The sequence below is a fragment of the Erythrolamprus reginae genome, chromosome 9, assembly GCF_031021105.1.
Source record: "Erythrolamprus reginae isolate rEryReg1 chromosome 9, rEryReg1.hap1, whole genome shotgun sequence".
Classification (NCBI taxonomy): Eukaryota; Metazoa; Chordata; class Lepidosauria; order Squamata; family Dipsadidae; genus Erythrolamprus; species Erythrolamprus reginae.
The window spans coordinates 29,175,470-29,319,648 of record NC_091958.1 but is presented as its reverse complement, the minus strand read 5'-3'; the positions used below and the strand labels follow the sequence as shown (position 1 = coordinate 29,319,648).

Here is a 144,179-nt window from a genome sequence, read left to right as displayed (position 1 = left end):
TATGTACTTAAAACCCTTTCCTGCATCTTTAACTTTATCTTTGATTTCCCCTCGCCCTCTCTCCTATCACTTATCTTAGTTTGGATTAATTTTATCTTATTTTTAAAATCTTTAATAAAAATTATATGGTTTTAAAAAAAATAAAATGGCAAGTGGGAGAAGAAACCAGGAGAATTCCAAGGGAGGTGCAGGGGTCCCCCACCATGGCAGCTTGGGGGCCCAGCTTGGGGAGGGAAGAGAGCAGCCCTGGTCTGAGTGGTCAGCCATCACGCGTGCATGTAAGTTCCTGTCGACTTGCTGCTCAGCCAGTTTGAGTGCATGCACATGCACCCACTCTGCCCAACCACTCATGCGGCCCAATTCTGAATAAGTTGGGTGTCAAGCCAGTGCAAGTTGGTGATAAATTATCAGCTTACTACACTATCCATATAAGGCCATGGAACTTGGGAGGGGTGATTTCCATGAGGGAAATCCCCCAATCTGCCAAACCATTCCATTTCTTGGAATTACTGAAAAATCCTATTAGCTTCAGCCGAGACAGGATTCTTTTAAAAGGCCCAGCACACTTAGAGAAGAGGAGAAGTCTGTATCTCAGTCATTACTGGGCTGCTGAAGGGTTTCTTAATAATAATAACAGCAACAGAGTTGGAAGGGACCTTGAAGGTCTTCTAGTCCAACCCCCTGCTTCACTGCTTCAAACTTGGTAACTTTAAAACTTGTGAACTTCAACTCCCATAATTCTCCAGCCAGCTACACTTGATTTCTAATAAAACTACCTTTCTATCCCATATTTTTCTAGCTTTCCAAGAATTAGGTTGTAGGGTTTTTTGTCAAATGCCTTTATGAAATCTAAATATACAATGCCACTTCATTTTGCTATTCTACTAATTCAGTTACTTTGCCGAAGAATAAAATAAGACTGGTTTTGGCCTGATCTGCTATGCTAGCTGAAGAATTGGAGTTGAAGTCCACAAGTCTTAAAGTTGCCAAGTTTGAGGACCCCTGTATGTTGAAAGGGGAGATGAACAATCTTAGCTACCCAGTCAACTTTAGAAAACAAGTGGAACTCGATCCCCAAAGAGTGAAAGCTAACCATGTTAGCAATAGGGAATGGATATCCTGGAACAAAGTTTCTAAATTAACTCAACGCTGCTCCCCCCACACCTCTAAATGCATGGTAGAAATTGTTTAAATCCTTCCTCTAGCTCAGCGGTCCCCAAACTACGGCCCGCGGGACACATCAGGCCCGCTGAGGCCATTTGTCTGGCCCGCGGCAGCACACGAGATTTTACACATATACAATAAGCTCCAAAATCTACCATCCACTCACCACGAAAAACAACCCCCCACGCAGCCCTTTCCAAGGCTGCATGGAGTCGGGCATTGGAGTTGGGGGCAGGGGGCGCGGAAAGTACAAGAACCGGCAAAGGATTTTTTTATTTTGAATGTTGTGCGTGGATATGCGCGCGCTCCATATTCCCCTGCTGCGGGGGGGGGGGGCGCGGGGAGACCACAACCAAGAGGCTCGGCACCGGACCCTCTGCTGCAGGGGGGCCACGGCTCCCTTATTGCCACTACCTGTGCCTCCACTCAGTGAGCCACCGTGGTCACCGTGCCTTTTCCTTTCGCTCAGCTCGACGGCCGACAGCTTGGCAGGAGGCGCATAGACATAGGCAGTGGAAAAACGAAAGGGAGGTATGGCCGCCCCCACCCGCCCACCGCGGATGTGCCAGTGCCAAGCTTCACCACCACCCCTTCCACTACCCCCCAGTGCCCCCCCTCTTCTCTCCCCCCCAGCCTTGTTTCCTCCACTGCACTCGGGCTCCGTGACCTTCTGGGCAGCTGGGATTAATTGCAGTGTTTGATACTGAGATGTCGGGAAAATGTCAGCGTGGAAGTTTTAATTACAGATTGGCTGCCAGCAATTAAGCGCGGATTCGCACGCAAGATGGGGTCGGGAGGAGACGCCGGCACTGTGGCAGGCGCCAGACCCCCAGGCTCTTCTTTTTTCGGTGAGTCGCTTGGGGAGGCGAGGGTCTTCTAAGTGGAGAGTGGGGTGCAGCTAGACAGAGTCTTGCCCCAATTTTTCAAAAACGAAACCATTGGAAAGAACAATGTTGATTCCGTGATTCGGTTTTGATTTTTATTCCGTTTCTGTCGCTGAGTGAGACCCGAAATGCCTTTGGCCTCCAGTTTTGTGACCTTCCGCACGCAGCATTCAAAATAAAAAAAAACTTCACCGGCCTCTGCAGAGAAGAAAGGAAGAGAGAGAAAGAGAGAACAAGAGAGAAAGAGAGCAACAGACAGAGAGTGAAATAGAAAGAAAGAGAGGGAGAGAAAAAGTGAGAAAAATAGAGAAAGAGAGAACAAGAGAGAAAGAAAGCAAGAGAGAGAAAGAGAGAGAAAGAGGGATAGAGAGAAAGAAAGAAAGAGATAGCAAGAGAGAGAGAACAAGAGAGAGAGAAAGAAAGAAAACGAGAGAGGGACAGAGAAAGAAAGCAGAGAAAGAAAGAGGGAGAGAAAGAAAGAGAGAAAGAGGGAGAGATAGAGAGGGAAAGAGAAAGGAAGAGGGAGAGATAGAAAGAGTGAGTGTGAGAGAAAGAAAGAAAGAGGAGAAAGAGAGAGAGAAAAGGAGAGGAAGGAAGAGAGAGAGAAAACTCGGCAAGGAGTTGGGGACTTGCTCAACTTCACCTCCTCCTCTTCCTCCAGGGCGGTGTTAAGAAAACCGCAGGGTTTTTTTATAGTCCAGCCCTCCAGTGAACTGGCATCCTGTGTAAAAAGTTTGGGGACCCCTGGTCTAGCTGTTCTAAGACTTCAGCTTCTCTTCATTTAGGGTGGGGGGCACCTGGTTGAGGAAGGGCAGTGCTGTAATTAAGGCCTTTTCCCCTGAATTGTGAGGAATTCTGCCCATTTCTGCTTGGGAGCCAAGCCTGGGCTTCCCTCAAGCAGTGGGAGAGGAATCAGGGGAAGCTAAAATGGGGGGAATGGGGACCATGCTAAGCTCTTCCTGCTGGGCCTCTTGGTTTTTCTGGGGCTTCATCCCACGCAGGGAGGGTCAGAAGTACGTTTCAGCTGGAAGCAGAAGAGGCAATGCTGGTCGGAGGTTTGGGATTCTGTGGAGGAACTGCTGGACTGACTCCTAGAAGATAAAAGGGAGAAGGGTACCAAGATATCATTGGATACTCAGGTAATCTCAGTGCCTGCCCTGCATTTACAACCCTTTCTCCATCCACAACAGAAATCTGGTATGCTGCAACCTTTAAAAAGAGAGTTTAGAACTATTAGAAGAAAAAGAAGAGTTGGAAAGGACCTTGTAGGCCTTCTAGTCCAACCGCAGGATCAGGCAGGAAACCCTATATGAGTGATGGTGAACCTTTTTTTGTGTGTGTGCCAAAAGGGAGGGTGTGTGGGTGTGCTAACATGTGCCCCTCCCCCCATGCATGTGCCCCCCCCCACTGTCCCCTGCACATGCACTCGGGCCTATCTGAAGCCTGGCAGGCAGTGGTGGGTTCCTACCAGTCTGGTCCAGTCCAGAGTGTTGATTTGGCAGGAACCCACTGATGCAATTTTCACCAATCTTTTTTTTTTTTTTTTTTTTTGCATCTCCATGTCAGACGTCCTCCGGCCTGCCGTCGTCTTAATGTCTTCCTCCGAAGCACAGCTGAGAAGCTCCTTCCCAGGAGACACCAGGGATCACCAAATCACCAAAATTTGCATCAATGGGTTCCTACTGATGCGGCTCTCTGGACCACACCAGTATGATCCCACCACTGTGGGTAGGGTAGGTGAAAAAAATGCCCAAGTGGGCAAACCAAAAGTGTGTTTTCCCAAATGTTAGATTTGTCCATTGGGGGATTTTTTTTGCCTCCGGGGCTTCAGGGAAACTTCCCTAAAATGGCCAGAGGACAAAACTGCTTTTCCAAAGGCCAGAAATCAGCTGGCCAGCGTGTGCATGCATGCTGGAACTGGTACAGGGCAAAGTCTCCCGTGCCCTCCCATATGGCTTCACGTGCCATAGGTTTGCCATCACGGCCCTATACTCTCTACATGGGGCTACCTTTGAAAACTGTTCGGAAACTTCAGATCATGCAGAACGCACCTCACATTTCGTCAACACTTCACGGACGGCATTGGCTGCTGATCAGTTTCCGGTCACAATTCAAAGTGTTGGTAATGACCTATAAAGCCCTACATGGCATCGGACCAGAATACCTATGGGACCGTCTTCTGCCGCACAAATCCCAGCGGCCGATAAGATCCCACAGAGTTGGCCTTCTCCGGGTCCCGTCACCTAAACAATGCCGTCTGGCGGGACCCAGGGAAAGAACCTTCTCTGGGTCAGCCTTGGCCCTCTGGAATCAACTCCCCCCTGGAGATTCGAATTGCCCCCACCCTACCCATCTTCCGCAAGATGTTAAAGACCCACTTATGTCACCAGGCATGGGGGGACTGGTTTCCCACCCCCCTTTGCTGATTATAGCACTTGAGAATGGTATTTATTTATTTATTTTATTTTATTTTATTTTATTTATTTATTGGATTTGTATGCCACCCCTCTCCGTAGACTCGGAGTGGCTAACAACAATGATAAGAACAGCATGTGACAATCCAATAATAAAACAACTAAAAACCCTTATTATAAAACCAAACATACACACAAACATACCATGCATAACTTGTAATGGCCTAGGGGGAAGGAATATCTCAACTCCCCCATGCCTGGTGGTATAAATGAGTCTTGAGTAGTTTACGAAAGACAGGGAGGGTGGGGGCAATTTTAATCTCCAGGGGGAGTTGGTTCCAGAGAGCCAGGGCCGCCACAGAGAAGGCTCTTCCCCTGGGGCCCGCCAAATGACATTGTTTAGTCGACGGGACCTGGAGAAGGCCAACTCTGTGGGACCTTATCGGTCACTGGGATTCATGCAGTATGATTGTGTAGTATTGATTTTCTTTTTAATATTAAGGGATTTTAACTTCAGTTTTATTGATATTAGATTTGTACCACTGTTTATTGTATTTTATTATTGTTGTGAGCCGCTACTTGTGGTGGAGCTGCCGCAAGCGGCATACTGGGGCAGGTGGACCGTTCGTGGCAGAGCCGCCGGGAACGGTGTGGGGCGGGCAGGTGGGCAGGCAGGCCGCTCACGGCAAAGCTGCCAGAAGTGCTCCAGATTTTTAAGAAGAGCTTGGACCGCCATTTGTCCAGAATGGCATAAGGTCTCCTGCTTGGACAGAGGATTGGATTAGAACAATGTTTCCCAACCTTGGCAATTTGAAGATATCTGCAATTCCCAGAATTCCCCAGCCAGTGAATGCTGGCTGGGGAATTCTGGGAGTTGAAGTCCAGATATCTTCAAGTTGCCAAGGTTGGGAAACCCTGGATTATAAAACCTCCGAGGTCCCTTCCAGCTCTGGTATTTATACAGTTAAAAGCCAAATGCCACTCACTCATCACGAAATCTCCAGAACTGTAAAGCCTACAAACTTGAAACTTGGCACGTATGTTCCTCTTGGCTTCTAGGTACTCGCTAAGAAAGGGTTTTTCGAAATGACCGTCAGATCATTCATATTTCATATACAGTATTATATTAACACATTTAGATGTTCTATTCTCCCTCCCCTACTGAAAAGAATTATGTTCCAACTGCCAGTTGCCTTATATTAACACGCTCTGAGGCTAAGGAGTTATACATTCTACATAAATTTTCAAGCTTGAAGTGTCAATGTATCAAGCCCGATGGTAACTACTGATTAATTTTCAAGCTTTAATGGTAAATTTATCAAGCCCAATCACATAGTTTCATAGCAAAGCACGGGTATCCAGCTACTAGTTCTGTATAAGATGAAGTCAGATTAGCATTCTGGTAATTACCAAACCATAAGGCTACCAAAACCGATGAGATATCCACTGAAATATAGAATAAAAGGCACATTAGGTGTGCTAAAATACTGAGGGTGCTTGAAAAGCAACTAGGCCCCTGTTTAAAATAAAATATTTTTATTTTATTGGTTATCTCTAGCCACTTTTAAATATTTTGAGACTTGGTATTGTTCAGCTATTTTTCTTGTGGGGAATGTCACCATTGGCTTGTGATTGGAACTTCTGTAGAAACAGTATCTTTGCTAATCTGTCCACATTGGAATAAGATCTTCCAGGGGCAGCCCAATCCTATGCTTAAACTTGGATGTAAATCCCACGGCATCAAATGAAGCTTAACTCTTGAATAAGGGCGGCTCATATTCCTTGGCAGTTATGATATGCAGCAGTTAAGATGTACAGACTTCAACTCCCGGAATTTTTGGACTCTTTTATTGAGGCCCACACATCTTAAAGCTGCCAAGATCGAGAAGCATTGCATTAAGCTATTGTGATTGTTTTCAAATGGCTTAGCATGTTTGGGTTAATGATCGGTGATCACTTAGTCACACCTTGATTAAAGCATGCATAATGCAAGGGAGAAATCCACTGAATATCTTGTGGCTCTAGTAAAATTGTGATGACTCAGGGCGTGGCACGAAGGCAAAGCCAGAGAACCAGTATGATTCCCTTTATTGGCATCGATTTTGCCCCCAACGTCCCTTTTACTCTCTGGGCAGGAGAAAAGCTCTCTCATAAACCTGCAGATACTCCAGTCCAAATGCTGTAAACAGAAAGATAAGCACACAGTAGCATGGCAATACAGACGAGTGCCAGGAATGCAGGCCACACTCTCAATACCAGAGGAATTTAGTGTTTGTTCCTGACAAATGCCCTCCAAATTGCCTCTCCTTTAAACTCCATCCCCAAGTGGGCCTTGTGGAGGTAATCGGAGCCCTTTCCTTCCTCGTAAACCATGCAACCCATGTTGCTTTCTTCTGCATTCTTCCCTGTGCACCCTAGGATGGGTCTTGGTCTTCATCTGAACTCCCTCTTCCTTGTTCTACCTCTCCCCTGCTCTACCCAGCCTGACATTTCCCTTCCCCAGTTTCCTCCACAGCCAACGGAGCCACTCTCTCGCTCTCTGTCAACTATTTGATGGTGACATGACAAAGATTCTTGTGTTGCCACCCTTGTCTCAGAGCCCAAAGACCAATGTTAGCTGGGCTGGTTCCATCTGCTTGGATCTTGATGATTTCCCACCTAAACACCACCCTTTGTAACTCCTCTACTACGGAACAGAGACCAGGTGAAAGAATTGCAGTTCAGGGACTTCCTCTCCCACTGGTCCAAAGTGGAGTAAGAGCTTCTCCACCCACACGCACACACACCCCGTCTCCCAGGGGCATAAATCCCACTCTATTCACCTATTTTGCTCCCTTCTCCCCATAGGTTGGGTGGCAGAGTCAGGTCTACACAACAACTTGCCATGGGACAAGACTTACATTGATATTAAAGAAATAGTGGAATGGAATCATTTAAGAAAGGATGCCAAAGGAGGGGCATGTGAATGAAAAAAACCAATATATATATATTTAAACAAATTTAATTTGAATAATGAAATTGAATTGTTAAGTTGCCCCATGGTAAGTTGGCCATGATGATTTGTCCTGCAGCGAGTTGGTTATGGAGAATTGTCCGTGGTTATGGAGAATTGTCCGTGGTTATGGAGAATTGTCCATGACAAATTGGCTATGGTGAGTTGTCCAGGAGGGTGTTCCACTTACTGGCTGCTACCGGTTCCCCCTCCGTGATTGTCATGCGTGAGATTTGGCTTCTGTGCATGAGTCTTCGGAGTGGGATGGCATACAAATCTAATAAATCTATCTATCTATGCGCAACAAGCAAAATCTCATGCGTGGGCCCTTTCACATGCAAGATTTTGGCAATTTTCACTGGTTTATTCATTTCCGTGCATGCACAAAAGCAAAAAACCACTGAAAATCGGCAAATTATTATTATTATTTATTAGATTTGTATGCCGCCCTTCTCTGAAGACTCGGGGTGGCCTACAGCAGGGGTCCCCAACCACCGGGCCGCGGACCAGTACCGGGCCGCGGGGCATGTTGCACCGGTCCGTGGAGTCAGCAGCTGCCAGTCCTCCTGCCACCGCCCCCTCCCTCCAGTGCTTCATCTCCCGCTGGGAAAGAGGCCTCGAGAGGCAGGTTCTGCCGGCCACAGGGCGATAGACAAGACAGAGGGGCGGGAAGGACCGGGAGGCTCAAGCCTCTTTTGGCTTCTGCCGTGGCACGCCTTTGCGTTTTTGGCTGGGGGGGGAGGCAGGAGGGCCGGCCTGACCCCCTCCCTCCAGCGCTTCACCTGCCGCCGGGCAAGAGGGTTTGGGAGGCAGGTTCTGCCGGCCACAGGGCGATGGCGGGAAAGAGGGGCGGGAAGGACCAGCACCCCCATGCTTAATCCCGCCCCCAACCACACCCCTTTCCGCCCCCACCGGGCCATAGAAAAATTGCCTTGCTGAAACTGGTCCCTGGTGGAAAAAACGTTGGGGACCACTGGCCTACAGGGTACAATACAAAACAATGTGTATATAAATCTAATTAATTAAAACTACAAGCTAAGATCCCACTATATTAAAAACAGTCAACCAACTCAATCACAACCACACATCACATTTAATAGCTAGGGGAACTTGATCTAATTGCCCCATGCCTGGCGACATAAGCGAGTCTTAAGACTCTTGCAAAAGGCGAGGAGAGTGGGGGCAGTGTGAATCTCTGGAGGGAGCTGATTCCAGAGGGCCAGGGCCACCACAGAGAAGGCTCTTCCCCTAGGCCCTGCAAGACGACATTGTCTGGTCGGCGGCACCTGGAGAAGGCTGACTCTGTGGGACCTAATCAGCCGCTAGGATTTGTGTGGCAGAAGATGGTCCCGTAAGTATTTCCGCCACCAAACCCCAATTCCAGCCGTATCAGCTGCAACCCATTGCTGGAGTTGTTCCATTCTGGGCAGAGGCTGCCTAGGCTCCCCACAAGGATGTGTCAGTCAATTTTTTTCAGGGCCCTCACCTTTTATTTATTTATTTATTGGATTTCTATGCCGCCCCTCTCCGAGGACTCGGGTGGCTTACAACATTATGAAAGAAACAATGTAAACATCCTAATCCAATTAATTTAAACTAATTAATCTAAAAACCCCAGTAACATTTAAAAAACCAATCATTCCCATTCACACAACAAGCATACCTTTGTTGCCCAGGAAGTTGCTTCCTCTTGGCATCCCGCAGGTTCAGCTGCCTTAAGGCTCGAATCAGCTGGTTGATCTGCCGTAGTGTCATTTCTGGAGCCGGGCACGCCAGCCGCTGGCGCTGGCTGATTAGGCATGGAGGATTGGCAAAGAGGGAGAAGTAGCTGTTTCTGCCCAGAAGCTGCACAGCTTGCTTGTTCTTGTAGCAGGAGGCGTACTGGGCACCCCAGAAGAAAGTCAGAGGAGTTTAAGGTTAGGGCTGGAGGAAATCTGCCGGCTTCTTTTTGACTACAGTTCAGGGGTTGCCAACCTTGGCACTTAAGACTTGTGGACTTCAACTCCCAGAATCCTTTGCTGGCTGGGGAATTCTGGGAAGTCCACAAGTCTTAAAGTTGTGAGGTTGAAGACTCCTGCTCTAGTTCACATTTGTGTATTGCAAAATGTTGCTTTTCCATTCCTCATTTAAAATTTTCTTTTGAATTCGATGCATGCAACTCCAAACAAGGATTTTCGCACTTTTACACAAAATGTTTTTTTGCAAATAACTACATTTAAAATAGATGCAAATAACTACATCTAAAATCCTTCCCCCCCCCCTCCCAAGATTTGGAACAATGTGGATTTCAAAAAGAAAAATGTGAATTAGATAAATTTCTACAAGGCACAAAACACCAAATTGATAACCAAAATTTATAATTATATTTTCAGATACAAATCGGAAGAGAAGGTAGTTAAAGAAATATGATAATTTGGGCCAAAAATTTAAGTTACAATGTAGAATTAGATAAATGGGAGAAATTATGGAATAAAAATTATAAACTGACAATGTCTGTAGCCTGCAAGGAAGGCATATATAAAATGTTTTACAGGCTAAGATGTTCTCCAATACACTGTCAAATTGCTGGAAATGAAATCAAACTCAGGGAACGTACTACCACATGTGGTGGACATGTCCTAAAACAAAACAATACTGGGGTAAAATTAGAATACAATTAGAAGCAATAACTAAACAATACATAGAAATGAAGCCTGAAATATTTTTACTGGGAATATTACCCGAAACATGAAAAAATTAATACAATACAGTATTTAATTATACATATCATAACAGCCACAAGAATAATATATGCACAAAACAGGAAAAATAAAAATATACCGACAGAAGAAAATTTGATCAGAAAAGTTTTAGAGTTTGCAGAAATGGAGAAACGGACAAAGGAACTACAAGAAAAAGAGGAAACTGAATACTATAAAGTATGGGAAATGTGGTATGAGTAGTTTGAGAAGAGAGTCGAAGTAAAGCAAATGTTAGTAAATAAGTAAGCATAAGTAGATATTGGAGTTAAGAGGTGTTCTGCCTGACCGGGCTCAGGCGTTAATTAACGGTCCAGAAAAGAAGGTCAGATACACACTTGCATTGTTAATCAGCAAACCTGTATTAAACATAAAAGAAAAGGCTAAAGAAAACTGTCCTTATTTTCAGGAGTAAAATACAGTTCGAGGTGAAAATTCAGCTAAATACAAAGTGCATGAAAAAGCAAACAAATACAAAATTCACATAACAGAAACGTTCCAAGAGTTCTCTGAATTTTCGAAGCACGAGAGCAGCAGCTAGTCCCAGAGTTTTCAATTCCCACTTGCCTGACAATGCTGGGTTGAAATTCAAAGGCACAGAGCAGAGACTTCAAAGCAGGAACCACAAAGCCACACAAACCACACAGATGAACACCCAGTTTGCCTCTGCCTGCGTTCCCTTTTGTAACTGTAGCCCTCATTATGGGAACCACACCCAGCCCTCATTCTGTGAACCACACCCAAACACAGGTGACACCAGAATGACCCTTGATAATCCCTTAATTGAGCCCTACGTTGCATTGCTGTCCGGCTACGTATATTGATTATCTGTTCGGCATCCGAATCCATAGAAGAGAGGCTATCCGACGGGCTGCCTGCCAAGTTCCCTAGGGTATCTGCCAGTTCCTTTGAGCTGTCTGCCAACTCCTCTGAACCATCTGCCACATCTTGTGATCTGTCTGCCACATTTTCCTGGCTGTCAGCCATGCTTTCGCAATCACTCTGTGACGCATCTCTCACAGACGTGGGGGCAGCAGCCGGCCCAAGGCCAAACACAACAGCCTGCAATGCACTACCCGATTCTGTGGTTTCTTCTCAAACCCCAAAAACATTAACCTTAAGACTGTCTACAGTCAACCTCTCCCCCTTTCTAAGAGATCTGTAAGGGGCGTGCATAAGCGCACCATTGTGCCTACCGATCCTGTCCTACTGTTCTATTGTCCAAATTTACCTATACCTCCTTGCTTTTGTTTATGTTTTTACCATACCTATTATCTTGTACATGTTTTGATCAAACAAACAAACAAACAAACAAATAAATAAATGTAAATAGAAAATACAGTATATAGAAGGTAAGGTAGAAATAGAATACACTACTGATTTAAGGTATATACATTGCTTTATGAATTATATGTACGAGGGTCACCCAGAAAGCAATGCACCACATTTTTTTCTTCAACAATTATTTTAATTTAATTTTATTTATTCTTTGTCCAATATACAATACATATGGAATGAAATAGACATTAAGTAGTATATATAGGGATAGTAAGTAAAAAAGAAGAGGAGTGGATGAGAGGAAGAGAATATATAGGATATATGAGAAAACGAAAGGTAATTGGACAGGGGACGTTAGGCACATCAGTGCACTTATGTACGCCCCTTACTGGCCTCTTAGGAACCTGGAGAGGTCAATCGTGGAGAGTCTAAGGGAGAAATGTTGGGGGTTGGGAGTAGACACTATAGAGTCTGGTAATGAGTTCCACGCGTCGACGACTCGATTGTTAAAGTCATATTTTTTACAGTCAAGTTTGGAGCGGTTAATATTAAGTTTGAATCTGTTGCATGCTCTTGTGTTGTTGCGGTTGAAGGTGAAGTAGTCGTTGACCGAAAGGACATTGCAGCATATGATCTTGTGGGCAATACTTAAATCGTGTTTTAGGCGCCGCAATTCTAAGCTTTCAAGACCTAGGATAGTTAGTCTGTTTTCGTAAGGTATTCTGTTTCGAATGGAGGAGTGAAGGGCTCTTCTGGTGAAATATCTTTGGACGTTTTCTATAGTGTTGATGTCTGAAATGTGGTGTGGGTTCCAGACAGATGAGCTGTATTCAAGGATGGGTCTGGCATAAGTTTTGTAGGCTCTAGTCAGTAGTGTGAGATTGCCAGAGCAGAAGCTACGTAGGATCAGGTTAACAACTCTGGAAGCCTTTTTGGCGATATAGTTGCAGTGGGCTTTAGCACTTAGGTCATTTGATATTAGTATTCCAAGGTCTTTTACTGAATGTGGGTTGGCTGTGAGGGTTTGTTTATTCAGTTGATATATGAGGTTTGGATTCTTTTTGCCGATGTGGAGGGAAGAGCATTTGTTGGTTGATATTTGAAGTTGCCAGGTGTTAGACCAATCTGAAACAAAGTCAAGGTCTTTTTGGAGAGTGAATGTGTTGTCAGTGGTGTTGAAAAGTTTCACGTCATTGGCAAAAAGCACACAGTTGCTTGTGATATTATCGCAGAGGTCATTGATGTATAGGATGAAAAGGATAGGACCTAGTACGCTGCCTTGGGGAATGCCACTTTTGATAGGGACGGGGGTGGAAATGGCGCTTCCAATTTTGACGACTTGTTGCCTGTTTGACAGGAATGCAGTAATACAGTTGTGCAGGAGTCCTGAGATGCCATAGTATTTGAGTTTTAGGAGAAGTTTGTCGTGAACCACTGAGTCGAAGGCTTTGCAGAAGTCAATATAAATTGCATCGATGGATTTTCCTTGATCAAGGTGGGTGGTCCAGATATTTTTGCAGTGAAGTAGTTGTAGGTTGCAGGATAGTTTGTTACGGAATCCAAATTGTTTGTTTGAGAGTAGGTTATTAGATTCTAAGTGTCGAGTGATTGATCGGTTTATAATTGATTCCATGATTTTACAAGGGACGCAGCATAGTGATATTGGTCTGTAGTTGTCAACTAGTGATGGGTCTCCTTTTTTGAAAATGGGGATGACTACTGCTTTTGACCACAGTTTGGGAAGGGTGCTGGTCCTGAAGGATTTTTGGAAGATAATGCTTAGGGGTTCAGCTATGGCAGAAGAAAGTTTTCTTAGGAAGTAAGCACAAAGACCATCTGGACCGACAGACAGGGAAGGTTTGAGAACACGGATTGCTTTTTCAACGTAGTCTATAGTGAAGATGGTTTGGGTTAGGTTTTTTAATGAGTTTGGAGTGCGAGTTGCGAAGAAGGGGGATGAGCCATTACTGTTAACAAAAATAGAGCCAAAAAAGGAGTTGAAGAGGTTAGCTTTGGATGGGTCATCAAGGTATTCTTTGTTATTGGGTCCTACGAGAGGTGGAATAGGTCATTGAGTTTGTTGTTGACGAAGTTGTAGAAGGCACGGTTCGATTTGGTGAGTATGAGGTTTTCCTCTTGTTTACTGTGATAGTTGAGACATTCTGCTTTTATTTGTTGGCATATGCTTCTGTAGCGGCTTTTAAAGTTGATTACTAGGCCTTTTTTGTTTCTACGCCAGAGGGATCTTTTTTTGGTTTGTAGTTTCTTGATCGAGACAGGTACGTTATTTTTTCGTTTTCTTCTGGGAGAGGTGAGTGGTACATGTAGATCTATAAGTCTATTAATTTGGTATAAGAACACATTGTAGAGGTCGTCAATGGTGCTGCAGTTAGAGAACAAGGATTGCCAATTAATGAGTGAGAGATTGGCGTCTATGAGTTCGCAGTTGGCTTTCCTGAAATTGTACTTAGGTGGTGCGTTGTTCAGTTGAGTGATATGATGGTGTAGGTTTAGGTTGAAGTTGATCATACTATGGTCGCTGTTGGAAAAGGGTTCTCTGATATGCAGTCCATAAATAGCACTTTTGCTATTACAGAATATGAGATCGAGACAGTTGTTGAGTCTGGTATTGTTTGATACTAATTGTTCCAGTCCCAGGCTGGTGACAGCGTTATAAATAGTGGTATGTATAGGTTCGGTGGAGCATTCATTTAGTGTCCAGTTGATGTGTGGTAGGTTGACGTCACCTAGGAAGATAATAGGATAGGGGCAGGAGGTTGCCCATGTTAGTAGGGAGGTTAATTTTGTTGCATGGGTAGTGCCATAGTTTGGAGCTCTGTAGCACAGTAAAATGCGGAGAGTAGTGTTGAGGGAAAGATCGCAGATTAAGGTTTCAGGAAGGAGTAAATCGTGTGCAACTTGAATGTTCTTTAGATTGAGTGAGCTTTTATAGAATATGGCTATACCACCTCCTCTGCGGGATTCGCGGTCGGACCGGAAGACCAGGTAGATATTTTGAGTGATGATGGAGTCAGAATAGGAACTATTCAGCCATGTTTCGCAAACAAAGATTATGTCAAATAAGTTGGTGTCGAGTAGAAGGAGGAATTCAGATAACTTGTTGATTAAACTTCTTGCATTGATTAGTTTGCATTTGAGATTGTATTTGTGTTCAGGAAAGAGATTGGGTTGGGTTGAGTTGAAGTTGGATTGAGGCGAGGTAGTAAGGGGCGCGTTTTCCTATTCATTGCTGGAGGTGCTGGGGAGGTCCGGTTGTTGATGAGGAATGGTGGGTGGAGAAGTGTGGGACGGTTGAGGAGGGGCAGAGGGTTTGGAGATGAAGGGAGGGTTGTGGGTTTTGGTTCTGATGCAATCCGAGCGGTAGTTATTTATTGAACACAATGAAACTTACACACAAGAAAGAAAGATGTTTCTTCAACACTCCCTATTTTTCCACGTAATCTCTGTCCCATTCTATGGCCTTCCTCCAGCGAGACACAAGGGCGTGTATGCCCTGTCGGTACCACTCCTTATTCTAATGGCCTCACCCTCTGTTCTTCTATTCTGTTCTTCTAATGGCCTCCCCCTCTGTGCCCAGTGACTAACCGTACTTCTGTCGACTGCAGATTCTCTCTAAACTGTACACAAGCATTTGTGAATGTTCCCAACAGTTTCTTTCTCTGCAGTGAAAAATTCAATGACAACACACTTTGTAACGTATATCATCTCCAGACGCCATTTCGAAACATGGCTGCAGCTACGCTATCTGTCTGAAGAAACGCAAAATTTACACAGGTACTCCTGACAATTGAAATAATGTACTGTACATCTAAAGTTTCACATTCGTACCATTACTGTAGGCTGAGAAAAAAAAGTGGTGCATTACTTTCTGGGCGACCCTCGTATAAGAAGAAATTAGAAATGAAGATGAAAAAATTGTACAAGTAAAAATGTTTAGCAACGTGAAAATGTTGGGGAAAAAGGAAATTGTATAAATTTCTGTTTTTGTTTTTAATTTTAAAAACTGTTTAATAAAAATTATTTTAAAAGAAGAAAGAGAAGAATACATAGGCAGGTCCCCAAATCCTGGCAGGCTCTCATGGTGCATTTTAAATGAGGGCTGTAAACAGGTAACATTACCTAGCTTAGAGGACAAATGGCAGAAATATTTGGTCACATTTCACTGATGGAGAAAAATGGACAAGAAAGGCAACGCAGAAGGAGGTCAAGGGAAAAGTAGCTTCTTACCGGAACAAATGTGGCCATTTTTCCTTGAAGCAGGAGAGATCTGAAGGGTGGGTTGGTGGGATGGTTGATAGCTGAAGTCTTGGGGGACTCAGAGGTCCCAATTTATAGGCTCCCACCAGCCCTGTGGAGCAGATCCAGAGAGGACCTAATTGCTCTGTGCAGATGTTTTCCCTCCCTCCCTCCGTCTCTCACGTTCCAGCAGGATTTCTTCCTTCGTCAGGTTTCCTGCAAGACGGGTCTTTGGCCACCTAGGCTGGCTCAGATTACTCGGGGAGGGGGGATATGAATTAATGATGGGCTTCCATAATTAATCAATTCAGAGCAACCTGGCAAGCAAGGGGTCTTTTGGGCCAACATGAGAGGAGAGAGAACAAACCCGTAGAGAGGCAGATCCCAGGAACTGTTTTGTTTATTTATTTATTTTTATTTAATTAATTCAGTTTGTATGCTGCCCAATTCCCAATTTAGGCTGCTTATAACCAAAAGATAAAACATACAGTATAATATTAGGACATCTAAAAATAATTTCATAATAGTTTAAAATCAATAGTAACGAAGAACCATACATGCCATTTATGTAAAGTGACCAGATTATAACTCCGGTAAAGCAGGACACCATTGACGGGGGGACAACGGACAACTGACAAATCTCGACAGGCACTCTTGAAAGCATAAAAAGAGTAAGACAGGGGAAGAGAGCAAAATAGCATGCCTGTTCTTCCCCATGAAGACAGAGCTGGCCCCGTTCTTGAGAATTGGGTACGGCCTGCAGGGCACGTCCAAGCGGAAGGTGGCGGCGTCCGCGGGGAGTCTCAGGGCCCCTGTCTTGTTCGCATTGCTGGAGAGCTGGAGGGAGACCTTCAGCGGGAGTTGTGGGTCCCGCAGCATCAGGACGGGTTTGGGCCATCGGTTTGGTGCGCGGAGGGGGCTTGGGTCGGCTTGCCAGCTTGCTGGGAGGTTTGGGCTTAGGGGACACTGCAGGCTTCCTGCTGGCCTGTGTGGGCTTGGAGCCCAGGAATACCAGGACGATGGGCTGGGCCCCGAGATGGGAGACAATCTGCACCAGGAGTTTGTTACCATCCGAGCAGATGAAGCTGGGTGACTTGTCTCTGCAGATTCACCCGTGGCTCAGCTGTAGCAAGCCCAGCAGCAGGAAGGCCGGGCAGGTGAGGGGCATCATGGCAGCGGGGCACTGCAGAGCCGGAGTGAGCAAGTGTGCTTCTGCAAACTGACTGCCTGAAAAAATCAAGACTTTTTAAAAACAATGTGGGACAAATTCCTAAAAATAGGGACTGTGCTGCCAAAAGTGGGACATCTGGTCACCTTACATTTATGGCAGGATCTTGATGGTACACCATCGGATCAACAGTCCCAGGCCTGCCAGAAAAGCCAGGTCTTTACAGCTTTCCGGAAGGCCATTTGGGTGGGGGCAGTCTGGATCTCAGGAGGTAGCAGGTTCCAAAGAGTTGGAGCTACCACAGAGAAGGCTCTCCCCAGCGGCCCCACCAGCTGATGCTGTTTAGTTGACGGGACCTGGAGAAGACCAACCCTGTGGGCTCTTATGGGTTCTAAGTTCTGTTTCCAAATGTAATTAGTTATGTGTCATGCAAAGCATCATTCTAGTTAGTTGTTTCTTCAGTTGGTTTGGTTTGGGTTTGGGTTTGGGTTTGGGTTTGGGTTTGGGTTTCGCTTTCGGTTTGGTTTGGTTTCATTTCATTTCGTGCAGGAATTTCTGAATTGGAAGTTCTACCATTAAGAGAAGGAGGAAGATATGTCAATTTGGTTTCTCTTTCTTAGATTAACGGATTAGCAAATTAACAGAGTTGGAAGGGACTTTATAGGTCGGTGATGGCGAACCTGTTTTTCCTCGGGTGCCGAAAGAGCATGCGTGCGTGCTATCGTGTACACGCAAAATGCCCACACCCATCATTCAATGCCCAGGGAGGGAAAAAACAGGCCATTTCTGGCCCTCTGGAGGTCAGAAATGGCCTGTTTCCCCATTTTTGGTGGGCCCAGTAGGTTCATGTTTTGCCCTCCCCAGGCTCCAAAGGCTTCTCTGGAGCCAGGGGAGGGTAAAAATGCCCTCCCAGAGCCTCTGTGTGAGCCAAAAATCAGATGGTCGGCACGCACATGCATGTTGGAACTGAGCTAGGGCAATGGCTCGCGTGCCAGCAGATATGGCTCAGCATGCCAGCTGTGGCACCCATGTCATAGATTTACCATCACTTTTATAGGTCATCTAGTCCAGTGTTTCCCAAACTTGGCATTCGCTGGCTGGGGAATTCTGGGAGTTGAAGTCCATATATCTTCAAGTTGCCAAGGTTGGGAAACACTGATCTAGTCCAACCCTCTGCGTAAGCAAAGCCTATACCATTTCTGGCAGATGGCAGTCCAGTCTCTCCTTGAAACCCTTCAGTGATGAAGCTCCCATGCCACCACCCTTATGAGACCCCTGCAATCCCCTGTTCAACAAAACATGTTCTGTGTGATTGCAACATAACAAGAGCGATGATGGAGAGCTTGCCTGTGTGGCCGGTGACTTCGTCTAAATGTTTCCTGTCTGGCGAGTCTTTCTGTTTAGTAAATCCAAACAAGAGACGCTGACAACATTGCAGAGTGCAAGATTGAACGAGTTGCTGGATTATTATTCCCATAATCTCTAATTAATTAATTAAATGCCTAGCCTGCAGCAGATGAAAACTCACAGTGTAAACAGTAGTCATAACCTGGATTCCAGCTATTCCACATGACATCCTTGATCTGCTCTCTGCCACGTGCTGAAACCCACCAAGATCTACAAATAATAATTTTGTATAGAAATTAGCCAAATTTATGACAGAGAAAATGGAAATTTACATTCCCCACCTTGTAACACTGGATGTTTTTAACCAGATGTTGGATAACCATTTGTCAGAAGCAGTGTAGGGTTTCCTGCCTAAGCAGGGGGTTGGACTAGAAGACCTCCAAGGTCCCTTCCAACTCTGTTATTCTATTCTACTGTATCTGGACAAACAGGAGGAATCCTGCTGCTTGGACGGTGGCTTGTTCTTACTGATAAATATAGGAAGTCCTCCATTTACAAAAGTCCATTTAGCGACCGTTCAAAGTTGCAACAGCAGTGAAAAAAGTGACTTATGACCAATTTTACAACTTTTGCAGCATTCCCACCACGGTTGTAGTGATTAACAGTCAGATGCTTGGCAATGGTTTCAAACTGAGGACCTTTACTATGACCAGGGGGATCACGTGACCCCCTTTTGTGATCCTCTGACAAGCAGAGCCAATGGAGAAGCCAGTTTCACTTAACAACCGAGATACTCATTAGACAGCTGCAGGGATTCATTTAACAACTGTGGTCATAAAATGGGGCAAAATTCATTTAACAAGTGTTTCACTTAGCAAGTGTTGTCAGTGAGCCTTGTCAGTCTCAGGACATGCCTGAATCTGAGGACGATGAGCCAGGCCCCTCAGGTTATCCTGGGTGAGGGAGGCTGTTGGAGGGATTGGAAGCCGAGAGTGAGGCAGATAGTGATGTGGGAGTACCAGCAGGGGCTGATGTGACAATGAGAAGTTGGTCCCTATCAGATAGTGAGGGAAATGTACCAGGAGATGAATGGTTAGATCCTAAATATTGAAGGATGGTAAAAAGAAGAGAAGAGATCCAAGGTAAAAAGTATTAATCCATATGAATAGCTCTGTGGATTATAGGATGTCATTTTCAGGTGAGAGCAGGAAGTGAAGGTGGAGTCTGACAACGTTGATAAAAGAGAACTGTGGAGATTTTGTGGCGTTCCTGAAATCAAAGTGTGAAAAAACAATGCTGTTATTTCCGAAATGAGACCAAAACTGCAATGAAGCTGGTAAGATGAATGAACTAAACTGGTGATTTATAGTTCTCCACTGCATCTGGAAGGAGAGTCCAACATGGGTATTTAACCAATCCTATTGGTAGAGACTGAGTAAAAATTAGCATAATAAATAGGTACCGCCCCCTTGCAGTCCCCCATGAGCTTGTTTTAAAAACTCAGTCCCAGAGTAGAGACATGCTGAGTTTTGCTTAAGAATAAAGTGACTGTTTTTGTACCTGTTTAATGTTTATTTTGTTTCCTCACAGGTTATGATCAACGTTGGATGAAGGGGTCTCTGTCCTCCGCGGACAACACCCCCAACGATCTCCTTAGGGGTTGCTTCCCTCCGAGGGAACTACCCCCAAGACGAGCACCTCAGCCCGGAGTCACTGGCCTCCACGGTCAAACGAGGGCTGCGAGCAGAAGGTGGGGGGGTCCGCCCCCCCCCCCCACTGGGAGGCTCGAGGGCTAGAATGCCCCGGAGGGCTCCGAGAAGAGCTTCAGAGCCCCGATCAGCTGTTGGGCGGCGAGTGCCAAAAACACCACCGCCACCACCACCGCCGCCGCGGCTGCCCTGAAAGGGGGCCATACCGGGCCGGATGAGGAGGACAAGAGCGGACCGGCGTGGGTCCGAATTGGTGGAGGCTTGTGGGGAAGGCGCAAAAAGCCCGCGAAAACGCTGGGCGTCACCATTTTGGAAGGCTCCCCCACGGAACCCAGAAGGCGCCAACCGGAAGGGTTTCCGGCAGCTGTGAGACGCGAACTGAGCTTCAGGCTCTACTGCGCAGCCGCAAGGGGCGAGGTGACTAGACGCCATTTTCCGAGCAGTGACAAAGCGTTGGGGGAGAAAAGTTTGTACCGGGCAGCGCATCTAGACCACCAAGTTGTGAGTAAGATGGATGATAAACCTGGTGGCGAGAAATCCAGCTCCCCAGTGGTGCCTAAGGAGAAAGCTAAGGGGAAGGATAAGGAGAGATCCAAATCCTCCCAATCTCCTGCCTCAGCAGCCTTTCTAAAGGAGGAAGAGAAGCGCATTAAAGCGCTGGAAAAGAAATTGGAGGCAGCCCTGCACCCTTCCCCCTTGCTAGTGCCACTGACTCAGAGGCAGGTTTCTACACCTGACCCTATGACCCCTCAGTCGGCCTTTGGACACATGGGGACCCTCCAAGAGGGTGACTGGTCACCAGATGGACAATTTCTTACATTGCCACAGGCGGCCCCATCACCAGCCTTATCCTGGACCAGGCCTGAGCCAGCAGGCCTTGCAAGGCGGAGCTCCCAGGCACCTTCAGCCACCTTTACTCCCACAGCGGCGGGGCTGAGGTCTCAGATTGGCTCATGGCAACACATGCCACCTGACTTACAGGAAATCATCGCCAGCGCCTATTCTCAAGGAGTGACCGCCGGAGCAGGCCAATACACACATTGTGCATCACAGGCTCAGGCAAAGAACCTTTGGCCAGTACCGCCCCCCTCGGGATTGGGCGAGGACAGTGACAGAGAGTATGAGTTTTCGGAGGATGAAAACACACCGGAACAGCAGCCGGTTGCTGGCCTGTTCAAGCCTGCACTCTACTTTTCAAAGCAAAGCAGGTGATGGACCTCCAGGGAACAGCTAAAACACCAGAAGTAGATGCTGGTAAGACTTCAGCTGCCCTGCTAAGGGAACCCCAACCCGAGTCTGACCACATTCCAGCCTCACACATCTTTGTGGAAGGAGTAAGAAGCCTTGGCAGCACCCCGCAGTGGCCCAGGGACCATCAAATTTGGAACGAAAGTTTTATACGTTCGATGAGGAGGTGGAAAAACTTCTGGAATTTCCTCCCATTGACCAGCCAGTGGTCACGCTGGTATCCAGTGCCCTGGTGCCATCAGAGACGGGGGAAAGCTTAAAACCTGAGGACAGGAAAGCGGAAACCCTATTGCGCAAGACACACCAAATGTCTAGCTGGGGGTTCAGAGTGGCTGCTGCGGCCTCCTTCTTCAATAGGGCCTCCATAATGTGGCTGCAGGAGAGGAGGGCAGACTTCGCCAGGATCTAAGTAAATTACTGGCTGAGGCCGAGTTTTCCGCCGACGCTACCCTCCATGCGGCTAAGTTCGCCAGCAGAAGCATGGCTTCCACGCTTTCCTCACGCCGACTGCTGTGGCTAAGGAATTGGCCAGCGGATCTAAAATCTAAATGGCGAATAGCCTCAGCCCCCCTGCAGGGATCAATGCTCTTCGGAGAGATTCTGGACAAGGTCCTCATAGAGGACAAGGACAAGAGGAAAGTACTACCCAAAGCCAACAGGCGTCAGGACCGCAGGTTCACTCCTTACTCGAGGCGCCAGAATCCCCGTTGGGATTCATCCACTAGATAAGGACAAACGCAGAGAACCTTTAGTCAGAGCCAATATCCACAACAATCCTTCAGGAGTGATCGTGGATCCTTTCAGGATAGGCCAAGGGGCTATCAACAGTCAAGACGGCCCTTTCGGGGAAGCAACCAGAGAGGGTACCGTCGTTCCAAATGACTCGCCCAGTTCTCTGCCAATAGGAGGGAAGCTACAACACTTCAGTCCCTCCTGGCAACTCACTTCTTCAGACAAGTGGGTTTTAGCCACCGTATCAAGAGGACTTTGTCTAGAATTCATAGGGCGACCCCCACACCAGTTTGTGCAATGCCCGATAATCCGGGATCCACAAAAGAGACAACAAATCCGCAAGGAGATTGCACATTTACTAGAGATTCAAGCCATCGAGCAGGTACCTCCACAAGAGAAAGGCAAGGGATTTTATTCCAGAATTTTCCTCGTTTCCAAGACATCAGGAGGATACAGGATGATACTAAATCTAAAACAGCTCAACGTCTTTATAAAGTACAGGAGGTTCTACATGCACTCCTTACAAACTATCCTCCCCTCAATCCGATCCCGAGATCTGTTAACCTCAATAGATTTAAAGGAAGCCTACCTCCACGTGCCTGTACACGCAACACATCGGGAATTCCTCAGGTTCTGTTCAGAGGGCATCCATTACCAGTACAGGGCCATGCCCTTTGGCCTCTCCTCAGCCCACGCACCTTTACCAAGTTGCTGGACGCACTGACGGCCAATCTTCGGTCTCATTCCATCAGACTGATGGCCTACCTGGACGACATAATCATCTTGTCCAGGTCCCCCAGTCAGGCCAGAGAGGACTTATCCAGAACAGTGCAGACATTAGAAGCCCATGGCTTCACCATCAACGTGGAGAAGAGCCAGATGTCTCCCGTGACCAGACTACAACATCTGGGGTCAATCATAGACACCTTATCAGGCACGGTGACCCTTTCTCCCGAAAGACAGGAGAATATTCATCGCCTGGTTACCGACCTGGGCCGCCACAGAAGGGTTACACTAGCACTGTTGTCAAAAGTTTTGGGGACGTTGGTGTCAGCCATAGGTATTGTGCCCTGGGCCAGACACCATATCAGGGGCCTCCAGTGGTTTCTTCTACCAGCTCAAAGGGCCAAGGTCAGTCATTCGCACAGAACAATCAAACTACCAAGGGGAGTCAGAGAGTCTCTGAAGTGGTGGACTACCAGAGTGATTCAGGAAGGCTCCCCCTTTCGCACACAAGACCGTCTCATTCTCACCACGGACGCCAGTTTATATGGATGGGGTGCCCATCTTGGATGACATATGGCACAAGGACTGTGGACTATGGAAGATCTATCTCCGGTTAACATAAATTTTCTCGAGCTGAGGGCAGTGTTCTTAGCCCTACTGGCCTTTGCCCCCATGGTAAAAGGCAGACATGTGCTAGTACTAACCGACAATGTGGCGACCAGAGCCCATTTGAACCACCTAGGGGGCACGAGGTCGCAGCGTCTTATGGAGGAGACAGCAGGTCTTTTCAACTGGGCCGAGACCCATCTGGCCTCGCTGACCGCGGAACACTTTGCAGGAGTCAGCAATACCAAAGCGGATTGGCTCAGCAGGGCCACTCTGGATCCGTCAGAGTGGAGACTCGACCCAGACATTTTCCATCAGTTGACCCAAAGGTTTGGAGTTCCCCTAGTGGACCTGTTTGCCAACGGCCAGAACACTCAGCTCCCGAGGTTCTTCACACAGTTTCCGGACTCAAGGGCAGAGGGGACCAACGCTCTATGGTCGCCATGGCCCCCCGGTCTTCTTTATGCCTTTCCCCCCATGAACCTCATCCCGAGGGTGGTGGAAAAGATTCTTCATGAGAAGGCAGAATTAATATTGATAGCACCTCACTGGCCACGCCAACTGTGGTTCGCCGACTTAGTCGCACTTTCAGTGTCACCTCCGTGGAGAATCCCGGATCAGATCATCTCTCTCAGCCAGGGGAACCTACAACACCCGGACCCCCAATGGCTGCACTTAACAGGTTGGCACTTGAAAGACATAGACTAAAACAATTCGACTTACCAGAGAAGGTCATAGATACCATGCAGGCCGCCAGGCGCCCATCGACCTCTCGAATATATCAGGCAACTTGGGCAGCCTTTTGTAAATTTTGTGATAAGAACTTTCAGGATCCTAGGGAAGCTTCTGTAATTACTGTTTTGGAATTCTTACAAGCAGGGGTAGAGCGAGGTCTAGCCCCTAATACCTTGAAAAGACAGGTGGCAGCTCTTTCCACCATGATTCAAACATCAGAGTCTCGTTCATTAGCTCAACACTCTTGGATTAGAGACTTTATTAAGGGAGCCACGAACAAACATTCTCCACCAGTCAGGAGATTTCCATCCTGGGATCTTACGTTGGTGCTTAGAGCTCTAACTAAACCTCCCTTCGAACCATTGAGGACTATACCAATTAGGTTACTTTCCCTGAAAACAGCCTTCCTTGTGGCTATTACGTCAGCGCGCAGAGTGTCAGAGCTGTCAGCCTTATTGGTGAGACCAGATCTCTGCATATTTTACCCAGATAGAGTGGTGCTTCGGTTAGATGCTTCCTTTGTACCGAAGGTAAACACCACATTCCATAAGAAACAAGAACTAATCCTCCCTGATTTCTGTACGCATGGGAGCCATCCATCGGAATTGTTGTGGCATAAGGTGGATGTCAGGAGGGCTGTAAAGATTTACATTAGGAGGACGGAGGCGTTCAGGAAATCTGAAACTATGTTTATATCGTTTTCTAAATATAAGATGGGACTTGGACTATCTGCGAAATCCATTAGTCGTTGGATTAAAGACTGTATTTCTGAAGCCTATAAGGCCGGAGGACACACACCTCCAGAAGGGTTGACGGCCCACTCGACCAGGAGTGCGGCGGCGGCGGCGGCTTGGTCTACGCAAGCATCGATAGAGGACATCTGTAGAGCTGCAACCTGGGCAGCTCCCACGACGTTTATTAGGCATTACAAGTTGGACTCCTTTGCTTCTACGGAAGCGGCCTTTGGCAGGCGGGTCCTTCAAAAAGTTTGTGTTTCTCCTAAGTCCCTAACTAGACCTTCTCCCTCCCATGGGCTTTAAGATCTTTGGTATATCCCATGTTGGACTCTCCTTCCAGATGCAGTGGAGAAGACCCGAACGGTCTTCTCGATGCACTGGAAGGAGAGTCCAAACCCACCCGGTAGTTGAAGTTCAGGGACACCGGAGGTTGGGTTAGTTAATAAGTTATTGAATTGTTCAATAAAAGTTGGTTATCCTCTTTAAGTGCTTTTTCGTTTTTAAAACTGAGCTCATGGGGGACTGCAAGGGGGCGGTACCTATTTATTATGCTAATTTTTACTCAGTCTCTACCAATAGGATTGGTTAAATACCCATGTTGGACTCTCATTCCAGTGCATCGAGAAGACCGTTCAGGTAGGTACAACGGGTCTTCTCTTAGCCAGCCAAGAATGGAATTTAGGAACGCTTCCCAGAAAAGCTAGAGTATTTCAAGCCGATAGAATATGATTCAGTCTTTATACTTTGCATCTTAACTTGCTAAAGTTTCATGTATCTAATCTGGTGTGAACTTAAATAAAAGAGACTATTATTTCAAGGAGTGGATTTTTGAGAATCTTGAAAAAATACTGGAATCGTCCCTAGAACAGCAAGAGAAATCGTTAAGCCGAAGACTCCCTGTAAGCCTTCTCTGGCACCAATTGGTGAGCCTTCCGGCCAACATACAGGATGGATAGTCCTCGTTGCTAAGTGAGGTGGTTGTTGAGTGAGTTGTACCTGATTTTAGGACCTTTGTTGCCACCATTGTTAAGCGGATTGTTGCGGTCATTTATTATTATTATTATTATTATTATTGTTGTTGTTGTTATTATTATTATTATTATTATTATTATTATTATTATTATTATTATGTCAGTACAACACAGCAAACGAGATCACTATGCTGGATTTCGTATTTCATCACCAGTCGGGCGCTTCCCAAGCACCTAGAACTGCGTGATGTAGCGGCGAATTATGTTTGCCGATCCGAATAAAGCAGCCTTTTGCAATTGACAGATGGAGATTTTGTCAATTCCAATGGTTTTCAAATGTCCACTGAGCTCCTTTGGCACTGCGCCCAGCGTGCCAAGTACCACTGGGACCACTTTCACGGACTTATGCCAGAGTCGTTGCAGCTTGATTTTTAGATCTTCGTATTTCACTAATTTCTCTAGCTGCTTCTCCTCAATTCTGCTGTCTCTTGGGATTGCGATGTCGATGATCCATACTTTCTTTTTCTCCACGATCACAATGTCTGGTGTGTTATGCTTCAGAATTCGGTCAGTCTGAAGTCCCACAGTAGTTTTGCTTGCTCATTTTCGACCACTTTTTCGGGCTTATGATCCCACCAGTTCTTTGCCACTGGTAAATGGTAGTTCCGGCACAAGTTCCAGTGGATCATCTGTGCCACAGCATCATGTCTATGCTTGTAGTCAGTCTGTGCGATCTTTTTGCAGCAGCTGAGTATGTGATTGATTGTTTCATCTGTTTCTTTACAGAGTCTGTACTTTGGATCGTCTGTTGATTTTTCAATTCTGGCTTTGACAGCATTTGTTCTAATGGCCTGTTCTTGTGCCGCCAGTATTAGACCTTCTGTCTCCTTTTTGAGTGTTCCACTTGTAAGCCATGACCAGATCTTTTCTTTATCCACTTTGCCTTCAATCTTCTCCAAGAACTGGCCATGCAATGCTTTGTTCCGCCAACTGTCCATACGACATTGAGTTACAGTTTTTCTGTACTGGTCCTTAGTTTGCTTCACCTTGAGAAGCTTCCTATTGTTGACCTCCATTAATGCTGACTCTTTGCTCTCCTTCACATAGTCAGCTAATGCATGCTTCTCTTCTTCCACTGTCTGCTTCACTTGCAAAAGTTCTCTGCCGCCTATTTTCCTTGGTAAATACAGCCTGTCAACATCACTGTGGGGGTATAGTGCATGATGGATCGTCATTAATTTTCTGGTTTTCCTGTCCAGGTTGTCCAGCTCTGCTTGAGTCCAGTTCACTATGCCAGCTGTGTATCTAATGACAGGTATGGCCCACGTATTTATAGCCTTGATAATGTTGCCACCATTCAGTTTGCTCTTCAAAAATTTTCTGGTCCTCTGGATGTACTCTTTGCTGATCACAGTTTTCACATGCCCATGCTTGATATTATCCAGTTGTAAGATGCCCAAGTATCTGTAGACTTCTGGCTGGTGGCACTTGATGGTTTGACCATTTGGCATTTCAATGCCCTCACTTTCAGTGATTTTCCCCTTTTTCAGTGCCACTGTGGCACATTTATCCAGGCCAAATTCCATGCTGATGTCATTGCTGAAGATTCGCACAGTGTTGGTTAGTGACTGTATCTCAGTTTTCCATTCAACTTCAGGTCATCCATATACAGCAGGTGTGAAATTTTTGGTGAATTCCTAGCAGTTTGGTAGGCTAGGTTTGTTTTCTGTAGGATGAGTGAGAGCGGGATTATAGCAATGATGAATAGCAATGGGGACAAAGAGTCCCCCTGGAAGATGCCCCTTCTGATGTTGATCAGTCCATAGCTTTCATTCCCAACAAAAAGCTCAGTCTTTCAATATTTCATCGCCTTTTCTATGAATTTCCTGACTCCAATGACTTCCAGGAATAATAATAATAATAATAATAATAATAATTATTATTATTATTATTATTATTATTATTACTATTATTATTATTATTATTATTATTATTATTATTATTATTATTATTATTATTTAGATTTGTATGCCGCCCCTCTCCGGAGACTCGGAGCAGCTCACAACACAAAACATAGTACAAATCCAACAATAAAAAGCAATTTAAAACCGTTAGTATAAAAACAATCATACATCTCAGACAAACCTTGCATAAAACGGAAACGGCCCAGGGGAATCAATTTCCCCATGCCTGACGGTAGAGGTGGGTTTTAAGGTGTTTGCAAAAGGCAAGGAGGGTGGGGGCATTTCGAATCTCCGGAGGAAGCTGATTCCATAGGGTCGGGGCCGCCATAGAGAAGGCTCTTCCTCTGGGTCCCACCAGACGACATTGTTTTGTCGACGGGACCCGGAGAAGGCCAACTCTGTGGGACCTAACCGGTTGCTGGGATTCGTGCAGCAGAAGGCGGTTCCAGAGATATTCTGGTCCGATGCCATGAAGGACTTTATACGTCATAACCAAAATTGTGACCGGAAACTGATCGGCAACCAATGCAGACTGCAGAGTGTTGGTGTAACATGGACATACCTAGGGAAGCCCATGATAGCTCTCGCAGCTGCATTCTGCACGATGTGAAGTTTCTGAACACTTTTCAAAGATAGCCCCACGTAGAGAGCGTTACAGTAGTCGAACCTCGAGATGATGAGGGCATGAGTGACTGTGAGCAGTGACTCCCGGTCCAGATAGGGCTGGAACTGGTGCACCAGGTGAACCTGGGCAAACGCCCCCCTCACCACAGCTGAAAGATGGTTCTCTAATGTCAGCTGTGGATCGAGGAGGATGCCCAAGTTGCGGACCCTCTCTGAGGGGGTCAGTAATTTCCCCCCCCCAGGGTAATGGACGGACAGATGGAATTGTACTTGGGAGGCAAAACCCACAGCCACTCCGTCTTATCAGGGTTGAGTTTGAGTCTGTTGACACCCATCCAGACCCCAACAGCCTCCATGCACCGGCACATCACTTCCACTGCTTTGTTGACTGGACATGGGGTGGAGATGTACAGCTGGATATCACCAGCGTACTGATGATACCTCAACCCATGACCTTGGATGATCTCACCCAGTGGTTTCATGTAGATATTAAATAGCAGGGGGGAGAGGACCCACCCCTGAGGCACCCCACAAGGGAGAGACCTAGAGGTCAACCTCTGATCCCCCACTAACACCGACTCCAACCAACCAGAGAGGTAGGAGGAGAACCACTGAAGGACAGTGCCTCCCACTCCCAACCCCTCCAGCCGGCGCAGAAGGATACCATGGTCGATGGTATCAAAAGCCACTGAGAGGGTCAAGAAGCACCAGGACAGAGGATAAACCCCTGTCCTGGGCCCGCCAGAGATCCTCCATCAACGTGCCCAAAACATTTTCCATGCTGTAACCGGGCCTGAAACCCGACTGTTGTGGGCCTAGATAATCGGCTTCTTCCAATGACCGCTGGAGCACCACCACCTTCTCAACAACCTTCCCCATAAAGGGGAAGACTGGACGATAGTTATTGAGTATGGCTGGGTCCAGGGAAGGCTTCTTGAGGAGGGGGGCACACAAGTGCCTCCTCATAGGGAGCTGGGATGGACCCCCTCCCCAAAGAAGCGTTGACAATCTCCTGGACCCAGCTCCGTGTCACCTCCCTGCTGGCCGAAACCAAACAGGAGGGACACGGATCCAGTAAGCAGGTGGTGGAACTCACAGCTCCAATGGCCTTGTCACCAGATCAAACTCTTCCCAGACAGATGGACAAGGACGGGCCCCAGTTACCTCAACTGACTCGTTGTAAGTCGACTCTGTTATCCAATCAGAGGTGAGGTCCGCCCGGATCCGAGCGACTTTATCAGCGAAAAATGTATTAAAATCCTCGGCACTACTCTGCAAGGACTCCCCAGCTCCCCCCTGGTTAAGAAGGGAGCGGGTCATCCTAAACAGAGCGGCCAGGAGAGATTCTGCTAATGCAATCAAGGCAGCATGATACGCGCATCTTGCCGCCTTGAGCGCCACTTTGTAAGTCTTAATATGAGCTCTTACAAGTGTTTGGTCGGATTCAGACTTACTCTTCCTCCATCGCTTCTCTAGACGTCTCTTTTGGCGTTTCAACTCCCGGAGCTCCTTGGTGCCACAGAGAGGTCGCAACAGTGCAATCTGTTCAAGAGCCTCCGTCGCCGCTTTATTCCAGGCCACGGCAGGAGACTCTGCCGAACTGTGAACGAGTGCATCTGGTATAACCCCAAGCGTCCTTTGAAAGCCTCTGGGTCCATCAGGTGTTTGGGGCGGAACCACCTAGTTGGTTCCGCCTCCCTGCAGGGGAGGATTGGAGCCAGGAAGTCAAGCCATAGTAGAAAATGGTCTGACCATGACAAAGGCAACACAAAGGAATCACATAGTTGTTAAGTGAATCCAGCTTTCCCAATTGAGCGTATTCAGGGGCGGATTCCCATTTTTGCTGCTACCGGTGCGCTGAGTGTATGTGCGTGTATCTTCTCCTGCATGCGTGCACCTCCCAGCATGTCTTTGATTCAGTGCAAGCGCAGGAAGCAAAATCTCATAAAGGGATGCATGCACAAGGCAGATTTCAGTAAAAAAAAATTGCTTACGCACATGCAGCACAGAAGCAAAAAAAATAACTGAAATCTCACTGTATTTTTATATTTTCTTTTAACTGTTGCTTTTATTGTAAGCTGTCCAGAGTCCAATTGGAGTTGGGCAGCATATAAATTTCACAAATAAATAAATAATGTTTTAACATCCAATCTCCGAATCATCTGGGTTGCTCCCTTCTGCACTTCTGCATGTTGTTCTGTCTCAACATCTTTTGCCAAGGTCAGACACTGGGGAAGAAGAAGAATCAGATAGAGAGATGGATGCAGCCAGTCCATTAGTTAATGACCTCATTAGTGGGTCATCCGGCTTGGACTTGGAGGATCGGTGGATAGATGCAAGAATGTGCAGGCTCATGCCTAGAAGGGACCAACTGTGCAGGTATCGTCGGAGATAAGGGAGAACACCTGTGGCTGTGGCAATTAGGCTAATGGGGTTGCTGATAAATTACCAGTGTTGCAGAGAGCGCAGGTGGGAGTTTATCTGTTTGGAGAAGGATACGTTGTGCTTTCTTTGTTCCTGGACTTTCACAGACTTTTGGGGATTTCACAGCTAAGTAAATCTTGTGGATTTACTCAAAGAGGTTTGGCTGCTCACAGCTGCTCTTGTCTGTTCTGATTGTTTTTTGTCTCTCACAGCTTTCAAGGACTGTTATCTGTGTGTGAGTTAATTTGCTCAGTTTAAAGTGTGTGTGCACAGCTTTATTTTGAATAAACTGTGTTTCTATTTACTTTATAACAGTGTATGTGTTTGAATTTACATTTCTGACTTAATTGGGGCTCGTAACGTGAAGCCCAGCATAACACAGTCATTGCTGTTAATACTGGTTTCACCCGGCCTATATGTATCCTTTTGGTTTTTCTTGCCTAAGTGTAAGACTTTACTTTTCTCTACATTGAATTTCATTTTGTTCGATCGGGCCCAGTGTTCAAGTCTGTCGTTGATGCTCTGATGCTTCCCCTTCGGCCACCCTCGGCTTCAGCCTGTTTCTGGATCTGCTGTTCAAAAGGCAGAGATCCTGGAAAGCCGCTGCAGGAGGGGAACTCAGGTGCCTGGACAAGAATCTCTTCCCAGAACAAATCTAGCCACAGACAGATTGGTGTGTCAACAATCGGACTTGGGACTGAAAAAAGATCCTCTCGGCGCATGGCTTATTCATGCCTTGACAAAGGCTCCAGTGATAGAGACGGTCTGTTAACAAGACGTCAGGCTGAAGTGGGAATAATGGGCTATCAGGTTCTTCTTCGGCAGCCGTGCGAAACAGGAAAGCAGATTGTCCTTCGGATGAAAATAGCTACCAATCTTTAAAATGTTTTATTTTATTTATTTATATTTGTTTTGTTTGTCTGCTTGCTTGGTTGTTTATTTATTTTGTCAAGCATGTACATGATTACAGACAAAGTACTGTATAAACAAAGTATAAACAGGATTTTGAATATATAAGAAGTACAAGCACGGTTATTGTTGTGAGTGCTCGTCTACCTCAGGGCATGTCAGATTCTGAGGAGGATGAGCCAGGCCCCTCTGGATACCCTGGGCCAGGGGGCCTGCCAGAAGAAGAAGAGAGTGAGAGTGAGGCAGACAGTGACTGGGGAGAGTGTGACGGGGCTGATGTGACACTGGGGGAGTGGCCCCAATCTGAAAGTGAGGAAGACATGTTAGTGGAAAACAATTGGATAAATCTTCGCTATTGAAGAATGCTTTGAAGGCAAGAGGAGCTCCAGAATAAAAGGTATTAATTCACAGCCTTGGCTGTTTGTCAGGGGCGCACAGCTGCGCATGCATCCCGGGATTTCCTATTGAAACGCAACACCAGAGCACACCGGCTTTTGCTCACCACTGATTCCAGACATTGACCACTCTGTTGCTAAAGTCGATTTTTTTGCAAGCAAGTTTGAAGTGGTTTACATTAGGTTTGTATCTATTGTGAGATTGTGTATTGAAGCTGAAGTAGTTGTTGACAGATAGGAGGTTGTAGCATATAGTTTTGTGTGCTAAGCTTAGGTCAGATGGAAGGCAGCATAGTTCTAAATTTTCTAGGCCCAAAATTTCATGTCTGGTGGCATGAGGTATTCTGTTGCAAACGGAGGAGTTTAGTGCTCATCTCGTGAAATATCTCTGGACATTCTCAATTGTATTAATGAATTTCAGTCGGGGGCACATGAGAAGAAGAGGAAGCCCATTTGCAAACTAGCATTGTCACAAAGCCTAGGCCAGGGAGGGCAAACCTTGTAAACGCAGACATGCGCAGCAGAGTCCCAAAGATCAGCATTCTAACACCAGTAACATGGCAAGAGGTGAGGTCTTTTTCTTTCATAAGATTCTGTTTCGCTGTTTGCAGAGAAGCAGAAGCTCATGAAAGAAAAACCACAAAGATGTGACCTTGGGCGACGGTGCACATGCCAGCAGAGAGGGGTGTGTGTCACACATGCCATTGGTTCGCAATCATGGGCCTAGGCCAATTCATGATGCAATGGTTTGATGAACAGGCTCATTTTGCATAGCTGCATTCCCAGCCCACATATAACTGCAAATTACCTAATTTTATTTTAACTTAGTGGTGTATTCACATAATCAAGGTATTTTCATTTGTGTTTGATTATACAGTGGTACTTACGAAATTAATTCATTCCATGACCAGGTTTGTAAGTAAAAAAGTTTGTAAGAACAAGCAATTTTTCCCATAGGAATCAACGTAAAAGCAAATAATGCATGCAAACCCATTAGGAAACTCCAAAACTTTAGAAGCAAGGCGAAAGGAGGGCGGGGAGGGGCAAGGAAAGGCGGCGGCTACCGGAGCCCTTGGAAGGCAGCGAAAGAGGGAGTGTGGGAGAAGCAAGGCTCATGTAGTCCTGGGAAAGCAGCAAATAAGGGAGTGTGGGAGAAGCAAGGCTCATGGAGTCCTTGGAAGGCAATGAAAGAGGGAGTTTGGGAGAAGCAAGGGTCATGGAGTTCTTAGAAGGCAACGAAAGAGGGAGTGTGGGCAAAGCAAGGCTCATGGAGTCCTTGGAAGGCAACGAAAGAAGGAGTTTGGGAGAAGCAAGGCTCATGTAGTCCTGGGAAGGCAGCAAAAAGGGGAGTGTGGGAGAAGCAAGGGTCATAGAGTCCTGGGAAGGCAACGAAAGAGGGAGTGTGGGAGAAGCAAGGCTCATGGAGTCCTTAGAAGGCAACGAAAGAGGGGGTGTGGGAGAAGTAAAGCTAACGGAGTCCTTGGAAGGCAACGAAAGAGGGTGTGTGGGAGAAGTAGGGCTCATGGAGTCCTTGGAAGGCAACGAAAGAGGGGGTGTGGGAGAAGTAAAGCTAACGGAGTCCTTGGAAGGCAACGAAAGAGGGTGTGTGGGAGAAGTAAGGCTCATGGAGTCCTTAGAAGGCAACGAAAGAGGGGGTGTGGGAGAAGTAAAGCTAACGGAGTCCTTGGAAGGCAACCAAAGAGGGTGTGTGGGAGAAGTAAGGCTCATGGAGTCCTTGGAAGGCAACGAAAGAGGGTGTGTGGGAGAAGTAAAGCTAACGGAGTCCTTGGAAGGCAACGAAAGAGGGTGTGTGGGAGAAGTAAGGCTCATGGAGTCCTTGGAAGGCAACCAAAGAGGGTGTGTGGGAGAAGTAAGGCTCATGGAGTCCTTAGAAGGCAACGAAAGAGGGGGTGTGGGAGAAGTAAAGCTAACGGAGTCCTTGGAAGGCAACGAAAGAGGGTGTGTGGGAGAAGTAAGGCTCATGGAGTCCTTGGAAGGCAACCAAAGAGGGTGTGTGGGAGAAGTAAAGCTAACGGAGTCCTTGGAAGGCAACGAAAGAGGGTGTGTGGGAGAAGTAAGGCTCATGGAGTCCTTGGAAGGCAACCAAAGAGGGTGTGTGGGAGAAGTAAGGCTCATGGAGTCCTTAGAAGGCAACGAAAGAGGGGGTGTGGGAGAAGTAAAGCTAACGGAGTCCTTGGAAGGCAACGAAAGAGGGTGTGTGGGAGAAGTAAGGCTCATGGAGTCCTTGGAAGGCAACCAAAGAGGGTGTGTGGGAGAAGTAAGGCTCATGGAGTCCTTAGAAGGCAACGAAAGAGGGGGGGTGGGAGAAGTAAAGCTAACGGAGTCCTTGGAAGGCAACGAAAGAAGGAGTTTGGGAGAAGCCAGGGTTAAGAAGAAAGCGAAAGGCCTTGCTTCTCCCACACCCCTCTTTCCTTGCCTTCCAAGGACTTGGTAAGATGATATACCACTGATAAGAATTTGCAGACCTCTGTTCTACGTCCTTGTTTCCGTTTTCCTTTTTTCCTTATCAATCCATTGATACCTGTTTCCCCACATATCTTAATAATCAGTGAAGGGCCGCACTTACTTTTCCCTACCAGATCGGTCCTGGAGGTCGGCACAGGCTTGCGCGTGGGTGCAGTGGTGTGCACATGCGCAGAAGCAAAGAAATCTGTGAAAATTGCCCAAATCACATGCGAGGAAGCTCACATGTGCGAGATTTCAGCTATTTTTGCCAATTTCTTTGCTTCTGCACATGCATAGAAGCAAAAAAGAGTCAAAAATCGTCAAAATCTCACTCGGGCAAGAAGCATCCTCGTGTTAGATTTCGGCGATTTTCAGCGATTTCTTTGCTTCCGCACATGCGCGGTAGCAAAATCTTGCATGGGGCTGTGCAGGGGTGCATGTGCGCGCAATGGGGATGCACAGATGTACATGCATCGCTGTTTCCGCTACTGAATCAGCAATCCCAGGCATCCTGGGGGCAGCCCAATACTGATAATAATAATCCTTTTGTACTCTTAGTTAGCAATAGCATTAGCATTTAGATTTATATACTGCTTCACAGTGCTTTACAACCCTCTCTAAGAAGTTTACAGAGAGTAAGCATATATTTCCCCCAACCATCTGGGTTCTCATTTGACCCACTTCAGAAGGATGGAAGGCTGAGTCAACCTGGAGTCTGGTGAGATTCGATCTGCCAAACTGTTGGCAGCCAGCGATCAGCCAAAGTAGCTTGCAGTACTGCACTCTAATCACTGCATCACCAAGGCTCTCTATAGTTTATCCATTTCTGCACACTCATAATTTTTCTTAATTATTAAACTTTCAGTGGGTGAGTTAGGGTTTTTCCAACATAAGCAAATCTTGCTGTTGTTGTGATATGTAACATCAGGTATTTAATATTTTTACTGTATTGGGTTTTGAATATTCCAATTAGTAAGAGTTCCGGTGTAAATTGTATTGTTAATCCTGTTATTTCTTGTAACCAGTTATGTATTTTTGGCCAATCTTTTCTCACCTCAGGACATAACCACCACATATGAAAGAAGGTACCCTGTTCTTTTTTACAGTTCCAGCAATTCAAATTTAAATTAGGGTATATTTTCGCTAATCTTGTTAGGGCCAAATACCATCGGTAAAACATTTTATAATGATTTTCTTTATAGGATGCCAATTTTGTTAATTTATACTTTCTGTTCCAAATTTGTTCCCAGTCGGCCAAGTATATGTTATGTCCTATATTTTTAGCCCCTGCTCTTTCGAATTTCAAAAGGTCCTCTGGGCCTGGCAAAAGTTTGTCTAATTGTTTAGCTTCAGCCTCAATTCCAATTTCTTCAATATCTTTTTTGTATTGGGATTGGATTTGAAGGTAGGCCACCAATCAATATTTATACAATGTTCTCCCAATTCTTCTCTACTTTTTAGTTTCCCCATTCTGTCCAAGATATCTTTATATTTGATCATTATATCAAATATAAAACTTATATCAATCTTATTTGGGTATATCGTTGCTTCCATAGGGGATTGCCAATTTGGATTTTTCATATACTGTAATGTCTTTTCTTTATTTCCTGCCAAATTGTAATCAATTAATTTCTAATTATGTATGTATGAAAATAGTCTTGCATTTTGTTGTCCTTATTCCATAAGAATGAGTGCCATCCTGTAAGTAAATCATGGCCTTCTAATGTCAAAATGCGGCTATTGTTTAAGTTAACGCAGTCTCTTATCCAAACAAGTGATGTTGCAATGTAATATAGTTTCTGGTCAGGTAGTTCAAAACCACTTCTATTACTCCCCCCTCCCAATTGTTCACATTCAACATACAACTTCATATACCTTCAATCCATCTCAATATACATATATTCAAATACAACAGACTAGATCACATTCCAAGCTTGCTTTATATTATTTCATCTGTTTCCAACTTTTTTCTCTCCAGTTCCCTCTCTCTATCTCAGACGAATATTCTGCCTCTACTACCTATTTTCTTACTCCTTCTCCCTCCTTCTTTCTACTCTTTCTACTCCTTCTTTCTACTCTTTCTCCACTATCCTTTCCCATCCACTCTCTAAATCCTTCCCTAAATGGGTAGTTCTATTGTCATTACATAACAGATTATGTAATCGGGGGGGGGGGGGCACCTTTGAAAAGGACTGGTCTAGTTTAATGAAAAGAAGGACTAGTGATATGATAGCAGTCTTCCAATATTTGATGAGCTTCCATCAAGAAGAGGAGGTCAAATTATTCTCCAAAGTACTGTAATTTTTGGAGTATAAGATACACCTTTTTCATCTGTAAAAGAGGCTGATAATTTGTGTGCGTCTTATCCTCTGAATGTAGGTTTTTTTTCAGCCCTAACTAGCTGCTAACTATCTTCCCAGCTCTTACCTTGCAAGCTCTTTCATTGTTACTCTCCAAGCCCTGTCTCTGTAGGGTTTTTTTTTCATTGCTCTACTTGCTCTGAATATTTCTTTCCAGGTGCTAATGATGATCCCAGCTCTTACTGGCTTGCAAACTCTTTCATTGTTACTCTCTCCGAATAAAGTTTTTTTTAAAGCCCTAACCAGGGAATAAAATAATGTGCCGGCTAAGGACGCTAGTCAGATGAATACCTGGTAAGCAAATTATTTTCCCTATTTTCCTCACCCAAAACTAAGGTATGTCTTATACTCTGGTGCGTCTTATGCTCAGAAAAATATGATACATGAAGGCAGGACAACTAATCAAGGAGAGATCCAACCTAAAACTAAGGAGAATTCTTCCTAAGGAGAACAATTAATCAGCAGAATGACTTGCCCACAGAAGTTGTGGGTGCTCCACTTTGGGGGTTTTGAAGAAGAGATTGGATGTGTGCAAACATGCACGCATGTGCAGCAGAGACCCAAAGACCAGCTGGCCGGTGGGAGGAGAGGCATCCCAACACCGGCAATGAGGCAAGAGTTTGATCTTTTTCTTTTGTGAGCTTCTGTTTCGTTGTTTGCAGGGAAGCAGAAGCTCACGAAAGGAGTGCCACGGAGATCTGACTTGGAGCAACAGCCTCAGTGGTGGGCTGTATGGGGCCACGTGTTAGTGTAGTAGCAAAAATCGCAATGCGCACACAGCTGAGTGTTCCCGACACATGCACATGCACCACCATGCAAGATTCAGCTTCTGCACATGCGCTGCAAGTGAAATCTCACGCAAGGACCCTCGCGCACATCATTTCACCTATTTTTGGCACTTTTGTTCCTGCGCATGCGCAGAAGCAAAGAAACAGCTGCAAATGTGTGAAATCTCATTGCACGGGCATCCTTACCTGAGATTTCGCTTGCGGCACATGCGTAGGACCTGAATCTTGCACCAACACACGTGCATGCCTATACCAGATGCAGGCCCACCCGCGCTGGTTTAAGAGAGCACCCCGGTAGCGCCAAAGACCAGCAACCTTTCACTGGACAGCATGCGTGCCAGCCGAGAGAGCTCTGCATGTCACCTCTGGCACATGTACCATAGGCTTATCATCACGGACATAGACTATATGTTACTAACTTACCAACTGCAGTGATTCACTTAACAGCTGTGGCAAAAAAGGTGCTAAGATGGGGCAAAACTCACTTAACAAATGTCTCACTTAGCCATAGAAATTTTGGCAATTCGTAAGTTGAGGACTAGCTGTAGAGAGGTGTGAATTTTATACACTTGGTTTCAGGACTTTCATATAATGTATTACTCCAAAAAGAGAACAGCCCTGAACTTTACGATAATTTTCCCCACCTCCTCCAAAAAATGAAGACTTCGCAGGGAGGAAGAATGCAACACTGGTTACATATCCTGGAAAATGCCCAGCTACATATCCTGTCTCCTCTTGAGCATGGGGGCTGGACTGGAAGACCTCCAAGGTCCCTGGGTCCAACTCTGTTATTGTGTTGTTGACTGAATTCCAGATGAAGCCAATCTCAGAAACATCTCCTTTTCTTAACAAAGGTATGTAGTGCACCAATTGCGATCCTATGTGGATCGAGAGGCTCTTCTCATGGTCATTCACATGGCTAGATTATCGCAATGTGCTCTACATGGGGCTACCCTTGAAGAATGTTTGGAGACTACAGCTGGTCCAGAATGCTGCTGCTTGAGCTGTTGTTGATGTGCCCAGATACACTCACACTACATCAATTCTTTGCAAGCTGCACTGGTTTTCTATCAGTCTCTAGTCACAATTCAAGGTGTTGGTTATTACCTTTAAAGCCCTACATGGCTCAGGGCCAGAGTATCTTCTACCACATACCTCCCAGCGACCGGTTAGATCCCACAGGGTTGGTCTTCTTCAGGTCCCATCAGCTAAACTGTGTCGGCTAGCAGATCCGTAGGGGAGAGCCTTCTCTGTGGTTGCCCCTGACTCTCTGGAATCAGCTACCTCCAGAGATCCACCCCCACCCCCACCTTATTGACCTTCCAGAAAGCCATAAAGACCTGACATTTCCAACAGGCCTGGAACCATTGACCTCAGGGGGAGGAATGTATGGATGGCTTTAAATTATTTTAAATTGAAATGTTTTTATACTGATTCATGTTCATTTTTGTTGTGAGCTGCCCTCAATTCCTAGGGTTGTGTGGCATAGAAATATATTTAATCAATCAATCAATAAATAAACAAACAAATAAATAAATGTGAAAATTACACCTACATTTCCTAATTGTTGGGCAGTGAACCTCCATTGGCAAAAAAAAGTTAAACTTTGCATTATAAAACCATCATTTTACACAGAACTGGCCAAAATGAGGCAGCAGCCTACATTGTTCATCAAGGTTTCCTGCTGGACAGTGTTTGCAAACCAAGCCATGACTGCCCTCCAGAGCTAGTTTAGAAAAATGAACCAGCTATGTCAATATACTTTCTTAAAAGGTGTCAACTTTTGTGATTTTTTTTGTCACGTTAATATGGTTTTCATTCTAAAACAGGGGTCCCCAAACTTGGCAACATGACTTGTGGACTTCAACTCTCAGAATTCTCTGGTCTAAAATTTTTACAATTTGGCAAACAGGGTGAGCTACACATCACCTTTCTGCATTGGGATCACATCTACATCAAAAGCACAATTTGACCAAGATCTAGAATTGCTGTGGAAGCATTTCCTAAAGATTTGTTTGCTGGGTCTCGAAGTGGCTTCCATTGTTAGATGAGCATCACTACTCTTCACATTTTTTCCTTGGGGACGTGCCTGGGTAAGATCATAGCATGTGTGATGTGTTGACACCTGTTTATTCCTTCCTTCTGCCTGGTTTTCCACAGCCGCCATGCAGCAAACCTAAAGCAAGTCAGCACTGGGGTGGGGAGGATAGAGATTTTGAAGGACTTCAAGCAGCTGGCCACGGGTGCTGGGGGGAGGAGGAAGAGGAGGAGGGAGTCCCCCTGATGCCCACTGGTTACAGAATGCCTAGGTTTACACGACCCACTGGATCATCTGCAAACAAGCTGGGTTCCATCCTCTTTAATATGCTGTGCGGACCCCATACTTCATTAGCAAATAGAATGAACCAGGCCATCGCTTTAACCAGAGATAGATAGATAGATAATGTTCTGTCTGGGTTCCCCCAGACGTCAACACCAACTAAAAAGAGTATCCAGACACGCTGGTAAAAAGCAAAGTCATTTTATATCTTTGAAAACAAACACAGATAACAAAAACTGTTCTTACAAACTGGAATGCTATGAAGCTTCACAGAAGAGTCACAACGGCCAGACAATACAACAGGCTTCTTGCTGGCACACACACCACTGTAGATTAAAAAACCCACGCCTCCCCCAAGTTTTCAGCCTTCGTGGCCACAAGCCAGAATCAGAGACGCCAAGGATCGAAGCAAGGTCACAGGACTCCCAAAAGATAACTCTCCACAATACAGGAAGGGCGGGCCTGCCTTTTCAACCTTTCTGAGGAGAACCACACCCAAACCCAGCTGTTGCCTATTAGGGATGGAAATACCTGGCTAATTGTCCCCTTCATTGTGCTGCCCTTCTCTGCCTCATATCTATCATGGCTTGTGCATTCTCATCTAAGGACTCCAGAGCTCCCCCCCCCGCGGGGGTCTCAGGCTGTTCTCCCTCCTCCTCGTCCTGACATTCCTCTTCCCCGTCTGCCTGGTCCTCCTCCTCCTCCTGTTCCTCGTCCTCCCCCTCTGAGCATGGAGCCGGCAGAGTTCCAGCCGTTCGCTGAGGAGCCTCAGGCTGAATCACAACAGATAGATAGATAGATAGATAGATAGACAGACAGACAGACAGACAGACAGACAGACAGACAGACAGACAACAAATAGATGATAAATTCATCTAAGATAGATGATAGATCAATAGATGATAGATAGATGGAATGAACGGAATGAACTGTCTAAGCTACAGTTCGGGAGGGGGGAGGACTAGGGATATGTGTTGTACTGTCTTTGTATCAGACATAATGCAATAGAAGAGGTAAACACATGATGAAAACCTCATTGTCTTGTTTTAATATGTATATATTTAATAAAATTTTCTTTAAAAAAGATGATAGATAGATGACAGATAGATTCATCTAGGATAGATGATAGATCAATAGATAGATGATAGATTCATCTAAGATATATAGATAGATGATAGACACAGACAGATGACAGATAGATGATAAATTCATCTTAGATGATAAATCAATAGATAGATAGATAGATCGATAGATGACTGATAGATTAATCTAAGATAGATAGATTTATAGATAGATAGTTTCATTTTAATGTATGCCAATTAGTGTACATTCAAAGTGACAATAAACGGACTCTAAGGGTGAGAGCAGGGCAGTTTCTCCAGAAGACAGTCTTGTTGGACTGCTGTGACATCCCAAGATTCGTTATTTCCATCCACCAGAATTGAGCTGGAAGGCACCTTGGAGGTCTTCTAGCTAGCCCAACCGCCCTCTTCAAGCAGGGGACCGTATGCTGTGTCATTCCCTCCTCTGGCTTTTGGAGGACAACGTTTATTCCTCAGACGTGAAGGCAGCTTGCTTTTCATTCAAGGAAGCAAAGAGAGACAGAGAGCGTGCTGGCCCGTTCCCTTGTCCCCTCAAAACAACACCCCTGCCAGGTAGGCTCCCAGTCCCGAGACCTCCCGCTGGTTCTCCGGCTTAGCTGAGCCGGGCGCCGAAGCGGCGTCCTTCGCGGGATCCCTGCGCAGGAGAGCTTCCCAGGCCATAGATTGGAGTCAGGAGATTCTCGGGCCGGGAATATGGCGGGGCTGGAGCCAGGGGTCTTCTCTGACGTGGACTTCAACTCCCAGAATTCCTCAGCTAGCATCCTTGGCTCAGGAATTCTGGGAGTTGAAGTCCACATGTCATAGAAGAGCCCGCTTTGCCTACCCCTACCCCAGGCCGTCCAGCCGCCCCGTTCCAAGAGCTCCTGGCTTCCCTCCTGGCTTCCATCGGAGCCGTTGCAGCACCGCCGCCGACGTCGGTTCCCGGGCGCTTCGTGTACTCGGACTTCTTGAGTGGCCGCGTGATGCCGCCTCTCCCCGAAGGAATCGGCCGCAGGTGGCGCGAATAAGACGCTCAAAGGCCCTTGGAGGAAAACACGGGAAGAACGGCTGCAGGTTTGGGGTCTGGCTACTCTATAGAAAAGAAGAATTAGGGGAGACATGACAGCCGTCGCCCGGTACTTGAGGGGCTGCCACAAAGAAGAAGGCGGTCAAATTACTCTCCAGAAACTAAGTCAAGAAACAATGGAGGGAAACCGATCGGAGAGAGAAGTAACCTATAACTGAGGAGAAAGTTCCTGACAGGAAGGACAAAGAATAGAATTAGAATAGAATAGAATAAGGAATGGAGTAGAATAGAATAGAATAGAGAATAGAATAAGGAACAGAATGGAATACAATAGAATAAGAAATAGAATATAATGAAATAGAATAAGGAATAGAATAGAATAGAAATTTAGAATAGAATAGGAAATAGAATAGGAAATAGAATAGAATGGGAAATAGAATAGAATAGAATTCTTTATTGGTCAAGTGGGATTGGACACACAAGGAATTTGTCTGTGGTGCAGATTCTCTCAGTGTACATTTTAAAAAAAAGATACATTTGTCAAGAATCATGAGGTAAAAAAACACAATGGTTGTTATAGGGGTCAAATAAGCGATGAGGAAACAATAAGCAAGGGAACTGCTTGCCACTAGAGATCATGGGGGGGGGGGGCTCCATCACTGGAGGCTTTGAAGAAAAGACCGGGCAGCTGCGCCTAGGGCCTCCTGCTTGGTCAGAGGGCTGGACTACAAGACCTCCGAGTTCTCTTCTAGCTCGTTCTATTTCTAAGAACGAGGAGGCGCGCCTGAGGTGAAGGCCGGGCGAGCACGGCGCGGTCCGCTTCAGGAGGCTCGCCCAGTTCCGCTTGTTATCCCCTCGCCGCCTCCAAGACGCTCCCGCCGGCGGGAAGCAGCACTTTGCGCGCGCTCAGGGGCCCCCTTCCCCCACTGGCCGTCGGGGGCGGGCTGGCAGGCGGCGGCGGCCGCGGTGCCTCGCCTGAGGGGCGGCGCCGTCGGGGAGGAGGAGGCGGGGCTGGCGCAGCGGCATGAAGAGGCCAGCAGGTGCCCGGCCAGCGCACCCAAAGCCCGCCAGACGCTCCCCGATGGCCACCCCGCCAACCACCCGCTCCTTCAACCGCGCCGAGCTGCGAGCCGGCTGCGCCCAGGGCGCCTGTCTGGTGCTGACCGGCCGCCGCCTCTACGACCTCAGCGCCTTCGTGCACCTCCACCCGGGCGGGCAGCAGGTGCTGCTGAAGCGGGCCGGCACCGACGTGAGCGACGCCCTGGACGGCCCGCCGCACCGGCACTCGGCCAACGCGCGCCGCTGGCTCCAGCAGTACTACCAAGGCGAGCTGGAGCCCGAAGGGGACGCCGAGCAGGTAACGGGGGCCGGGAGGGGCCGGCCCGTCTAGGGCTCTCCTGCGGGAGGATGCTGCTGGGCGAAGGGCGCGGGTGCTGGCTGGCCGGCCGCGGGGCGAAGGAGGCAACGCCGTCCCTGAGGCTGCCCAGCCCGGCTCGTCTCTCGGCCGCGGGGGCTCGAAACCCGCCGCCAGCGGGCGAAAGAAAGGGCCGCTTTCGTCCCTCAGTTCGCGCCCGCCTCGCTCTCCTCGGTGCCTCGCTCTCCTCGGTGCCGCCCGAATCTGCCGTCCTCCTGAGTCCCCGCCGCTTCGGCCTTTGTAGGCGGGCGCTTTTTCGGGCGTTAAGGCTTCGTCTGGCGGCCTTCTCTGCAGGCAGGGGCCGAGATGCCCCGGCTGGGGGATGCTGGGAGTTGGAGTTTAGGGCTGGCGGGGGCACCCCGCTTCGGTGGCGTCCGATGCTTCAGGGCGCTTCTTGAAATCAGAGCCATAATGGACCCATTAACCCAAGCCCAGGATTGAAGGAACTGCTGACAGCCTGGAAACACAAGCAGTGGCATTTAGATATGTTGCTTTATGGGGGGAAAGAATAAGCGATCACACTTAGACTTATATACCATTTTACATGGGAAAGAATAGCAACAGCACTTAGACCTGTATGTTGCTTTATGTGGGAAAGGATAGCAATAACACTTAGACTAATATACCATTGTATGTGGGATATAATAGCAATGACACTTAGACATATGTCGCTTTATGTGGGAAAGAATAGCAATAGTACTTAGACTTATAAACCATAATGCTTTATAGCCCTCTTTAAGCAGTTTACAAAATCACCCCGTTGCCCCCAATAATCTAGGTCCTCATTTTATGGACCTTGGAAGGATGGAAGGCTGAGTCAACCTTGAGCTAGTGAGAGGCACTCTCTAAGAGAGAAAGGCTACAGATTCCATTCACCCCCCCCCCCACATGTCTGTGCATGATGGGTGCTGGGTGTGATACCTGTACAATTTGGAGAGTTTATCCGGAGTGCCAGGGTAGGTGTTTCTTTCAAGGTTGCCCAATTCAGTCTCGGCAGCAATTCAAAGTGGTCCAGGCAACCCCAGTTTTTCCATCCTATTTCTTCTAAATGGGCTCAGTTGATGCACTGAGCCTCCCAACCATCTAGGACAGTGGTGGTGAGCCTATGGCACGGGTGCCACAGGTGGCACACGGAGCCATATCTGCTGGCACACGAGCCGTTACCCTAGCTCAGCTCCAACATGCATGTGTGTGCCGGCCAGCTGATTTTTGGCCTGCAGAGGCTCTGGGAGGGCGCTTTTGGCTTCCAGAGAGCCTCCAGGGGTGGGTGGGTGGAGGGTGTTTTTACCGTCTCCTGGCTCCAGGGAAGCTTTTGGAGCCTGGGGAGGGTGAAACACAAGCCTACTGGGCCCATCAGAAGTTGGAAAACAGTCCGTTTCTGGTCTCCAGAGGCTATCCGGGGGGGGGGGAGCTGTTTTCATCCTTCCCAGGCATTGAATTATGAATGTGGGCACTTGCGCATGCACGATAGCACCCACCCACCATCTTTCAGCACCCAAGGAAAAAAAGGTTCGCCATCACTGATCTAGGATTTCTATTTTCTGGGGACCCTGAGCCAGTTTTGACCCTGAGCATTGCGCTGGAGAGTTCTCCTACTCAGAGGGCTGGAACAAACCCCCTCACCCTCCAGTTTGAAAGAATACATTTGCGGTGACTTATCTCTGCTGCCAAGGAGAGAAAGATAGTAAAGGAAGTTTGGATGAGAAGAAATTAGAAACTGATTGGGAAGGTTTATGACGACAGATAATTTGGAAAAAGAACAAAAAAGGGGGGATCCTTGTAAAATTAGCAATTCTTAACTATGTTGCATATCAGTGAAAGGATATGAGCGTTGTTCCCAAAGTTTTTTTTTAGGCATGGCAACACCTGAAAGCAAAGTTTTGGTGCTTGAATTTCTTAGGAACCATTTCTGCTCTTTTTCACTCACTCACTTTCAAACTACAATATCAAGGTGATTGATTGATTGGATTTCTGGGCGGCTCTTCTCCGTAGACTCAGGGCGGCTTACAAAACAGATGGATCCATCGCTAGATAGCTAGAGTGGCAGATGCTATCCAGGGCAATATTTTACTTATCTGTTTAGTCCGTGAAATATCAGATGTTGCAAAATTGCACAGTATCCTTACTAAAAAGCTAAATTATCTCCAAGTGAAGCTCAACTGCTAGTGCGTTGCCACTGTCTTGGCAGGGCATCATGGACGTGGCTTTCTGTGGCTTCTCCTGGGGCATTCTTTTGACTTTGCTGTCCAACCTGCTGCCCTTTCCTTGTTGCATATAGGTGCTGTGTATACACAGAGGCATGACCACATCATTCTATGTGCCTGCTTCAAGCAGAAGAACATATCCAAGTTTATCAGGCTATCTATTTAGTTCAGAGTTGATTTTTTAAAGGGTTCAGGTAAAAGGTGAGGCTGGGTGGGGTGGAGGCAAATCTGTGCCAGGGCAAACATGGAAAGGCTTGTGTGTGACACCTGCGTCAGCAACCGAAAACTCGGTTCAGTAATCATTAGCTTTTTCACTGCCTCGCTTGCCAGTTCTGAGCTCTGGTGCCTTAACTGTGGGTTTTCTGCCTCTTACACCTGCCTTCTTCCTCTACAATGGCTTGGGTTAGCATGTCACAATTTATCTGTTTATTTATTATTGATTTATTTCCATCTCACCTTTACTATTTATACAAATAACTCAAGGTGGTGGTGAGTACCTTCCTCCTCCTATTTGCCCCAAAACAACAACCTTGTAGGGTGGGTTGAGCTAAGAGAGAGGGGAGAACCTAAGGCGGAGCTAGAACTCACCGTCTCCTATGATTGGCCCAAGTCTCCCAGCTGGTATTCATGGCTAAGGTGGGACTAGGTCTCCCAGTTTCTACCTGGTGCCTTAACCACTGAACCAAATGGGCTCTTGGGTATTTTGAGATTTGTTTGTCTGCTAGGCTGATAACCTAGACATTTTTTTTCCTAGTCGCAGAAAAAGGCCCAATCCAACAGGAATAGAATTTGATTGACGTCACTAAGAGATGGGTTTTCTTTAAAGCAAACAGTTTGATGAGTTGAGGGCAGGTAAGGGCATCTTCAGGGAAATGCCCAAAGTCCAATGGAGATACACATGCCAAGAGGATCAGACAAATGTTATACCCTTCATGGATATAAACCAGGGATGTCTAACCAACCTTGGTAACTTTAAGACTTGAAGACTTCAACGACCAGAATTCCTCAATCAGCTTTGCTTTGCAAAGTTGCCAAGGTTGGTTGGAGACCCCTGGTATAAACTACACTGCTTAGATCTTGAGCAGTCCTTAGAATACTGCCCCCCCCGCCAACTTTTCCCTGTCTCATTGACACAGGAACAGAGATCCTTATAATAGCAATAGCACTTACACTTATACAACACTTCGCATGCTTTTACAGCCCTCTGTAAGCGGTTTATAGACTCAGCCTCTTGCCCCCAACAATCTGGGTCCTCATTTTACCCACCTCAGAAGGACGGAAGGCTGAGTTGACCTTGAGCTGGTGGTGAGATTTGAACCGCTGAACTACTGCTAGCAGTTAGCTGAAAGAGCCTGCAGGGCTGCACTCTCATCACTGCACCACCAAGGCCCATGACTTTCATTTAGGAAAGATGGTGACATCAGGGCCACTGGAGGCTTTCCCCAAAGGTAATTGGGGAGCCTTCAAGATGGTGGAACTTGAACCCTTGACTGCTGGACGGCTTCATCTTTCTCCTCCTCTGCAGTTAGGGTTAATTCTGCATGGAGGGAATGGAAAAGCAGCATGAGCTCCTGGGTTGAAAGAACCATAGGTTTGGCACAAGCCACAATCATATTATCCCGGTAGGATCTAGTGCTAAAATCAGTGATAGCTGTTAGGAATAGCACTTAGACTTCCCATATTTTTGGAGTATAAGATGCACCTTTTCTCCCCCTAAAAGAGGGCAAAAATTTGGGTGCAGACTCTGAATGTAGCTTTTTTGAAGCTTTTCCCCCCTAGCCGTAACAAGGTGCTAACAATATTCCCAGCTCTTCCCGGCTTGCAAGCTCTTTCATTGTTACTCTCTGTAAATAAAGTTTTTTTAAAGCCCTAACCAGGGGATAAAATAATGTGCTGAAGCTGACCAGACTAAGGATGCTAGCCAGATGAATACCTGGCAGGTAGATTTCTCCATACTGAAGGAGTGGGTCCAGCAGTCACGTGGGTTGCTCGCTGTCCAATCCGCAGAGGACCGAGCCTAGTCTTTAAAAAGCCTGCTGGATCCGCCCCTTCCCCAGAATTTGCTCGGTCCTGCGATCCAGCAGGACATGTGGTGGCTCGCTCCTCTCTAAAACACCTTCCCTTCGTCAGATAAGTAAAATTTCCAATTGCCTTTTTACTTCAAGCTTGTCTTGTTTTCGCGCCAGCTTTACTTGCCTTGGCGCCAAGGGAGAAGCTGCAGCGCGGCTATTGCTGCTGTTTCCAAAGAGCCCTGCTCACGCTGCTGCCTTATTGTATTTTTTTAACAAAATCTAATCGGCCAGGAGGTTTACCGGCAAGCTAAGGAACTGTTTAAAAAAAGAGCTTTTTCCTCCTGCGGTGTGGGACTGTTTAGCAAGTTTCCCTTGATTGTCCCCTGGACTTTAGTCTTCCCTCCGTTTGCAAAAAACGTTGGAGCGGTTTATTTAGGCACGAAGGCCCTCAGCACCCAGTAATTCCGGCACTTGCGGATCGCCTACGTGTATCTGGCGCCATTAAGTCCGCTGCTTGGCCCTGGAGTAAGCTGTGAGACCCTCAGGCTTTTTCTCCCTGGCTAGGCCTCCTAACCAGTGTGCCTTGGTTTACTTTGTTAAGGTTAGCGAGGCCTGCCCCTCTGTACTCACTGGCACGAACTCTGGTACCGACCAGATTGACTTTGAGTTGCAGACGCTCCTGGGCCTAGGAGCAGGGCCCCCTTCCTCTTGGGAACGTTGCCCTATAGAGCTTCTCCCACCTATTTTTTGGCTCAAGTCTTGTACCTGTAATTTGTTCAGGCCATGACTTCGTTTCCCAAGAGAGGCACTTCTAAAGGTCCCAGAGAGGTTAGGCCTACTGGCGATGAAATTGAAAATATCCCCCAGGCCTCTTCCTCCTCTTCCCCTATAATGGCTAGACCCACCAGGGCTGAGAAGAGAAGGGACCATGCTCTGCAAAGGATGCATGAGAAATCGGCTAAACTTTTAAAAGTGCAGGCCCAAGTGCACGTTAGCCCGGACTCTCCAGAGGCTTCTAAACTGCCTCCCTCTGGTGTCCCTGTTCTTTCTCTGGATGAGCCAAACCTAAACAGACCCCAACCTAACATATGGGGCTTAGGTCCAGAGGAGCCAGATATTATGATGGAAGATCCCTCCGAGCCAGACCCAACCCAGGCCTACAGGGTATCTCCCTCTTTACCGGTTACCATTATTAACCTTCCTCCAGAGCTTCAATCTATGTATTCTGCCTTATCTCAAGCCATTGATGCCAAGCTCTTGGCTGTCAATGTGCCTTCTCTCTCTCATCCCCCTCCACGCGCCCCTAGGCCCGTGAGCTCTTTCTCATCCTACAGAATTCCAGTTCATGAAGACTTGGATTCCCCTCAGGATGAGAATGATGATATGGACGTAGAGGACAAGGGTGACCCGTTCCAATGCCTGTCAGAGGATGAGGAATCACAAATCAAGATTCCAACTCCTGCAGCAATTTTTCCAGCCCAGCTCTTCAAATCACTTCTATTCAAGGCAAGAGTTGCCACAGACTTAGCTGGTCAAGGTAAACAATCTGTTCCTCCCACAGATCCACCTGAGGAAAATTTGCCATACTTCATGGAGGAACAGTAAGACAATGAGGTCATCCCCATGCCAAAATTGTTCAAAGATGCTCTGCTCAAGTTGTGGGACCACCTGGCTTTCGGCTTCAATCCCACAACTAAAGACAAGACGTTATATAAGCTTTCTCCATCTTATGAAGACCTTCTTGTCTGTCCCAAACCTCATGAACCGGTAAAAACTCTACACTCTGCGGCTGCTATGCCTGGTGAAACAGAGGAGGTGTTAAAACCCGAAGACAAGCGCCTAGAGCAAATGCTCAAGAGATGTTTCTTTGCGGATACCTGGGCTATCAAGAGTGCAGCAGCAGCATCTTTCTTCTCTAGAGCTATTCTCTTATGGCTTCAACAGCTCCAGCAGCATATTCCCCCTGATGATCTACGGGGCCAACAGGATTTCAATAAGGTTTTTGCAGCGGCCCAATATGTAGCGGATGCTACCTTGCAATCATCAAGATTTGCAGCAAGGTCAGTAGCGGCCTCAACAACAGCCAGAAGACTTCTATGGTTTCGCCCTTGGCAGGCGGGAGTGAGGCAAAAATGGCAACTAGCCATGGGTCCTTTGAAGCACAACCTTCTATTTGGCGACCTCTTGGACACCCTTCTCACTGAAACTGCTGACAAAAAGAAAGTTTTGGGGCCCACCAACAAGAAGGCCATCAAAACTCAACCTTTTCGATGACCCAGTCATCAACAAGATCAAGGATTCGCTTTCCAGAGAAACTCAGGTCAGTATTCTCCTCGTTTTCGCTCCCATGCTGGCAGAAACCCCAGGGGTAGAGGATCCTGTTTTCAAATTGGTTCCTCCTTGACCAGAGTTTTCAGAAAACCCAGATGGTGATCTCCATTCTACTTTCATTGGGGGGCGCCTGGCTCGGTTCTCCTCCAGCTGGCGCTGTTCCTGTAAGGACCCCCGGGTTATTTCCACTGTGGAATGGGGACTCCAGTTGGAGTTTATTCTCATGCCTCCTAAACGTTTCATTTCATGCCCATCCCTCAGATCTTCTCCATCTCGTCTCCGAATGGAGGAAGCTATTCAACATCTGTTGGCTATCAGAGCTATCCAACCAGTTCCCTCTTCCCAAAGAGGTCTTGGCTTCTACTCCATCCTCTTCATGGTCCCTAAGATGTCTGGAGGATGGAGAGCCATCTTAGACCTCAAAAGTTTAAACCAGTTCATTAAATATAGGAAATTTAAGATGCATTCCTTGTCATCCATCCTAGCCTCTATCCATCCAGGAGACTTTATGGACTCCTTGGATCTGACGGAAGCCTACCTCCACATCCCTATTGCTAAGGGCCACAGGCAATTCCTACGTTTCGCCTTCCAGGGCAAACATTATCAGTTCAGGGCCTTTGGACTGTCCTTGGCTCCTCAAGTCTTTACCAAGCTCCTAGACGCCCTGGCGGCTCATATCCGAGCCACGGCCATTCATATTTTATGCTATTTGGATGACATATTAATTTACGGCTCCTCTAAAGAAGGCACCTGTTCAGACCTCAATATTGCCATGTCTATCCTACAGGATCATGTTTTTTTCCATTAATTTCAGAAAAAGTCAGCTCCTTCCGTCTACTTCTATTCAACACCTGGGAGCTATTATTAATTCAGATCTCTCTCAGGTCTTTCTCTCTACTGAGAGAAAAATCAGTATCAAGGAGCTTATCTCCCAGATAAGGTCTCAGAAAAGGACTACCATCGTTACCCTGTCTTCCCTACTGGGAAAGATGGTGTCCTGCACTGGTATTATCCCATGGGCTCGTCTTCACACCAAGGATCTCCAATGGCTTCTGTTACCATTCCAGAGATCGGGGAACAGCAATTCAGCATGCCTCATCACTGTTCCGACCACAGTCCTAAGATCCCTTACGTGGTGGACCTCCCCCGCTCTGGACAAGGGTGTCCAGATCTATTTACCATCACCACAGATGCCAGCTTAACGGGCTGGGGAGCCCATACTCAGGGCTTGATAGCCCAGGGCACATGGTCAGCGGAGGAGGCTTCCAGACCTATCAACTGGCTGGAATTGAGAGCAGTGTCGTTAGCCCTCAAACAATTCAAACCTCACATCTTCAATCAACATGTACTCATTCTCACAGACAATATCGCTACAAAGAACCATATTTGCAGACAAGGGGGTACCAGGTCCAAGGCCCTGATGAGGGAAGCCCTGAAACTGGGTCTCTGGGCAGAGAGACATCTACAGTCCCAGTGAGCCAACCACATATCGAGATCTGCGAAGCTATGACCCGGACACTATAGAAATAATTCTGAAAGCTAAGAGAGTCTCCACCAATAGAATTTATGACCACACATGGTCCAAGTTTCACCAATGGTGCTCACAGGAAGACCTATCCCCCCTGTGCATTCCCATTCACAGAATCGTAGCCTTCCTCATGAAAGGTTTCCATCAAGGCTTCTCAACTAGCACCATTCGCCGTCATTTAGCCGCTCTATCTTCGGTCCTAGCAGGACCTCGCAGACAACCACTCCACTCTTTCCCGGAAATTCAAGAATTTTTAAGAGGTATTTCGAACCTCAGGCCTTCCAAGGTTCACAGATACCCGTCCTGGGACTTACCATGGGTTCTCCATTCCCTCACTCAGTCACCATATGAACCCCTAAGTGTCCTTCAGGTATCTATCTACAAGGTAGCATTCCTGGTGGCGATAACATCTGCCCGACGCATCTCAGAATTGGCAGCCCTATCCATTCGGCAGGATCTATGCCAGTTCCATACGGACAAAGTAGTCCTGCTCCTGGACCCCACCTTTCTACCCAAGGTCAGTTCCATGTTCCACAGATCCCAGGACATTGTGTTGCTTTCATTTTGTTTCAATCAGAACCATCATCTTGTGGTCAGATGGCACACCTTAGATCTCACCAGAGCGCTGAGAATCTATATCCAATAGACAAGACCCATCCGGAGGTCGGAAGCCCTATTCGTAGCCTACCATCCCAGATCTCTGGGTTACAAGGTATCCTCAACCGTAATAGGTCGTTGGATCTGAGGGACTATCTCAAAGGCTTATGAGTCAGCTTCCCTCAGCATACCCAGAGGTGGGCGTCTCCAAACTCTTTCATAAGGCATTACAAAAACGACTCTTACGCTTCAGCGGCTGCTGCCTTTGACAGAAGAGTCCTCCAATCCGTTATCTCTCACCATAGCGAACTAATCCCTCCCTAGGGACTCATTTATTGGGTATGTCCCACGTGACTGCTGGACCCACTCTTTCACTACAGAGAATAGGCGTTGATTGCTTACCTGAACGCCTCCTTGTACACTGAGTGGGTACAGCAGTCACTTCCCTCCCTTTTTCTATTCTAACTCTGGTTATATCCTTTAACCTGTATTTTTCCTATCATGAGAGTTGAGCACTATTTGAGCTACCACACTTGAGCCTAAGTCTACGGATTCGCAAATTCTGGGGAAGGGGCGGATCCAGCAGGCTTATATTCTGAAAAATATGGTACATGCCACTTCACAGTGCTTTAGAGCCTTCTCTGAGCAGTTACATAGAAACATAGAAGTCTGACGGCAGAAAAAGACCTCATGGTCCATCTAGTCTGCCCTTATACTATTTTCTGCATTTTATCTTAGGATGGATATATGTTTATCCCAGGTATGTTTTAAATCATTTACTGTGGATTTATCTACAACATCTGCTGGAAGTTTGTTCCAAGGATCTACTACTCTTTCAGTAAAATAATATTTTCTCATGTTGCTTTTGATCTTTCCCCCAAATAACCTCAGATTGTGTCCCCTTGTTCTTGTGTTCACTTTCCTATTAAAAACACTTCCCTCCTGGACCTTATTTAACCCTTTAATATATTTAAATGTTTCGATCATGTCCCCCCTTTTCCTTCTGTCCTCCAGACTATACAGATTGAGTTCATTAAGTCTTTCCTGATACGTTTTATGCTTAAGACCTTCCACCATTCTTGTAGCCCGTCTTTGGACCCGTTCAATTTTGTCAATATCTTTTTGTAGGTGAGGTCTCCAGAACTGAACACAGTACAGTATTCTAAATGTGGTCTCACCAGCATTCTATATAGCGGGATCATAATCTCCCTCTTCCTGCTTGTTATACCTCTAGCTATGCAGCCAAGCATCCTACTTGCTTTCCCTACCGCCTGACTGCACTGTTCACCCACTTTGAGACTGTCAGAAATCACTACCCCTAAATCCTTTTCTTTTGAAGTATTTGCTAACACAGAACTGCCAATACAATACTCAGATTGAGGATTCCTTTTCCCCAAGTGCATTATTTTACATTTGGAAACATTAAACTGCAGTTTCCATTGCTTTGACCATTTATCTAGTAAAGCTAAATCATTATCATATTACAGACACCTACAGGAATATCAACCCTATTGCACACTTTAGAGTCATCGGCAAATAGGCAAACCTTCCCTACCAAACCTTCCCCTTTGTCACTCACAAACATATTAAAAAGAATAGGACCCAGAACAGACCCTTGTGGCACACCGCTTGTAACCTGACTCTGCTCAGAATACTCACCATTAACAATAACTCTTTGATGTCTACGCTTCAGCCAGCTGCAAATCCATTGAACTATCCAGGGATTAAGTCCAATCTTCACTAATTTATCTATCAGCTCTTTATGTGGAACCGTATCAAAGGCTTTGCTGAAGTCCAGGTTACACCACTAATCAATGCTCCTATATGAAGCTGAGATGTGGGGCTCACACTCTGTTACAGTTTTAGAACAAACACAGTCTTAGCACCTGAGATGTAGCCTGGGTGTGGACCCTAAGATAACTGCTGCAGCAGTCAGAGCAGAATTGGGAATTTGTACAATTCATGAACCGTCTAAAATTAGAACTTATAAATACTGGCTGAAAATTCATGAAATTGAGACAGATAGACCAGGGTAGGTTCTACTTACCTCCCCCTCTGGGATAGACTCCCTAAGTTGTGCCTACTAGAGCAGATAAACTTGCAATAAAAAAACAGTCTAACCCCCCCTGTCCCCAAACCAAACCAACCTCATCAGTCTGGCTCATCATTCTTTGGAACCTTGGCTACCCCACATCTGGAGGGCTTTTGATTGTGGTGGTGGACTCTGAAGCTGCTTTTCTGGGTAAAGAGCAAGTTTGCTGCTAGAAGTGCGAGAGAAGTAGAGGTTTGTTGCAGACGAGCTGAGTTTTGGAAGAGGGAGGAGGACCAACATCTCGAATGGAATAACTAAAGATGGTTGCAGCTATGGGGGGCCATCCTGGGACCCAATTCAGTATGTCCAGTCTAACAAAGAGAACAGTTAGGGCAGTAATGCCTTTGCTCAGTTCCAACGTGTATGTGTGTGCCGGCCAGATGATTTTTGGCTCCCACAGAGGCTCTGGGAGGGCGTTTTAACCCAGGGAAGCCTTTCGAGCCTGATAAGGGAGAAACACAAGGCTACTGGGCCCACCAGTAGTTGGGAAACAGGTTGTTTCCAGGCTCCAGACGGCCTCTGGGTGGTGGTGGAAGATGTTTTCGCCCTCACCAGTCATTGAATTATGGGTGTGCGCACACACACTCTCCCGGAACCCGAGAAAAAAAAAGGTTCGCCATCACTGGGCCAAGGGGATGACATGATAGCAGTAGTGGGTTACTACCAGTACGGATAAGGACACTGCACCAGTGGCGAGAGTTGAGCTGCGTGCCCAGCTTCGCGTCTCCGGCATCCGTGCATCTGAGTGAGATTTTGCTTCTGCGCATGCACAGAAAGCAAAATCTCATGAGGGGATGCATGCGTGAGATTTCAGCAATTTTTTTAGTTCTGCGCATGCACAGAAGCAAAAAAATTGCCGAAATCTCTCTCTTGTGTGCATGTCCCCTCACAAGATTTTTCTTCCTTTGCATGCGCAAAAGGGAAATCTCATTCGGATGCACACGTGCACATGCCAGCGACGCAAAGCTGTGCAAGCAGCGCGCCGGTAACAGCAGGAGCAGCAGCCCCTGGCTAGATATAGGGCTGTGATGGCAAATCTATGGCATGCGTACCACAAGTGGCACACAGAGTCATATCTGCTGGCATGCGAGCCATTGCCCTAGCTCAACTCCAGCGCAGGTGTGCACACCAGCCAGCTGGTTTTTGTCTCTGGAGGGGCATTTTCGGCATTCCCAGGCTTCAAGAAATCCTCTGGAGTCTGGGGACAATGAAAAACTGGTGTGCCAGACCACTGGAACTTGGGAAATGGGCAGTTTCTGGCCTCCGGAGGGTCTCCAGGGGGGGTGAGAGAGGCCATTTTTCCCCTCCCTAGGCTGCAGGGAAGCCTCTGGAGCCTGGGAAGGGTGAAAGAAGGGCCTACCGGGCTCACCGGAATTCTGGCAACCAGGGTGGGTAATGCAAGCATGCATGGGGAGTTGTGCATGCATGCACAGTGGTGCATGGCACATGGGGGCATTAAATTATGGGTGTAAGGTCTGGTGAAGACCCTAGGGAGCCTACTTATCAGTGAGTGCCCCATTTCATGTCGGTAGCCCTACTCCCCGTGCCCAAGCAGCACCTTTCCTCACCTCCTCTTCTTTGTCCTCCTCCTCCTCCTCTCTGTGCCCTCTCTGGAATCCCCTGTCTCCCCTTGTCCCAGCTCTGGCAGAACAAGTCCAGCCAGTTCCCAGGAGCCGGCTGAGCTCAACAAACGGGTTCTTATTCTGCTTCCGTTGAAACGCCAGCTCGTTGACGAGGCATCTCAGGCACACAATTGCCGCCTGGCACCAAAGGGGCGGCTTGTCTGCCTCCAGCTCAAGCTGGTGCTCCTCGCTGTTGTGCTTGCAAAGTTTCCTTCTCGGAGACTGACCTTCTGCTACCCTTGGCCAAGGCTGACCACCACAGCAGGCTTTTTGAATTACTCGTCTTTTGTTTTTGGGGTCAGGAGAGCTGAGGATTGGGACAGAGCTCCTTACAGCTACACCCGCGTTTCTCCAGCCTGGCAACTTGAAAATGGGTGGATTTCAACTCCCAGAATTCTCAGCTGTGCTGGGAATTCTGGGAGTTGAAGTCCACCCATCTCTAAGTTGCCAAGCTTGAGAAGCACTGTGTTTTCTTGGGAGTCTTTTGGAAGTGGATTTTCATATATATTCTCTCCTTATCTCTTATATCATATATATTCTCTCCCTCCCATCTACTTCTCTTCTTTTTTACTTTCTATCTTTATATATATTACTTAATGTCTATTCTCTTCCATATGTATTGTATATTGGACAAAGAATAAATAAATAAATAAAATAAAATAAATAAAATAAAATAAATAAAATATAAAATAAAATAAATAAAATAAATAAAATAAATAAAATAAATAAAATAAATAAAATAAATAAAATAAAATAAAATATTAAATTAAATTAAATTAAATTAAATTAAAAAAGGAGTGGTCCAAAGTCATGTAGCTGACATCCGGGTATAAGAAAAGGGCAAAAGATCAGGTTCACATTTCTAACCTAGAACCTTAACCACTGGAGCTGTCAGTCTCTTAAGGACAAGTTACGTTCTTTCCAAATTATCTCCCCACACACACAAAAAACCCCTTTGAAAATTAAAACATTTCTTTGCAGAACAAGTCCCCAAATCTAAAACAGCAAGAATCATACAATCAAAGGGCTGGAATGGACCTTTTTTTTGTTTGCATTTTTTTTTTACAAACATACAAACAAAGCATTTTCTCTGAACAGAGTATTGAGTGGGTCAAAAAATGTGTACAGCTTATTGACATCCCCAAATGCAATTTATATACATGTATTTCCATTTCTGCCATAATATTCTTTCGCTCTATTTTTTAAATGTTATTTTCCTCCTTCTTTTCTGACATTTAAACAATATCCCCATTTGCCCTTACCCCAAACTCTTTTCAAGTTGAAACCCCTTAAAAGCAGTCCTAAGGGCTGGAATAGACTTTAAAGATCTTCTAGTCAAATCTCCTGGTCAAGCAGGAGACCCTCTAACCAGTGGTCTCCAACCTTGGCAACTTTAAGCCTGGCGGAATTCAAGTCCTAGAATTCCCCAGTTGCCAAGGTTGGAGACCTCTGACGTCTGCCATTTCAGACAAATGACTTTCCAGTTCCTCCTTCAAAGCCTCCAGTGATGGCGCATCCACCACTTCTGAAGGCAAGCCAGTGGTTAATTATTCCCCCTCTCTGGCACCAAATTTCCGCTCTCAGTTCTAAAGAACCGGTCAGAAGCGGCAACAACCCACCACTGTATTAATCCTTCATGTGATCTTGATTCTATCCCACTGTTAGAAACATAGAAGATTGACGGCAGAAAAAGACCTCATGGTCCATCTAGTTGTTAACCTGTTAATCTGTTAATGCATTGGCTTTTTTGGCAGCTGCAGCACACGGCTGGCACGTATTTAAGCGGCTGTCCATCAAGACTGCAAGATCGCTCCTGCGGTTACTGTTATTGAGCGAGGTGCAGACGTAATTAAAGAGGCCGAAGATCTTATTCTGTTTTTGTTTACAGCAGTAAAGTCCAAATATAGGCTCTCATTCACAGTATACTGAAACAGTTAGGAAAAGCTAATTTATACATGAAAATAGTTAAATATAACGGAAAGAGCCTGTGTTATGCAGTCTGGTAGGATTGTATCTTTCTGGAAAGGTTCAAACACACCAAACTACCCAACAAATTTCAGAAACGGGGGGGGGGGATATGAAACTGTATGGGATTGTATGGGATATATTATACATACTGTACATACATACATACATACATACATACATACATACATACATACATACATATATTGTTTATGAAATAAAAGCCTCAAAAATATGTGCAACTGACTGCTACTGCTGTTGTGAGCGTTTGCTATTTTTGAAAGGTAACAGAGGTGAATTATTATTCAGAAGTTTGGTCAACATAGCGTAACCTCTGGGTGATTAGTTACCCACAAGTGGTGATGTTTGTGATGTGGTCATTAGTCTTATGCAAGTCAACTCCTTTCAGGCACTTGTATGGTATGAACCAGGGAACAGGTTGATTCACTGGCTAGATTAAATGTGCTGTGCAGAAGTGCCATTGAATCTGGCTAGGTTAGTACATTTAATCTTCTCTCGCTGGAGAGGAGGACAGGTGTCGTATGTGGTCCTTGGAGAAGCTGGCCAGGGGTGCACATGCCAGGACTGACTACATACATTGCACTCAGCCAAAAAGTGGCTTGTCAAATTTTAGCCTAACGTGATGTATGAACCCAGTTGTTTGTGAGTTCCGAACAATGAAGCACACCCAGTTTCCAACTTGGGTTCAGGTTTGTTTAGCTTCTTGCAAAGCCTTGCTTTGATTCGGAATCTCTCATGAATCCATCCCACTTAACAGATATAGATACAGATTAACAGAGTTGGAAGGGACCTTGTAGGTAATCTAGTCTAACCCTCTGCCCAAGCAGGAGACCCCACACCATTTCTGACAGATGGCAGTCCAATCTCTTCTTGAAAGCCTCCAGTGATGAAGCTCCCACAACTTCCGAAGGCAACTTCTGTTCCATGGGTTGATTGCTCTCACTGTCAGAAAGTTTCTCCTTATTTCCAGGTTGAATCTTTCCTTGGTTGGTTTCCATCCTTGGAATACAGCCTGACCCCCTCCTCTCTGTTGTGGCCCCTCAAATATTGGAAGACCGTTCTCGTGTCTCCCCTGGTCCTTCTCTTCACTAGACTAGCCAGGCCCAGTTCATCATATGTTTTAGCCCCCAGTCTGCTCATCATCCTGGTTGCTCTATGCACTTTTTCTAGAGTCTCAACATCTTTTTTAGAGCGTGGTGACCAAAGCTGGATGCAATAGGCTAGGTATGGTCTTACTAAGGCTTTACAGAGTGGTATTAGTACTGATCTTAACACCTTTTTTATAGTGTACTTGGGAGCTTCTCTGAGGGGTGCCCAGATCATGGTTGGGATCTCAGTGGGATGCTTTATTTTATTTATTTATTTATTTATTTATTTATTTATTTATTTATTTTGTCCAATACACAATGAGGGTTTTAGTGAGTATATATCAATATACACATAGTAAAATACATGATGAAGGTTATAGAGGAGATACTCATAGTAAAATATATCTAAGAAAGAATAGAAAAGAAGATATAGGAATAGAATATATAGGAATAGAATATATAGAATATAGTAACAGAATATATATATATATATACATATACACATATATACACATATACATATACACATACACACACACACACATACACACACATATATATATATATATAGGAATAGAGTATATCATGAAAGAATAGAAGAAGAGATATAGGATATATAGGAGAGTAATAGGACAGGGGACGGAAGGCACTCTAGTGCACTTGTACTTGCTGGGAGGCAAGGCAGGACAATGATGAAATTAGACTGAGAATCAATCCATTGTTCTCCATATTTGACTCCTTTTAACTTTAGGTCCCATTAAGGCTTTGAATGATGGGGTGTTATTAAAGAGCCTTATAATGATATGATGCTGGCATAAACCCATCCCTGGGCTGGGGAAACCACAATCCCCAGGATTTGGAGCTGCATTTGGAATGCTGGAATTTCGCAGCCCTAGATAACAGCCATGTGATTTGCAAGCATCTATTTATTTATTTAATTCATATGCCGCCCAACTCCACATGGACTCCGGCGAACTTACAATGAAAACAACAATTAAAAGACACTTTAAGAATACGTTAATAGCCCTTAATAAAACCATGCATCTCTCTCCATCACTCATGACTGGATCAAGATAGTAACCTCATTTGATGAATGGTCCCAGGCCTACCGGGAAAGCCAGGCCAAATGCTTTCTGGAAGGTCGGTAGGGTGGTGGTTGTATGGATCTCCGGAGGCAGTTGGTTCCACAGCATCGGAGCTACCACAGAGAAGGCCCTTCCCTGCGGGCCTGCCAGCCAACATTGTTTGGTAGATGGGACCTGGAGAAGGCCAACTCTGTGGGCCCTTATAGGTAGCTGGGAGCTGTGCGGTAGAAGGCGGTCCCAAAGATAATCTGGTCCTAAGCCTTGTAGGGCTTTATAGGTGATAATCAACACCTTGAATTGTGTCTGGAGAGTGACTGGGAGCCAATGCAGCTCGCGGAGAGTTGGGGTGATGTGGGTGCAACTCGCGTGGCTGCATTCTGGACCGATTGAAACCTCTGAACACTTTTCAAGGGTAGCCCCATGTAGAGCGCATTGCAATAGTCCTGGTCTAGTTAGGGTCACAATTGATGCACTAAGTGAACCTGTGCAAAGTTGAGAGATGTTGATCTAGTCTCAGCTGGGGATCTAGGAGGATACCCAAGTTGCAAACCTGATCTGAGGGGGTTATATCTCCCACCCCTCCCAGAACCAAAGATGGAATGGGCTAGAAAGACACCTGGCCCAAGCTCGCCCAGCGGCCTCTCCAGCTTAAGGCACAACTAGAATCCACATTCCTGGATATCTAGTCAGAAGCAGAACTCTCCGACCTTGGCAACTTTGAGAGCCGGGGTGGTGTAGCAGGTAGAGTGCGGTACTGCAGGCCACTGAAGCTGACTCTAGATCTGTAGGTCAGCGGTTCAAATCTCATCACCATCTCCAGGTCGACTCAGCCTTCCATCCTTCCGAGGTGGGTCAAATGAGGACCCGGATTGTGGGGGCAATAGGCTGGCTCTATTAAAAAAGTGCTATTGCTAACCTCACTCTACTAAACAAATAATTCCCTCAACACTGTCAGACTTTCTACTAAATCTGCACTTCTATTCTACTAGTTTTTCTCATCATTCCTATCACCCATTTCCTCCCATGTTGACTGTATGACTGTAACTTGTTGCTTATATCCTAAGATTTTTATTAATATTGCTTCTTCATTGCTTATTTGACCCCTATGACAATCATTAAGTGTCGTTCCACATGATTCTTGACAAATGTATATTTTATTTTATGTACGCTGAGAGCATCTGCACCAAGACAAATTCCTTGTGTGTCCAATCACACTTGGCCAATAAAATTCTATTCTATTCTATGTTGTAAGCTGCCCTAAGTCTAAGGAGAAGGGCAGCATAAAAATCAAATGAATGAATGAATGGATGAATGAATGAATGAATGAATGAACAAACGAACTTTAACCCTTGGCAGACTTCAACTTCCAGAATTCTGGGAGTTCTGGCTGTGGAATTCTAGAATTAAAGTTGCCACAGTTGGAGACCTTTGGTCCAAGCCCTTAATCATGCCATCCAACTGGCTCTCTTGTTTGAGTCAGTCCTGATAACTACCTGGGCAGGTCCCTGCAATTTCCTCAGTGACATTTTTCAAGCGGTTTATCCTCGCCTCCTTGCCAGGGCTGAAAGGGAGAGATTGTGCCAAAAAAGCTCTGGGCTTAAGGTGAAATTACACCTTTGAGTCTCCCAGATTCCAATCCAACATCTTTAACCACTTGGTCAAACTGGCTCTCTTCCGGTTCTGTGCTGGAGAGTAGCCTGACCATTTGCCTTCCTGAATCGAGCCAGGTCCTCTCAGGGTGTTGGAGGAGGCCAAAGAGATCCTTTATGTCCAGTGGATGACCAGGTGGAGTGGCTGCTCCCACTGCTTCAGGCACATTGTGTGCGCATCTCTGGTGTGTGTGTGTGTGTGTGTGTGTCCGAGCGAGATTTTGCTTCTGAACATGCGCAGGAAGCAAAATCTTGCAATGGGAAGTGCGCATGAAAGAGATTTTGGTGATTTTTTTGCTTCCACACATGTGCAGAAGCAAAAAATCACTGAAATCTCATGTGCGCGCACGGCCCCTTGCAAGATTTTGCTTCCTGCACCTGCACAGAAGCAAAATCTCGCTGGGACACGCACGCACGCACGTACGCACGCACACCGAAGACACAGAGCTGCGTGGGCAGCTCAAGTTTTGCTACCGATACGATGGCATTGACTGAACCCGCTACTGGAAGGGATCCAGGAGAAGGGGAAAGAGGGAGGCAGAGAGCCAGCCTGCCTTAGTGAATTCCTGCAGTTGTTCAATTAGTCACATGGTTGTTAAGTGTTCAGGTTGTTAATTATGGGACTGCCTCTTGCCACGTACCTCCCAGAGACCAATAAGAGCTCACAGAATTGGCCTCCTCTGGGTCCCATCGATGAAGCAATGCAGGTTGGTGGGGCCGTGGGGGAGGGTCTTCTCTGTGGCCGCCCCAGCTCTATGGAATCAACTGCCCCCCCAATGTCCGCACTGCTCCCACCCTGCTGGCCTTCCATAAGACCACTAAGACCTGGATTTGCCGACAGACCTGGTGGCCATGAACTAACAAGCATGAACTGTTTTATAATCAATGGGTTTTTTAAAATACAGGGTTTTATACTTTTGATGATATTCGACTTGTTTTTATTGTTCTGTATCTATCTCTATTTTTATATTACTATTGTAAGCCACCCTGAGTTCTTCGGGATTGGGCAGCATAGAAGTAGAATAAATAAATAAATAAATAAATAAGTGAATTTGGCTTCCACAATTGACTTCGCCTTCCCTCCCACTGCAGCCGTCATATATGTGACGCAGTGGCCAAGTGTCCGAGTTTTGATCACGTGACCATGGGGACGTTGCAACGGTTGTCAGAGTGAAAGACTGTGTCAGTTCTGTTGTAACTTTGAATGGTCACTAAATGAACTCTCTGACCGGTAGTCCCCTTAAAGTCCTTTCTGGCAGGCGAAGCAGAAGAGCCGACGGATCCAAGTGGAAATTTGGTTCTGTGTGAGCAAGAAGCTGTTTGCGTGGGTGAAGGCGGACGGAAAAGAGGAGGAAACCTAAGCCCCCCCTTTTCTGGACAATAATCTGGGTTCCCACAATTCACTGAGGCCCAACTAAGAATAGGAAGCAGTGTGGGCTCTTCTTCCTCTGGGCATAAGCAGAGAGTGCCATCCTGGCAGCCCTGGGACGGGTCTCACTTAGTCAAGGCTGCCGGAATAAACCTCAGGCTGACTTCCCACAATGTCCTGAACTCCATCTCAGCCTCAGCCACCATCACACACCCATGCTGCAAATCTCTGGGGAGGCCTCTAGAACAGCAACCTTGGTAGACGTCCTCATTGAGGTCATCCTTGTAGCACCCTATCAAGGCTTTGGCTGAGTACCCACGCATAGCAGTAGCCATAAGACTTATATACCGCTTCATAGTGCTTTCACAGCCCTCTTTAAGAGTCAGAATCAGCATATTTGCCCCCAACATATTCTGCTGTCAGAATCCAGCATATTTGGAACCTCATTTGACCCACCTGGGAAGGATGGATGGCTGAGTCAACCTTGAGCCGGCTGGTAAGATTTGAACTGCTGAGCTACAGCCAGAAGCTACAGCAGAAGCAGCATGCGGCATTGCACTCTAACCACTGCGTCAACAAAGCTCATTCCACACTTGGGTCAGGAAAACCCCCAAAGCCTTGGGATCCCCACTGTATTTTACTCCCAGCGGAGGAACATTTGGAATTCGACGCCTCTGGGGGATCCCCCCTCCCTTGCAAGGGGGCCTTGGGCTGCTGCCCCTGCTGGGTCTGGCTGGGCTCCAGAGGGCACCTGTAGGGTGGCTGAGAACGTGCCTTCCTCCCCCCCCCCCCCATTCATCGGCTCCCCTCCCAGCCGGCAGCTCATCCCTTTCACACCTTCTTGGATTCTCTGAGGCTTCGTTCGGCAGATGCAAAGCTCGGGTCAGCAGAAGGCTGTGGGTTACTCCATAGGGAATTTCCTCCAGGGCACCCAGATGCCCAACGGCCATTTGGCTCTTGCTGGTTTCACTTCGACCTGTGGCTCCCACACCCACTCCGACTCCTCCCAGCTCCATCGGGAATATCCAGGTCCCTGGTCCTCCTGGCCACTGCCCTGGCTAGACCTCTTTTGCTTAGTCCCCTTGGTAGAAGTTTCCTCCGGGTTGACTAATAAGGCAGATCTTGCTTAAGTCCAGGAAAGAAAGACCCCGACTCCATGTTGGTAAAGAAGGGTACTTTTCCCTAGACAAGAAGTGATAGCAACAGAAGGGAAACAAGTTCTGAGGCTAAGGCTGCGTAAAATACATATACAAAGAATCCCCCAAGCCTCCCACACAGCCCCCCTGGGCAAATCGTCCAATCCCACTCTCCCAAGATTTCAGGTGCAGCGTTGGGTTGCTACCTGCTTTGAGCCACACTGCGCACCGGCAATGAAAATGGAGCTGGGGGTGCAGCTCTCTGTTTCCAGTGCACATGCGTGCGTCCCAGCAAGATTTTGCTTCGGGGCATGTGCGGAAGCAAAAAAATCACTGAAATCTTGCTGGATGCATATTGGCAACTCAAAGTTGTGTGTGCATTGCACCGTTAGTGGTGGTAAATAGCAACCTGTGCCTGATCAGGTGGATGCATTGGCCATTTGGGCTTCCACATCTGGTCTGTCGAAGCCCTTGACCTTGAGCAGGCTGTAAACAGGTCCATGCTGTGTGTGATGAGAACCTTCCTCCCTGAGCCCCTAATCCCACACCAGAAGAGACATCTCCAGCGCAGTTCCCCCTCCCCCACAACTCCCAAATACCTAACCACCCCTCCACCACCACCACCCCGTTTCTATGGCAGCCGGAGCAAGCAGGCAGAGTGGAGGCTGTCAGTAGGCTCTAGTCCTGCCACAAGCGGGAGAGGCCGCTGGGTGAGCTTGGGCCCAAGGCAGAAGAAGGCTAGCGCGAACCACTTCCGAAAAGAACGAAAGCTGCAGAGAATTGACACATCTTGGCTGGCTGGGGAATTCTGGGAGTTGAAGTCTGCCAGGCTTAAAGTTGCCAAGGCTGGAGACCCCGATGGTGAACAGATGGGACTGCTGAGTCCCGCCCGTTTCAGGACTGGCCTGCTTAGAATACAAGTGGCCTCCTTTGGCTCTTTCAAGATCAAAAGGCCAGGAGAACTTTCCCTGCCCATTCAAATGCTGCAGAGACGCTCCTGCTGAATAGATGCAAAAGCTGCTCTTTAGGTAGCGACTGGGAAGTCATCCTCCCTTTGATGGTCCCTTCCTGGGGGAGGAGTGGGAGGAGGAAGCACTACTCAGATTATTTCCTGGGGATGCAGAATAAAAGGAGGAGGAAGGTTGGAGAGGTTCTCCCACCACAAAGTGATGGTTTTATGCCCAGCCAACCTGCCCTACTTGCCTGGCTGCATTCTAGCCTAGGCATTTCATTACCAGATAAGGTATTCAAGGGAGAAGCCCTGTATGGGAAGAAGGCTGAAATTTACTGACTTGAAGTTCCAATGCTGCCTTCCCGAACACTGAAGGCTTTATTGTTATTACGTCCATCGGGTCGACTCCCTCTCATTCATCTCTGTAGGATGGAGAAGAAACGCTTGCCTGGGTCCTTTGTATGCATTTGCAATTCGTGGAATCAGCTGCATCCACAGGGCGTCGTTTCCTTCCCCTGCATAAATGCTGACTGAATTTCTGTTATGTAATAAACCCAGGTTCATAAACCATAGTTGCTGGGTTTGGCAGTCAAGCAAATCAACCACGCGAGGGCTTCACATGCCAGCCAGGTTCTCCCAACAGGCCAACAGGCAGTCGTTGGGGTTTCTACAGCACATTCAGCCTCAAATGCTCCTGGCTTCTTAAGGTGGGACTCGACTTAACAACCACAATTGGGCCCAAAATTTATGTTGTAGAGCGAGACATTTGTTGAGTGAGTTTTACTGCATTTTACGCAGTTGTAAAGTGAAGCAGTTGGCAGTTGTTAAGTGAGTAACATGGTTGTTAAGTGAGTCTGGCTTCCCCACTGACTTTGCTTGTCAAAAGGTTGTAACACTGCAACCGTCACAAATATGAGTCAATTGCCAGGCATCTGAATTTTACTCACATGACCATGGGGGATGCTGCAACATTTGTAAATGAACTCACGTTTCTCAATGCTGTTTTAACTTTGAATGGTCACCAAATGAAGTGTTGTAAGTCAAGGACCACCCGTACTGCGAAAGTCAATTTGCTGTAGTGTTTAAAGCAGTGGTCGACAACTTTAAGGTACGTGAACTCCAACTGACCACCTCGAGTCTTCGGAGAAGGGCTGCATCGAAATCTAATTAATAATAATGATAATGATAATTCCCAGGATTCCCCAACCTTGCTGAGTGGGGAATTCTGAAGTCCATATATGCAAAAATTGCTAAAGTTGAGAAATGCTGCTTTAATGGCACCAAACTAGAAGCTGGGAGACAATGAATTCTGATCCTGCCTCAGGGACGAAGCCAGCTGTGTGACTTTGGATCAATCCATCTTCCTCATCTCGGCTCTTGGAAAAAGGCGACCATGGCAAGTCACTTCCAAAAATCTTGCTAAGAAAACTGCCAGGCTTATCCTGGGTGGATTTGATCAACCAGAGCAACAACAATTAGTGCATTATATGAACGCAAATCACAGTGGAGGAGGCTTGTTTGGTAAAAATAAGATGAGTTTAAATTAGGGAAATCTCCAAACCTGACAAATTTAAAACTTGTGGGTTTCAACTCCCAGAATTCCTTAGTCAGCCTAGTTAGGAATTCTGGCAGTTGAAGTCCACAAGTCTATCCAGGTTTGGAGACCCCTGAAGTTAGCTATTTATTTATTTATTTATTTTATTATTTAGATTTGTATGCCGCCCCTCTCCGCATTGGTAGAACATCAACTTTGCATATTGAAATTCTATTCTGCCTGGGAATTCCAGGCGGTTTTTTATGTTCCAATGAATAAACCTGGCTCAGATCTAGCATGTCTGCCTTTTGGCACCTCTAAAGAAGTTTCTCGTTATTTAAGATGTTTCCAACAGCTTTACTTTCAAACACAATACATGCAGTCTATAAAGGATAAAAGAAAATAACAAAAGGAGAACAAAACTAAAGGCATGTCAGATACATCTCCTTGGAAGAATTGCAGAAAGCATGTCTGAAACCGGTCCTGTAAGGTCTCCAAGGCCTTTTCTTTCTGAGCAACCCCAAATTGCAAAAACTACCCAGGATATTTTGTCCGACTGCTGGCTCATATGGAGAGAAATTTTGGAGTTCTTGGGGATTTGTGGGGGTTGGGGGTTGCAAGGGCCCTAGGCCAATTCATGCATTTCTAGAATGGAAGTTGTCAAAATCTGAATAATTTAAATAGTGCCAATGACAATAGTACCAATGACAAGAATTAAAAATGCCGGGGCTTATGGAGATTCCCACTCATCCAGGTCATGGTTGTCTCCAAAGGTGCTTTTTACAAGAGGCAACTGGACTTCCTGGTTGCAGGTGAGGAGGGAAGTCACATCACAGGAAACCGTGGGCTCATCCGGGTCCAGTTATAGTTTCCAAACCTTGCTGGCCAAGTCCTGTGACTTGTTGGTGTGATGGACGGTATTGCTAATAAGGTGGTGACAGTGTTGATGCTGCTGACAATTGGTCTGTCTGGAGTTCCCTGCTTTGTGGATTTTGGGGAGTCCATATATAGCTGGGGTGAAGGTAAAGACAGCAATATTGTGACTTGTCCAGCTTGGTTCAAAGTCTCTAGAGCCGTTTACCCAGCAAGGATGTGATGCGAAACAGGAGACGGGAGCAGGTGGGATGCCCTTGATGCTGACTTTGAGCATTGCCTCGTGCTATAAGTGCCATGCTGACTGTGAGGGTTTTGGACAAAAAACAGCCCCCAGCCCTGCCCATGAATGTGAATCCGGGATCTCCTGCATGCAAAGTGGGCTGAATTCAGAAGGTGTAACTTGGTACGCTATGGAGTCCCAGAGTCTGCTTTGGATTTGCATTTCTGTCGGGCGGTAAAGAAGCATTCTGCAGACTTAATGGGATTAGCCTCTAATAGATGCATATTTTGAGAAAATGAAATCTAGCACTTTCCCAGATGTGTCCTCTGCTCAGCTCGGGATATCTGGGTTTTTACTCAACAAGGCACCAGCGTCAACACGGGAACTAGAGCCCTCCTATCAGTGGGAGAGAGTAACCGCACCTCATCATTAAACTCTAGAGTTCTTGCTAATTGTCTGAGCTTTGATATTTACTTAGAGGCATTTTATTGCCCAACTATTAGCCAGGGTGGTGCAGCAGGTAGAGTGCTGTACTGCAGGCCTCTGAAACTGACTGTAGATCTGAAGGTCAGCGGTTTAGATCTCATCACCGGCTCAAGGTTGACTCAGCCTTCCATCCTTACGAGGTGGGTAAAATAAGGACCCGGATTGGGGGCAATAGGCTGGCTCTGTGAAAAAGTGCTATTGTAAGCCGCCCTGAGTCTAAGGAGAAGGGCGGCATAAAAATCAGATAAATAAATTATTATTATTATTATTATTATTATTATTATTATTATTATTATATATTAATGATTAAAGTAATAAATATAATAATTTATTAGATTTGTATGCCGCTCCTCTCCGAAGACACGGGGCGGCTCACAACAATAATAAAACAGTGTGACAATGTAAACTAATATTAAAAAGCATCTAAAAAACCCATCATTTAAAAACCATGCAACACATGCATACCATACATAAAACTATAAAAGCCTGGGGGAGATGTCTCAATTCCCCCATGCCTGGCGATATAGGTGGGTCTTAAGTAACTTACGAAAGGCAAGGAGGGTGGGGGCAGTTCTGATCTCTGGAGGGAGTTGATTTCAGAGGGCCGTGGGGCCGGAGCCACCACAGAGAAGGCTCTTCCCCTGGGGCCCGCCAGACGACATTGTTTCGTCGACGGAACCCAGAAAAGGCCAACTCTGTAGGACCTTATTCGCCGCTGGGATTCGTGCAGCAGAAGATGGTTCCGGAGGTATTCTGGTCCGATGCCATGTAGGGCTTTAAAGGTCATTACCAACACTTTGAATTGCAACCAGAAACTGATTGGCAGCCAATGCAAGCCAGAGTGTTGGAGAGATGTGAGTGAACTTAGGTAATCCCACGATAGCTCTCACGGCTGTATTCTTCACGATCTGAAGTTTCTGAACACTTTTCAAAGGTAGACCCATGTAGAGAGCGTTACAGTAGTCGAGCCTCGAGGTGATGAGGGCATGAGCGACTGAGCAATGACTTCCTGTCCAAATAGGGCCGCAACTGGTGCACTAGACGAACCTGGGCAAACACCCTCCTCGCCACAGCTGAAAGATGATGTTCCAATGTTAGCTGCGGATCCTCTCTGAGGGGAGCAATAATCCCCCCCCCCAGGGTAATGGACGGACAGATGGAATTGTCCTTGGGAGGTAAAACCCACAGCCACTCTGTCTTGTCGGGGTTGAGTTTGAGCTTGTTGACACCCATCCAGACCCCAACAGCCTCCAGGCACTGGCACATTACTTCCACTGCTTCGCTGACTGGACATGGGGTGGAGATGTATAACTGGGTATCATCAGCATATTGATGATACCTCACCCCATGCCCTTGGATGATCTCACCCAGCGGTTTCATGTAGATATTAAATAGCAGGGGAGAGAGGACCGACCCCTGAGGCACCCCACAATGGAGAGAACTAGGGGTCAACCTCTGATCCCTCACTAACACCAACTGCGACTGACCGGAGAGGTAGGAAGAGAACCACTGAAGAACAGTGCCTCCCACTCCCAACCCCTCCAGCTGGTGCAGAAAGATACCATGGCCGATGGTATCGAAAGCTGTTGAGAGGTCAAGAAGCACCAGGACAGAGGACAAGCCCCTTTCCCCGGGCACAACAGAGATCATCCATCAGCATGACCAACGCAGTTTCCATGCTGTAGCCAGGCCTGAATCCTGACTGTTGAGGATCTAGATAATCAGTTTCTTCCACGGACTGCTGGAGTTGGAGTGCCACCACCTTCTCAACAGCCTTCCCCATAAAGGGGAGGTTGGAGACTGGACGGTACTTATTAAGCATGGCTGGGGTCCAGGGAAGGCTTCTTGAGGAGGGGGTGCACAAGTGCCTCCTTGTAAGGAGCTGGGAAGGACCCCCTCCCCAAAGAAGCATTGACAATCTTCTAGACCCAGCTGCGTGTCACCTCTTGGCTGGCCAAAACCAACCAAGAGGGACATGGATCCAGTAAGCAGGTGGCGGAACTCACAGCTCCAATGGCCTTGCCCATTTCATCAGGTGTCACCAAGTCAAACTCCTCCCAGACAGGTGGACAAGGACGGGCCCCAGTCACCTCAACTGACTCGTTGTCAGCCGACACTGCTATCAAATTGGAGTCGAGGTCCACCCAGATCCAAACAACTTTATCAGCGAAAAATGAGTTAAACTCCTCGGCACTGCTCTGCAAGGGCTCCCCAACTCCCCCCGATTCAGAAGGAAGCGGGTCACCCTGAATAGAGCGGACGGGCGGGATTCCGCTGATGCAATCAAGGCGGCATGATATGCGCATCTTGCCACCTTGAGCGCCACTTTGTAAGTCTTAATGTGAGCTCTTACAAGTGTTTGGTCGGATTCGGATTTACTCTTCCTCCATCGCTTCTCTAGACGTCTCTTCTGGCGTTTCAGCTCCCGGAGCTCCTCAGTAAACCAACCATTCTGTATTCTTAACCATTGTGCCATCATAGCTCTTAACATAGATATAGAGATAGATTAGATGGAGGGAGGGAAGAAGTCAGGCAGGAAAGAAGAGACAGATAGACATAGAGATAAATAACAATCGCACTTATATGCCACTTCACAGTGCTTTACAGCCTTCTCTGAGCTGTATATTAACCCAACCACCTGAGTCCACATTTTACCCACCTTGGAAGGATGGGAGGCTGAGTCAACGTTGAGCTGTTCAGACTTGAACTATCATACTGTAAACAGTTTTGTCCTTTTTTTGGTCCTATTTTTATGACAATAGATTTACCAAAGTTACATCTGGAATCAAATTTTGTTTATTTTTTCCAAACCAAAAAACCCTCTATTTTGGGTTTGTGGATCTTCTTTTTGTTGTCCTCTTGCATCCAAATAACTATGGAAGAGTTCAGTTCAGGGTGGGATTTTTGTACTTTTGAGTTGGAGACCTTAATTAAATAGCCTAAGGAGCAGATCCCATGAGATCCACACCTTGATGAAGATACTTCTGGAAGAAATATCAGAGAGAAAAAACACTGAAAACATGGATTGGAAAGAGGGTTTAATGAAGCAGAACTACCAAGTATATCGGAAGTGGGTTGCAACAGATTCTGACTAATTCTGGTGAACCCGTAAGCAGAAATTTTGAGTACTTTGGAGAACCAGTAAATACCGCCTCAGACTGGCCCCGCACCCATCTATTCTCTGCCTTCGAGTCCCAGCTGATCCTGGAAGAAATGCAATAATTTCCCCCTGGAGCGGGCAGGGAATTGAGATTTTACAGTATCCTTCCCCAGCCACGTCCACCAAGCCACACAGAAAAAACCGATAGTAAAATCTTTTGAATCTCACCACTGAAGCACCTGGTCCTGGTCAGTGACGGGCTGCCACTCAGCAGCGCTATCAGCCGGCATGCGCAGAAGCTGAATCTCACGCACGACATTTCGCCAATTTCTGGTGATTTTTTTTGCTTCTGCGCATGCACGGAAGCAAAGAATTGCTGGAAATTTCCATGAGCCACGCCAGGCTCTGCAATTGGTCCAGCTCCAGAAATAGCAGTGGCGCAGAGCTCTAGCCGCCCAGCCTGCTCTCCCATGCCACATGCCACCTTCTTGGCTTGGCGATGCCTCCCCGAGTGAGTTAGCCGCTGGTGTGGAGCCTCATGGCTTTTGGGAGCACAGCGCTGGAGGCTTGGCGGCGTGATGCTCCCACTGATCTTGGACAATGGATGGCACATGGCTGCTGCTGGTGTTGCTCGGAGGGCGAGATCTGCCCTCCTCGCCTACCTTTGCACAGGTAAGTAAGACCACCTCCGGCCGCCCCACCTCCCTCGTTCCAAAAGGTTCCCCCTACTAACTCTCGCTCGGCGTAGGGGCTCTGCACTGGCAGCAGCCATCATTGTCCGGGCTTGGTGGAGAGCCATGCGCCGGTGTGCCGGGCCTCCAGCACTATGCTCCTGAGGACCAGGAGGCTCCGAGAGGACCTGCGATGTGGCAGATCAGAATCTTACCGGTTGCGTACATGCACAGCATGTGCACAGCCGCCGGTGCTGGAGCTGCTCACACAGCTCCATTTCCGCTACCAGAAAGGCATTCCCCCCCCCCCCCATTCTGGGAGCTGCCTATTCCTGGTTCTGGTGCAGCTGACCACAGGGAGTTGAGAATGAGGGGTATTTATGCCTTCTCTTGGCCTTTGCCCTTGAACTTCCTGTTCCTATGCAAGAACCCGTATTCTGTTATCTGTTGTCTGATTCCCATTGTGCCTTGTCCAAATCCTAGGAGTTTGTCTGGGTTACCATTCGTTTCATTGAAATTTCAGTTGATGCAATGAAAGGGCTTGTTGGGCAATTCCTCTTGTGGCTGAGGGCTAGTCCTATCTTTCTTCAGACTTTGCCACAGGGAATTTGCTTATGAATAGAGCTAGCTATCTTTTTATCTCTTAAGTGCTGACATCTGCTGAGAGCTATTGAGGTGGGTGTTGCTTTTCTCCGTTTCTAATTCAGGGAAATATAATATTCTTCCTTTTTAATATATCACAAAATATTTCATTGTCACAGGAAACCTATTTCTGATAGAAGTCTGCCTGATCTCTTCTGAAACGTTTCCAGTGTAGGGGCATTCACAATTCCTGAGACAATTTGTTCTCACTATTAGGAATTTTATATTTAGCTCTAATCTGCTTCTCTCTTTCATTGGTTTCCATCCATTGTTTCTTATCTTGCCTTCTGGTGCTTTGGAAAATAAGTTGGACCCTTCTTCCTTGTGGCAGCCCTTCAAGTATTGGAAAACCATTATTGTGTCACCCCTGGTCCTTCTGTTCACCAGGCTAGGTGTACTGAGCTCTTGCCATCGTTCTTCATATATTGTAGGCCCCTAATTGTTTTTCTTGCTCTTTTCTAAACTCTTTCCAAAGTCTCAACATCTTTTTTTATTGGGGCGACCAAAACGGGATGCAGTGTTATGAGTGTGGTCTTCCCAAAGGTTTGTAGAATGGTATGAGTACTTCATGTGATCTTGATTCTACCCCTCTGTTAATGCAGGCTGGAACTGCGTTGGCTTTTTTGGCAGCTGCTGTACACAACTGGCCCATCTTTAAATGGTTGTCCACTAGGACTCCAAGATCCCTCTCACAGTTACTACTGTTGAGGCAGGTTTCACCTACTCTGCAACTGTGCTTTTGATTTTTCTTTCCTAAGTGCAAAACTTTGCTTTCCTCTATGTTAAGTTTCCTATTGTGGATAGGGACCAGTGAATAACTCTCTCTTCTGGGGTGTTGGCTATTCCTGCCATCTCGGAGTCATCAACAAATTTGATGAGTTCCCCTTCATTCCTTCATCTACACTATTTATGAAGATATTGAAGAGTACTGAGCCTAAGACCGAACTTTGGGGTACCCCACTGCTTACTTCTCTTCCTGTAGATGTAGTACACCAAGGAGATGGTGTACCTGATGGTGTATCACCGAAGAATGAATGGAAACATATATTGATTGTAAAATTAGCAGACATTCTGGGTTCCCCATGTGTGGGGAGAAGTTGGGGTAAGGTAAGGTGTCAAGATGAGGGGTACAGTGGTTCAATGGTTAAAATGCTGAGCTTGTTGATCAGAAAGTCGGCAGTTCAGTGGTTCGAATCCCTAGCGCTGCATAATAGAGTGAGCTCCCGTTACTTGTCTCAGCTGCTGCCAACCTAGCAGTTCGAAAGCACGTAAAAAATGCAAGTAGAGAAATAGAGACCACCTTTGGTGGGAAGGTAACAGCGTTCTGTGCACCTTTGGCGTTTATAGTCAAGCCGGTCACTTGACCATGGAGATGTCTTCGGACAATGCTGGCTCCTTGGCTTTGAAATGGAGATGAGCACCGCCCCCTAGAGTCAGGAATAACTAGCACATATGTATGGGATAACCTTTAGCAATAGCATTTAGCATTTAGACTTATCTACCGCTTCATAGTGCTTTTATAGCCCTCTCCAGGTGGTTTACAGAATCAGCCTCTTGCCCCCAACAATCTGGATCCTCATTTGACCCACCTCGGAAGGATGGAAGGCTGAGTCAACCTTTAAATTTACCTAAGGTATTATGGGCTAGCATGGATTCCAGATTGCTATCTTGGGTTTTGTTGTTGTTGTTTCTCTTTTTTTGAGAATTACTGTATCTCCCCAGACCCTTTAGAAGTTCCTTGAAATATTGGGGTGGAATCCTCAGATGACAGGCAAGGACATCTTGACTACCTCTTCTTGGGTGGAAGAGTAGGTAAATGCTTCCTTTAAAGAATATCCTCTCTTCATGGATAGTAACATCACAGGGGATTTTGCAAGCCCACCCCCCATGCATATGAAATTCAGAAGCACAGAATAGTGGTTTGGTGCCTTTTGCTGCCAGATTGAAGACTAGATTTGGTAGTCTTAGTTAGACCACTTTGGATCTTCATAATGTGAGGATTTAAACTTTGAGTATGCAATAATAAACCATAGAATCATAAGTCTTCTAGTCCAGCACCCTGCCCAAGACAAGTTGAGTTTTTAAACCTATGGTTTGACATATGGATGTACAACCCTCATCTATCTATCTATCTATCTATCTATCTATCTATCTATCTATCTATCTATCTATCTATCTATCTATCTATCTATCTAGTCCAATAAATAATAATACACCATGAAAGTTATAGTGGATATACTTGAAATGAAATATATCAAGGAGAGAATAGAGGAGAAAATATAGGAATAAATATATATCAATGTGAGCATAGAAGAAAATTTATAGGGGTAGAAGAGAAGAGATATGAGATACAGGAGAGACAATGAGACAGGGGTCGGAAGGCACTCTAATGCACTTATGCACGCCCCTTACTGACCTCTTAGGAATCTGGAGAGGTCAACAGTGTATAGTCTAAGGGTAAAATGTTGGGGGTTAGGGGATGACACTACAGAGTCCGGGAATGAGTTCCACACTTCGACAACTCGGTTACTAAAATTGTATTTTTTACAGTCAAGTTTGGAGCGGTTAATATTAATCTTGAATCTGTTGTGTGCGCCAGTGTTGTTGTGGTTGAAGCTGAAGTAGTCATTGACAGGCAGGACATTGTAGCATATGATCTTGTGGGCAATACTTAGATCATGTTTAAGGTGTCGTAGTTCTAAGCTTTCTAGATGCAGGATTGTAAGTCTAGTTTTGTAGGGTATTCTGTTTCGAGTGGAGGAGTGAAGGGCTCTTCTGGTGAAGTATCTTTGGACATTTTTGAGGGTGTTAATGTCCGAGATGTGGTATGGGTTCCAAACTGATGAGCTGTATTTGAGGATGGGTCTGGCGAAGGTTTTGTAAGCTCTGGTAAGTAGTGTGAGATTGCCAGAGCAGAAGCTACGTAGGATCAGGTTAACAACTCTTGAAGCCTTCTTGGTGATATTGTTGCAGTGGGCTTTGGCACTTAGGTCTTTTGTTGTTAATACTCCGAGGTCTTTAACCAAGTGGGGGTTATCTGTGATAATTTGTTTATTCAGTTTGTATTTGTAGTTTGGATTCTTGTTGCTGATGTGTAGGACAGAGTATTTGCTGGTTGAGATTTGGAGTTGCCATGTGTTAGACCAATCAGAAACAGAGTCTAGGTCTTTTTGGAGAATAGCTGTGTTGACAGTGGTGTTGAAGAGTTTTACATCGTCTGCAAAGAGAACACAGTTGCTTGTGATGTGATCGCAAAGGGCATTGATGTACTGAGAGCGTTGGTCCCAGCACGCTTCCCTGGGGGACACCACTTTTAACAGGGACAGGTGTGGATTTGGTGCCTCCTATTTTGACCACTTGTCTGTTTGACAGGAATGCTTTAATACAACTTTGGAGGGATCCTGAGATGCCATAGGATTTGAGTTTTAGAAGTAGTTTGTCATGGACCACTGAATCAAAGGCTTTGCAGAAGTCGATATAAATTGCATCTAAAGATTTTCCTTGATCATGATGAGTTGTCCATATGTTTTTGCAGTGGAGGAGCTGCAGGTTATAGGATAGTTTTTTTTCTGAATCCAAATTGTTTGTTAGAGAGCAAATTATTAGTTTTTAGGTGGAGAGTAATTGATTGGTTTATAATTGATTCCATGAGTTTGCATGGAACACAGCATAGTGATATTGGTCTGTAGTTATTGACAAGAGAGGGGTCTCCATTTTTGAAGATGGGGATGACCATAGCTTTCGACCCTAGCTTAGGAAGTGTGCTGGTACTGAAGGATTTTTTGGAAATTATGCTTAGTGGTTCAGCTATAGCAGAAGAGAGCTTTTTTAGGAAGTATGCACATAGACCATCTGGTCCAGCTGATAGAGAGGGTTTGAGGTCATGTAATACTTTTTGAACTCAGTCTTAATTGAAGTCTATTTGGGTTAGGTCATTTAGAGAGTTTGAGGTGCGAGTGATGAAATTAGGGGATGAGCCGTTGCTGTTGACAAAGACAGAGCCAAAGAATAAGTTGAGAATGTTAGCTTTGGGTGAATCGTCGTGGTACTCTTTGTTGTTGGGTCCTTTGAGAGGTGGGATAGGTCTACAGTCCTTGAGTTTGTTGTTGACAAAGTTGTAAAAGGCTCTATTAGATTTGGTGCGTAGGAGGCTTTCCTCTTGTTTGCTGTGGTAGCTGAGACATTCTGCTTTTATTTGGTTGCATATGCTTTTATAATGGCTTTTGAAGTTGGCTACTTGTCCTTTTTTGTTTTTCCACCAGAGGGATTTTTTCTTTGTTTGTAATTTTCTTATTGATATGGGAAGATTATTTTTCTTGTTTGAGGTAGATGTTAGTGGTACATGAAGTCTGATAATTATTTTCAATTCAAACAGGAATGTGTTGTATAGGCCATCAGAGTTGTAGTTAGAGAATATAGTTTACCAGTTTAATGTTGAGAGATGGGCTTCAATGTTCATAGTTCGCTTTTTTAAAATTGAATTTTAATGTCGCATTATTTGGGTGGATCTTAGTGTGGCTTAGGTTGAGATTGAAGTTTATCATTTTGTGGTCGCTGTTGGAAATGGTTCTTTTATTTGTCAGCCATATATTGCACTTTTGCTGTTGCAGAAGATGAGATCCAGACAATTATTTAATCTAGTATTGTTGGTTACTAGTTGGTCTAGTCCCAGACTGGTGACGGTGTTATATATAGTGTGACGGTATAAAATATAGTATATATAGTGATGGTGTTATATATATAGACTGGTGATGGTGTTATATATAGACGGTGTTATATTTAGGTAGGCTCCGTGCTACATTCATTTAAGGTCCAATTAATGTGTGGCAGGCAGGTTGAGGTCTCCGAGGAACATGATATGCTGTGGGCAGTGTGTAGCCCACGTTAGTAATGCGGATAATTTGTTTGCATGTACGATGTCATAGCCTGGAGCTCTGTAGCAGAGTAAAAAGCAAATTGTGGTATTTAGGGATAGATCACACACAATAGTTTCAGGGAGCGATAGATCTTGTGCAACTTTGATGCTTTTTAGATTTAGAGATTTCTTGTAGAATATAGCTACCCCCTCCTCTGCGGGATTCACGGTCAGAACGAGAGACAAAATGTTGTAATAATTGAGTCTGGGTAGGATACATTGAGCCATGTTTCACAGACAAAGATAATATTGAAGACGGAGGAGTCAAGAAGGAGGAGGAATTCAGACATCTTGTTGACTATACTTCTGGCATTTAATAATTTGCATTTGAGATTGGTTTTGTGTTGGGAGTAGGTTTTGGATTGGTTAGAGGTAGTAAGGGGCGCACTTTCCTTGTTTGTGGTGTTTGGGACATCATTTTGATGTTGATAATGTAGCTGAACTCCCAAAATGCCCAGCCATCATGGCCACCAGAAAGGGAGGTGATCAAGTTTGGTTTCCAAGGCTGTAACTTAGAATTCTGGCTTGTTTTTTCGTCTGAAAAATTGGCTGATTGCTTCTTCAAGCTTCCAAAGAAAGCTTATATTAGAAACAAATATTCATGAAATGAAATTATTAATCTGCACCTGACAATTTATTTATTTATTCAATTTCTATGCCACCCAACTCCCTAGGGACTCTAGGCGGCTCACAGCAAATAAATGAAGCTAATAAATTATTAAACTATATTATTATATTTTATGGAAAAAACAAAAGAACAAACAAGCTAATGCAACCCCCTAGAAATTACATATTGCCTATAAATCATGTAAATATAATATGTATATTTAATGACAATGGAATTAATCATGAAAATGGATTTATTCTTGTAAAATATCATGAACCCATGTCATTTTTATTGGTTTAAAAAGGCCTTTTCAAAAATTGATAAATTACATCTTTATTGTATCTAGTTTGTGATGTTTGGATTTTTTGCAGTTTCTCAATAGAATAGAATAGAATAGAATAGAATAGAATTTTATTGGCCCAAGGAATTTGCCTTGATGCATATTCAAAGTTCCTTAGAAAAAGGTAAAACTCCACAGTTTTGAAAATAATTCACATTTTAACATGAAAATGTTTACCCAGGAATCTACAGTACTTATATACCATAAAATATTAATAGTATTTTTTAAAAAAACCAATAACAAAGAAGACTAAAACCTTTGCGTCAACCTATGATCAAATTTCTTCCATTGCCAGCCAAAGAAATCTGATGCCTACCTCATTTGATGGATGCCCTGGGGTTTCCCGTAAACTTGGAATGAAATCTTTTGAGGAATTAATTACTTCCTCAAGGTCAAAGTGTGGAAGGTAAAGAATTTGAATAATGTAGAAAGGCCGGAGTTGAGGAACATTTTTTTCCCCTTCTGTGCAGGGCTGCACTTCACTCTCAGTCTGGAGGCTGCTTCGGATGTTCCTTCTCTCTGGAAACCTCTATCCCAGGGGTCCCCAAACTTGGCAACTTTAAGACTTGTGGATTCTGGGAGTTGAAGTCCACAAGTCTTACAGTTGCCAAGTTTGAAGACCTCTCTGTTTTGTCAAGCCTTCGAGGTAGTCCAGAGCAGGAAACCAAGGCTAATAATCCCTTTAAACTTTAGACTTTAACACTTCCCAGAAAAAAGAAGGCCTAGCTATGACACGATAGCAGTATTCCAGTATTTTAGGGGCTGCTACAAAGAGGTGGAGGTCAATTTATTTTGCAGAGCCGCAAAAGGCAAGACATTTTTAAAAACAGATTAATGGATTATTAAGGGACCTTGCAGGTCATCTAGTCCAACCCCTCGCCCAAGCAGGAAGAGACTACACCATTTCTGATAGGTTGCAGTCCAGCCTCTTCTTGAAAGCCTCCAGCGATGAAGCTCCCATAACCTCTGAAGGCAACTTCTGTTCCATGGATTATTGTTCTCACGGTCAGAAAGTCCCTCCTTATTTCCAGGATGAATCTCTCATTGGTCAACTTCCATCCATCATTCCTCCTCTGGCCTTCTGGTGCCTTGGAAAACAGCCTGACCCCCTCCTCTCTGTGGCAGCTCCTCAAGTATTGGAAGACTGCTATTATGTCTCTCCTGGTCCTTCTCCGTACTGAAGGAGCGGGTCCAGCAGTCACATGGGTTGCTCATGTCCAATCCGGTGGAACTGAGCCTAGTATTAAAAAAGCTTGCCGGATCCGCCCCTTCCCCAGAATTCGCTCAGTTCGCATATCCTGCGGTTGTATGTGATAGCTCGTTCAACATTCTAACACCTTCCCTTCGATCTTTCCTTCAAAAAAGTAGTAAGATTTATTGTCTTTATTGTATTACTTGCACTATTTGCGCCAGCCGTTTTAAAAAGGAAAAAAAATAAAAAGCGGCTAGGCTTTTTTACTTGGGAGAAGTTGCGGTTTCGTTTTCCCCCGGCGGTTTTGCCGGTTACGATTCCTGCGGCCGCTTGTGGATTCTTCTAATCCCTTGGCCTGGAGGTCCTGGTGCAAGTATTTATTATTGGATTATTGCTTAATTATTGTATAAAAATATATTTAAGGGCTTATAAAATACCTCCTGCGGAGTGGGACGCCTTTAGTCTCCTGGACTTAGTCGATCGCTTTTCCCCTTAAGAAATTCTACGAAGCGATTTTTTGGCGCGAAGGCCTTCGCGCCCTTTCTTAAAATATCTAGGCCTCTCGTGTTGGCCTTCTGCCAGCCGCGTAGGCCTCAGTCCACCGCGTGGATCCGGGAGCGGGCCTTGGGGGTCCCAGGCTAAATTCTCCACCGGCCTAGCCTCCAACCAGAGTGCCTTGGTTTTACTTAATTGCAAAGTTTAGGGAGGCTGGCCCCGCTGGATTTGGGGGCACGAACTCTGGGTTTGCCCAGATTGTCCTCACGTTTCAGCAGCTTCGAGGCCTCGAAGCAGGATCCATTCCTCTTGGGAAGTCCTTGAAATCTTCTCCTTATAATTTAATTATTGGCTCAGCCTTGTCTTCTGTTAATTGTCAGACTATGGCTACCTTTCCCAAGAGAGGCACAACTAAAGGTCCCAGAGAGGCCAGGCCTACAGGCGATGAGATTACTAGTATCCCCCAGGCCTCTTCCTCCTCTTCTCCAGGGGCCCGCCCCTCGACCAAGGTCACCAGGGCCGAGAAGAGAAGGGACCTAGCCCTACAAAAGATTCATGATAAATCAGCAAAACGTTTGAAAGTGCAGGCCCAAGTAATCAGTAGTCAAGACCCACCAGAGGCCTCTAGCCTGCCTCCTTCTGGGGTCCCTGTGTTATCTCTGGATGAGCCAAACCTAGACAGACCCCAACCTAACCTATGGGGCATAGGTCCAGAGGAACCAGATATTATGGAAGATTCCCCCCAGCCAGGATCCTCCCAGGCCTTTAGGAATTCTTCTGCCATTTCTGCTGATATTTCCAGTTTACCTCCTGAGTTCCAATCTATTTTTGCTGTGTTGTCCAAAGCCATTGATGCCAAACTCTCCTCCATCAATGAGCTTCCTTTACCTCTTCCTCCTTCTCGTTCCTCCCGCCCCTTGGGTTCTTCCCCAGCGGTCAGAGCTCCTATTCAGGATGACTCAGAGTCCTCCCAAGATGAATATGAGGATGTAGAGGAGGATGAAGACCCTTTCCAGGGCTTATCTGAGGACGAGGAATCCCAAATAAAGGTCCCTCCTCCTATTACTATTTTCCCTTCTCAACTATTCAAATCTCTCCTCCTCAAAGCTAGAATTTCTACGGGATTAGCGGCCCAGGAGAAACAAGCCTCCACTTCCACTGATCCCCCGGAGGAGAATTTACCTTACTTCACAGAGGAACAGGAGGATAACGAGGTAATCCCTATGCCTAAATTATTTAAAGATGCCTTACTTAAACAGTGGGATTTTCCAGCCTCTGGCCTTAATCCCTCTACCAAGGACAGAAAGTTGTATAAACTCTCCTCTTCCTATGAAGAGCTTCTATCTTTTCCCAAACCAGATGAACCTGTCAAAATTCTTCACTCGGCAGCGGCTGTGCCAGGCGAGGCGGAGGAAGTCCTCCGTCCAGAGGACAAGCGCATCGAGCAAATGCTCAAAAGAGGTTTCTCCGCTGATTCCTGGGCCATTAAAAGTTCTGCAGCAGCCTCCTTCTTCTCCAGAGCCATGCTGCTGTGGCTTCGCCAACTTCAACAGCACATTCCTCCAGATGACTTGAGAGGTCAACAAGACTTCAACAAGGTCTTTGCAGCTGCCCAGTACGTGGCTGATGCCACCTTACAATCTACTAGATTTTCTGCTAAGTCTATTGCAGCCTCTACAACGGCAAGAAGACTCCTATGGATTCGCCCTTGGCAAGCGGGAGTTCGCCAAAAGTGGCAGTTATCCCAGGGCCCCTTAAAACGCGACCTTCTCTTCGGTGATCTTCTGGATCCTCTCCTCACGGAGACCACAGACAAGAAGAAGGTTTTGGGCCCAACCACAAAAAAGGTTACTAAAACGCAGTCCTTTCGTCGCCCAGGGCGCCAGCAAGATCAAGCGGCTTCCTATCAGAGATCTCCAGGTCAGTATTCCCCCCGCTTTCGTTCCCAAGGTAGGAACTCCAGGGGTAGGGGTTTTCGTTTCCAAAGGGGAGCTGCCTCTAACAGGGCTTCAAAAAAACCTAGATGGTAACCTTTCCTCCATTCCCATAGGGGGTCGCCTAGCTCATTTCGCTGCAAATTGGCGTCTCACCTCCAAGGACCCTTGGGTCATTGACACTGTTCAATCAGGCCTTCTTTTAGAATTTATTTCTCCTCCCCCTAAACGTTTTATTTCCTGCCCTTCGCCCAGGTCATCCTCAGATTGTAACCGTATGGAGGAGGCCATTTCTCATCTATTGTCCATTAGAGCCATTCAGCCGGTCCCTTCCGGTCAGAAGGGCCTAGGTTTTTACTCCATCCTATTTATGGTTCCAAAGTCCTCCGGAGGTTGGAGAGCCATTTTGGATTTAAAGAAACTAAACCTATTCATCAAATATAGGAAGTTTAAAATGCACTCCTTGTCTTCTATTTTGGCCGCCATTCACTCGGGAGATTTCATGGTCTCCTTAGACCTCACTGAGGCCTACCTTCACATTCCTATAGCCAAATGCCACAGAAAATTTTTACGTTTTTCCTTTCAAGGCAGGCATTTCCAGTATAGGGCGATGCCATTTGGCCTTTCCTCGGCCCCTCGGGTCTTCACAAAGCTCTTGGGGTCCCTGGCGGCCTATATCCGGGCGTCTCCCATCCACATTTTATGTTATCTTGATGATATTTTAATTCATGGGAACTCCCTAGAGAGAGTGAAATCAGACCTTTCTGTCACCATGTCAGTCCTTCAGGACCATGGGTTTTCCATCAACTTTGAAAAAAGTCACCTCCAACCTTCCACTTCCATTCCTCACCTGGGAGCCATTATTGATTCAAAATCTTCCCAGGTTTTTCTCTCTCCCGAGAGAAAACTCAGTATAGTGGAGTTAATTTCTAACATTTTATCTAATCCCTCAGTATCCATAGTTACTCTATCTTCTCTTTTGGGGAAGATGGTGTCATGCATAGGCATCATTCCCTGGGCTCGCCTTCATGCTAGGGAACTCCAGTGGCTTCTGTTGCCTTTTCAGAGATCGGGGCACAGCAACTCAAATCGACGCATTGTCATCCCACTGAGTGTTCGCAGATCCTTCAAGTGGTGGAAGTCTCCGGCCATGGACAGAGGATCCCCGTTCAGGTGCCCGGATCAATTTGTCATCACCACAGATGCCAGTCTATCGGGATGGGGCGCCCACGCCCAGGGGATGATAGCCCAGGGCACGTGGTCCCCGGAGGAAGCTTCCAGGCCAATAAATTGGCTAGAGTTAAGAGCCGTCTCCCTGGCTCTGAAGCATTTCTCTCCTCGCATCCCCAACCGGCACGTTCTCATTCTCACCGACAACATTGCCACAAAAAGCCATATCTGCAGGCAAGGGGGCACGAGATCCAAGGCTCTCATGAGGGAGGCCCTCAAGCTGGGCCTTTGGGCGGAAAAACATCTCCAGTCGCTCCTAGCCGATCACATCTCGGGGAGTCTCAACATCCAGGCGGATTGGCTATCCCGAGCAACGATAGACCCAGGAGAGTGGAACCTCCATCAAGACCTGTTCCATCAAATCACCCTCAGATTCGGCCTACCAGTCCTGGATCTCTTCGCGACCAATGCGAACGCCCAACTCCCTCGCTTCTATTCCAGATTTCCATCCCCGGGAGCGGAAGCGATCAATGCCCTCCGGAGTCCATGGCCTCCAGGCCTACTCTATGCATTTCCTCCAATTCCAATCCTCCCGGACGTGATTCACAAGGTCCTCACCGAGAGGGCCCGAGTAATCTTAATCGCCCCTCATTGGCCCCGCCGGCCCTGGTTCGCAGATCTCCAACAGCTGTCCGTCCAGGACCCTTGGCGACTCCCCGTTTCGGGGGATATGCTGCGGCAGGGGGCCTCTTTCCATCCAGACCCGGAGTGGTTCCACCTCACCGCCTGGCTGTTATCAGGAGAGATTTAGAGCTGCGTGGGCATGACCCTGATTCAGTGGAGGTCATTCTAAAGGCCAGAAGGGGCTCGACCAATCGAATCTACGACCACACGTGGTCCAAGTTTCACCAGTGGTGTCTTCAGGAAGGTCTCTCCCCTCTGTGCATCCCCATACACAGAATTATTTCCTTCCTTATGCAAGGTTTCCATAAAGGACTCTCCACCAGCACCCTCCGGCGTCATCTGGCAGCCATTTCATCTGTCCTAGGGGGCCCCCGCAGACAGCCTCTCCGATCCTTCCCTGAAGTTCAGGAATTCCTCAAGGGCATAGCCAACCTCAGACCTTCCAAGGTCCACAGGTATCCATCCTGGGATTTGCCACGGGTTCTCCACTCCCTCACGCAGGCACCATACGAACCCCTAAAATCGGCGTCCCTCAGGTACCTATCCTTTAAGGTAGCTTTCCTGGTGGCTATTACCTCTGCCCGACGCATTTCGGAGCTGGCTGCCCTCTCAATCAGGCAGGACCTTTGCCAATTCCATCAGGACAAGGTAGTCTTGCGACTGGACCCCACCTTCTTACCCAAGGTCAGTTCCATGTTCCACAGATCTCAGGATATTGTCCTACCTTCCTTCTGCCTCCAACGAGACCATCCCTTGGCAATTAGATGGCACACCCTGGATCTCACCAGAGCGCTGAGAATATATATCCAACGCACAGGACCCTTTCGGAGGTCAGAAGCACTTTTTGTAGCCTATCATCCCAGAGTCATGGGGGCCAAAGTGTCTTCAACAGTAATAGGCCGTTGGATCAGAGGGACTATATCTAAGGCCTATGAGTCGGCCTCCCTCTCAGTTCCAAGGAACATCACTGCGCATTCCACCAGGAGCGCAGCCACCTCGGCCGCTTGGGCGACTCAAGCCCCGTTGGAGGAGGTCTGCAAAGCAGCCACTTGGGCCTCGCCAAATTCCTTCATCAGGCACTACAAAATTGATTCTTACGCTTCAGCGGACGCTGCCTTCGGCAGAAGGGTACTCCAATCCGTTATCTCACACGATAGCAAGCTAATCCCACCCTAGGGACCATCTATTGGGTATGTCCCATGTGACTGCTGGACCCGCTCCTTCAGTACGGAGAATAGGCGTTGATTGCTTACCTGAACGCCTCTTCTCGTACGGTGAGCGGGTACAGCAGTCACTTCCCGCCCTTGTATGTGTCTTCTTTACCTTTCTATCTCTTTCTTCCTCTAACAATGAGAGTTGAACACTACAGAGCTTCACAACTGAGCCTAGTCTATGGATTCGCGAATTCTGGGGAAGGGGCGGATCCGGCAAGCTTTTTTAATACTAGGCTCAGTTCCACCGGATTGGACATGAGCAACCCATGTGACTGCTGTACCCGCTCACCGTACGAGAAGAGGCGTTCAGGTAAGCAATCAACGCCTATTCTCTTCGCCAGACTAGCCAGGCCCAGTTCCAGCAACCTCTCTTCGTATGTTTTAGTTTCCAGTCTCCTTATCATCCTGGTTGCTCTCTTCTGCACTTTCTCTAAAATTTCAATGTCTTTTTTGTAGTGGGGTGACCAGAACTGGGTGCAGGACTCTAGGTGTGGTCTAACTAAGGTTTTATAGAGTGGTATTAGTACCTCCTTAGTCTTAGAATGAATCCCTCTGTTAATGCAACTTAGGATTGCATTGGCTTTTTTGGCTACCACTGCACATTGCTGCTTTACATTTACTTGGTTGTCCACCAAGATCCCAGTCGCAGTTGCTGCTATTGAGTGTGGTTTCACCTGGGTTGCTGAGATGGAGATGAAGAGGAATACTAGGCCTGGAGGAGGACAGACAAATTGCTGCATCTCAATGGCTCTAAATGGCACCTGCACCAGGGCAGGCAACTAAGGGCGGGCATGGCCTTCCCTGCAGGCTTCCTCTGTCTTGTTCTCCACTCAGCCTTAGGTGATCTAGGATCGGGAGGAGATTATGAATCCAGCCCTCATTTTCTGCTGCCTCCAGCTGTCTGAAATGTTCTTTGATTCACCAGGCCAGGGATCCCCAAACTCAGCAACTTTAAGACTTGTGGACTTCAATTCCCAGGAGCTTTGCTGGCTGGAGAATTCTGGATGTTGAAGTCCACAAGTCTTAAAGTTGGCAAGTTTGAAGGCTTCTGCCTTGGATCCTCTGGAAAAGAAGATGACTAGATCCAATCAGACTGAAAGCAAAACTGATCCGCAAGTTTACTTGGCTTTTGGTTGTGTTTCTCCTCAAAGAGGAGGGTTGGGAATCTTGAAAGAGGCAGCCCAACAAATAGACATCTGTTTTTTTGAGTGTAGCATTTGAGTGTAGAATGTCAACAATAGGAGGCATCCACCACTCTCTATAAGTCTGGGTAACCATGATTAAACTACTATTATTCTGTTCGCCTGGTGCTGCCCTATTTGCAGCCCTATCTGGATAGGGAGTCTCTTCTCACAGTTGTTCATGCCCTCTCTACATGGGGCTACCTTTAAAGAAAGTTCAGAGACTGCAGTTAGTGCAAAATGCAGCTGCACAAGCCATCATAGGACTTTCAAGTTATACCCATATCTTGACACCACTCCGCAAGCTGCATTGCCTACCAATTGGTCTCCAGACACAATTTAAAGTGTTGGTTATGACCACATTTATTTATTTATTTATTAGATTTGTTTGCCACCCCTCTCTGTAGACTTAGGACCAGGTTACTTATGGGACCATCTTCTGCCTCATGAATCCCAGTGGCTGGTTAGGTCCCACAGAATTGGCCTTCTCCAGGTCCCGTCAGTTAGGCAATGCTGCCTGGCGGGGCCTAGGGGTAGAGCCTTCTCTGTGGCAGCCCCGGCTCTTTGGAATCAACTCCCTCCAGAGATTCGTACCGCCTCCACCCTCCTGGCCTTTTGTATGTCTTTAAAAACTCATCTCTGCTGGCAATTTTGGGGCCATCGAGCACTGGGATTATTATTATTGTTGTTGTTGTTGTTGTTGTTGTTGTTATTATTATTATTATTATTATTATTATTATTATTATTATTAATTAGATTTGTATGCCGCCCCTCTCCGGAGACTCGGAGCGGCTCACAACAATAACAAAATATAAAATAATAAAGTCCAATACTTAAAAAACAATTAAAAACCCTTGTCATTAAAATAGTCACACAACCCAATCAAACCATACATAAATTGTAAAAGCTAGGGGGTATATCAATTTCCCCATGCCTGGTGACATAGGTGGGTTTTCAATAACTTGCGAAAGGCAAGGAGGGCAGGGGCAGTTCTAATCTCCGGGGGGAGTTGATTCCAGAGGGCCAGGGCCGCCACAGAGAAGGCTCTTCCCCTGATATTTTCCTCTGGCCATATATATATGAGTTTAAATGGAATGAATGTGAATGACTGTTTTTTAATAATTGGGGTTTTAGATAAAGTTAGTCTACGGAGAGGGGCGGCATACAAATCTAATAAATAAATAAATAAATTTTAGATTATTTTTAACTTTGGATTTCTCACTTTTTATTTTTTTGCGACTTTGTAAGCCGCACTGCGTCTACAGAGAAAGGCGGCATAGAAATCCAAATAATAAATAAATAAATATTGTTAGGAATTCCAGAATACAACTGAGGAATGGTGCAAACCGTTCCATAGACAAGTGGCCGGTCTTTGGATTTGTCCACCGGTTTGTTTCTGGATGCAGCTGAGACACCCACCGGAATTGCACTGCAGCCTTTCTTCATAGATATTGTACAAAGGGGGGGATTTAAGAGGAAAAGTTCTGGACTCCAGAATTAAACGTCTATGGGGATTCTTGGGCATCCAGGTCATGGTTGTCCCAAAGGTGCTTTTTTTTTTTTAAAGGAGACTGGAGTTCCTTTTTTTCCCCCCTTGAAGATGTTTCACTTCTTGTCCAAAAAGCTTCTTCATTCAGAACACACATGGAACCATGTGCTGTCCGGAATCTGTGATGCCCACAAAAATGAACTGGATTGGTTCCCAGGAAGTAGATTTCTCCCCTGAATCATTTCTCCTATACTTTTCCTTGCAGACTTGTGCAAAGACACCAAACTCCACCAGTTCTGAAGCCTCAGGTCCTGCCACGCCCGGAAAACCTAGATTTGCATCAGTCAGTGCAGATAAGGTAAGAGACCTGATGGAAAGACAAATGGGAACTCCATTGACAACTGAAAGCTAAGCTGTGGAACCTGTTAACATTGTTTTATTTATTATTTCTTTTATTGGTCTTACATCTATGCCGCCCAACTCCCAGGGGATTCCAGGCGGGTTCTTTTCAGGGTGTGAGAAAAGTTAAAGTGGCAAAAGAGAGAAAAAAATATTAAATGATTTCCTTTCTGCTTCATTCCTCTGTGTCAGATTTAAATGGGCTCCCCGGCGTTTGCCCTTTTGCCCTGGACTCACTTTAGGGTAGAGGTGGACAAAGATGTCCAGCTGATTTCCCTCAAGCCCACATGTTTAGGGCAATGTTCCATAAGATAAGAAAACATTTATAGCAATAGCACTTAAGACTTATATATACTGCTTCACGGTGCTTTTACACTTTTCCTTGAGCCAGTCAGGATTGAGCTGCTGGCAGTGGGCAAAGTTAGCCTGCAATACTGCATTCTAACAGGAAGGAAGGAAGGAAGGAAGGAAGGAAGGAAGGAAGGAAGGAAGGAAGGAAGGAAGGAAGGAAGGAAGGGCAATTGCAATAGCATTTGTATAAATATGATTGATGGATCTCTGACTGACTTTCCTTGCTGACTAAGGTGCTCCGCATTATGGAAAAGGGAAAAATTGGCCAATAATAGTGTTTCCGTGTCTTCCCTGTTTCTATTTTTGGGGCTTTTTTCAGTCTGGTGCTGATTTTTCCCCCTGCTCCTTGTGGCAGTGTGTGTGTGTGTTGGCTTAATTGCCTTTCCTTTCTGCAGTTGGGACTGAGATCTTCTGGTTTGTTGTTGAATCCCGTTGTGATCTCAGCTAATTAAATCACCTCTCCTTGTGTGACCCATGTCCAGGTGGTCACTACAAAAAATGGGCTAGAGATGAGTAGGGTAGCTGACAAGGAAGCAGTTGTGGAGAAGGTGGGTGGGTCAAAGCTTGGAAACCTGGAAGCTAAGTCTGTCTAGCCAAGTCCTTAGTTAGTTAGTACATTTCACTTGTGGGTTTGTGTAAAGGAACTTTAACTTAGTAAAGAACGGAAGTGAACCTGAATTTATTTATTTATTCAATTTTTATGCTGCCCTTCTCCTTAGACTCAGGGCGGCTTACAACATGTTAGCAATAGCACTTTTTAACAGAGCCAGCATATTGCCCCCACAATCCGGGTCCTCATTTTACCCACCTCGGAAGGATGGAAGGCTGAGTCAACCTTCAGCCGGTGATGAGATTTGAACCGCTGACCTTCAGATCTACAGTCAGCTTCAGTGACCTGCAGTACAGCACTTTACCTGCTGCGCCACCCCGGCTCATATATTGCTGGTATCTGATGTCAACGAACCAAGTAGCGTCTGAGAAATAAATCACAACCCACTGCTGTGCTCTCATAGGAGATTTTATTTATTAACAAAGCCATTTTGGATTTGGGGCTGTTGGGGAGCCCTTGCAGAGTAGTGCCAAGGACTTTAACACGTTTTTCGCTCATAAAATTGCTCGGATCTGAGCGGACCTTGACTCCAATTGGATAACAGAGTCGACTGACAATGCTTCTTTCGGGAGGGGGTCCTTCCCAGATCCCTACAAGGTGGCACTTGTGTGCCCCCTCCTCAAGAAGCCTTCCCTGGATCCAGCCATTCTTAATAATTATCGGCCAGTCTCCAATCTTCCCTTTATGGGGAAGGTTGTTGAGAAGGTGGTGGCGCTCCAGCGGTCCTTGGAAGAAGCCGATTATCTAGGCCCTCAGCAGTCAGTGAAGCAGTGGAAGTGATGTGCCGGTGCCTGGAGGCTGTTGGGGTCTGGGTGGGTGTCAACAGACTCAAACTCAATCCTGATAAGACGGAGTGGCTGTGGGTTTTGCCTTCGAGGGACAATTCCATCTGTCCGTCCATAACCCTGGGGGGGGGGGAATTATTGACCCCCTCAGAGAAGGTCCGCAACTTGGGCATCCTCCTTGATCCACAGCTCACATTAGAGAAACATCTTTCAGCTATGGCGAGGGGGGCGTTTGCCCAGGTTCGCCTGGTGCACCTGTTGCAGCCCTATTTGGACCGGGAATCACTGCTCACAGTCACTCATGCCCTCATCACCTTGAGGCTCGACTACTGTAATGCTCTCTACATGGGGGCTACCTCTGAAAAGTGTTCGGAAATTTCAGATTTTGCAGAATTCAGCTGCGAGAGCAATCATGGGCTTCCCTAAGTATACCCATGTTAAACCAACACTCCACGGACTGCATTGGCTGCCAATTGGTTTCCAGACTCAATTCAAAGCGTTGGTTATGACCTATAAAGCCCTGCATGGCATCAGACCAGAATACCTCCGGGACCACCTTCTGCCGCATGAATCCCAGTGGCTGGTTAGGTCCCACAGAGTCAGCCTTCTCCAGGTCCCGTCCATTAGACAATGTCATTTGGTCGGGCCCAGGAGAAGAGCCTTCTCTGTGGGGGCCCCAGCCCTCTGGCATCAGCTCCCCCTGGAGATCCATACTGCCCCCACCCTCCTCATCTTTCGTAAGAGCCTAAAGACTTATTTATGTCATCAGGCTTGGGCAGATTAGATCTTAGCCCTTGATTGAATGATTGCTGTGTGAATGACTGGAATTGATTTTTAATACAATTAGGGAGTTTAGTTAACCATGTAGTTTTAATTTAATTGGATTAATTTTATTGTAATTTACTATTTTTTATATGTTGTGAGGCACCCAATTCTTTGGAAAGAGGCGGCATAGAAATCCAATACATACATACATACATACATACATACATACATACATACATACATACATACATAAAAGCACTTAGACTTTACAGTGCTCTCTAAGCAATTTACAGTGTCGGGATGTGGAAGACTGAATCAGCCTGGAGCCTGGTGAGATTGCAGGCAGTCAGCAGAAGAAGCCTGCAGTACTGCACTTTAACCACTGTGCCACCGAGGCTCATAAAGTGTTGCATAACGCAAAAACCATTACAAACCTTGATTTGGGAATACTTCCCTAATACCAAGGCGGATGCCTCCTTCTCTTTATCGGTCAGACAGACATCTTCTGATTTAATTATCTGTCTTATTATTAAATGGAAATATTTATCTTCCCTTGCCAGACAAGAAATGCGTTTAATTTTCATTTGAGTCTGAACTTATCTCATTTTGCATTTTTAGAGGGATGCAGAAATAAGATCGTTTTTAGTGTATGAAGCCATAATATTCTAATTTTAATAATTTAGCTCTCTAGGTTTTTAAAAAAACAACAACATTCTAATAGATTTGTACAACTTAATGTAGGAAGACATAACCTATTTGCAAAATCATTTGTGAAACACTTTTAAATTAAACAAAACTGCAAGTGATAATGCCTGGAGTTAGAGAATTGTGCATAACCACAACAAAGGAGGATAGAACAAAGCAGAGTAACAGAGTTGGAAGGGACTTTGGAGGTCTTCTAGTCCAACTTCTGCTCAAGTAGGAGACCCTACACCATTTCCATCAATTCTTTTCAGAACAGAGCTGGAAAAGACCTTGGAGGTCTTCTAACCCAACCTCAGGCAGGAAAATGTAAACCATTCCATACAGGTGGCTTTCCAGTCTCTTCTTAAAAACCTCCAGTTTTGGAACACCCACAATTTCTGAAGGCAAAGGTTAATTGTCCTCTCTTTTAAGATGTTTTCCTTTAATTCCAGGCTGCTCCTCTCCTTGATTAGTTTCCATCCATTGCTTTTTATCTTGCTATGGATTTGAACTACAGTTCTGACCACAAAAGTTCAATACAACCAGAGAGCAAGTAATTTTTTTTTTTGATATCTTACTTTCTTTTCATTTGTTTGTTTGTTTGTTTATTCAATTTCTATTCTGTCCAGCTCCCTAGGGATTCTAGGCGGCTCACAACAGAAAATCTAGTCTAGATTTCCTCCATGATCATCTGTTGCCCTAATGTGGTCCTTTAGGTCTTCAAATGGTGCACTCATGTAAAATGTAAAAACGAATGAAAAATAACAACCGTCCAAAAATTAGGGATAAAGAATCTTTGTCATGCCCTGTATAACAATAATACTATTGAGGATTCTACCAATATTTAGGCCAAGGTCTTTAAAAACAGAGAGTGAGAGAGAGAGATTGTGAGTGTTTTTTAGCAATAGCAATAGCATTTAGACTTATACTCCGCTTCATAGTGCTTTTACAGCCCTCTCTAAGTAGTTTACAGAATCAGCCTCTTGCCCCCAACAATCTAAGTCTTCATTTGACCCACATCGGAAGGACGGAAGGCTGAGTCAACCTGGAGCCGGTGGTGAGATTTGAACTGCTGAACTGCAGCTAGCAGTTAGCCGAAGTAGCCTGCAGTGCTGCACTCTAACCACTGGGCCACCCCAGCATATGGATTAGCAGCTGGTGAAACTCTTGGGTGTATTCTGTCACTGATCTCCCCCCCCCCTCGGGTCAGGGTTTCCATCCTGGTTCTAGCCTTGCGTGCAGCCAGGGGGTGATCAAAACGCAGTCGGACGGCAGCCATAAAAGCATCATGATTCCTCACCACTGAGGAATCCTCATTATGGAGGCCCACAACCCACTCAGCCGCGGTCCCTTCCAGGGCCATGGGGACACCTCTCGCTTTTGCTGTCCCTGTGGGGAAAGCCTCCCCATATTCTTGTGCATGATAGCAATAGTATTTAGGCCTATATACCGCTTCACAGTGCTTTTGCAGCCCTCTCTGAGCGGTTTACAGAATCAGCCTCTTGCCCCCAACAATGTGGGTCCTCATTTGACCGACCTTGGAAGGATGGAGAGCTGAGTCAACCTTGAGCCGGCTGGTGAGATTTGAACTGCTGAACTACAGCCAGCAGTTAGCGGAAGTAGCCTGCAGTGCTGCACTCTTACCACCCTTCACTTCGAAATTTCATTTTAAAATATTGAGTCAAAATAGGAGCCAAACGAATCTCAGAGAAATGTTGTTTCCAATAAAGAAGAAGACCTGTAGCTCAGGATTAGAAATGAGGGATCCTCGGTGCTCCCTATTTTTGGTTGTTTTCAATCTTGACAGGGCAAGCCATAGGATATAAACTGACAGCAAGCAGCATTCCCTACTGGCACTGATAATGTTACCTAGCTTGGGTAATGAAACGTCCTCAGCAAAACAAGCAGGCTCAGCGACCACTAAGGAGCCCTCAAATGCTGCTTCAAGAAAGGCAACAGAAAATTTATTTATTCATTTATTTATTTACTTATATACCGCCCCTCTCCGTGGACTCGGGGCAACTCACAACATTTCAATAAAAAGATACAATAAAATATTTCTAAGCCAATTAATAGAATAATTACTTTAAAATTATCTTAAAACTAATTTAAAAACAAACAATCACATCCATACCGTCACATTCAATACATTTACAGGGCAGAGGCTGGGGTCTAGTAATCCCAAGTCTGCCGACATAGGTGCGTTTTCAAGTTCTCACAAAAGGCGAGGAGGGTGGGGGCAGTATGGATCTCAGGGGGAGCCGGTTCCAGAGGGCCGGGCCCCCCACAGAGAAGTCTCTTCCCCTAGGCTCCGCCAAGCGACATTATTTAGTTGATGGGACCTGGAGAAGGCCGACTCTGTGGGACCTGACCGGCCGCTGGGATTCGTGCGGCAGAAGGTGGTCCCGCAGGTATTCTGGTCCGATGCCATGTAGGTCATAACAAACACTTTGAATTGGGTCCGGAAGCCAAGGTTGACTCAGCCTTCCATTGTTCCGAGGTGGACCTGGATTGTGGGGGGCAATATGCTGGCTCTGTTAAAAGGTGCCATTGCTAACATGTTGTAAGCCGCCCTGAGTCTAAGGAAAAGGGTGGCATAAAAATCGAATAAAATAAAAAATAAAATAAATAAATAATTTGGCAGCCAATGCCTTCTTCCTATCAGATGACAATTTATTTATTTATTTATTGGATTTATATACCACCCCTCTCCGAGGACTCGGGGCAGCTAACAGCATATAAAAATAAAACAGTACAATACAATTTCCTAATCCAATTAATTCAATTAATTAATCCAACCTAAAATCCCAGATGTTAAAAATAAGCCATTCCCAATCAAACCACAGACATACAAAACATTCATCGGCCGGAGGGCTGGAGTCTAATCGCCCCAAGCCTGGCGGCATAGAAGAGTCTTCAGGCTGTTACGGAAGGCAAGGAGGGTGGGGGCAGTGCGAATCTCTGGGGGGAGCTAATTCCAGAGGGCCGGGACCCCCACAGAGAAGGCTCTTCCCCTAGGCCCCGCCAAGCGACATTGGACCACCTGAAATGGTCTAAACTTAAAAGACCATTTTCAGTTTATAACAATATTGTTTTGTTGATGGGATTTGGACTATGGTGGGTAAAGCAGGATGGGACATGGAATGGGAGAGAGACCTTCTACCTCCAAAGGGCTCTAAATGCCAAAATGCCCCTAGGCGCATCCATAAGTCTCATTGCAGATGGGCATAGTGAGGCATGCCCATAACTGAACTGCTGGGCCATTATGCATCCTGAATCAACCAGAGCATCGGAGTGTGCTTCAAGGGCAGTTTCATGTGGAACACCTTACAGTAGTCCACACATGAGACAACCAACACGATTTGTCTGGGCAACGGTCTCTTGGCCCAGTTGGCAGCTGTTGCTCCAGCAGTCGGCGTAGGTACACCCAGATGTCTATCATATCATGCCCTTGTCCTAGGACATATTTCCATTTTGCAAATTATCAAATTTGGAATAGGTTGTGTTTGTGTGTATGTGAAGCCAAGGCACTGAGTGGGAGCTGTTTTTTTCCATTATTGTGGTTAGTGTGTGTGTGTGTGTGTGTGTGCGTGTGTTTGCTGAGCAGGCTGCTTAATCAAATTGCAGCCTGCCTGGCTTCCCTCCCACCCTTCTGAGCCTCCACCCCAGGATGCAGTGGTCAGTAAAAGTGCCACTTTGAGACATGCGTGGGAGGGGAACTGAGGAGAGGAGAGTTCTGGAATTCTGCAGCCGCCTCCAAACAGATTAGAGCAGTCGGACTGTCATGGATCCAGGGATGGGCTCCTACAGGTACGGTCAGGTACGCAGAACCAGTAGAAAAAATTTGAAGTTTTTTCTTTTTTTCCCCTTCTATGCTCTGGGTATGTTTTTCCTATTGCACTAAATGAGGTTGAATGTGTATAATTTTAGAAGAGCTCTGTGTGTGTGTGTGTGTACATACACAAACAGTTTATATAGTCGATAATGTATATTTTTGTGTGCCTGTGTGTAATATGTATGTACACATATGGCATATATACACAGAATCAAATAGTATATTTTGGATGTTCAGTAATAGTAAAAAGGGAAATTGTATCTCTTTGAGGCGAGGAGAGGCCAGGCACCCTAAACCAAACCCTTGATGTGAGTGACTTCAAGTTGGCCACCTTTAAACCAGTCACATGACCTTTATGCCATCCCCGGTCACATTCAAGCCACTCCCACCTGGTCACATGACTGGCAAGCTACACCCACAAAATGAGCCACGTCCACAGTGTGGTAGTAAAAAAAATTGTACCCCTTCACTGTATGGATCTAATGCCTGGATTCCTCTCAGCGCGCGAATTCGGAGGGGGGGTGAGTGTGAGTTGGCAGAGCAAAGTGTGGAGCTGAGTGGGGGTCAGGCTCGGAGAATGCTAGCCTGACGGAACAGCTTCAGCTGAGTCAATCAGATGAGTGATAGGTTGAGACTGAGCGAGGTGGGACACAGTGGCAGCAAGCTGGCCAGGCGAGGTCTAAGGAGCATCTGCCACCCATTAGCAATGAGGAGAAGGTGGAGTCCAGAGATCCTCCAAGGACACGGAGAGCAGAGAGGAGAGAGGCACAGGGCTGGTCAGCTAAACTACACGGGAGGAGGCAACCTCGCCTCTCGTGAAGGGCTGCACTGGCATTGCCTCCTTCATCCTTACTGGAGGACTTGTTTGTGGCTGGAGCAACGTGCCCAGTTCCGTGCCTTGTGTGCTTGTGCATTGTATCTTGACCTCTTTGACCTGAGTGGATTGCTTTCCTGGATTTTGCGTGTTGCCTGTTGGACTCAGTTACTCAGTGACTCTTGCTGTGCTGAACTCTAATCCCGACCGACACAGCAGGGATGCTTTTGGTTTTTTGGGTGTGTGTGTGTCTGTGTGTGTGTGTATTTGTGAGTGAGTGTGTGTGTGTGTGTGTGAGAGAGAGAGAGAGAGCACCCAAAAGGCATTTTCCTTCAGAAGGAGTGCAGGGTCCAAAGGAGAGGAAAAGAAGTAGGGGGTCCAGCCAGGCAGTGCACAGAAGGTTCAAGAGTGTTAGAGAGAGAGAAGAAGGGAGAGGGGGCACCTAAGGCAGAATAGGCTTAAGAAATAGACATGATGGATACATAGCTGTAATAGCATAGATCAGGGGGCTCTAACCTTGGTAACTTGTGGACTTCAACTCCCAGAATTCTCCAGCCAGCAGAGCTTCTGGGAGTTGAAATGCATAAGTCTTAAAGTTTCCGATTTTGAAGATCTCTGGCATAGAGCATAGCATAGCATGTCAGTGATTGTATAAACATTGTCATCATAAAAGTATAGAGATACTGCTTGACTTATAACCCCTTATGGCAGGACAGAATTTTCATTGCTGAGCAATGTTGTTCAGTGAGATGCCTGATTTTATTATCCTTTTCATTTTTGCCACAGTTGTTAAATCACTGCAGTTGTTCAGGGAGCATGTGGTCATTAAGCCAATCCCGTTTCCCCCAATGATTTTGCTTTTGGAAGCCGGCTGGGAGGGTCCCATGACCCTGGGACCCTGCAACCATCGTGAACACATGTAGAAGACGAGGCAGAGCCTGGGGTTGGGGTCAAGAGAGGGAGCTGCCTGGAGTTGTTACATTCCAGCAAGCTCTCCAAGTCCAGGCCCACTTCAGTTCCATTAACTCTTACCTAGCGTCAGTTTTGCGCTGACTGTTGATGTGACTAGATTCATGTGAATAGGTTTGAGCAGTAAATCTTCCTAACCAGAATGTCACATTAACATATTCTCAGGTGCAAAGGCTCAGAAACACAGGTAAAGTTCCGGTCAAGAAGAGTGATTGCTCAGGCTAGTCTAGTGTCCAAATAAAATCCAGTTGGTTGCTCTTCCGAGTATTGTGCAAACTTAGACAACAATTCAATTCCTACAGTTAATCCTCAATAATTTATTATTATACTTGGAACCAGAACTTCCTCTGGTAAACATCAAAGGCAAACACATGATGCCCTGGAATGCTGCAACAGTTGTAAATACATTCCAGTTGTCAAATGCCCACATTTTGATCAAAATCAGGGATGCTGCAAAGGTTGCTAGTGCAAGGATTAGTTGTAAGTCATTTTTAAAAGCACTCTCATAACTTTGAATGGTCATTTAATGAATGGGCATAAATTAGGACCATCTGTAATGCAATAAAATATGTTGGGTCTAAGTATGGTACCTTTATCTCAAGTTCTTTTGGAAATGTAACTTTGATCTAGCTGCCAAAAGAAGCTTTAGTTTAACATACATGCATACATACATACATACATACATACATGCACACACACATGCACACACACATACAAACACACAAACTAAACAAACAAACAATTTATAGAAGCCAGAAAGTGTCTTAAACTTTTTTTTGAACCTGGGAGCACCTGTTGTCATTCCATGCAACCTGTATTTTCCTGAAAAAGTCAGATGCTTCTCCTACTATTAACGCCCCCCCCCCAAAAAAAAAACAACACCTATAGCCAGGAATCAAAAGGAAACAGATTTTTGGCCATGTGTTGGTATCATTTGATCCCAGTTTGAAAAGAAGGCCCTGACTGGAATGCTTGGGTTTTAATCCCAACCTTGTTCCTAGTAGAACCCAATACTCTGTGTTCTTGGGCCACAGTAATTGCTTGTGGTCTAGACCAGGGGTCTCTCCAAACATAGCACCTTTAAGACTTGTGGATTTAGAAACTCAACAGCTGGTTGAGGAGTTTTGGGAGCTGAAGTCCACAAGTCCTAAAGTTGCCAAGTTTGGAGGCCTCTGGTCTTTAGACTGCTGGAAGGGACATCTGTCATAAATGCTACTTTGAGCTGAGCTAGCTTTTGGGCAGAGTTATAGATGTCCAGCCAAAGAAAGACATACCCTTCTTTGTGTCTTCTGTCCTGCTAGTATAGCTTACTTGCATTAATTAACACAGCTGCCTGTGTCAGTGAAGGCAAAATCATCCCACAGCCTTTTGGATATGTAACAACATAATATCTAATGCAACAAACAACTTCCTGAGCAGTTTTCCTTTGCAGGACGCAGTTTGACCAATAAGCACTAATGGCAAATTAACTTAGATCTCAATTATTTATTCATTCATTCATTCATTCATTCATTCGATTTTTATGCTGTCTTTTTCCTTAGACTCAGGGCAGCTTACAACATGTTAGCTATAGCACATTTTTAACCGAGCCAGCCTATTGCCCCCACAATCCGGGTCCTCATTTTACCCACCTCGGAAGTATGGAAGGCTGAGTCAACCTTGAGCCGGTGATGAGATTTGAACCGCTGACCTACAGATCTACAGTCAGCTTCAGTGGCCTACAGTACCGCACTCTACCTGCTGCGCCACTCCGGCTCATTTTTAATTAGTTGAATTGTGGTACAGTACTGCTTTTCCCTCCTAAGGACTTGAGCACATTCCTGAGATTGAAAAACTGTTTTTTTGAGGCTGAAAAAGGAATTTCATATATATGAACCTCTAAATACATTTTTTTTGCCGTTGTTCCATTGAATATTTAATCGTGCTTGCCACAAAAATTAAACAATTACAGGAAATCCTCCATTTACCACTGTGACTGAGCACACACCTTTTTTGAGTGGTGGTTAAGCAAATTCTGCAGTCAGTAAACAAAGCTATTTGTCAGGCAGAAGAATCCAGACCACACATAAAGTTCCAGTTAAGCTAAATTGATACTAGATAAGAATCAATGGAATTCAAGAGAGGTTGGACTTAAACTGTAGTTATGTAATGACTCTAGGCTTATTCCTCTCTTGACTCCACCATCACTAAGGCTTTACCTGTTTTTCACCTACATCATTCTTTGCTATGGAGTAGTTTTTGCCGGAAATCAGATGTAATCACTAGTTTCCAGTAAAAGCATTGTAAATTGTGGTCACATGATCATGGAACATTGCAAATGTGTCAAAAATGCGGCGGTATGACCCTGTGAGAGAAGTCATTGGAACTTTGAATCTGGGTTATAAGTCTCATTTTCAGGTACTGTCATAATTTTGAAGAGCCACTAAACAATTAGTCATAGATGTGTCTTCCTTTCCCCCTCTCTGCTGCTGCCCAGTTTTCCGTGTCCATCTGTTCAGATATCTGGTTGCCTACCCCACTTCAGCTTTGCTTCCAGGCCCAGATAAGTTTACTTAGGCTTAGTGTTTTTATTTAGTTTAGTAATAAGAATATGCTTAATTCACTTCTGCAGGCAATGTTTCATGATGCAGGGCGGGAACTCATGTTTACTTCCAAGGGCAGGAGCCTCACACACAGCAACTCGACTAGAGCATAGAAGAGTAGCGTTGGAGGGCTTCTAGCCAAACCCCCTGACCATGGCTGGAGACCCCATTCCAGATTTGATGGGGCATAGGATGGATTGATGGATTGGGCTTGATACACATAATCCTAGAAAGAATCTCACCACTGGCTCCAGGTTGACTTGGCCTTCCATCCTTCCAAGGTGGGTCAAATGAGGACCCAGATTGTTGTTGGGGGCAACATGCTGATTCTGTAAACCGCTTAGAGAACCACTATGAAGAGGTATATAGATATACAGTGCTACCTCTACTTACGAACTTAATTTGTTCTGTGATCAGGCTCTTAAGTAGAAAAGTTTGTAAGAAGAAGCAATTTTGCCTATAGGAATCAATGTAAAAGCAAATAATGCATGCAATCCCCCACAGGGAGGGTGGAGGCCCTGTTTCCTCCCAGGAAATTCGTAGAGAGGCCCCACAGAGGCTTCTTCCCACCTTTTCTGGCCCTGTTTCCTCCCAGGAGATTCCTAGAGAGGCCCCACGGAGGCTTCTCCCTGCCTTTTCCGGTTACAGTTTCGGAGGCTCGGGTTTGTAACTGGAAAATGATTCTTGAGAAGAGGCAAAAAAATCTTGAATACCTTGTAATCTTATCTATAAAATTTTGTAAGTAGAGGCGTTTATAGATAGAGGTACCACTGTATTTGTATATACCGGTATATAGGTTTTTAGATTTTATATTTAATTAATTGGATCTAAAATGTTATACAGTACATTGTTTTATTATATGTTGTAAGCTGCCCCGAGTCCTCAGAGAGACGCGTCATAAAAGTCCAATTAATAATAATAATAATAATAACAACAACAACAACAATAATAATAATAATAAAGTCTAAATGCTATTGCTATTGCTAACTGCCTGCGAAGGCTCCTGGGTTGGGACCGAAATGTGAAAGTGGAAGTGAAAGGCATATTCTCCATTCCATAATCGGGTAGACCAGGTAGACCAGTCCCACTGGGAAAAAAACACTTTACCCTCTAGGACAGTGTTTTTCAACCAGTGTGCCGTGGCACACTAGTGTGCCGCGAGACATGGTCAGGTGTGCCGCAAAGATCAGAGAAAGAAAACAAGAGAGAGAGAAAGAGAGAGAGAGAAAGAAAGAAAGAAAGAGTAAGAGAGAGAGAGAGAGAAAGAAAGAGAGAGAGCAAGAGAAAGAAAGCAAGAGAGAAAGAAAGAGAGGGAGGGAAGGTGGGAGAGAGAAAGACATAGAGGGAGGGAGGGAGAAAGAGAGCAAAAAAGAGGAGAGAAGGAAGAAAGAAAGAGGGATGGAGAGAGAAAAAAGGAGGAGAGAAAGAGGGAGAGAGAAATAGAGCGAAAGGGAGGAAGAGAGATCATTTTTTTGTCCAAACTTTTTTTAGCTGCCCCCCCCCTCAATGTGCCCCATGGTTCTGTAAATGTAAAAAATGTGCCGCGGCTCAAAAAAGGTTGAAAATCACTGCTCTAGGATGCCCCTTCTGAAAAGGGAACGAGTCATCAGTCAGTTGCCTCTTGGCTCACAGTTCTTACAGCAGCAGGGCAGCGTTCTGGCAGAAACCAATTTTTATCCCTTTGGATTGAGACACTAGTTTTGCATTAGTCCCCTGTGCCAACGAAATGGGAGCTTTATCTGGGCATGACATCTCATGGCGGTAGAAATGCCTCTTCCCAGCTCTTTCTCACATCCCATCTGCACAAACAGCCAGGTGAACTCTGCTTCTTAAAAAACTGTGGCAAGATCCATTGTGCAGGGCACACCAGAAAGTTTATGGTCATGACACACTGTTTAAATAGGGGGAAAGAGCACATGAACAATGAGGAAATGAAGACGCAGCTGACCAGTCCTGATTCAGCTGGCAAGTGCCCTCAGGGCTGAGCCCGCACAGATCATCTCTTACCACGGGTAGCTTCGTGCAAATTAGGAATTTGTTTCCTGAGTGCGCAAGGCGGAATCCATCTAATTTTAGCTGGGGAAGGGAAAGTCTCCTGCCGGGAGGATTGAATTCTTGACGACTTCTCCAGAGTTGGCAAAAAGATGGTGAGGTGGCAGGAATCTTGAACACCTCAGTTGCTGAACTCACACGTTTGTGGCTTGTATTTATTTATTACGTCTACAACAGACTGCCCATCTCGCTATCTAAATTCATGAGCAGGATAGGCTCCCCGTCTTTGGGGTGCTGCTGACACCAAATATATCATTCATTATCATAAATTTTGCTACCTTGCATGTAGAATGCAGCAATGCCTACAGACGTTGGGGAGGAATTAAGCAAAGGGCCTCCAGACTGTCTGTCGCTTTGTCCATCCATTATCAGGATAAAACCCACGAAACATTTTTCTGCAAATACTGCATAGGGGGGAGTGGCTCAGATGCTCTTCTTCCTTCCCCTGGCGATGGGAACCGCAGCTATTCTTAATGTCAGCTATGCTTCCCTTCAGAGACCAGGAAAATCAGACTCCGAATCCATTTGAATTTTAACGAATATTTTTAAGAAGTCAAGAAGTGAGCGCAGCAAAGGGAAAGCAAGATCTGAAGGGAAGAGCGCGCAGATTGCCTAAACAAAGATCCCCAAACCCCTCCCCAAAGGCCCCCAATCCATCCCATCCCCACGTTTTAAGGTGTCAGGTGGCTGCATCAGCCGTTAGGTCTTCCACATCTGGCACGCTGCAGCCGTTGACCCTGAGTAGGCTGTTAACAGGTCCACGATGCCTAGCTGTGCCAGGGAGAGAATGGTGGGGCTCACCCCCCCTTAACAGTATTCAAAACTTCAAATGGGTCTCCAAACTTCAAACCCTCAGCACACTTTTCCCCTCTCCCAAAATTCCAATCCCCCCTCCCCCGAGCCAAGCAGGACAAGCATAAATGCGGAGGCTGACTCTTAAGCTGTTTCCACTTTGCTTAGCCTCACTGGCCTTTCTACCCCAGTGCCATGTCAGGAAGAAGGGGCTAGGACAGGGATGGCGAACCTATGGCACTGGTGCCACAGGTGGTACACAGAGCCATATCTGCTGGCATGCGGGCTGTTGCCTAGCTCAGCTCCAACATGCATGTGTGCGACGACCAGATGATTTTTGGCTCGCACAGAGGCCTTTGGATCCTGGGGAGGGTGAAACAGGACCCTACTGGGCCCACCAGAGGGCCTCTGGGGAGTGGGGGGAGTTGTTTTTGCCCTCCCAGGAATTGAATTATGGCGTGGGCACTCACGGAAGCATGGTAACGTGTGCGTACACTCTTTTGGCACCCAAGGAAAAAAAGGTTCGCCCTCACTGGGCTAGGAAGTCCATCTACCAGGACTGTGTAAAGGAGGTGACATAGAAACATAGAAGACTGACAGCAGAAAAAGACCTCCTGGTCCATTTAGTCTGCCCTTATGCTATTTCCTGTACTTTATCTTAGGATGGATCTATGTTTATCCCAGGCATGTTTAAATTCAGTTCCTGTGGATTTACCAACCACATCTGCTGGAAGTTTGTTCCAAGCATCTACTACTCTTTCGGTAAAAAGAAAGAGTGACGTAGAAAAGAAACCGGCAAAAGACAATCGAGCTGGAAATGGGCTGGGATCTGTGGCAAAATCTAACTTACCTGCCTTACCGGTTCGGAAGTGTGCACCACCCTCGGGCGCACCACTGTCACATGTGCTTTTTCACCCTTTGTGCATGCGCAGAGGGCTTTGCTCAGAGGGTTAAAAAACTTTAAATGGCAGTGTCCGGGTAGGTAGGTGAAGCCTCAAGCTGCCACCACTGCCTGTTCTACGAACCACGGGCAGTGGCCACTACTGGTCTGGTACGCCTGAACCGGTAGCATTTCTCCCCTGGCTGGGATCTGCAGAGGAAAAAAATATCTCCAAAAAAGTTTGCCCAGTTCGTCCACAAAGGAGAGGGAGCTGGCAGGGATCCAATTCCTTGTATGCTAATTCTGCATCTGTTGGGGGCTGGTTCACAAAAGTAAAGATAATATTTGTGCCACTGAAGCCCAGCTCTTGCGTAAATTAAGTCATGTACACATGATCTGATAAGCAGGAAAGTTTAGTAAATATGATTTCAGGCAATTTAGTTCCTGAAATATGAAAGAATGAATGTGGTAAGAGTCTTCCATCCCAGCATTGTGGCTGAGGTTAATTTTAACCACGTTATAGTGCTGCCAAGGGGAGAGCTGCCGTCTTTCAGCAATCCAGAATTCAGGAAAAAGTGACGAAGGAATTCCCAGCTGACATTCAGGATGATCTAGGACAGTGATGGCGAACCTAAGGCACGGGTGCCACAGGTGGCATGCGGAGCCATATCTGCTGGCACGCAAACCTTGCCCTAGTTCGGCTCCAAGGTGCATGTGTGTGCCAGCCAGCTGATTTTTGGCTTGCACAGAGTCTCTGGGAGGGTGTTTTTGGCTTGCAGAGAACCTCCGGAAGGGAAGGGGAGTGTTTTTACTCTCCCCCGGCTCCAGGGAAGCCTTTGGAGCCTGGGGAGGACAAAATATGAGCCTACTGGGCCTACCAGAAGTTGGGAAACAGGCTGTTTCCAGCCTCCAGAGGGTCTCCGGGAGGCAGGGGAAGCTCCTCCTAAGGCATTCAATTATAGGTGTGGGCGTTCGTGCATACACAATAGCATGCACACACACTCTTTTGGCACCTGAGGAAAAAAAGGTTCGCCATCACTGATCTGGGAGGTTTTTGAAGCCCAGATTCCTGTGAATCTTCTGCCTGGCACAAATACACAATCTAGAATAGCTTTGGTTTTGCTGCGTACAGCCCAAAACATTCCAGTTTATTCACAGATTGGTGTCTTTATAGGTGATAAATGTTTAATTCTGATCCAATTTAATTCTGAAGGCACTTATCAAGCAATCATGAACTGCAAACTATAAAATATGTATGGGGAGAAGTGAGGGCGGACATCATGTGAGCCAGAGGTGGAGCAGCATTGCCCAACATTTTGCTGAGCTCCGGGCAGCAGCTGATTTGAGGCTGCAGACATTTCCAGTTGCAAGCGGCCAGCCAGTTGGGGCTCATGCATGGATCTCAGCCCTTGAGCAGCTGGGCTAGTTGGGCACTCCGAAGGGGCAGGGCTTTCACTCTGCAAGGGTGGTGGTCAGAGGTGGGCTGCTAAGGTGGGACGGTGACATGAGCTCGGCCCCCATGGCTCTGAGTGCGAGCGGAGTCCAGTGCAATTCTGCTACTGCACCTGGGCAGGTAGAGAAATTGCACGTGGTCAAGCAGGGGTGCATTCAGAGTCACGGGGGCCGAGCACACAACACCGTTCCAGCTTAGCAGCCCACCTGTAGTGGCGGTCCAGCACTCTGTACATGCCCGGAGGCTGCTTGTCTCGGCTCTCCCCAAGCTATATTTTTAATATATTCGGAGCCTGGTTTAGCAGAACGCCGTGGACTTCTCCCGAGCCATCTTCGGGCTGATGTAGCTCCCTGCACTGAGGCTTGAAGGAGTGCTTTGTCAAGTCACCCTCACCTTCTGCACATGCTCAGGAGCCCCTCTCCTCCTGCCAAATCTCTGGAGGGGCTGCGTTTAAGGCAGCGGGGAAGGGGCAGTAGCGGAAGCGGCCTCTCAGTGTCAGATGTCTCCTCTTCACCAGTGGTTCCATGGCACCTGGCAGGGAGAGAGCCCGGCCTGCCTGCGCCCCCAGTGGGGGTAGCCTTTCACCTTGGCCAGGCCCGCCTGGGTAAGCACTGCTGCCCAGGCCGAAGGGAACACTCCACAGTGGCGCGGCTGGGCCTGGCTCCCTCCCAGCATGGGGGGGCTGATACCTGGGTGGCCGGCAGCGGCTTCCGTGCCTCTTTTTTTAAAAAAATAAATAATTTTTATTATAATACAAAGATTAAAAAAAGAGAGCAAGTATATGTTATTTTACATCTTATATGATCTTATATCATTTCAAAACATAATCATAATTGTATAGTCGTTGTACTCAAATTCTAAATATTTTGTACAAATATTTTATATCATTTCAAAACATAATCATAATTATATAGTCATTGTACTTAAGTTCTAAGTATTTTGTACAAATATATTATACAATACTGCCCTTAATTACCCCACTCCCCCCCATGAGCTTAACTCACGGCACTGGTGATGAGTGTAATTCTGGCCCTGGGCTCAAGCTATTGCTACTCAATGCCAGGTCAGTGGTAAATAAAGCTCTCCTCATCTGGGATTTGATCCTGGATGAGGAGGCCGACCTGGCTTGTGTGACCGAAACCTGGCTGGGCCCGGAGGGAGGAGTTCCTCTCTCTGAAATTTGCCCAGCTGGGTTTCGGGTATGGCACCAACCTCGACCCCAGGGAAGGGGGGGGGAGGAGTGGCTATTATAGCCAGGGAGAGTCTTTGCCTGCGTAGGCTCATTGCTCCAGAGGTTGCGGGTTGCAAGTCCCTCCTGGTGAAGTTGGACTTAGGGGTTCAGGTGGGCTTGTTACTCACATACCTGCCTCCCAGCTGCGTGTCAACAGCCCTGCCTGTGCTACTCGAGGAGGTGGCCGGGTTGGCGGTGGAGTTCCCCGGACTTATCGTCCTGGGGGACTTCAATCTACTGTCGCTCGGCGGTTCCTCTGGACTGGCACAGGAGTTCATGGCCACCATGACAGCCGTGGACCTGACTCAAGTAGATAAGGGTCCGACTCACAAGGGTGGACACGCACCTGATATGATATTCTTCTCTGAGCAATTGAGTAATGATCTGAGACTAAGGGGCTTAGAAGTGTTGCCTTTGTCATGGTCAGATCATTTCCTATTGCGGCTTAACTTCCTGGCTCCAATCCTTCCCCACAGGGAGGCGGAACCAATTAGGAGGTTCCGCCCCAGACGCCTAATGGATCCAGAAGGTTTCCAGATGGCGCTTGGGATTATTCCAGATACACTTGTTCACAGTTCGGCAGAGTCTCTTGCTGAGACCTGGAACAAGGCTGCAGTGGAGGCTCTTGACCGGATTGCACCGTTGCGACCTCTTCGCAGCACTAGACCCTGTCGAGCTCCCTGGTTCAACGAGGAGCTCCGGGAGTTGAAACGCCAGAAGAGACGTCTGGAGAAGCAATGGAGGAAGAGTAAGTCTGAATCCGATCGAACAGTTGTAAGAGCTCATATTAAGACTTACAAAGTGGTGCTCAAGGCGGCAAGATGCACGTATCATGCCACTTTGATTGCATCAGCGAATCCCGCCCGGCCGCTCTGTTTAGGGTAACCCGCTCCCTTCTTAATCAGGGGGGAGTTGGGGAGCCCTTGCAGAGCAGTGCCGAGGATTTTAACACGTTTTTCGCTGATATAATCGCTCGGATCTGAGCAGACCTCGACTCCAATTGTAAAACAGAGTTGACTGACAACAAGTCAGTCGAGGTGACTGGGGCTAAACGTCTTTGTCCATCTGTCTGTGAGGAGTTTGACTTGGTGACACCTAATGAAGTGGACAAGGCCATTGGAGCTGTGAGTTCCGCCACCTGTTTACTGGATCCGTGTCCCTCTTGGCTGGTTTCGGCCAGTCGAGGGGTGACACGGAGCTGGGTCCAGAAGATTGTCAATGCCTCCTTGGGGAGGGGGTCCTTTATAAGGAGGCACTTGTGCGCCCCCTCCTCAAGAAGCCTTCCCTGGACCCAGCCGTGCTTAATAACTACCGTCCAGTCTCCAACCTTCCCTTTATGGGAAAGGTTGTTGAGAAGGTGGTGGCACTTCAACTCCAGCGGTCCTTGGAAGAAGCCGATTATCTAGGTCCTCAACAGTCTGGATTCAGGCCCGGCTACAGCACGGAAACTGCTTTGGTCGTGTTGATGGATGATCTCTGGTGGGCCCAGGACAGGGGCTTGTCCTCTGTCCTGGTGCTCCTTGACCTCTCAGCGGTTTTCGATACCATCAACCATGGTATCCTTCTGCGCCGGCTGGAGGGGTTGGGAGTGGGTGGCACTGTTCTTCAGTGGTTCTCCTCCTACCTCTCCGGTCGGTCACAGTCGGTGTTAGTGGGGGGTCAGAGGTCGACCTCGAGGTCTCTCCCTTGTGGGGTGCCTCAGGGGTCGGTCCTCTCCCCCCTGCTATTTAATATCTACATGAAACCGCTGGGTGAGATCATCCAAGGGCATGGAGTGAGGTATCATCAATACGCCGATGATACCCAGTTGTAGATCTCCACCCCATGTCCAGTCAACGAAGCAGTGGAAGTGATATGCTGATGCCTGGAGGCTGTTTGGGCCTGAATGGGTGTCAACAAACTCAAACTCAACCCAGACAAGACGGAGTGGCTGTGGGTTTTGCCTCCCAAGGACAATTCTATCTGTCCGTCCATTACCCTGGGGGGGGAATTATTGACCTCCTCAGAGAGGGTCCGCAACTTGGGCATCCTCCGCGATCCACAGCTCACATTAGAGAAACACCTTTCAGCTGTGGCGAGGGGGGCGTTTGCCCAGTTTCGCCTGGTGCGCCAGTTGCGGCCCTATTTGGACCGGGAGTCATTACTCACAGTCACTCATGCCCTCATCACCTCGAGGCTCGACTACTGTAACGCTCTCTACATGGGGCTACCTTTGAAAAGTGTTCGGAAACTTCAGATCGTGCAGAATGCAGCTGCGGAGCAATTATGGGCTTCTCTAAGTATGCCCATATTACTCCAACACTCCGCAGTCTGCATTGGTTGCCGATCAGTTTCCGGTCACAATTCAAAGTGTTGGTTAGGACCTATAAAGCCCTTCATGGCACCGGACCAGAATACCTTCGGGACTGCCTTCTGCCGCACGAATCCCAGCGACCGGGTAGGTCCCACAGAGTCGGCCTTCTTCGGGTCCCGTCGACTAAACAATGTCATCTGGCGGGACCCAGGGGAAGAGCCTTCTCTGTGGTGGCTCCGACCCTCTGGAACCAGCTCCCCTCTGAGATTATGATTGCCCCCACTCTCCCTGCCTTTCGTAAACTCCTTAAAACCCACCTCTGCCGTCAGGCATAGGGGAACTAAAACATCTCCCCCTTGCCCATGTTGTTTTGCCGTTTGATTGATTGTGTGTTTGTTTTTTTATATATATTGGGATTGTTTTATGAATGTTTTAACATAAAATTGTAATTGAATTGGATTTGTCACTATGTACTGTTTTTTTTACTATTGTTGTGAGCCGCCCCAAGTCTGCGGAAAGGGGTGGCATATAAATCCAATAAACCTAATCTAATCTAATCTTTGAACTGTTATATTAACAGTTCCAGATTTCTTTTAAATATCAATGTGCAGCATATGGCATCAGCGGTTGTTACAATTAATCTAAAATCAGATTGGATTGATCTTAATGTTATGTCTCCTGATAATTTTCAGAACATATTATTTATTTACTACCATTATTGTTGTTATTTATATTCTTATTTTGATTTTGGTTTTTTGTCTTTCTTCCTTGTTTCTACCCAGTCATAAAATTTATTCCAAATTTCACAATATTTTGAGTCTTCTTTGTTTTTGAGTTTTTGGGTTAATCTATCCATTTCTGCGCAATCATATATTTTTTTTATCATTTCTCTTTCTGATGGTGTTTCTTCTTTTTTCCAGTTTTGAGCTATTGTAATTCTTGTTGCAGTAATCATGTGCTGTATCAGATGATAATAATCTTTTTTAAGTATTTAATTTATTATGCCTAAAAGAAAGGTCTCTGGTTTTAATTTTAGTGTAATTGTAGTACAATAATCCCTCACCTATCGCGGGAGTTACGTTCCAGACCTTGCCGCGATAGGTGAAATCCGCGATGGGGAATTTATCCTCCTTCCCACCAGCTCCGGATGCCTGGAGGCAAGCAACGGCCGGCTAACCTTTCCCCCCCACTACTACTTACTCTGTTCTTTGCAGCAGTTCGGCCAAATGTTGTGTTTTTTGCCTTGCCCCGGCTGTAAAGTCCCTGGTGAGCTGCCCCGGCTGTTTCTTTTTTTTTCTCTCTCTCTTCCGCCCTCGAGCACTTCCTCTTCCGCCCTCGAGCCCAGTCTGGAAATCCCTGCCGCGTCGCATTCCTTTCTTTTTTTTCCTTTCGGCACTGGCGAGGGGGATTGAACGAGGGGACGGGCCTCCGCCGGAGCTCAGTCCCTGCCCCGCTCATCATTTGGGAGTCCCGCTGGGGGATTCTAGCGCTTGTTTGTGTGGTAAAATCATTCAAATGAAGCTGACTTCAAAACCCGCGATGAAGTGAAGCCGCGGCAGGTGAAGCGCGATATAGCGAGGGACTACTGTAATGTCGTGAATCTATCCTTGGAGTTTTTTCCATGTCTTTTTTATATGGGGGCATGTCCACCATAAATGAAAGAAGGTCCCATTTTTATTGTTGCACCTCCAGCAATTTGGTTTCAGGTTTGGGTATATTTTAGCTAATCTAGCTGGAGCTAGGTGCCATCTATAGAACATTTTTTGGATGTTTTCTTTATATGGAACCAATTTCGTTATTTTGATATTTTTCACATTGGTTCCCATTGATCTAAATATATATTGTATCCTATGTTTTGGACCCAACTAGTCATGTTTCCTTTTACTATTTCCGTTTCCATTTTATACCCAATTATAAAATTATACATCCTAGTTATAAATTTTTTTTCCTGGCCTTATATTAATTTGTCTAATAGACTGTCTTTTTCCTGCATTCCATTATTTTTTTTGTCTTTATGCCATTTTGCCTGAATTTGCGAGTATGGCCACCAATCAATATTAATATTTTGGTTTTCTAATTGTTGTCTTGCTTTAATATTTCCTTTCTCATCTAATATGTGATTATAATTCACCAGTTTTTGTATTTGAAAAATGTTGGGATGTGTAAGGGCTTCCATACTGGAATACCATCTTGGGATTTTAACATAGTGTTCTTTTTTTATCTTTGTCCATGTTGTCATTAAAGAGTCTCTAATTGTATGATTTTTAAAATATGTTGGGACTTTGTTCTTTTCATTCCAAAGAAATCCATGCCACCCTTGTAAAATATCGTGTCCTTCTAATGCTAATAGTGTTTGGTTTTTAAGGTCTATCCAATCTTTTAGCCAAAGTAGTGTCGATGTTTGGTAATAACTTTCAAAATCTGGGAGTCCGAATCCACCTTGTTTGACTTTATCTTGTAAATATTTAAATCTTACTCTCAGTTTTTTCCCTTCCCATATAAATTTAGAGATAGTACTATTCTCCGTACTGAAGGAGCGGGTCCAGCAGTCACATGGGTTGCTCATGTCCAATCCGGTGGAACTGAGCCTAGTATTAAAAAAGCTTGCCGGATCCGCCCCTTCCCCAGAATTCGCTCAGTTCGCATATCCTGCGGTTGTATTGTGATAGCTCGTTCAACATTCTAACACCTTCCCTTCGATCTTTCCTTCAAAAAAGTAGTAAGATTTATTGTCTTTATTTAATTACTTGCACTAATTGCGCCAGCCGTTTAAAAGAAAAAAAGAAAAAAAGCGGCTCGGCTTTTTTCCTTGGGAGAAGTTGCGGTTTCGTTTTCCCCCGGCGGTTTTGCCGGTTACGATTCCTGCGGCCGCTTGTGGATTCTTCTAATCCCTTGGCCTGGAGGTCCTGGTGCAAGTATTTATCATTGAATTATTGTCTATTTATTGTATACAAATATTTAAGGGCTTATAAAATACCTCCTGCGGAGTGAGACGCCTTCTAGTCTCCTGGACTTAGTCGATCGCTTTTCCCTTAAGAAATTCTACGGAGCGATTTTTTTCGGCGCGAAGGCCTTCGCGCCCTTTTTTAAAAATCTAGGCCTCTCGTGTTGGCCTTCTGCCAGCCGCGTAGGCCTCAGTCCACCGCGTGGATCCGGGAGCGGGCCTTGGGGGTCCCAGGCTAAATTCTCCACCGGCTAAGCCTCCAACCAGAGTGCCTTGGTTTACTTAATTGCAAAGTTTAGGGAGGCTGGCCCCGCTGGATTTGGGGGCACGAACTCTGGGTTTGCCCAGATTGTCCTCACGTTTCAGCAGCTTCGAGGCCTCGAAGCAGGATCCATTCCTCTTGGGAAGTCCTTGAAATCTTCTCCTTATAATTTAGTTATTGGCTCAGCCTTGTCTTCTGTTAATTGTCAGACTATGGCTACTTTTCCCAAGAGAGGCACAACTAAAGGTCCCAGAGAGGCCAGGCCTACAGGCGATGAAATTACTAGTATCCCCCAGGCCTCTTCCTCCTCTTCTCCAGGGGCCCGCCCCTCGACCAAGGTCACCAGGGCCGAGAAGAGAAGGGACCTAGCCCTACAAAAAATTCATGACAAATCAGCAAAACGTTTGAAAGTGCAGGCCCAAGTAATCAGTAGTCAAGACCCACCAGAGGCCTCTAGTCTGCCTCCTTCTGGGGTCCCTGTGTTATCTCTGGATGAGCCAAACCTAGACAGACCCCAACCTAACCTATGGGGCATAGGTCCAGAGGAACCAGATATTATTGAAGATTCCCCCCAGCCAGGATCCTCCCAGGCCTTTAGGGATTCTTCTGCCATTTCTGCTGATATTTCCAGTTTACCTCCTGAGTTCCAATCTATTTTTGCTGTGTTGTCCAAAGCCATTGATGCCAAACTCTCCTCCATCAATGAGCTTCCTTTACCTCTTCCTCCTTCTCGTTCCTCCCGCCCCTTGGGTTCTTCCCCAGCGGTCAGAGCTCCTATTCAGGATGATTCAGAATCCTCCCAGGATGAATATGAGGATGTAGAGGAGGATGAAGACCCTTTTCAGGGCTTATCAGAGGATGAGGAATCCCAAATAAAGGTCCCTCCTCCAATTACTATATTTCCTTCTCAACTATTCAAATCTCTCCTCCTCAAAGCTAGAATTTCTACGGGATTAGCGGCCCAGGAGAAACAAGCCTCCACTTCCACTGATCCCCCGGAGGAGAATTTACCTTACTTCACAGAGGAACAGGAGGATAACGAGGTAATTCCTATGCCTAAATTGTTTAAAGATGCCTTACTCAAACAGTGGGATTTTCCAGCCTCTGGCCTTAATCCCTCCACCAAGGACAGAAAGTTGTATAAACTCTCCTCTTCCTATGAAGAGCTTCTATCTTTTCCCAAACCAGATGAACCTGTCAAGATTCTTCACTCGGCAGCGGCTGTGCCAGGCGAGGCGGAGGAAGTCCTCCGTCCAGAGGACAAGCGCATCGAGCAAATGCTCAAAAGAGGATTCTCCGCTGATTCCTGGGCCATTAAAAGTTCTGCAGCGGCCTCCTTCTTCTCCAGAGCCATGCTGCTGTGGCTTCGCCAACTTCAACAGCACATTCCTCCCGATGACTTGAGAGGTCAACAAGACTTCAACAAGGTCTTTGCAGCTGCCCAGTACGTGGCTGATGCCACCTTGCAATCTACTAGATTTTCTGCTAAGTCTATTGCAGCTTCTACAACGGCAAGAAGACTCCTATGGATTCGCCCTTGGCAAGCGGGAGTTCGCCAAAAGTGGCAGTTATCCCAGGGCCCCTTAAAGCGCGACCTTCTCTTCGGTGATCTTCTGGATCCACTCCTCACGGAGACCACGGACAAGAAGAAGGTTTTGGGTCCAACCACGAAAAAGGTTACCAAAACGCAGTCCTTTCGTCGCCCAGGGCGCCAGCAAGATCAAGCGGCTTCCTATCAGAGATCTCCAGGTCAGTATTCCCCCCGCTTTCGTTCCCAAGGTAGGAACCCCAGGGGTAGAGGTTTTCGTTTCCAAAGGGGAGCTTCCTCTAACAGGGCTTCAAAAAAACCTAGATGGTAATCTTTCCTCCATTCCCATAGGGGGTCGCCTAGCTCATTTCGCTTCTAATTGGCGTCTCACCTCCAAGGACCCTTGGGTCATTGACACTGTTCAAACAGGCCTTCTTTTAGAATTTATTTCTCCTCCCCCTAAACGTTTTATTTCCTGTCCTTCTCCCAGGTCATCCTCAGATTGTAACCGTATGGAGGAGGCCATTTCTCATCTATTGTCCATTAGAGCCATTCAACCGGTCCCTTCCGGTCAGAAGGGCCTAGGTTTTTACTCCATCCTATTTATGGTTCCAAAGTCTTCCGGAGGTTGGAGAGCCATTTTGGATTTAAAGAAACTAAACCTATTCATCAAATATAGGAAGTTTAAGATGCACTCCTTGTCTTCTATTTTGGCCGCCATTCACTCGGGAGATTTCATGGTCTCCTTAGACCTCACTGAGGCCTACCTTCACATTCCTATAGCCAAATGCCACAGAAAATTTTTACGTTTTTCCTTTCAAGGCAGGCATTTCCAGTATAGGGCGATGCCATTTGGCCTCTCCTCGGCCCCTCGGGTCTTTACAAAGCTCTTGGGGTCCCTGGCGGCCTATATCCGGGCGTCTCCCATCCTCATTTTATGTTATCTTGATGATATCTTAATTCATGGGAACTCCCTAGAGAGAGTGAAATCAGACCTTTCTGTCACCATGTCAGTCCTTCAGGACCATGGGTTTTCCATCAACTTTGAAAAAAGTCACCTCCAACCTTCCACTTCCATTCCTCACCTGGGATCCATTATTGATTCAAAATCTTCCCAGGTTTTTCTCTCTCCCGAGAGAAAACTCAGTATAGTGGAGTTAATTTCTAACATTTTATCTAATCCTTCAGTATCCATAGTTACTCTATCTTCCCTTTTGGGGAAGATGGTGTCATGCATAGGCATCATTCCCTGGGCTCGCCTTCATGCTAGGGAACTCCAGTGGCTTCTGTTGCCTTTTCAGAGATCGGGGCACAGCAACTCAAATCGACGCATTGTCATCCCACTGAGTGTTCGCAGATCCTTCAAGTGGTGGAAGTCTCCGGCCATGGACAGAGGATCCCCGTTCAGGTGCCCGGATCAATTTGTCATCACCACAGATGCCAGTCTATCGGGATGGGGCGCCCACGCCCAGGGGATGATAGCCCAGGGCACGTGGTCCCCGGAGGAAGCTTCCAGGCCAATCAATTGGCTAGAGTTAAGAGCCGTTTCCCTGGCTCTGAAGCATTTCTCTCCTCGCATTCCCAACCGGCACGTTCTCATTCTCACCGACAACATTGCCACAAAAAGCCATATCTGCAGACAGGGGGGCACGAGATCCAAGGCTCTCATGAGGGAGGCCCTCAAGTTGGGCCTTTGGGCGGAAAAACATCTCCAGTCGCTCCTAGCCGATCACATCTCGGGGAGTCTCAACGTCCAGGCGGATTGGCTATCCCGAGCAACGATAGACCCAGGAGAGTGGAACCTCCATCAAGACCTGTTCCATCAAATCACCCTCAGATTCGGCCTACCAGTTCTGGATCTCTTCGCGACCAATGCGAACGCCCAACTCCCTCGCTTCTATTCCAGATTTCCATCCCCGGGAGCGGAAGCAATCAATGCCCTCCGGAGTCCATGGCCTCCAGGCCTACTCTACGCATTTCCTCCAATCCCAATCCTCCCGGACGTGATTCACAAGGTCCTCACCGAGAGGGCCCGAGTAATCTTAATCGCCCCTCATTGGCCCCGCCGGCCCTGGTTCGCGGACCTCCAACAGCTGTCCGTCCAGGACCCTTGGCGACTCCCCGTTTCGGGGGATATGCTGCGGCAGGGGGCCTCTTTCCATCCAGACCCGGAGTGGTTCCACCTCACCGCTTGGCTGTTATCAGGAGAGATTTAGAACTGCGTGGGCATGACCCCGATTCAGTGGAGGTCATTTTAAAGGCCAGAAGGGGCTCGACCAATCGAATCTACGACCACACGTGGTCCAAGTTTCACCAGTGGTGTCTACAGGAAGGTCTCTCCCCTCTGTGCATCCCCATACACAGAATTATTTCCTTCCTTATGCAAGGCTTCCATAAAGGACTTTCCACCAGCACCCTCCGGCGTCATCTGGCAGCCATTTCATCTGTCCTAGGGGGTCCCCGCAGACAGCCTCTCCGATCCCTCCCTGAAGTTCAGGAATTCCTCAAGGGCATAGCCAACCTCAGACCTTCCAAGGTCCACAGGTATCCATCCTGGGATTTGCCACGGGTTCTCCATTCCCTCACGCAGGCACCATACGAACCCCTAAAATCGGCGTCCCTCAGGTACCTATCCTTTAAGGTAGCTTTCCTGGTGGCTATTACCTCTGCCCGACGCATTTCGGAGCTGGCTGCCCTCTCAATCAGGCAGGACCTTTGTCAATTCCATCAGGACAAGGTAGTCTTGCGACTGGACCCCACCTTCTTACCCAAGGTCAGTTCCATGTTCCACAGATCTCAGGATATTGTCCTACCTTCCTTCTGCCTCCAACGAGACCATCCCTTGGCAATTAGATGGCACACCCTGGATCTCACCAGAGCGCTGAGAATATATATCCAACGCACAGGACCCTTTCGGAGGTCAGAAGCACTTTTTGTAGCCTATCATCCCAGAGTCATGGGGGCCAAAGTGTCTTCAACAGTAATAGGCCGTTGGATCAGAGGGACTATATCTAAGGCCTATGAGTCGGCCTCCCTCTCAGTTCCAAGGAACATCACTGCGCATTCCACCAGGAGCGCAGCCACCTCGGCCGCTTGGGCGACTCAAGCCCCGTTGGAGGAGGTCTGCAAAGCAGCCACTTGGGCCTCGCCAAATTCCTTCATCAGGCACTACAAAATTGATTCTTATGCTTCAGCGGACGCTGCCTTCGGCAGAAGGGTACTCCAATCCGTTATCTCTCACGATAGCAAGCTAATCCCACCCTAGGGACCATCTATTGGGTATGTCCCATGTGACTGCTGGACCCGCTCCTTCAGTACGGAGAATAGGCGTTGATTGCTTACCTGAACGCCTCTTCTCGTACGGTGAGCGGGTACAGCAGTCACTTCCCGCCCTTGTATGTGTCTTCTTTACCTTTCTATACCTTTCTTCCTCTAACAATGAGAGTTGAACACTACAGAGCTTCACAACTGAGCCTAGTCTATGGATTCGCGAATTCTGGGGAAGGGGCGGATCCGGCAAGCTTTTTTAATACTAGGCTCAGTTCCACCGGATTGGACATGAGCAACCCATGTGACTGCTGTACCCGCTCACCGTACGAGAAGAGGCGTTCAGGTAAGCAATCAACGCCTATTTAATTTTGTAAAAAACTTTTTGTTCAATTTTACTGGGATGGTTTGGAATAAGTAAAGAAACTTTGGTAGGATGGTCATTTTGACTGTGGAGATCCTCCCTGTCAATGAGATATGCAGCTTATTCCATCTGATTAATTGTTCTTCAGTTTTTTTGATTAATATATCGTAGTTGTCTTTTTTGATTGTACTACATCTTTTAGTTAATGTTATGCCTAGATACTTTACTTTCTTTACAGTTTGAATTCCTAAATTTCTCTCTAATTCTTGGTCTTGTTTTAGATTCATATTTTTAGTTATAATTTTAGTTTTTTGTTCGTTAATTTTTAGACCTGCCACCTCTCCATATTGTTTTATTTCTTTCATTAAATGTTCACCTACTTCTATTGGATCGTCTATTATAAATACTAAGTCGTCCGCATAGGCCTGTACTTTAAATTCCTGTTTTCTAACCTTCAAACCTGTAATCTTTGGGTTTGTTCTTATTTGGTTTAACATTGTTTCGACTGCTAGTATGTATAAGAGTGGAGATAGCGGACAGCCTTGGCGTACCCCTTTCCAAATTTGGAACGAATCTGTTAATTCACCATTGATTATAATTTTTGCAGGTTAGGTATGGTATATTGTTTGTATCATTTGGGTAATTTTGGGTCCGAATTTCATTTTTTAAATTAACTCTAATATAAATTCCCATCTCAAATTGTCAAATGTTTTTTGAGCATCTAAGAACATAAGGGCTAGTTGTCTTTCCGAGTGTACCTCATAAAATTCTAACATGTCCAATATTGTTCTTATATTGTTTCTTATATATCTTCCTGGCAGAAATCCATTTTGATCATAGTTTATTCTTTTATTCATAATTGGTTTCATTCTTTCTGCCATAACTGACATAAAGATTTTATAATCCACATTAAGAAGCGATATTGGCCGATAATTTTGTATATTTTCTTTTTTAGAAATATCTTTCAGTATTAAACTTACTAGCGCCTGTGTCCATGTTGTAGGTATTGTTCCCTTTTCTAACACCTCATTAAATATAATTAATAATATTTCCCCTATTATTTCTTTTAATTCTTTATAAAATTCCGCCGGCATCCCATCTGGGCTTGGTGTTTTGTTGTTTTGTTGTTTCGATATCGCATTTTCCAATTCTATTAGTGTTATTTTCTTGTTTACTATTGTTCTGTCTACTTCTGATATTTCTTCTAATTTTACATTTTCTAAATACATATCTAATTGTTCTTTTGTCTCTTCTCTTTGATATAGTTCAGTGTAGTATTTGACTGCAATATTCTTTTTTTATCCATTGTATATTGGGTATCTCCATTTTCATCCTCTAGTCTTTGTATACTGTATATCGTTCTTCTTCTTTTTTTAATTTATATGCTAGCCATCTACCTTTTTTATTTGCATTTTCAAATTCGTGTTGTTTAGACATCTTGAGTTTTACAGCAATTTCATCTTGTATTAGTAGATTAATATTGTGTTTTATTTTATCCCTTCTCTCATTTTTTCATTTTGGAGATCTTTTTGGATTTCTGTTTCTAAATATTTTAATTTGTTTTTATATTCATTCAATTTTTTATCTTTAGATTTCTTAATTTTAGCTGAATATGCTATTGTTAGCCCTCTTATAAATGCTTTCGTGGTGTCCCAAATATTCTGAATTGTAGTATCGTTATTCCAATTATCTTTAAAGAATAATTTAAGTTCTTGTTTAATATAATTAATGTAATTTTGTTCTTGGGTTAGTGCTTGGTTTATGGACCATCTATGATGTTCTTTCCTAGGATCTTTAATTTTTATTAATATTGGATGATGGTCTGCCCATAGATTTGGGTCTATTTCGATATCTTGAATTAGTTTTCCAATTTCTTTGTTTGCCCAAATCATGTCTATCCTAGACCAGGATTTCTGAGGTGGTGAATAGAAAGTATATTCTAAATTTTGAGGGTGTCTCTTTCTCCATATATCTGTAAGTCTGTGTTCTCTCACCATCTCATGAAATTCTGCTGGTAGGGTTTTCCTTTTCTTAATTTTTTTTCCATTGTTTTATAATCTTTTTGAATATCATAAACCGCGTTAAAATCTCCAATAATGCAAATGTTTTCCTTTTCTATCTGTCCTACATGTTCCTCTAGTTTTTTGTAGAATTGTTTCTGATTTGTATTTGTAGCATAAATTACTATTATGACTATTTCTTTGGTTGCTATTCTGATCTTTACACTTAGTATTTTTTCAGGTTGAAGTTTTTCCCTAATGTATAGGGCTATGCTCCTTTTTAAAGAAACTGTTAATGCTGTGAATAATTTACCTAGCTTTTTATTTTCTAACAGTTTGCGGTCCTGATTTCTTATATGGACTTCTTGTAGGCATAATATATCTAAATTTTGTTTTACTAATTTCATCATTGTCTGTTTTCTATTAATAGGTGAATTCAATCCGTTAATATTTACTGAAAATAGATTAAGCGTTTCTGCCATATTTTCCTTCTTTCCTCTCTCCCGCTCCTCCCCTCCCCTCTACTGTTGCTTTGCCACCGCTCTTGTTATAATTCTTTCCTCTGTTTGGGGTTCTCCCTTCTCCTGTCCCCTCTCCCCTCTTTCTTCCTCCGTTCCTTCTTTTCGAATTTGATGTTCTGTGTCTAGACTGTTGTCTTCTTCTTTTTCTAAATGTTGTTTGATAAAATAATCAGCTTTTTCAATTGAATCGATTTTAATTTTCCTCCCATTCCAAGTTATTAAAAGTCCTTCCGGGATTAACCATCGAAATGGTATTTCCCTTCTCATCAGTTTCGCTGTTAAATAGTGATATTCTCTCCTTTTCTCCCTTATCCTTTTAGGTATCTACTTAAGAACCGTTATTTCTTTTTCTTGGTAGATTATTTTCTCATTTCTTGTTGTTTTGTATATTTCATCTCTTATGGATTTTTTAGTAAATCATACATGAACTTCTCTAGTCTGTGGTTTTTCACGTAGTTTGTCTGTATCCTGTATATCTCATCACTATGATTTTTCACCTCCTCAATTTCAATTTGTGTGTTTTCACTTATTAGTTCTGCTATTTTGTTAAATAGGTCTTCATCTGCGTTTTCCGGAATATTTTGGAAGCGGAGGAATTGTGCCGATTTCTCCATCTCTAATATTGCAATCGAGGCCTCAAGTTCTTTATTGGCAGCTTTTAGTCTTCGCTTCACCTCTTTTCTCTTCTATTTTTCTTGTGTCTGTCTCTAATTTTTGAATTCTTTGTTCATGATTAATTATGATCTCTTGTATATTCTCCATTCGGTTTTCTAACCCTTCAATTTGATCAGACATTTTTTCAAAATTCTTATTTGTTTCCTCTTGGTTCTGTTTTATAGTTTCTTGGGTTGCTGATGCAGATTCCTGACTCCGCACCATAAATTCCTTATTTAAATTTAATGATGCTTGTATTGATTGAAGAGATGATTTATCCATTGTCGCCATTTCTATATTAGATTTTGTATTCACTATAGGAGGAGTTCCAGATGTAGATTTCTTCTGATATTTAGAAAAGTTAGTTGACATACTATCTTTCTGTTTAGAAGTTCTTAAAATTTCCTTAAATTTATCTTTAAAAATTACTCTATAAAAGATGTGCTCAACGGTGTTAATTAATTATGGGAGAAAGTAATAATTTGGTTTCGGGAGGTCAATCAATCCGGCTCATCAGGTTTTCCCAGGTTATCACAGTTCTAACTTGTCAAATATCAAATATCAATAATTAATAAATAAATTTATGATGAAAGCCAACTTTAAAATTTCTAATTCTATATCTATATATGTATATCTTAATTAATCAGTAAATATAGTCAATAAGTATCAGTAGAAATCAGTAAAAATCAGTAAATATCAGTGAGTATATAAATAGTCAACAATAGTTAATAGTTAATAGTTAATAATTAATAACAATAGATAGCAATAAATAATTTAGTTCAAATTTTCCTTAATATAACTAGCTTACTACGTATATATTATTATATTATGTGGTATATAAACTAAAATTTGTTCAAAACTCCTAATATCTTCAATATAATCACAATATAATCACTATGTTCAGTGTAATCACTATATATATAATTAATCAGTTAGCACCTTACCATTTTACCAACTTAATCAAACAACTAATCACAATTAATCACACAAAGAAAGAAAGAAGGAGAAAGAAGGGAGAGAAAGAAAAGGATGTGGGTAAGCCCTCTAACAGCTAAACAGTTATAATAAATCAATAAAAGGTAAAAGGGTTAAAAGGGATAAGTAAGAGTACAAGCAAATGGGACCAGAAAGAGAAAGAGAAAAAGGGGTGGGGTGGGGTGGGGGTGGAACAGGGAGGAGAGGAAGCAAAAATTTACAATTGAACAGCAGCAATCAGATTTCAAACCACATGTAAATAATTAATTATCCAGGTACTTTTAAAATTAACGTTATTATTATTAATATTAATTATGACTTATCAGTTATATGTTTGTAGAGGTTTCTAGGTTCTTGCGCAGTTGTTTTGTGATATTTAACCGTTCAGTCTATGTCTCTATGCAGCAATAGTAGTATCCTGGATTAGTGTAAATGTTAGTTTCAGACTCTAGTGTTCTTTCCTGTAGAAAAAGAATGGCGTCTCCTGTCTTTCAGTCACGTGCACACAAGTTTCTTCTTCCTTTCCCCGACTTTCTGACTTTACCAACTCCCAACTCCAACCAAACCTTCAGACTTTCTGTTTCTTTCACACTGTCGACTGATTCCGGATCTCTCACAATTCCCACGCTTGCCAGGCAATTCAGAAAACTCAAAAAAAAAACCAGGAAACTCGGCAGCTGTATCGGGATCTCAAGTCCTTCCCGGCTAACCCCGTTTTTCTCCTCCGTCTCGTGCCTCTCACCACTCTTTCGCTGTCGTTTCACTCGCTCTTTCCTCTGGTCTCCGGTCTCGGTCCTGGACACCTCCCTCCGCTCTCCGCTCTCCGCTCGGTGGTCCCCCGTCTCCAATCTCCTATCGACCCGTGTCTTCGGTCCACCAAACAAAGTGCTCGGCTGTCCTCTGCTCGGGTACCGGTGTCTCCTCCGTGGGATCCGTCTTTCTCAACTTTCCTTCGGCCACCAGTCACTTCCGCCCACCATCAACAACTTCCTTTTACTTCTCTTAGACTTCAAAATGCTTCGCTCTCCTTAATCGCCAATAGTTCATATCAAGGAGACTGCCTTTTTCTTCTAGCATCTTTTCACCCTTAATTAACACGGGTAAGTATATTAAAGTAGTTAAATACAGACCGCTGCTACCGCTGCTCCTCTTTTGCTTCCCTGTTGTCAACTCAGTGCGCCAAGCCTTTGGGCCGGAACTGAAAACTCCGACTTCTTGTTCCGCCCAAACACGGGGGTTTCGTCACTTGCAGTGGGGGGTCGCACCCTACCCGCTGTCAGATACTTCCCCTTGCCCAAACTCCTCTCTCCGGGAAGAATTGTCCCCACAAAAGTGGTTTTTCTGACGAAAAATCTCGAGTGCAAGTCAGGAGTTACTAACTTACACATCGCTTCAGCTTGGCCCTACCCCGGAAGTCCTCCCGGCTTCCGTGCCTCTTGCTCCACCTCTCTGCCGGCAGGAAACAACTTGGCAGTCCGCGTCCCCAGAGTGGGGCTGGTGGTCAGCCGGGCCGATCCGCAAAGAGAGTAAGAAGGTGGACGGGTGGGAAGCCGCTGGGCTGCTTTGGAGCCCCAGGTAGCCAGCACAGGAGTCACGCAGGCCCAGGGGGAAGGTGGCCTTCTCTGCAGCATCCCCACGCCCTCTTTGGATTGCCCTGCAAGGGGAGGGGCTCTGTCTTTGCAGAAACAGGGTGGGCGCATGTGCAGCAGCCCAGGGATGTCCGCTTGCCCTCCTGGAGCACAACCGCCGCCTTCTCAGCACCTGCATTTCCACCAAGGGCTGGACAGCCATTCACTGGCCGGGCTGGGCCGGATACCGATCTCGGAAGGCAAGCAGGCCTGGGGAAGGCCGCATGGGAGGATGCCAACATGGCAGGGCTGCGGAGAAGGGAGCAGGCTGCTAGTTCTCTTCCCTGCCGCCCCAACCTGCTTGCCTACTTCCACGTGGCCTTCCACTTGCCTGCCTTTGCCATCTGACCACAGGGACACCAGGAAGGCTGCGTAGAAGGCAGGAAAGCTGCAGGCCATGGGGAACAGAGTAAGGAAGGCAGGCTGGGATGGTTGAGTGGAGGCAGGGACAGTTAGATAGGCCATGACTTTGCAGGCAGATAAGGGGATGTAGCGCTTCAGGAAGGCCAGCTGCAGGGCAGAGACTGGGCAGAACAGGGCAAGCGAGTCTGACCGGGGTATCATTTTGTGAACGTGGGCAGCCAGCCATTGCTACCAATTCTGCAAACCACCAACAGCCGCTGCTACCGGTATGCCTGTACCAATCCAAACCGGTAGCATTTCACCCCTGGTTGGGCCCTCTGGATACACCCCATGGTGGAAACATAACTCAAGTTGATAGCAATTAGTTGTTTGCAATTCGAGGCCTTAAAAAATTGGGATGGCTCTTTTTTTAATTGGCATTCAATTCACACAGTGTTGGTTAGTGACTGTATCTCAGTTTCTGATTTTCCGTACAGAGATACAGTCACTAACGGAAAATCAGAAACTGAGATACAGTCACTAATTGTTATTGTTATTGTTGTTGTTGGTATTATTATTATTATTATTATTATTATTATTATTATTATTATTATTATTATTATTATCATGTCAATACAACACAGCCAACGAGATCACTATGCTGGATTTCGTATTTCATCACCAGTCGGGTGCTTCCCAAGCACCTAGGACTGCGTGATGTAGCGGCAAATTATCTTTGCCGATCCCAGTAAAGCAGCCTTTTGCAATTGACAGATGGAGATTTTGTCAATTCTGATGGTTTTCAAATGTCTGCTGAGATCCTGTGGCACTGCGCCCAGCGTGCCAAGTACCATTGGGACCACTTTCCCTGGCTTATGCCGGAATAATAATAATAATAATAATAATAATAATAATAATAATAATAATAATAATTTATTATTATTATTATTATTATTACTATTATTATTATAAACCTGAATTTAGTATCCCACCGTTCTGCTTCTTAACAGGCTAATAGAATTGGAAGGTCATCTACTCTAACCCCCTGACCAAGTAGGAAACCCTATGCCATTTCTGACAGAGCTCTTGAAAGCTTCCAGTGATGAAGCTCCCACAACCTCTGAAGGCAACTTCTGTTCCATCGGTTGATTGTTCTCAGTGTCAGAAAATTTCTCCTTAGTTCCAGGTTGAATTTCTCCGTGTTCAGTTTCCATCCGTTATTCCTAATCCTGCCTTTGAAAACAGCCTGACCCCCCTCCTCCTCTCTGTAGCAGCCCCTCAGATATTAGAACCCTGCTATCTTGTCTCCCCTGGTCCTTCTCTTTGGTAGACTAGCCAGGCCCAGTTCCTGAAACTTCGTTTATTTCAGCTTCCAGTCCCCTAAACATCCTGGTTGCTGTTCTCTACACTCTTTCTAGACTCTAGAGCTCAGTGGTTCTCAACCTGGGGGTCAGAATCCTTTTGGAGGGTCGAACAATCGTTTCACAGGGGTCACCTAAGCCTAAGCCAATCAGGCGTTTACAGTGGGGGGTGTCCCTCTGACCTTCCTGCCAATCAGCTTCAAGCTCTGTTGGGAGAATTGGCACAAGACTTATGGTTGGGGGTCACCACAACATGAGGAACTGTATTAAGGGGTCGCGGCATTAGAAAGGTTAAGAATCACTGGTCTAGAGTCTCATTCTTTGCAGTCAAATTTTCTGACCTGTTAGGTTGTCAGAATAACTGTCATAACTGTGACTATTGAAACAAGGCAGTTCAAACTCAATTTCTTTAAAAGAAAATCAAATTAAAATGTTTTACCGATGGCATCTCCCACCGAATAGAATTGCTAAGATGTATCCAAATACCTCCCCAAATTGTTGGAAATGTAAAAGTGAAATAGGCTCTTATTATCATCAATGGTGGGCATGTAATAAAGTCCGGACATATTGGAGAATGATAGAAAAAATGATAAAAGAGATTACATTATATGAAATAGAAAAATCCCCTGAATTTTATCTCCTAGGCATAGCTAAACAGAAATATAAAAAATATTTTTTTTTCTGGTTGTACATATTTTAACAGCTGCTAGGATAGTTTATGCACAAAATTGGAAAGGGGAAGATATCCCCCAAAAAGAGGAGGTACCGGTAATTAAAAAAATTCTGGACTGTGCAGAGATGGACATGATGACAAGAAGACTGAATGATCAAGAAGAATCTGATTTTTATATTATTTGGGATAAAGTTTATACCTGGATAGATAAGAATAAAGTTGAAAATAAGGTAACAAAAATGGTATGAATATAATTAAATGTTATTGATATTTTTTGTCGGTTTTAGTGTTGTTGGCTTTTCTATTTTATCAATTTAACTTTATGTCTATTAGAATATGTAAACAAAGTTCTTCTTTTCAATTAGAATATTAGTTTGATTTAAAGATTTAAGGTTTTATCCTTTTTTCTGTATTAAAAATTGACTTCAAGAAAAGAGGGGTAATTGTAACCCCTAATATGTGTTTAAATGTTTGTAAGTTTGTATGTCTTTTTTATTGAAAATTAATAAAGTTTATATAACAAAAAAAAAGAAACAAGGCAGTTCTAAAGATCACGGGATCTTGCTTTGGAATCTCTGCTTCCCAGGACCTGGTGGACTGGGGAAAGCCTCTGCTTTGGCAAGTGGGCCACCTGCGAGAGAAGTACGATGAATGGGTGCACCAGCCAGTGGATCGGCCGATTCGCCTCTTCCATTCGGATCTCATGGAGACCCTCTCCAGGGCAACATGGTAAGGGCCAGCGTGGGGCAGGAGTGTGCAATGGGTGCAGGCCAAAGGCAAACAGTGTCCCAAGAAAAGAGGTCTGGCCAGGATAAAAAGCCGGGGTGACACAATGGTTAGAATGTGGTACTGCAGGCTACTTCTGCTGACTGCCAGGCTCCAGGTTAACTCAGCCTTCCAGGGCTTTAAAAAAACATTAGCATCTGGAAAGAAACAGTCAGAGCAAGTAGAGCAATGAAAAAAAAACCCTGCAAAGACTTAGGGCTTGGAAAACATTCTTCGCAGAGAGTAACAATGAAAGAGCTTGCAAGTCAGTAAGAGCTGGGAACATTTTAGTACCTGGTTAGGGCTGGAAAGAAACATTTGGAGCAAGTTAGACCAATGGTTGTAAGTCGAGGACTTAACAGTTTCCAGGGCAGGCCTGCAGGCCAGACCTAAGCACCGTGAAGGCCAGACCGAGCCCAGTTTGACAACCCGTTGAGTGATTCTGTGCAGAATCTGAAAAAGCTGCTTCAGCCCCTTTCTGAAAGGCCAGATTTCAATTGCAGGATGTGTCGCCAATCCAAACCCAGTTTGACTCTTGTTTTTCTTCCAGGCACATTGTCTGCGTAGTCTGGCTGCCGGTGGCGTTCTTCCTCAGCTGGCACTGCTACGGCATCCTTGCCCAAGGCAAAACCCAGCTGTTTTCTTCCTTCACATCAGGTGAGACTTCTGTGCTGGTCAGGACCGTTTTCACACAAAACTCCCCCCGCACTTTGAGGGAGCCAAAATGGAGATGGCAGAGGGCCTGGGAAGTAGGTCTCTCAACACGCTCTCCCCCTTACTCCAACCACTTTCACCCAGGAGTTTTGGAATCCCTGCTGCAAATATCTAGGAGCCTGATGGGGGTGGGACTGTGAGCAACTGGGGTGCAACTGGGAGACAGCAAACAGCTTGGTTCCCAATGTGGGGCCTATGCCCCACAAGGGGGACAATTTGATATTTAACAGGGCAAGTGGAACTTTGTTTAAACCAAAAAATGTTGGCAACCACTGATCTAAAGGTAAAGTTACCAGGCTTGAAACTAGGAGATGGTGAGTTATAGCTTGACCTTAGGCATGAAAGCTGGCTGGGTGACTTTGGGCCAATCACCAGGAGACTGGGAGTTCTAGTTTGGCCTTAGGCATGAAATCTATTTGGATATCTTTGAGCCAATCATTAGGAGACAGTGAATTCTAGTCTGATTTTAGGCATGAAAGCTGGATGGCTTTGGACCAATCACCAGGAAATAGTGAGTTCTAGTCCTGGTTGGGTGACTTTGGGCCAATCACTAGAAAAATGTGAGTTATAATCCTCTGCTATGCATGAAACTGACTGGGTGACTTTGGGTCGTCAATAACTGGGAAACAGTGAGTTCTAGTCCCTCCTTAGGCATGAAAACTGGTTGGGTGATTTTGGGCCTATCACCAGCAGACGGTGAGTTCTAGTTTGGCCTTAGGCCTTAGGGTGGCCTTGTGCCAGTCACTTTGTCTCAGCACAGCTCACCTCATAAAACTGTAGGAAAACCAAAAGTGTAGGGAAGAAGAACTATTAGATAGATTCACCACTTTGAATTATTTATAAAAATAATAAAGGTTGGAAAAAAGATCCAAAGAGCCAGGCCAGCCTCGCCTTCTGATGCTTGGTCCCAAGGTCATCGGCAAGAAGGGTGGAAGCAAAGCCAGCTGTGGTAGCTCTCTTTCCCAACACTTCTTTGCCATAGAGAGGGCATCTGAGCATGCGTCACTATTCACAAAGCCTGGCATTGCAACCTGTAAATTCCTTGTTTTGAATAGAATAGAATAGAATATAATTCTTTATTGGACAAGTGTGATTGGACACACACAAGGAATTTGTCTTTGGTGCAGATGCTCTCAGTGTACATAAAAGAAAAACACACATTTGTCAAGAATCATGAGGTACAATACTTAACCAAAATCTGGATACAAATAAGCAATCAAACCATATTAGGAACCAGTCAAGTGTAAGGATACAAGCAGCAAAGTTACAGTCATGCAGTCATTAATGGGACGAGATGGGTGATGGGAACGATGAGAAAATTAATAGTAGTGCAGACTTAGGAAATATTTTTGACAGTATTGAGGGAATTATTTGTTTAGCACAGAGATGGTAAAAACTGTCAAGTTGTTACGGAGTGCAGAAAGTTTTGAGGGTAGAGTTGAAACAGTTTGTGTACAGGATGTGAGGGGTCAGTCAATATTTTCCCAGCCCTCTTTTTGACTCGTGCAGTCTACAGGTCCTCAATGGAAGGCAGGTTGGCAGCAATTGTTTTCTCTGCAGTTCTGATTCTCCTCTGAAGTCTGTGTCAGTCTGGTTGGGTTGCAGCACCAAACCAGACAGTGATAGAGGTGCAGATGACAGACTCAATGATTCCTCTGTAGAACTGTATAAGCAGCTCCTTGGGCAGTTTGAGATTCCTGAGCTGGCAAAGAAACAACATTCTTTGTTGTGCTTTTGTGATGACGTTTTTGATGTTAAGGGACCATTTTAGGTCTTGAGATATGATAGAACCTAGAAATATGAAGGTCTCTACTGTTGATACTGTGTTGTCTAGTATTGTGAGAGGTGGAAGGATGGAAGGGTTTCTCTTAAAGTCTACCACCATTTCTATGGTTTTGAGTGTGTTCAGTTCCAGATTTTTCCGGTCGCGGCACAAGGTTAGTTGTTCAACTTCTGCTGTTGGAAATAAGCCTTCATTGGCTTGTCTTCTGGTCCAGGGCACCATTTCTGTTCTCACCCATTGTTGCTTCCACTTCCTCTGCACAGCCTATGCTGTTCCTGTTCACAAGTACTGGTTCCCGTTGCTCTTTGTCTTGGGCATATTCACCTGGTCCCTGGTGGAGTATCTCATCCATCGCTTCCTCTTCCACATGAACCCTCCAGCCAGCAACTATTACCTGATCACCCTGCATTTTCTGATGCATGGCCAGCATCATAAGGTAGGGGAGCCCTGGAAAATTGGGGTGATGGGAGCTTGGGGAGAGATAACAAATGATGCAGCACAAAAGGATGTTCAGCTCTGTAATTTTGTACATTGAAGAGGACTTCCAACATTGCAAAACTGTCAGCTGTGGAAAATTCAAGACTGACTTGATGGGTCTCCATATGTGTGTGTAATATATGTAATTGTTATTATATATACAGTGATCCCCCGGGTATCGCGCTCCCGATCATTGCGAACGGGCTAAATCGCGATTTTTCAACCCGGAAGTCAAAACACCATCTGCGCATGCGCGCCCTTTTTTTTATGGCCACGCATGCGTAGATGGCGCCGGGCAGATCAGCTGCTGGGCGGCTTCCCTGGGTCTTCCCCTCTTGCTGGCGGGAGGGCGAGCGGCGGGCATCAGCGAGGAGTTTCCCCACTGCCCGCGCGCCCGCGGCTCGCCCGCCCTTCGCCCGCCCACGCCATTCGCTCGGGCCGCTTCCCAGCTGAGTACTCAGCTGGGAAGCGGCCCGAGCGAACGGCTTGTCCGCCGCCTGCCTGCCCGCGCGCCTGCGGCTCGCCCGCCCTTCGCCCGCCCACGCCGTTCTCTCAGGCCGCTTCCCAGCTGAGAATTCGCTTCAGGACTCAGCTGGGAAGCGGCGCGAGCGAGCGGGGTGGGCGGGCGAAGGGCAGGCGAGCGGCAGCGAGGAGTTTGCGTGGGCGGTGGGGAAACCCCAGCGCCGCTTCCCAGCTGAGTCCCCTTCCCAGGAACCCCAATCTTCGGCTCCTCGCTAGCGCTGCGAAAGTAAAAACACCATCTGCGCATGCGCAGATGGTGTTTTTACTTCCGCAGCGCTACTTCGCGCAAATCCGATCATTGCGAGGGGTCCTGGAACTGAACCCTCGCAATGATCGGGGGATCACTGTATATACAAATATATTATTATTATTATTATTATTATTATTATTATTATTATTATTTATTAGATTTGTATGCCACCCTTCTCCGAAGGCTCGGGGCGGCTACATGGCATATATTTACACACATATATATACACACATACACAAATAGCTCAAAAAAATAAAGGGAACACTCAAATAACACATCCCAGATCTAAATGAATGAAATATTCTAATTGAATACTTCATTCTGTACAAAGTTGAATGTGCACAACAGCATGTGAAATTGATTTTCAATCAGCATTGCTTCCTAACTGGACAGTTTGATTTCACAAAAGTTTGATTTACTTTGAGTTATATTGCATTGTTTAAGTGTTTAATTTTTTTGAGCAGTATGTGTGTGTGTGTGTGTGTGTGTAGCACATTTTTTGCTGATAAGTGAAAAGGGAGACTAGTATAGATCTATTTTGATCTTATGCTCTCATCTGCTAAGTGTTGGTTATGACCTTTAAAGCCCTTCATGGCACTGGACCAGAATATCTCCGGAACCGCCTCCTGCCGCACGAATCCCAGCGACCGATCAGGTCCCACAGAGTGGGCCTTCTCCAGGTCCCGTCAACTAAACAATGTCGGTTGGCGGGCCCCAGGGGAAGAGCCTTCTCTGTGGCGGCACCGGCCCTCTGGAACCAACTCCCCCCAGAGATTAGAACTGCCCCTACTCTTCCTGCCTTCCGTAAACTCCTTAAAACCCACCTTTTCCGTCAGGCATGGAGGAATTGAAACACCTCCCCCGGGCTTGTTCAATTTTATGCATGGTATGCTTGTGTGTGTGTCTGTTAGTATATGGGGTTCTTTTAAATCTTTAAGATTTTTAAAGCTATCTGAATTATTTATGATTTGTCATATCTTGTTGTGAGCCTCCCCGAGTCTTCGGAGAGGGGCGGCATACAAATCTAAATAGTAAATAAATAAATACTCTTACTGCGATTTGAACCTGCAGACTCTGCTTTGCAAGGCAGTAATTTTAACCTCTAGACCATAGGCTCTCCTCCATCTAAGCTTGTATCAGGGAAGAGTTATATGGAGTTTTATTGTCACCCTGGTACCTCTACTTATGAAAGCCTCTACCTACAAACTTTTCAAGATATGAACCGTGTGTTCCAGATTTTTTTACCTCTACTCACGAACCATTTTCTACTTACAAACCCTCACTTCTCTCTAGGCTGCTGCTGCTGCAAGCAGTGGCCAAAACGGCGTATCAGAGGCGCTCTCCACAGCCGTCCCAATCTCGCTGCCACTTTCCCCTCTAGACCTCTGCTTCCTCCGCTCCTCACAGCCACCCCATCCCACTGCCAAAATCCCCCCTCGCCTACTGCTTCCTTTGCCCTATCTTGCCTCAAATCGCTCCCAAAATCATTCCAGACCCTTCCTTCGCTGCCCCAAATCGCTTCAAAATTCACCTCTTCAGCTGCTTCCTTCGCTGCCCCAAATCGCTTCAAAATTCACCCCTCCAGACGCTTCCTTCGCTGCCCCAAATCGCTTCAAAATTCACTCCTCCAAACGCTTCCTTCGCTGCCCCAAATCATTTCAAAATTCACCCCTCCAGACGCTTCCTTTGCTGCCCCAAATTGCTTCAAAACACCCCTCCAGATGCTTCATTCGCTGCCCCAAATGGCTTCAAAATTCACCCCTCCAGATGCTTCCTTCGCTGCCCCAAATGACTTCAAAATTCACCCCTCCAGACGCTTCCTTCGCTGCCCCAAATGGCTTCAAAATTCACCCCTCCAGACGCTTCCTTCGCTGCCCCAAATCGCTTCAAAATTCACCCCTCCAGACGCTTCCTTTGCTGCCCCAAATTGCTTCAAAATTCACCCCTCCAGACGCTTCCTTTGCTGCCCCAAATTGCTTCAAAATTCACTCCTCCAGACGCTTCCTTCGCTGCCCCAAATTGCTTCAAAATTCACCCCTCCAGACGCTTCCTTCGCTGCCCCAAATCGCTTCAAAATTCACCCCTCCAGATGCTGTAACTGGGTCTGTCTAGTTTAATGAAAAGAAGAACTAGGGGCAACAGGGTAACAGTGTTCCGATATCAAAGGAGCTGCTCTAAAAAGGAAAGGGTCAATTTATTCTCCAAAGCACCTGAAGGCAGTACATATGGATGGAAACTGATCAAGGAGAGAAGCAACCTAGAAGTAAGGAGGAATTTTCTAAAAGTGAGAACAGTCAATCAGTGGTACAGCTTGCCTTCATAGGTTGTAGGAACTCCAACACTGGAGGTTTTTAAGAAGGGATTGGACAACAATTTGTCTGAAATGGTATAGGGCAGTGATGGCGAACCTATGGCCCGGGTGCCACAGGTGGCACACGGAGGCATATCTGCTGGCATGCAAGTCATTGCCTTAGCTCTGTTCCAATGTGCATGTGTGTCAGCCAGCTGATTTTGGGCTTGCACAGAGGCTCTGGGAGGGCATTTTTGTCTTTCAGAGAGCCTCCAGGGGGATGAGGGAGGGCGCTTTTACCCTCCCCCAGCTCCAAGGAAGCCTTAGGAGCCTGGGGATGGTGAAACACGAGCCTACTGGGCCCAGCAGATGTCGGGAAACAAGCCGTTTCCGGCACCCAGAGGGCCTTTGGGGGATGAGAAGCTGTTTTCGCCCTCCCCGGGCATTGAATTATGGGTGTGGGCACTTGGGCATGTGCAATAGCACACACTCATGCTCTTTCAGCACCCGAGGAAAAAAAGGTATGCCATCACAGGCATAGGGCTTTCTGCCTGAACAGGGGTTTGACCTCCAGGGACCCTTCCAACTCTGTTGTTCTGACTTCAACTCTCAGAAACGCTGCTGGGGGAATTCTGAGAGTTGAAGTCCACACAGGTTCAGGTTGCAGAAGTTGAGAAACCTGCCGTTCCCTCTGAGACTGAGATCTCCTTTTCTCCACTGTCCTCTCTCGCAGTCCCCGTTCGACAGCTCCCGCCTGGTCTTCCCACCTGTGCCGGCCTCCCTGCTGTTCTTCGTGTTCTACTTTCTTGCTCATGTGATTTTCCCTGGAGAATTTGGACTCTCCATCCTGTCTGGAGGAATCGTGGGCTACATTATTTACGACATGATGCATTATTACTTGCACTACGGCTCGCCTGAAGAAGGCACCTACCTGTACAATCTGAAAACCTATCATATCAAACACCACTTCGAACATCAGAAAGCAGGTGAGGGTGGACACCTGTGAGGAGGAGGGGAGGGCGCAAAGAGTGCAGCTGGGCTCTGAGGTCCCTTTCTTGGCTTTCAAACATCTTAGCTTTCAGGAGCCAAGCTACCAAATTTTTCAGAGTATAAGAGGCACCTTAGTCTTGGGGGAGGAAAATAGGAGGGAAAAATCTACCTACCCGGTATTCATCTGGTTAGCATCCTTAGTCTGGCCAGCTTCAGCACATCATTTTATCTCCTGGTTAGGCCTGGAAAAAAAACCTTTTTTGGAGAGAGTAGCAATGAAAACAAGCCTGCAAAGACTTAGAGCTGGAAAAAAAATTATTTGGAGGGAGTAGCAATGAAAAGAATCCTGCAAGCCGGGAAGATCATTAGCACCTTGTTACGGCTGGGGGAGGGGGAGCTTTAAAAAGCTACATTCTGATTATAAATTGCACCCAAAGTTTCAGCCATTTTTGGGAGGGGTGCATCTTACACTCTGAAAAATGAGGCAAGTTAGTACAGGTAGTTCTCCACAGCTTGCTTAGTGGCCGAATTTACAACGGCACTTAAAAATGTGGCTAATGACCGCTTTTCAGAGTTATGACCCTTGGAGCATCCCTGTGGTTGGGTGATCAAAATTGTGTGACACTGGGCAACTGAGTCATATTTGTGACATGTGCAGTGAATTAACATTAGCGCAGTGTTTCTCCACCTTGGCCGTTTGAAGATGTGCAGACTTCAACTCTGGGCCAGCTCTGGGAGTTGAAGTCTGCACATCTTCAAATGGCCAAGGTGGAGAAACACTGCATTAGTGCAATCACTTAATTGCAAGGCCTGGGGAGAATGAAAAATGGCTCAACGGGTCCACCGGAACTTCGTTTCCAAACTTCTGGTAGGCGTGTTGGGCCTGGTTTTCACCAACCTCAGAGTCTGGAGGCTTCAGTGAGGTCTGTGCGCATGCGAAGGGGGTGCAGCGTGGGGGAGGTTGTGTGTGCATGCACGGGGGAGGGCACTTCATGATGGGTTAGGGCAGCAAAGGGCCACTCACCTTGCTTCCTGCTGGTCCGCCCTCTAAGGCTGTTGTGGGCACAGGTGAGCCCAATGGGCGCGTCGGCATGAGAGTTGCCTTCTGAGCATGTGCAGCAAACAAAATCTCAAATGAGGACGCATGGGCGAGTGAGATTGTGGCAATTTTCACCTATATTTTTGCTTCTGCGCACATGCAGAAGTAAAAAATCGGTGAAAATTGCCAAAATTTTGCTCACACTTGTATCTTCACATGATATTTTGCTTGCTGCGCATGCTCAGAACTCAAATCTTGTATGGAGGCACATTGGGGCCATGCAGCTGCGCATGTATCACAGAATTTCCTGCTGGGATGGAGCACCTGGGCACACCGGCTGCTGCCCACCCCTGGGTTTGGGCACGTGCATGTGCGCTCCCTTTTGGCACCCGCGCAAAAACAGACACAGGCGTTTTCTGGCTCAATAGCAGGAACTGTGAAATGGATCCTGGAGACTCCAGGCAGGATTTCCTGACTGAGCAGGGGGCGGGGCTAGAAGATCTCCAAGGTCCCTGCAAACTCTGTTATTCTGTATTTTGAAGGATCATCCTTTATGTTCTTTTTTCCCCCTCTTTCCCTTGCAGGCTTTGGGATTTCCAGCCGGTTCTGGGATCGTCCCTTCCACACACTGATTCCAGAAGAAAACAATAAGAACGATTAGCCTCCGGCGTCCCTGCTTGGGCCTTGTTGCTGTGGCCAGAGTGCTGGCGACTGTCGTTGGTGGAACTTTGCAGGGCCTGGAACCACCTTCGGACTTGGACTGGGGAGAGAACTCGGTCCCCTTTTCCTGCTGCTTTGTGGTCTTATTTTGGGGGATTCTCAGGGATGAAGAGAGCCTTAAGACACCCCAGAGCTGTGAAGAAGCAAATGGTGGGGAGAGGGCCACCTGCATCTTAACTTCATAGTCAGGGATGGATGTCAGTCCTGCTAAGCTTTATTTCCTTTTATTTTAGGTATAATTTTATTAAAGATTTTTCTTAAACGAAAGAACATGAAAGCTAATGCAAACTAATATAAAGTGAGAACAGGAAAAGTGCGAAGAAGAAACCAAAGAGAAAGCTAAAAGTGCCAGTAAAGAAAAAAGAAAAATAGAAAAAAATGATACATAGAAGTAGTTTCTGATCTATTTTGCAAGAGTTATAAATACGATTATAAAACTAATTCCATGATTACAACATAACTCTTCTTTCTATAATGTATGCTAATCATCCAAACCATAAATCCTAAGTCCATTATTTTTCCATTTTGCACAAAAAATCCATAAGGACTTTCCAGTTAGCAATAAACATAGATATCGAATTTTTTGTGATTGAAGAAATCAATTTAGCCATTTCAGCAAGTTCCATCACCTTCACCAGCCATCCCCCCGTTAACGGATAGTGCCAAACCTTTCCACTTTTGCACCTACCGCTCAGCTCCCTTTCCGAGCACCAAAGTCTTATTTTGTAATGTAAACGATTGAATGTATCTTGGGGGGGGGGGGGTTCTAACTGACCTCGCTGCTGGTTCACTTCCGCCTGCATTGCATGGCCATGCGCGCACGCACAGGGCTGAAAAATCCACCCAACCCCCTAAAAGCCAAAAACAAGATAGTGACACATGCGCAGTTTCTGAAACTCTTTGCGTGTGCAGAAGAAAAATAACCTGGAAATAAATTCAATAAAATAAATAAAAATAAAAAGATGGCAGCACCTACAGACTGGCAGCGATCGAACTAGTTCCATGATATCATGATGTCGCCAGTGGTTTGCTACCAGTTCAGGATAACCAGTCGGACTTGGGACCGGGAGGAGCCCACCTCTAAATAGTATTCATATAACATTAGATAGATCTTGTGGGAGGAGATGTCTCGCCAGCGGCGCCTGTGGCTCTTAGATGTTTCTGGTGCTGGGCTTTGTGGGTGAGAGAAAAAGAGGAACTGTCATTGTGGTTTCATCAGTGGTGGGTTGTAAATAATTTTGCCACTGGTTCGTGCATGCACATGTACACTTGTGCTTCTCCGCATGCACAGAAGTGTCCTGGATGGGTGAGCAGAGGCTCCCGCCCCTGGCACTACGAGTTCTAAGAACCGGTCCGAACCAGGAACAACGCACTGCTGGGTTTAACCGCCTCCATGGATACACCTAGGAAGCTCTTTATTGCTCTTTGGAGAACATTGAGTACGGAAGAATAGGCCACATGGAGTGATAGCGCCACTTTATCCTGCACTGGGGAGGCCACGCACTGATTGCTTTTGGTCACCACCACGCCAACAAGATATTGAGACTCAAGAAAGAGAGTAGAGAAGAGCAACCAAGATGATTAGAGGGCTGGAGATGAAACTATTTGAATTGTGGGAATTCTGTACGTTTAGTCTAAAAAGAAAAAGACTGGGGTGACATGATTAGCAGGTCTTCACAGAGGAGTCAGCCTATTCTTCAAAATACCAGAGGACAGGACAAGGAATGAATCAAGGAGTAAGGTAACCTAGAACTAAGGAGAAATTAACTGACAGGTATACAGTAATCCCTCATTTTTCACGGGGGATGCATTCCAAGACCACCTGTGAAAAACAAATTTCCATGAAGGAAAGATATTTTTCAATGTATTTAACGAGTATTGAGACTTTTAAAACCCACCCTTTGCATTAAACAGTCATTCTGTAATGTTTCTCAGCTGGAACTACATGTGATATCCTACCAGTTTCTTTAATAGAGTACAGTAGTACTGTAGAAGCATTTTATGGATTTTTAATGGATTTAAAATTTTCAATGCATTTAATGTATTTAAGCCCCCTTTGAAAACCCATGAAGTAGCGAATCCGCAAAAGATGAACCACGAAGTAGCGAGGTATTACTATAAAGTGTTTTTCCAGTGAGACCCAGGGGTGGGATTCAGCCGGTTCAGACTGGTTCAAGCGACTCATGATAATTTTACCTCTGATTCACTGAACCAGTAGTTGCAAGGACTGGCTAGCCCCAAGCACCCCGCCCTGCCCCTCCCAGGAGTCTCCACGCGGCCCATTTTGGATGCCAGGTACCCTAAATGTAGAGCCCATGGGGAGGCTCTGGGAGGGCAAAAACAGGCCTCCGGGAAATCCATAAATGAGCCCGTTTCCAGCCACTGGAGGGCCTCCAGAGCCTGGGAGGCTGTTTTCGCCCTCCAGGAAGCTTGAGGAGAACCTCCAAAGCCTGGGGAAGGCAACCCCTCCCCCTGGTGCAGGAGGCCGAATGGACCACGCCCATCCATGGCCACATCCACCCAGCACCGGGGCAGTGAACAGGTTGCTACAATTTTTGAATCCCACCCCGGGCTCCGAGACCAGTCTATCCGGGTAACCTGACCTACCCAAATGCAGGGAGCTTTTAACTTTAAGACTTGGGGGCTTCAACCTCCAGGTTTGATGGCTGAGTAACTTTGGGAGTTGAAGTCCACAAGTTTTAAAATTGCCACGGTTGGAGATCCCTGTTGTAGAAAGTCTTTGGATAAATGCAGTGACTTCACTATACGTTTGTCCTGAAGACTGCTCAACAAAACCGGAGGAAATGCATGAACTCTAACTGCTAATCCCTTAGCTGGGACATGCAGGAAACACACCCTTGTAGTATTGGGGGACTTTAACTACCCTGACACCAAATTGGGAGACAAACTATGTTTTGAAAAGCCTTCTGAAACCCGTCCTCTCCAATGAAAGCCATTTGCAAAAGTGCTGCTAGGTTTCTCTCTCTCTTCTGCCTTCCCCTCTTCTAATGTTGATCCCATAAATATTTTAGAAAAAGGTTAGAGGCATATAAACGATAGTCATGAGATACTTGTGCATAGATGACGTATATTTTGACAATAAAGGACCTGTTGAAGCTTCTGTGCGTGTGGGAGTAGTTGGGGGTGGAAAGGCCGGAGAGGACAACGAGGGGAGAAAAAGCAGCTTATGGTGAACAAGGTTTTATTTCAAAGCAAATTTTGCAGTTGGCAGCATGGGCTGGTCCCTGTTACCCAGTGTGGGGTCGGGAAGAGGAAGGGGGCTGGGACAGACGGAGGAAGCATGGAAAAGAAATAAACTTAATTTCTCTAGAATTTCCCCAGCTGCAGGGACTGGGTTTTGTCCTGGCTGCAGAGACCAAGAGCTCAGGGTCAGGCCTGCCATCTTCAGCCAGGGATGGGCATCCATGCTTGGCTGCTGTGTTCCAGTAGGAATTTCCAGGATGTGGTCACAGCTGTGTGCCCCCACATGAGATTTGGCCTCTGCATATGTGCAACAAGCAACATCTTGCATGAGGACGCTTGCGCAAGCGACACAATGGTGATTTTCTCCAATTTTTTGCTTCTGCCCATGCACGGAAGCAAACAATCAGGGAAAATTGCTGAAATCTCACGCACGCATCCTCACCGAAGATTTCACTTGCACATGCACAGAAGCCAAATCTGACTCCAATGGGCATGCGCACACCAGCAATGGCCTCAGAGGGCGCTTCGGCAAAAGGTAGGACGAGTGGCCCTTCACTGTCTTCAGCGTCTTTGTTTCACTGGCATCCGGCCATAAAATGCCAGGGAGTGGGCGAGACAATGGGAGAAGTCAGGATGGGGCATGGGAATGGGCAAGAAAAGAGAACTTACACCCTGTGAATGAAATGCCAACCTACATGGAGAAGGGCCAAACCCCAAGATATCTAAAACAAATACTAATGGACACTGATGGGCTGGTCAAGAGGTGAGGGCTAGAAAAAGAATAAAACATCAACTTTTGCCCTGGAATTCTCTGTTCCAGTTTACTTTCACTGTAGCCGCTAGACTTTGGTAAAATAACCTTTCCCTTCAAAGAAATGGAATCGAGAATCTTTCTTTCCTAAACGTCCAAGTCGTGAGAGTTTGTTTGTTTGTTTGTTTGTTTATTTATTTATTTATTTATTTATTAGATTTGTATGCCGCCCTTTTCCATAGACTGAGGGCGACTAACAACAATAATAAAACAGCGTATGACAAATCTAATATTTAAAATAGCTAAAAACCCTTATTAAAAACCAAAATGCACACAAACATACCATGCATAAATTGTATAGGCCTGGGGGGAAGGAATATCTCAATTCCCCCATGTCTGACAACAGAGGTGGGTTTTAAGAAGCTTATGAAAGGCGAGGAGGGTGTGGGCAATTCTGATATCTGTGGGGAGTTGGTTCCAGAGGGTCGGGGCCACCACAGAGAAGGCTCTTCCCCTGGGTCCCGCCAGACGACATTGTTTAGTCGACGGGACCCAGAGAAGGCCAACTCTGTGGGACCTAACTGGTCACTGGGATTCATGCGGCAGAAGGCAGTCCCAGACATATTCTGGTCCGATGCCATGAAGGGCTTTATAGGTCATAACCAACACTTTGAATTGTGACCGGAAACTGATCGGCAATCAATGCAGACTGTGGAGTGTTGGTGTAACATGGGCATACTTAGGGAAGCCCATGATTGCTCTTGCAGCTGCGTTCTGCACGATCTGAAGTTTCTGAACACTTTTCAAAGGTAGCCCCATGTAGAGAGCGTTACAGTAGTCGAGCCTCGAGGTGATGAGAGCATGAGTGACTGTGAGCAGTAACTCCCGGTCCAAATAGGGCCGCAACTGGTGCACCAGACGAACCTGGGCAAACGCCACCTCGGCACAGCTGAAAGATGTTTCTCTAATGTGAACTGTGGATTGAGGAGGATGCCCAAGTTGCAGACCCTCTCTGAGGGGGTCAATGAATCCCCCCCCCCAGAGTGATGGACGGACAGATGGAATTGTCCCTGTGAGGTAAAACCCACAACCACTCCGTCTTATCAGGGTTGAGCTTGAATCTGTTGACACCCATCCAGACCCCAACAGCCTCCAGGCACCAGCACATCACATCCACTGCTTCGTTGACTGGACATGGGGTGGAGATGTACAACTGGGTATCATCCGCGTATTGATGAAACCTCACCCCATGCCCTTGGATGATCTCGCCCAGCGGTTTCATGTAGATATTAAATAGCAGGGGGGAAAGGACCGACCCCTGAGGCACCCCATGTGGGAGAAGCCTAGAGGTCGACCTCTGATCCCCCACTAACACCGTCTGTGACTGACCGGAGAGGTAGGAGGAGAACCACTGAAGGACAGTGCCTCCCACTCCCAACCCCTCCAGCCGGCGCAGAAGGATACCATGGTTGATGGTATCAAAAGCCGCTGAGAGGTCAAAAAGCACCAGGACAGAGGATAAACCCCTGTCACAGGCCCGCCAGGGATAATCCATCAACGCGACCAAAGCAGTTTCCATGCTGTAGCCGGGCCTGAATCCTGACTGCTAGGGCCTAGATAATCGGCTTCTTCCAAGGACCATTGGAACTGGAGCGCCACCACCTTCTCAACAACCTTCCCCATAATGGGATGGTTGGGGACTGGCCGATAGTGGTTGATAATGGCTGGGTCCAGGGAAGGCTTCTTGAGGAGGGGGCACACAAGTACCTCCTTGTAGCGATCCAGAAAGGACCCCCTCCTCAAAGAAGCATTAACAATCTCCTGGACCCAGCTCCATGTCACCTCCCTGCTGGCCGAGACCAGCCAGGAGGGACACGGATCCAGTAAACAGGTGTCATCAGGTGTCACCAGATCAAACTCTTCCTAGACAGACGGACAAGTATGGGCCCCAGTCACCTCGACTGACTCATTGTCAGTCGACTCTGTTTTCCAATTGGAGTTGAGGTCTGCCCGGATCCGAGCGATTTTCTCAGCGAAAAACGTGTTAAAATCCTCGGCACTACTCTGTAAGGGCTCCCCAACTCCCCCCTGGTTAAGGAGGGAGCGGGTCACCCTAAACAGAGCGGCTGGGCGGGATTCCGCTGATGCAAACAAGGCGGCATGATACACGCATCTTGCCGCCTTGAGCGCCACTTTGTAAGTCTTAACATGAGCTCTTATAGGTGTCGAATGGATTCGGACTTACTCTTCCTCCATTGCTTCTCTAGATGTCTCTTCTGGCGTTTCAACTCCCGGAGCTTCTCATTGAACCACAGAGCTCTATGGGGTCTAGTGCCGCGGAGAGTTCGCAATGGCGCAATCCGGTCAAGAGCCTCTGCTGCAGCCTTGCTCCAGGCCTCAGCAAGAGACTCTGCCGAACTGTGGACGAGTGCATCTGGAATAACCCCAAGCGCCCTCTGAAAGCACTCTGGGTCCATCAGGCGTCTGGGATGGAACCTCCTAGTCAGTTCCCGCCTCCATGCGGGGAAGGATTGGAGCCAGGAAGTCAAGCCGCAATAGAAAATGGTCTGCCCATGACAAAGACAACACTTCTAAGCCCCTTAGTCTCAGACCATTGCTCAGTTGCTCAGAGAGGATACCATGTCGGGTGCGTCCCCCCCCCCTCGTGAGTCGAACCCTGTACTACTTGGGTCAGGTCCATGGCTGTCATGGTGGCCATGAACTCCTGTGCTAGCCCAGAGGTTTCACCGAGCGACGGTAGGTTAAAGTCCCCCAAGACAATAAGTCTGGGGAACCCTACCTCCTTGAGCAGCACAGGCAGGGCTGTTGACATGCAGCTGGGAGGCAGGTACGTGAATAACAAGCCCACCTGAACCCCTAAGTCCAACTTCACCAGGAGGGACTCACAACCCACAATCTCTGGAGCAACAAATCTACGCAGGCAAAGGCTCTCCCTGGCTATTATAGCCACTCCTCTCCCCCTTCCCTGGGGTCGAATCTGATGCCATATCTGAAACCCGGCTGGGCAAATTTCAGAGAGAGCCAGGTTTCAGTCACACATGCCAGGTCGGCCTCCTCATCCAGGATCAATTCCCGGATGAGGAGAGCTTTATTTACCACTGACCTGGCATTGAGTAGCAGCAGCCTGAGCCCAGGGCCAGAATTACACTCGTCACCAGTACCCTGGTTTGAGCTCACAGAGCCGGAAGCAGGGATTGCTATTAAGCAGCGATCCCTCCTTCCCCTGGAACGGCTAGCTTAATGGCTCCCACCATATCTGCCTCTCCTCAGCAAGACCGGAATATTCTGACCCTCAGCCACCCCAGAGATAGGTGCCCCCTCCCCTCCTGCCTCTCCAATGTCAGGTGGACCAAATATAACATTCATACCATTCCCATCCACCTCATCCATACCATAGTCCCACCCACCCCACCCATCCCTCCTATACCAATCATTCATTCCAAGCATATCATAACATATTATTATACCCACCCCAAATTTCCATCGATTAACACCCCCCCAATAATTTAATTAAGATATAGAATTAAAATATGGCATTAAAATACAAATTAATACTAATTAATTATCAATTACTCTATAACTAGTACTAGATGCCAAATTATTAAATATTAAAAAACGAAATACAGGGAAAAAATCAGTTAAAAATCAATTAGTTAGCAGTTCTTAGGTCATCAACAGCTAGGTGGCGCCAGACTCTGAATCAATTAAGTTCTGGAAAAGTCCAGCATAAATGTCCAAGTATTTAAATAATGAGTCCCTCAGGGGGGAAAAAGATCTCTTTAGTGCCAGCCGCTGCCACGACCTGGCACTCCCAGTTCGTAAATTGTGTCTCGAATTATTATTAACTCGGACTCCTGCATCTCTACAGCTCCCCCGGCTCTCGTCGTTCGCTCTGGTTGCCCTGTGATAGTTACCGTTCTTACTGGGCGACATCTCTAGTTCTTCACACTCCCCTCTCACCGCGGTCCTGCACAGTCTCTCAGTAATGCCGAACAGCCTCAGAAAAGATCCTCGCCCTCTCCTCAGCATCGACCTCCTTTCCCTTGATAATGACAGCCCCCTTGGGAATGACAGCTCCATCATGGTCCTTCACTCCGATGGCTCCAACGGTCCTTCCGATACTGGGCACCCCCACCATTTGGCACCACAGCCTCCCAGGTCTGTCTGTCCGTCTGTCTGTCTGTCTTGGTCTTAAAGCCCAGCTCTCGTCCGCCATTTTCCGAATCCCAGCTGATCGAGTTTGGCAGCGAAAAGATGATCCGGAATGCCACGGGGAGATAAAGCACACAGCATACAGCTCTTGCGAGGCATACAGGTCCTCTCTCTGGCTTGATCTTGCAGCCTAACTCTCAGCCTCTGTCCCTTGATCGCTAATGGCAGCTTGCTGCGGCTGCAGAATTAGATGACACTAAGTCTCATTAGCTGCTTTTTGGATCCAAATGCAGCAAGCAGCCTATTTAACAAATTTAACAGAGTTGGAAGGGACCTGGCAGGTCATCTAATCCAACCCCCTGCCCAAGCAACAGACCCTATACTCTACCTAGGATCAAACTCACAACTTCCCGATTGTGAGGTAATAGCTCCCCCTCTAGGCCACAGCAGCTGGGTTCTATCAGAGTTTGTTGCGTAGATCAAAATAAGTACACACATATAACTAATTCAGATGGATTCATTAACTTTTTTATAAACATAATAATATTTATACAATACCACAAGTAGATTATTTCTTCAATGTGGCAACAGTTACAAGCAGTTTCATTTCCAGGAGCAGTCAAGCCAGACCTGGGCAAGGGGCAGCCTGCCCGCTATCTGTGACCGCTCCGCAGAGGTCGGGGTCCGCTCCAGTGCGAGGATGAAAAAGCTCACCGCGTCTGCCAGGACTCCCCCGGTTCCTGCTTTCCTCAAGATTCATCAGGAAAGCAGGAACCGGCAGACGCAGTGAGCTCTTCTATCTTCGCACTGGAGCGGACCCTGACCTCCTACCGAGAGCAGCCCAGCACAGAAACCACGCAAACACTCCAGCGCAGTGACTATGGTGCACCGTGTTGCTGTAAAGCAAACAATGAGGGGCCTGTAGGGTGGGTCTGGGTGTTTAGGTCAGGCCAGGACCTGGGTCTTTACAGTATCGGGTAGAACTGAGTTAATTATATTAGTCCGGCCTTCTAAAACCATCCCAATTTCTCATGCAGCCCCATGGCAAAATTAATTGCCCATCCCTGAGTCAAGCTCAGAGTTCAGGGTGGGCCCCGCCCAGCCATCTAGTTTCAGTTTTGATTCAAACGGATGGATGGAAAGGAATCAAGGAGTAGCATAACCTAGGACTAAGGAGAAATTTGACAGGTATAAAGTGTTTTTCCAGTGAAACCCAGGGGAGGGGGGATTCAACCGGTTCGGACCAGTTTGGGTGAACTGGATGCAGATTTTACATCGGATTCACTGAACAGCTAGTTGCAAGGACTGGCTGGCCCCACCCACCCCACCCTGCCCCTCCCAGAAGTCTCCACGTGGCCTGTTTTGGGTACCAGTTAAGTGCAGGGCCCACACAGAGGGCAAAAAACAGGCCTCCCGGAAGTTCCAGAAGTCCAGAAATGGGCCCGTTTCCAGCCTCTGGAGGGCCTCTGGAGACCAGGGGGGGCGTTTTCACCCTCCTGAAGCTCAAGGGAAGCCTCTAGAGCCCTGCTGCCCAATGTGGGACCCACACACCACAGGGGGGGGCAATTTCTTTTTTAATGGGGGCAATTGGAACCTTTTTTAAACCT

The 144,179-nt window shown here is 46.2% G+C and overlaps 1 protein-coding gene across 1 annotated transcript; it reads left to right on the top strand.

The window, feature by feature from the left end:
• The first annotated feature begins 43,064 nt into the window (after positions 1–43,064).
• On the top strand, positions 43,065–134,711 carry FA2H (fatty acid 2-hydroxylase). The gene is made up of 7 exons (XM_070761689.1): positions 43,065–43,422; positions 88,146–88,238; positions 125,481–125,623; positions 126,210–126,316; positions 128,420–128,592; positions 132,429–132,681; positions 134,309–134,711. The coding sequence occupies exons 1-7, from the start codon at positions 43,090–43,092 to the stop codon at positions 134,383–134,385; spliced, it is 1,179 nt and encodes a 392-aa protein (XP_070617790.1). The 5' UTR covers positions 43,065–43,089; the 3' UTR covers positions 134,386–134,711.
• Positions 134,712–144,179: the final 9,468 nt, after the last annotated feature.

What these genes read in the sequence shown, in the direction of transcription:
- FA2H (XM_070761689.1), top strand. Translation starts at nt 43,090, where the DNA reads ATGAAGAGGCCAGCAGGTGCCCGGCCAGCGCACCCAAAGCCCGCCAGA. An exon ending in ACCCTCTCCAGGGCAACATG is followed by an intron (nt 125,624 to 126,209) that starts GTAAGGGCCAGC and finishes TTTTTCTTCCAG; the next exon opens with GCACATTGTCTGCGTAGTCT. An exon ending in TGCATGGCCAGCATCATAAG is followed by an intron (nt 128,593 to 132,428) that starts GTAGGGGAGCCC and finishes CCTCTCTCGCAG; the next exon opens with TCCCCGTTCGACAGCTCCCG.